The sequence below is a fragment of the Micrasema longulum genome, unplaced genomic scaffold (genome assembly GCF_059751315.1).
Source record: "Micrasema longulum isolate JH-2025_06_02 unplaced genomic scaffold, ASM5975131v1 h1tg000708l, whole genome shotgun sequence".
Lineage (NCBI taxonomy): Eukaryota > Metazoa > Arthropoda > Insecta > Trichoptera > Brachycentridae > Micrasema > Micrasema longulum.
The window spans coordinates 236,406-380,584 of NW_028277904.1; the positions used below are offsets into that span (position 1 = coordinate 236,406).

Sequence of the window (144,179 nt, forward strand, 5' to 3'; positions counted from 1 at the left end):
GTTTCTCTTTGAATAAATCTACCGGCCTTTGATTTACATGGTTTCTTAAGTACTTATAAGTAGTTACAAATCAAATTTTACGTAATTTATTTATTTATGCTTCGTTAAGTTAGTTTTTTAAGATCTTAACTACTAATATAATCATTTAATTTACATAAAATGAAACATCAAAATTTATCAAGAACATGATTTTTATACCTGATTTGAAATATTTGAATGATTTCAATATATTTTATTTCTCCGGGTTAATCCATTGCCCACTTTTAAACTCACGCAGTATGTTTTAATAGGTAATCTGTTCTCCTCCTTTTTTATTTCTGGTTTTGTATGTATCGCATTGGTAAAATTTTATGATGATTTTTATTTGATTTAATCCCTTATTTATTTTATGAATTAAAATCGCAACATTACATTTGATTTACAAATAAATCTTAGGTTTTTTTATCCCCGTTTCTTAGTTAACTCAGCAGCGCAGAGCCCCGCACGCAACTCCCATTTTGTCGTTTTTGAGTTATTTATTGATTCGTAATCAGCATTTCATTAGCATTAAATGTATCCAACTCTTTTTTCTCTACGACAACTGGACGTTTTTAAAGTTAATACCGACCCGTGCAATACCAATAAGTTTTTAGCCCATAAATGATTCAAATACTGACTAAAATGCGGTATTCAAAACACATTTTTAGATTGATATTGTAGAGTATTATTTATTTTCAAAATAAACGCCATTTTTATAATACAATTTGATGTAAAAAAAAAATTATTTTTTTTTCAACAAACTTTTTCGTTTCTTTTTTTCAAGCTGCTTATTCTCAAAAGAAATATTTGCAGTTTTCTCAAAAGTTTTTTGTAACTAAAAAGCTGTAAACCTTATAAAATACTATACAATAGGAAGTAATAATGACTAAACGTCGCTAATAATAGCTTTTTTGCAGCATCGAGCTTTAAATTTAAGTTTTGAGTAAATATAAACTTGATAATGGGTAATTCAGAATACCTAAAACTGGTTGTGTTATTACATATTAAACTCTTGTGTGGTAAAAATTACAGAGTATTTTATTTTAAATAAATTCAAAATGACTTTACACAAAGTAAATGCTGAAACAATAAATAATATCAAGTTTTAATCTTGCATTTTAACTAGTTTTGGGCAACTTTTTGTGTGCAGTAACTGATGCGAATTTGAAAAACTTTGTATTAATTACATATATGACACGCTTTTTTCTCAAAATTAATCGTCAACGTCGCCTTATGATGAAATAAAAAAAAATGTTTTTATTAATATTAGTGAGATTTACTTGTTTGTAAAGTTTTTTGCGTGTTTCGACGGTTTGAAATTTGCGCGGCAGAACTGTGGACTACCTACGTTTAAGGTGATTTTTTATTTCAAATGCGCTCCGCTTTTAACAGTCTTCACAGAAGAACTGTCGATGATTTATTAAAGTATTATGAATGAATCTTAATTAGTACATTTTTCCAAACGCTTTTTGATGATTGAGAATCTTTTAATCTCGTTCCCTTATCAAGAGAAGTATTTACTCAAGTGTGGAATGCAGTAAAGTAGGCGCCCGCAGACCTTCGTCCCTCACTCGGCTTATCTAATCTCGGTCATAGCCCTTTACCGGGAAGAACTCCATAATATTTGTATTTTACGAAACTCTCTGCTGGCGGTGCACATAACGAATTGACAGTAACAACCGAATAAAAACAAAAATGAAGAACATCGTTAAGAAAATTTGGAGGTTTAAACCTTTACACGGGTTGTGTTATGCATTTATGAACATACATCGATAGCTGTATGAAAAAACTGAAAGATTTAAGAATAGGAGCAAAAATGCTTGATACAACAGTTAACAGTCTCTTTTATGCTGAGGATGCTGTACTTCTTGCTAGCTGCAAAGAAGTCATGCAATTCTTGGAAACAAAAGTCTATGTTGTACGCAAGAAAAGCAATTTGCTAATGAACATTGAAAAATCAAAAGTAATTGTTTTTCAAAAGGATGAAATTATAATTAAATGTGAGATCGATGTGAATAGAAATATTCTGAATCAGGTACAAAAATTTGTATATCTGGGAAGTATGTTTACTAGGGATGGAAAGACTGAGAAAGATATTGAATGAAGGGTGAGTACCGGGAACATGGTGAAGCGCTGAAATCTACCTTGGCAAACAAATGTTTGTCGCAGGAGGCAAAACTTGCAGTTCACAATAGTACCAACCCTAATGTATGAGAGCGAAGTATAGCATTGAAAAAATAACGATAAAAGTAGGTTAAATGCTGTCAAAATCCGATCTCTCACGCAAATGTGTGATAAAACGTTGTCTGAAAGGTACACAAATGTTGAGATCTGTGAACTTTGTAAGGCTGATACATGTAGGTATCGACAGAATCAAGAAAGGGGTACTGCGTTGATTTGGACATGTAGAGCGCTAAAAGAGCTTTCACTGTACAAGCCATCTGCAGGGAAAACTATATGTTGTGTAAAAAAAAGTAATTATTTAGGTACTAGTAGTTTGTACCGTGTCGCAGTCGGCAGTAGTTGTTTATCGTGTGTAGCCCCGGGAACCATCTTGAGTTCTAGATGAGCCCACCATTTCCGTTTATGTTATTTGGGCGTCGTTATTTCAATTGTCTCTTTTATTATTCGTGCACTTTAGTCTTTGGGTTTATGCGGAATCTCTGGTTCAAAGGCGAAAAAATTATTTGTTTCGATTAAGTGTTCCACTATGGCTGATTTTTTAGGATGCTGCCATTTACACGCTTTTTGCGTTCGTCAATTATTTTCGTTGCTGTAATAGTACTAGTAAAAGAATGGTTCAAACCTAACATGGACAAACTAAATGGCACTGGATTTTTCTACTGCTGACTGCTACACGGTTCAAACTACTATTATATAAACACATGTTTCTACACAACACATAGTTTACCTTGAAGATGGCTCCTTGAATGATAGCTTAAACGTCGGAACAAATCCAACTTACACGGGATCCCTAAAAAAAGACGCAAGATATTGATAAAAGTGATCATGAAAATCTACACACATCCATTTTGAAGACGCCTACTAAGGCGAATACGGTCATTGATAAACAAAAAACGAATGCAAGAAATTTTATTCATAATTTGTATAAAAATCACTATCCCTATTTCTTCAATATTTTCATGTGTTTGTGAAAAAAAAACTGAAATAGTCTGAAACACCTGAAAATTCTTAACGTTGATTTGAATGCGATACCTTATACCCAATTTTAGGCAGGTACTTAATTTAACTTAATTTAGGGGTGAATACCTCCTCTTTCAATTCAGGTACCTTGCGCAGTCTTCACATACAAACTAGACAATGATGTAATGTATTTCCATTCAATCACTCATCTTTAAACAATATATAATTTTCCATGTATGTAGACTACCGAAATATGTTATCCTTAAAGGTATTGTAGGTACCTAAATAATGAATCTTTATCATAGTAGATTGAGTAGAAATTTTAAAAATATAGATTCACTAGTTTGATATGTAAAGACACCCACATTTAGGTATACCTATTTTCATACTTAAATTTCTTATGGTTTGAAATTTGTAGCATTTAAAAAAAAATAGATACACATATATACATACCTAAAATCTTATTTTTGTGTAATTAAGAGGTTAGCACCTAGTACTTGCTTTCCAACATGTCTATTAATATTTATTCATCATACAGATAGGAACATATTTTCAATGACACAGGTACTTTATAACAATAAAACTTATGTACCTAAGTATTATTAAACTGAAAAATAATGTCTAAAAATCAATCGCTCTAGTTTAATAAAGAATCTACCTACCTACTTATTATACTTAGGTAAAAAATTAAACATAAAAAAATAAACAAATGCAATACGCACCTAAATAAGAAGAAATGTTGAGTACCTACCTAAGTAAACTTATTAAAAATGTCACAAAATTCAATATTTAAATTTCAATTAAATTGAGATAGTTAATAATTGTAGATACTATTATACTTACGAAATTAAATCATTTTAACGCAGAAATAAAATAACAATCTTGATTTTTTATATTTTAATGTGTAGGTACGTAATTAAATTGAATACTAAGTGCTTAGAATTAAAAGAAAAAAAAATATTTTAAAAATAAAATGTTGAGTTTTTAAAACTCACAAAATTAAAATAATTAATTATGTAAGGAAACTTAGCCGATTCTTAAACAATACCTATTACCTAGAGTATGGTCAGTAGGTATTTAAAATGCAGGAATAGGTAGTTACAAGTACTTACTAAACTGCCCAACAAATATTTTTTATTAACTATTTATTTCAATAGCGCATGAAATATTAATTTTATTTATGAAATAAAATTCATGGACATTCCTAATAATTATAGAAAAATATTTTGAAATAGGTAATTTTTCGTGACGTTTCTCGGGGTAAAAATATTTTTAAAACTCGTCTGTAACAATTGATCAATTTTTCTTGAATCACATGTTTTTTTTCTACTATTTTTCTGTCAAATTTGATTAAAAAATAATAATTTAATTTCACAGAAATAATTCAAATCCTATCAGTTCGGCTTTAGAGACGGAAATTTTACGAAAACATAGGAAAAATCTCGAACTTTAAATGCTTATAACTCCAGATGTATGAACATGAATTGATTATTTTTTGTTTCAAATCATAGCCGTAATATTCAAAAATATTTTCAAAGTTTTAAAGTAATCAAAATTTTATTTTAAATGGCATGAAAAATAATAAAATCTGGGCAAGGGGTATTTTTTACTTTGGATGGCCTGTGCGTATTATTTTTTTTTACCATGTAAATAAAGTATAATTGTTTTTCTTTATACGACAATTGGTTCGTTAAACTGTTAGGCATGTGATAAAATTTTAAAAATTCATAAAATTGATACTGGTTTTGAAGAAATTGTATTTTTTGCGACAAATCGTCGCGAAATATCACAATCGAAGATTTGCGCAGTCTCTGCGCGGCGGGCTGTCTGTATGTGTGCGCCCGCGCGGGGGAGTATTGGTGTGTTAGATTACTCGTGGGAGTCTTGGTGCGTGGCGCGTGTAGCTGTGTTGGTGCGGTATAGAAAACAGCGGCAACTCAACCGTGGGCCGCACAAATTTATTCTAAAAAAGTATTAAAAAAATCTTTAGTGACTGAAGTAACATTCGCAATTCGAAAAGAAAATGTGGTACGATTCAACATCTGTAAGAGTATAAGTATTATAATATGTTAAATGGATAGATTTTTTTATTGTAACCTTACCTCTATTATTTCTTAGTAATTAAGAAGCGCAGAGAAAAGTTTATCTCAACAGAGACAATGAACTTCATAATCAAAGGGTTTTAGAGGGCGTCAAGTCATTGGTATCATTTGTTGAAAAATTCAGTATTTCGAAGAGTAAAGTCAACGAATTTTTTTGTTTTATTTAACGTTTATTACAGTTTTTATCAAAGTATTCTGAGTTTTATTTTATAAATGTAAATAACATTCAAAACGATCTGTATTTTCAGATATTCATTTCTGACATTAAATTATTTAAAGTTCAACGTGATGTTTTTACACCGATCTTCATTGCTATTTTTTTTTTTCAATTATCAAACAAAATAAATATAAATAATCACTTTGTTTACAAAAACAAACACATATAATTAATTTATTTATCCATTCAAAATTACACTCGTTTACAGATTCATGAACTTATAAAGGCTTGTAATAATTTGTAATTAAGTGATACGAAGTGAATGCCAATTAAATTAATAGGGCTATTATTATTAAGGCTTTTTAGGATATTTAAAGTCACAATAATTAATAAGATTTAAAGAGTTAGTAGTAAAATAAAATAAATTATAATAACAGGTGATCCAATATAATAACAATCCAAAAAAATAAAGTAAAACTAATAAAGAATAAAACAATAAGCAAGAACATTCCAAATAAGATAGTAAAAATAATCAGAAAAATAATCAGAAATAAATACTTATAAAATAATAGAATCACTGAAATCAATAGAAAATAATACGAAAACGTTATTGAAATGATTTTGAATGTATGGTTTATAAAGTAATCAATAATAAATAACATGCCAAATAACTGTGAGTACTAAATACAGATTTTTTTATTTGCAACTGTAACCACTCCACTGGCCCATAGGCACATCCCAGATTGTCTGAGTATTATTTATTTTATACTGAAGAGTACTTCCAGATCAATTTAATTACACATTTCAGAAGAAAAAAATTGGGTACAAATGTATACATACATATATTTAAAGTTGTTTTTACATAATATTATATTGCTAAAATATTATTCAATTCATCTGGATAAAATGAACCAACATATCAGTAGTAATTTTTTTAGCCTTCGAAATATTACATTTTGAATATATTCCGTACTCAGTAATTAATGATGCTTTTTACCATTTACTATTATTATTGTGGATAGCTATATATAGCGATATTTTCGTAATATAATACCTCAAGGGCGCTTTCCAAGGTGATTACATTAAGATATCAAATGTTAGCTTTTTAATTTAGAAAAATAATGTACTTTGTCACCACATTCTAAGGATTTATTCAAATGATTTAGAGAACAAGTGGATTTTAAGTTTCTTCCGAAACGTCACTTCACTCTCACAGTTTCGCACCTCTGCTAGGAGAGCATTCTATGCAATGCGCCATCGTAAATGCGCGTGCGCTGAATTTAGTACGCTGTTTGCGTAAAGGTATAATATTTTTTCCTTTCGACGTAGATGTAGCTGATCTAAGCTTAATACGCCTGTCAGCTAGTTCATCTGGAATGCAGAGCTCCTTTAGATATTCTGGAGCCGAGTTGTGCAGTGACTTATACATAAGCCAACAGAGTTTATATTCCACCCTCTGTGGAAAACGTATCCAGTGTAATTCCAAGTAGTGGAGTGATATGACTGAACTTAGAGATTCTGAAAATAAGTCTCGCTGCGGCATTCAATACAGACTGTAGGTGAGTCATTTTATTCATTGGTAGACAGACCTGCGTAGATACCATTACAATAATCGACTCTAGACACTACAAACGCATTTATTAATTGACGGGCGGCATCAACTGGCAAATTTTCGCGTATGCATTTAATCTATCTCAGCTGGTAAAAGCATGAACTTATCATTCTACTAATTTGAGTATCAAGAGAAGGGTCAGAATTAAGTAAGACTCCCAGTAGTTTAACGGTGGGTAAAGCGGTACTCTTTACATCAGGTAGTGCCGTATCCTGAATCAAATTCTGTCGTCTGGCTGAAGCCATCCATAGTTGTTCCGTTTTAGATGGGTTAAGTGTTAGTCTATTTTCAGCCATCCAGTTTCCTATTTTCTCAATTCATCCATTAATCAAATTAACAAGCACATTTCTCTCGCTTGGTTTACAATAAAAATAAATCTGTGTATCATCTGCATAGCAGTGAGACCAACAATCCACATTCCTTGATAAATATTCTCTATATCTTTAGTGTACAGGAGATAGAGGAGTGGTCCGAGTACTGATCCTTGGGGTACTCCAGTAGACACCTGAAAGTTGGATGAGCTATTACCCTGGAACACAACTGCATATTCTCTTTCATGAAGGTATGAACTGAACCACATGTGCCTGATCACGGATACCATACGTTTTTTCCAGAGGTTTGAGCAAAATTTTATGGTCTACAGTATCAAATGCAGCACCCATGTCCAAAAGAGCCAACAACACCAGATTACCAGAATCTACCGCCGTTATGACGTGTGTTGCCTTTATTTAATATATTAAATGAATAACAATACTAAACTATTTTTATATTATTTTTGGCATCCTGAATCGTCTCGCTTTATGTTAATTAAATAAAACATTTTTTTTTGCGTACTAGTAGTGGTTTCAGCACTCAAAACTTTCTATTAATCTGAAAAGATTTTTTTTGTACACTTATAAAACGAAAGTCTGTACTACATACACTTAGTAGGATCACATAGGTAGTAATTGTTTAATTTGTTATAAACTACGTTTAACATGTTTATACATGGAGAATAATTGCAGACGGCTTACAATATGATGCAGAAAATTGTAATGTTAACAGTCGACGAATACTTTCTACAGTCACAAGTCGCAACGCCATTGGACTAGGTACAATATTCATTCTGCGGAGAAATGACTGAATTCCCGTTAAATCGATGTCAAGGGCAGCCATTTTTAACGATAAATTAGGATTCACCTAATTAAACACTTTCATATAACAGTTTTAGCTTCATTTTCGCGCATAAGGTTAAAATGCAAACTTGACATTGAGACATCGTCGATTGATAATTAACCGATTTCAGTGGTAATACACGAAAAGAGGTCATATTCACAACACTTTTATAAGTATTGTGAATATGACATGTGGTCTTTTGTAGGTTCGTACCTTTTGCATTACGATTTGCATACGATGTGCTATCGTTTTTTATCCTACCGCAAATATCGCTTAAGAAACTTTTGAAGAACATTGTAAGTAAAACGTGTAAATTATATCACCGGGATAATAGAACTTTGGTTAGAAAAAAAAATTTTTTTTTACTCGTTGTCAAACAATAAAAATTATCTATTATATATTATTATTTGTCAAAATCGCAGGTGAATTCTCAATTATTTAAATGATTTGTTTGATTTTTGCCACGGAATTCTTTCATGTTTGTTTGTAATGATATTTTTTAAAAGGACCAAGAAAAAATGCTGTCCCGAAACTGTTCATTTCGCAATAGAGTGATCAATATTAGACATATTTTTTTCCTAGAAAATATACAAAATGTTTTTCGCTTGATTTTATAATTCTTATATGAAGAAATGACACGGCATGTGGCAGTGATAAAATATTTACTTTTCATTATGTGGAAATTTATTTCGAATCTCGTTACAAGAAAAATTCAATCCGCGCGCTCGCATACCACGCGTAGTGTATTCGGGCGCGTTGCTCGCATTACGCTAAACTCAAACGTTGAAAAAAATTGAAGGCGAACGAACCAGACAGTAGAGGCCCCTTGTCTAGGTGGCTCTGTCGAGAAGTAAGTAACGCGCACCGAGTCGAAATTAGCGTTCCGTAAATGAGCGGCGGAACCCGCGAAACTAATAGGAAAACGAACATTGTTGAGAAGTGCCGAAAAACAAAGTGCTGCGCGGATAGATGTTTTGCTTTCCCTCTTGTTTGTAGCGCTGCCAAGGCCGAGCTCAGAGCCAATGTGTACCGAGCATCTGGTTCGCGTTCGCGACGATTCCGTCTTCTGCCGCGTTATTTCGATTAGGTCTCTCTCAGCAAATACGTCAGCGAGGGCATGGGTGTATGGGCTCCGGGCATGCGCGCAGACTTTGCACGCTCCTCCACCCCTGGGGGCCCCTCGCCCCCCCGCCCGCCGCGGTCCCCACCCGCGACGAGCTAAATAATAATGAACGCGATCAGAATGAGGAAAATTCCTAATATTAGAGATAGACTTTTTAAAAGGAGTTCTCCATCGACAAGTCGACTCGAGACCGAGCAGCTGATGTTTTATTCCTTTCGACGCGCTCGAATTGAATCTAACAAAAAACAGAAATGACCATATTAACGGTAGCCCTTCGTACAAATCTGTTAATTCAGAGGTTCCTTACCCACGATCGCGTAAGGGTTATTAAATAGTACACACACGGAGAAATTAAGGTCGGTATTAATAGGTAATTTAAATATTTCAGACAAATTTTATAAAAAATACACAAACGAATCTACGGAAAAATCGTCACTTCATGATGTAGTTGTCGTTCGTACTTGTCATTTATTGTAGCACACGCGCACATTGATATAATGTTACACGTATTCATTGCGATAAATGTGATTATGTTGGTAGCGTAACTATTGTCTCATTGATTTTTTTTCCATCGCCGGGTTTTTTTTTAAAAGAATTACCTCGTTTATTACAACTTATTAATTTTATATAAATGTTAGGTTATAGCAGGATTTTATTATACGGGCATGGTAAAGTGTCTGTTCTAGAGAGCCCGCTTTACAATATTATAGTACCTACACGTTAAATTAGTGAATATTTTGAAACGTAAAGTAGGTTCTTTTTACTCATTTAATAATTCGAGTTGGCAAGTTTGTATATGTGTATAGTAAATTCAGACCTGATGCCGAAATATGCCGAAATGTGCCGTCGCGATTTTATATTATAATGTAATTTTATATATCTATATATTATTATTATTTAAAGAAAGCGTTGAAATTTTTAATTGTAACAGCTTACATAGGTATGTTTAAAATTGATCACCAAATAAAAATTATTAAAGAAAATAAATTAATGTCTTTTAAATTAAAATATAAATAATATTTCGATCCGTTTAACTACTTAAATATATCAAAGGCATTTTGTATTTTATTTTATTTATTTATTTTTTATTTTATTTTATTTGGGAAATCAAAAGTTCTACATACATATTTATGTAAACAAACAGATATAGTGTATAAACTCAGAACTAATAACAGATTTCCACATAGTATACAAATTTAGTAAAGAAAATATATTACATATCAAATAAATACATATAAAAATGTTATTTTCATGTACTCAATAATCATAGGTTTTTTAAATATTTATTTTAAGAACATTAAGTTACTGTAAATTGGGCGGGATTAGGACAAGAATGCTTGAAGAGAGGATAAGGAGGGGAAGGGAGATGTACATATTTATTATTATAATGTCTACTAAGTTACATAATGCATTTTTAGTTAAAATTTTAAATCTGACAGAGCGATGTTTGTGTAATCTATATTTCTAAATTTTGTACTGTACACTGAAAAAGTCCTACGAAAAAAAGCTATATTACGACAATATTCCAATTTTAACTATTGCAACAAAATAAAGTTGAAACCAATATATTTATTACGTCCTTTTAACAAGTCTCGTGTAAAACGAATAAATAATCAAACTGTCAAAGAAAAGAATACGAGAGTCAGTATAAAACTGCAATAAGAAAATACGTATTGAGAATATGTTATGCTTGCATGAAAAAGGATTTTCTTGCATTTGTATCAATAATTATGTTTTTGTTTAGCACACCCTTTCATTATTCTCACGAAGGGAGAAAAATTAATCGGTTCCGGATGTATATTTTAAAATAATCGATCAATAGAAATTCTCTTTGGAACACTACAACGTAAGTTAGTGTATTTTTAAAACAAATATAAAACAACTTTGATTTTAACCACTTATTCTTTATTTTTTCTACCTTCTGATCTCAAAGCTACACAAGCTTCTTTATCAAGGTATACTTAATTATATTTATGTAAAAATAAAACAGGATATAATTCATTAGTTAAGTATACCTTGATAGGTTGTGTTGCTTAGAAGCTGGTAGAAAAAAAAATAGTGGTTAAAATATAAATTATTTTACATTGATTTTAAAAATACACTAACTTACGTGGTGATTTTCCAAAGAGAATTGCCATTGATCGATTATTGCAATAGAGTGCCCAGTTTTAAAATGCCCTAACAAGGCGAAACAATTGTCATGAAATTTTTGTTTTTGTATTTGTAAAAATAAAATAAAGTGTTCAGTAGACTCAAATCAGTGTTTGATTTCTTGTGTTATAAGTTTAAATATGGAGTTCTACAAAATAAACACCAAATCAATCAATAAAAACAAAATTATTAATACACCATGCAAGAAAATGCATTTTAATGCAAGCATAATATATTCGCAATGCGCATTTTATTGTTGCAGTTTTATGCCCAATATAAAATACGAGTCATGGGAGTAAAGAGTAGTAAAATATGTAAATTCCAAGTATTGCGAAATTTTAGGACATTTGAAATTCTACGAAGTAATAAGTTCATCAAACGACCAAAATGAAATTGCATAGTTTAAATTCCTCGCTGGTTGAGTCACCGTATGACGTAGAAGAAAATCAATGCTTTATTTAATTTTATTAAAGTGTTTGAAGACGTCGTTTTGCATACGGTGAAGATTCAAAGAAATTGACACGAGTATGTGTATGTGGGTACATATATACATGTAATACATATGTACTTACCTACATAGTATCTTCTTGATGCTGGTGACATCATCTTTGTCATCATAATCCCTAGAAAATGCCTAAAATTAATGGCCAAATTTATGACAATGCTTCAGTGTACTGTGTACACGGGCTCATAATTAAATAGAATAAACGACTGCCCAGGATCGACAAGAAAAACTGAGTGTTCAATATTATTGAATGTATTTGGGATAAAATCGATTTATCCCAAACGACCAAAAAAAACCAAATTCACGTTATGTTTTCTAATCGATTAAATATTTCGATTACTGAAGTAAATATTTTTGTATTTGCCTATCGTAAGAGCTATGCGCAATATGTACATACACTCTTTAAATAAATTCATTTTGTTTATTGGTTATTTATGTGAGTCTTGTCTCGAATTTCTAACCATTGTATTATGTGGTTTTAGATATGGTGTATACATAAACAAAGGCACAACATATATTAGCCTCGGTATGTTATTGTGTAGATCCTTTGAAAAAACTGATAAAGTAGGCAATACCTTCTTCTCCTTCTTTTCCATATTCGCTCCTAAATGGAGCATGTGGACATTACCAGTTGCCTCCAGAAGATGTCGAAAGATCGTCATCGACGGCCTTCCAGGACGGCGCGAGCCCGCAAGTTTAAAGAGGCAACCTGGGTTTTGGCTCTTCTGAGGCATGCGAAGCACGTGTTAAGGCTAGGTCTACCGCCGCATCCTTAAGACGCTATATATCGTTATAGGAGGCTGCTGCGTCCGTTCTCGGACTTCAATGTTAGTTATAAAATCGAACAACTTTGTGCTTAATATTTTCCTCGAGCATTTACTCTGAAACCTCAGAAGTTTGGTGTTCTGAGCTTTTGTAAGGCGCTAAGATTAGCACCCATAAAAGAGTACTGGCAATATACAGGACTTAAATAACTATCATTCCGTTTTGACCGAGTATAGACTAGACTTCCAGACAACACGGATTGTGTTAAAAGTTGCTGCAGAAATTCCTAGGCGGGTTGCGAGCTCTTTGTGTATGCTTCTATCCTCAGTAATGTGAACTCTCAAGTATTTGAAGCTGTCAACTTTCTCGATCCTCTATTCATTATTACAGATTACAGAGAGGCTGATCAGAGTCAGGAAGGGATTCGTTGCACATAATCTGAGTCTTTTTAGTATCAATATTAAGACCCAGCCGAGTAGAGTTTTCCCGCAGTTTGTCAACAATTTCATTTTCAATAGGCAATACCTATTTGAGTTAATAACAAAACATGTATCATGTACATAAAAATATTTTACCCAATTGCCCATATACCTACTTTAAGATTTTTTCATTGTATTTTATTGGTGTACACGGCAAAATGCCTTTTATAGACATAAACATATATACATTAAACATGACAATGTTATTTTACAAAATTATAAAATAATTCAAAAACAATATAGTTATACATATTACACAGTATTTAAAATTATATTAATATTATTGTACTATTTTATAATACTATTTGATACATTATACTTGACATACTAAGGTGAATTAAAATATCCTTCAGGAGAGCAAATTATTAGTAATTTAATGCACGCTGTTCTCTCTCAAGTAAAACCTAAATTTAAGGGCTTTCCTCTTATAAATAATGCTTAGAAAGTGAAGCCTTTTCTGTGTGGTTGTTGTACAATTTTAAAATTTGACTTTATCTGTATTCGTTCCCTATGCCTGCCTCTTGAACATAAATTTTGAAACGCTTTTGAAATCGTAAAGTTATTTTTTTTATCATGACTTTCGGTTTTGAGTGTTGGAATACAATTGTTTTATTGGCTCGGATGTTCCCGAACAAACTGACTATGGATTTAAACTTACGACAGTGTGAATGCGTATATCTTTATAATTATGTTGCTTTTATAGTGTGCTCGGATATGTATTTGTCAGAATAAAAACAATATTGCTTTCCGTCTTTGACCCGACAAGTTATCAATGAATATTTTCGTTCGCACCAATATTTCCTACTATGTCCCAAGAAATTGACTTATCTATGGACTCTGATTCGTGTGTATAGTTTGTTTGTTTTACCAGTTTACTAAGTGAAATACTAAGATCACGCATACTTAAAGCGAGCCTATTAACAGGCAGTGTTTTCGAAAGCAAACTTACTTTCCTTGTAACAATGTGCTAAATACATTCTTAAGTGATCTTCTCTATCCGGATCCTGGTTCAAATAGTTCACGGCTACATCGAGGTAAAAATAACCAATTACAGTAGTTATATTTATTTACCGATACCTTTCAGCTTTCTTTTTACTAATTTTCAGTACCTCAGCCTGCTAATTTCTTATCGATAATAGATCTAAAACTCCAATAAGGTGGTCATAATTGATTCAGACTTCGCAGAATACCTTATTCCTTCACAAGGGTTTATGCAGTAAGCACGACTTCTGAGACCTTTCATATGTCTACAGCACTAGCTGTTTTTTTCGTAGTGTTACGTATATGTTATATTTTTTGTATGCTCACCGTACATATCTTCGTGAACGTAGAACAAAGACGGATGTGCGAAAAATGCGACATTGACTTTCTTTTATATTTGATCTTGAAAGGTTTTAAGAAGGCTTTGTATTCCAGGTGTCCAGGGACATAAAGTGTCTAAAAAAATTAAACCGCTTTTATGTAAAGTTGAATAAAATCACATGCGTCGTTGTTCTACAATCATGGGGATATATTTAATAATTATCTAACACGGCTATTTACGACTAAAAAAAACAGTCCCGAAATTGAAATTTACAAATCTGATAAGATCGCAAATATTTATTTTAAATAAAATAAAAATACAGAATCTACTAACATCCTCAGAAGTTGACACAAAAATATCAACGAATTAAAACTGCAGTAAAACCTGTACTTAACTTATAACCAAAGCATTTTAAACATGTCTACACATATATCCATTCGTATATATACATTTTTATTGAACTTAAAAAATGATTTGCGTTGATTAGTTATACTTTCTGAATTACTAAAACAATCCCTCAAATTGCAAAAAAAAACATTGTTTTAAAAGCCTGAATTTTTCAGTTTAACTAAAAAAAAAAAATATATTTTATAAAGCGGTCTCGATTATATTTTTACATTTCTCATAAAAGTTGAGATTCCCAAATATTTACCAAAAAATAACATAAAACTTTGAATCATATTAGTTGATTATTGCAGTTAACTTTACTACAAAACTAATATAAAGTCTTAATGAATTTAATTTTTGTTTTTTTTTTGTTTCAGAAATCTTTCTCCAAACACAGTTTTCTAAATGAGGTAATTTTATTTTAATTTTAATTTATTCTTTATTTAGTTAGTGTAACGTTACATTATTTTTGGAACTTTCAGTAAAAATATCAATTTTCTGAAACTGAACGGTTTGGGTAGGTAGAAAGAAATTGCCCTAAGGCAATATGCCCGCCCTTAAACGTAAATGTATGTAAAGTGTAAATATGTATAGAGTATTTGAATAAATAAATTTCCTTACGTTTACGATATTACATAGATATGCCATACATATAAGCATTTCTATTCATTAATGTAAAATATTTTAGGTATTACAAAAAATCATGTTTATTAAAAATATATTGACATGGAATTTTAGCTGATTTTAAAGCTTTTTGTGCAATATCCATATTATGTACACATGCAGGCTCATCACTGCAATAAAAATCTTCCAGCAAATCAAAATTATAAATCACAGGCTCGGATAAGCGATTTCAATTATAAGTGAGCATTGTTTCATTTATTTATTTATTTCCACCTTGTACATTAAACGGAGTAATAACAGTGTTTAATTACAGCACAGAACATCTAGTTTTGAGAGGTATTAACCTCAAATAATTAACTGTTTACCGCATACAAGTTCATATGTATATAATTTGTCTACCGAGTTTTAACATTGACTCAAATGCATTTCTCATATGTGGGAACATTGTACAAAATAACGTTATCCTTTATTGATTTGTCGCATTCATCCATTTTCTCTTCGCGAAGACTTTAATGATTATTTACATCTGTGCGTCAATTAAAATTAAAAGCGTGTAATAAATGATCATTGATCTAAGTTGTAGGAACTTGATTTAGGAATGCGAAGTCACCTTTATATAGGCTACTCCGTTATATTATGCTAGGAATGAAGTCAACTAGGTATGTGGTTAAGGTTTCATTCAACTGTTGATAACTTCTCGACTGAGAACATCGCGACCTTTATGATTAGACTTTAAAATTGATTATTTGAATAACCAGAACAGCTCTTCATTCCCCTTAAAGGGTGCCAAATATATGTATTCATTTAAACAACATAATTTTTCATTTAAAATGGTAAACCTTATTTTTTAGACATTAGTTTTATATAACAAAATATTGGATTCATAATTGTTTTTTAAAACTAAATTTGAAAAAAAAATTTTAATATAAAAATGGAATACTATTTGACACTATTCTATGATGATCAAACGATGTTACCCAAAATAATTAACTTCTTTATTTGTGTACAAATTTTTTGTTACATTTGCTAAATTTTGTATGACATAATATATCACTTTTTTTTTTAAAACAAAAAATCCCACATAAGCATAGCCTGTACGGGGGGTATACTAAATCTAGAATACATTATGAAATCTATGATGTAGATGCATTTATAAGCACATAAAAAAATATATAAAATAAAAAATTAAACTTAAATTTTCAATTTTCAATCATTCCAAAGGTTTATTAAATAAACTGAAAACGAAGTATTGTAATTAATTCTTTTTTTTATTACAAGCAATAGAATCTTTAACATAATAAACTCTACAAAGTGATATCGAACTGAAAATCAAAACACAATATAAAAAAACGGTCTGCTTTTAATAAATATGTAAATATAAATAGTTTTATTTTTTTAATTTTCAACGAAAAATGCACTATTCTTATTTTGGGTACTTTGAAAATTTCTGCATTTTTGGAAAAACTTATTTTTATAAATTGCATATTTTTGTGCATATTTGAAATAAATAAGAGAACTTAATGCTTTAAATTAATTCATGCAAATACTTTTTGTCAATTACAATTAATTAGTCTTTTTGTATCGTTTACGTTTTGTACAAAAAAGATCTTCAAACATTACAATCAGCTTAATTTTCGGTGAAATTATTCGCCAGTCATAGCAACGTTACTGCTCTCTAGATTCCGCCAACAGTACGGTCGGTTTACTCGCGTATGAAACGGTTGGCATTTTCTTGGAGAGTGCTAGAGTTGTTTGTATGGAAAACTCAATTTCTAAGAGGTCAGGACGGAGGAGCGAAATGAATGAAGATTGTCTGCTCACTGTATACGAGGTAGAGTGTATTATAACATGTTGCCTTTGAAAATTCCTCCGAACAGTTGTTGCTACGGACGAACCAGACATAGACAGTTAGGTAACACATTCATGACCACTTAAATAAATAAAAATAATTATTTTCTCAAAACTGTTAACTCTCCGTAAAATTTCAAAATGAGAGATGTTCAAATCTCCCCTCTACCACAACACTCGTCCAACGGGACGTTAATGTACTAATATGGTTGAAAATGCTGCCAATATGGAGAAATCAAAAGAACGCAAATGCTTGTGGTTCACAATTAGCGATTAGTCAAAGTGTGATACGGGTAATAATAGAGCATTGATATATGCACTTTAGGCAAATAACCGAATATACGAAAACGAACAATTTGGACCATAACGTGTCTTTTCAAAGCATGCGTAAAACCCCGCAATCGATTATTGTCGGGAACCCCAAGTCGTCAAGTTAAAACTTAAAACACACAAGAATCAGCAAGAATTGGTCTTATTCATATTTTCATAATTATTACTATCATCTGCATTTGTTCAAAATCGACGAGTAATTAAATTATTCATTGAATTAATAATACCCACTAGTCTTACGCTTTAGGTGCCAACAGTGAATCATGAAAAACGTTGTAGTTTAATAAATATTCAATGCTTATTTATTTATTTATTCATTCAAAATTACACTCGTTTAAATATTAACGAACTTCTTAAGGCTTTTTAGGCTGTGATCGTTGCAAGCCATAATAATCAACAGTAAAAAATACATTGTAAAATTAGTTATATTAAATTATAATGACATGTGATACAATAGAATACCAATCCAGAAAAAACAAGGTATATATGTACGTAATAAATAGTAAATTTCCAAAGAATACAATGTAAAATAGGTAATCAGATATAAATATTAAAATATAAATTAAACAAATTTAGATTCGTACATGATCAAATAAACAAAATAACAGCATTGAAATCAACAAAAAAATAATAGTATCGAAAAAAAACAAAATAATAGTATCACTAAAATCAATAGAAAAATTATGCATATATATATAAATATATATATATAAACACAATTGAAATGATAATTGACATATGGTTTCCAGAAATTCACTCTATAATATAGTGATAAATAGGAGTAATAAATTATATGCCAAATAAGAGTGAGTACTAAATTAAATAATACAAAAATACGTAATGAAAAAACATAAAACTGTTGCACGAAAGCAATGCGCCATTTCCACTACATTTTTTTTTAGAAAATTTTAAAACCCCTTATATATTAATTTTTTTACGCCCAGAGAGCTTTTACGTATACAGAGATTATAAACCATTTACAAATATAAAAATGTAACTAAAAATTAAATATATACTTATACATATAAAAAACAAATGAAAATGCTAGAAACTGAATTTTTAATTAAAAAATATCAGAATAATTTTTGTTATTAGAGTTATTTGTGTTATTCATGGGATATCAAGTTTTTTTTTTATACACGTTTATCAGCTTTAGTAGAAACAGGGGTAGCAGAGATCTCTAAAAAGAACTTCCAAAATATGATAATAATTAAAATACTCAAATTATGTAGTGTAATTTTCTTTCATCGTAATTTTTTTGAAATATTTTTTTTATATTACGATCTTTTATTCGGATACTGATTGTGTGATGCTGTGTGATGCTACCGAGGTTTCAAATGGATTGCAGCGTCCGTCATCTGGTTTACAGTCTTTAAAGAATTCATTACAACACATGACATAAAATACTATAAAAAGCAATCTGAAGGTGAAAAACCTTCACATCAGATTCAAAATATGAATCTGTAACATGCATCTGACAAAACCAATTGAATACATGATTTATAACAAATTTAATATTTTTATTACAATAGATTCTATCTATTACTGGGCTTATTTTAATATGCTAGTACAATGTAAATTTTACATAAAATGGTGTATATTAAAAATACCACGGACGTGAAGAATAACCAACTCGGCAGTTTTAGAAATAGTCGGAAAAAGACGCCAGAACATTGTTGAATGGCCCAAACTATAGTAAACTACTATTGACGGGATCTACGTTCATGACGCACGGAAGAATGCGGTAATGTTGTTTTTGACGAACACTATATCTGGGGTGGTATTCTGGATCTTCTTTACCCCCTAGAGAGTGATTAATAGGAAGATTTTTATTTTTTTAGAGTGACGACGCTTTGCTTCATATAATGGCCACACCGATTATTAAACGTCAAATGGTGTATAAAACTGCTGTCAAAACGGAAATAAAACTAATACGGTTTGGTCAATTCAACTTAATTAACTGTTTGTAATGCTTATGGTCGCAATAATGTTCTTAATGAAAATCATCATGTTTCATTTCACCTGCTCATATTTTTTGACGTTTATCACCAGTGTGGCCATAATGTGAAACAAAGTCTCGTCACAAAAAAAAAAAATGATCAAATTAATCACTATCAAGGAGGTAGAGATGATCCAGAATTTCACCCCTGGGGTTAATAATATTAACTTTGGTAAATGATGTGCAATAGAATTGTAAACGTTTTTTCTCGACATTCATTCAAAGACATCTTAATAATTATCATTTTATCTTTTTTACCGGTTCGATTTAATTACTTTATAGATTATTACTCAAATCCGGCGCTGCCCAAACACTAGGTTCGGAGATCGTGCTTTTGCCGTTGCCGGCCCCTCTGCCTGGAACCAATTGCCTTCACATTTGCGAATTATCGACAGTCCCAGTCATTTCAGGTCTCAACTGAAATTTCACATTCGTTTATCTTACCTCAATTTTAAAATGTAATATGGAATGTTAGCTATGTTAGAAGGTAAATTTACGTCACAATATTGTAAAGCACCCTTGAGGTGATTTTTCACAAAAATGGCGCTATGTAAATTAGTCTGTTATTATTATTATAATAGCACTACTTTTAAAACTAAATGGTTTCTTTTTAATCACTTCTGACTGTGTTTAACGATTGAAATGGTTTGGATCCAATAAAATACAAACGCTCATGATAAAAGACAAAATCATATTTATGATATTTTTATACCTACCTCGGAAACGTTTTTTATTTATACATCATCGGTTCCAAGAACCTTTTACAAAAAATAATAATTTACAGAAATAATCACAGCAGTGCACCATAAACATGTAGTACATAGTATGAAATAATAAAACAATTAAAACTAAAAAAAATATTAACACATAATACAAAAACAAAAAGTAAAAAAGAAACATAACATCTCTAAATAAAAGATAACAATAACCATGAGAAAATCGTATGTTCTAAATATAAATATAACACAGTAAACTTGAGAATAACTAGATAATAATAATTTTTAAAAATAATGCAACTAGTATTTTTTAAAATATAAGTTTTTCGAACAAAAAAAAAAAAAACTTTGATTAACTAATTTAAAGTGAATTTATATTCCTTAGCTTAATACTGATAGAAATTGAAGGATAATGAGTATACGTGGGAAAACGCTGACTTGATTGGGAAATATGCCCCTGGACAGCGGAAAGTTGAAGATCTGGTGCTCAGCGCCCGGAGCCTGCTGCGAAATTGAGTGATTTTAGTTCTGAATTTTTATTTGATATTTCATATTTATGTTCAGCAGGACGGCAAGTGTTAAGGCAAATACAGTGCTCGTCATAAGCGAGGGGCTTACACAGGTAGTATCAAGCCTGCGCAACAGATTACTCTTTATAACTTTATTTTATACTATATATAGTATGGAAATAATACTAATAATATTTTTTGTGACAGCGCAGAGCGCCACCATATTTTCAGACAAATTCGCATTGACTTAACACATTGTATTTATATAAATGTGACGCGTTCTTGTATTATTTATTTATGAAATGTCTGCATATCGCATTAAAATTCATTTCAATATTTATTTTTTAACATCCCTTACATTCAAAATATTGTAAACATGAATTTGAAATACTTTTAGTAAACGTATTTTATATAAATTAATATTGATGTAGATATAATTTGCTCACAGTTAATCTTAATTTCAGTTTCAGCACCTAAATACGGCTTATATTTGTAAAATATCACATAGATATTTCTTGGAATACAAAAACATAAATAAAGTGGTAATAATAAATATATTTACTAACTAACCAAATTGAACTCGGTAAAATTGCAAGGAAATATTTCAAGCAACTTCATTTCATACATATACCCGTTCTGAAGATATTAATGCATGATATGAATAATAGTTATAAAATTTTAAAAATTGAAATACAAAAATTAAAAAAATTAAATAAAATCAAGCAGCTTAACAATTTAGGCAGCTGGTCATCAATACAATGATGGATTTACCATTTGGACAAATGCATTATTATTAATTGTACCATATTTAACTATGATATCTTAAATGATATTTAACACTGTTTGTTATAATATGGAAAATCCTAAAATAATATAAATACGTATTAAAACATCTAAAGAATGTTGCATACCTATACATTACAAAAACAAGGAAGGACTCTATTTGGTTGCGAACTGTTTTATTTATTTATTATTATTGGTTAATTAACTACATCTCTACATTTTTTTTTTTTAAATATTAATATTTTTAATTAAAAAAAACTTTATTTTATGTTTTGAATATGTTTGAAAAAAATATTTATTACTGTTCATGTACATGTTAAAACATTTATAAGATCTAGATTTAAATAACTCCCTAGGGAGAAAATCCAGCCCGTCTGCAAACATTTGGAAATACTCAAAACATTGTTGAACAAATTACTTAACGACAATGCTTTTTTCTAATAAAAGTTATATAAATTAGGTACCTTCTAACAAAGCTTTAGTCGATTCATGTTTTAAACTGCAACCATAATTTTAAACTTCATATTTTCTATAAAGTGTATCAAATAAATGTTCTTATATTTCATAACCATATCGTAAACAGAAATTCTCTTTATGAAATATCCTGAAAACGTACCCCCTTTAGGCGTTGTTTTTTCATACATAAATAATAAGTAAGGTTTTTTTATAACTTTATACTTCACTATGTTTTTTCAACTAATTCAGAATTATAATACAGAAAATCTATTGTTTAATTAAATCCACGATATTTTCACTAAAACTAGTGTCACCATGATTCTTGACTATGATCAGATTCCCTAATTACTATTGGTTAAGGTTCTCCAAATTAATTGATTAGTGTTTATGCGATTTACGAGGGTGGCTGATATTATCAAACAAAATAATGTTAGAAAGTGATTCTGTGCATAATATACTCAAAATTTATGTAATAATTATAAGATTTTCGACATTTAATTCGTAAATAATATGACAAAGTAAGATAATTGAAAAAAAAATCAGTACCTAACATTATTTAAACTATTAGATATGTATTCGTATATTTTGCAATAGGAATAAATGACACCATCATCATCATCATTCACTTTTAGTGCCTAATGGTGCATGGGGCACTGCATTGGCACACCAATCGCAGCGTATCTTGATCATTTTTGTCACATGAAGGTAAGATGATCAGTCTTACTCTTGAGGACAAATTCGCCTAAAAATGAGTTATGATATTACAAAATATCTTAAACGAATGAGAGACATTTTATGTATGAAGCTTCAACACCAAGTTTACCTGTACTTTATTTAAATACTGTTTTTTTTTATTTATTTAAAAGTAAGTCAGAAACCAGTAAACAATTTATGATATTATTATTTTTTATTAATGAACAAAAATTTTAAACCGATTAATAAAACATCGCCTTAAATATAATATTTACTTGGATATTTCTCAGTTCTCCTGTTCAAATCCTTATTCATTTGATCACCAAGATATTTAAAATATAATCTATTGTTATATCATTTAATTCCTATCTTTTACGGGTAAACAAAATAGTATAAAAGATGAGACAAGCGTGGGTAATATGGTGAAATCAGAAAAAAAACATTATTGTATAAAGCAATGATTAACACATTTAAAAAATATGTATTGAATACCAATGTGTAACATTGAACATTGTATATTATTCGAATTTATATTATTTAAAAGAATGTACAATAATATGTATGTTTGCTTGCAGTTTATAAAAAAATATAAATAAGATCAAAAAGACTTTTGCCCTTTTGGATACAAATTATAATACGTACAAATGGCCAAAAACTATTCGAAGATCAAAACCAATCAGTAAGCATGAATTGTTATTTTTGTTTTCATTTGTTTATCATTAAAATATTCAATTGCCTATGAGATTTCTGCGTCACTTTTAAAAACCTTGATATGGAAAACGCCGTTAGTACAGGAATTGAATTTGCGTTATACTTTGAATTAGAGAAATAAATACTGATAAGATAATAGTAAGCTTAACACAAACAGCAACGAAAAGTTTTATCAAAATTTTACAGCTGCAAAACCTCTGGCATCCCGGTAATATGCAAATATTAAGATCAATTTTGTTTTCAAACTACAAGATTTTTTACCTTATTTTTTGCTGTATCAAATTATTCTAAAACGAAACAAAAAAACGTCATTCCATTCTGAAGGGGTAATTTTTTTTTCCACATCCGCTCCTAAATGGAGCATGTGGACGTCACCAGTTGCTTCCAGGAAACTATCGCCAGCCAGCACTCTCGCCACCTCTCACATCGATCCAGCGCCCCTTTGATCCGCCGAATATAGTCGAAAGATCGTCATCGAGGGCCTTCAAGGACTGCGTGAGCCCGCAGGCTTAAAGAACAAGCAACTTGGGTTAAGGTTATCCCGAGGCATGCGTCGTACGTGTCCCAGCCTGGTCCACCGCCAAATCTTCGAGACGCTCTTTATAGGAGGCTACTGCATCCGTTCTCGGACTTCAATGTTAGTTATAAAAAGGGGTAACTAGAAACAATATAACATAACACCACTCATTCTGCACCTCCTTGTGCAGACTTTTTATGAAACATAATAAATGCGAATCATTTATGTATCTTCTCATGCTCACCGATTATTCCCTCTTTTGAAATATTTGTTTTCAACTATTTGTCGAATTTAGTCATGATTTTCCTTCCTTTAAATTTATCCTTCTTCAAAACTACCAAAATGTGCCTTTAAATAACTTAAAATAAATTTATTTTGAAATTCATTTAGTGAGGTAGTTCTTTGTGCCTTTGAAACAACACAATGAGTTTCTGTAGTTAGGTTAGTGAGTTAGTTTTCATTTTATTTTTTTATTAATAACAAATAAAAATATAATCTTACAACTAAATACAATTTTTTACATTAATCAAATACATATATTTACATTACGTTTCCCAATACGTACAAGAAATAAACAATTCTTATGTAAATAATAGGGAGTGACGTCTTACAATAGATTATTTTTAAGTTAAGTTTAGTCAAGTATGTACTTTACATAGGATTCATTGAATCACTTATAAGCGTCTATAAATTACAACTTATATTATAGAATTCAGCCATTATTAAATTAAATTCAACAAAAGAAATAAATTCAAATCAACAACATAATTAAAATCAACAACTGAAATCAATAAACACGAATCCAATGCCAAGCTGTCTTGTCCTGCAAATATTTTTCTACTTTATGGTAGCTCCTTCCAAGCGGCCTGTGCTTGACAAAATCTTTAAAATTCTTTGTTGGCAAAGCCTGAATTTCAAAAGGTACCTTGTTGTAGAATCGTATGCAGTTTGAGGCAAAATAATGATTATTTTTTGTAGTCTAGTAGTGGGCATAGCAAAAGTAAAATTTTAAAAGGTAAGGGAGAAATCACCTGTGATACGAATATTTTTTATTTTGGTGGAGAGGGTGTAGCAAAATTCTACCCTCACACTTTCGTAATACTTTATTGTTCGTCTTTTTTGTTGAATTATATGAATTGATTAACCTTCTGAAGATCTTTTCAAATCAATAAACATATGTCGACTTTTTTTCCATTTCCTGCGTTACAAATGAATTAGATTTATAATATAGAGCATAATATAATTATATGAATTTAAGTATTTTTAAATTAAACATTATATCCCAAGTAAATCCCGCCTTGAAATTATTTTAACAGGAATTACTTATTGCGTAAAAATATACGAAACACTTTTTCTTTCTTAAAACGTGTTTTAAAGCATCAATTATTTGGTCGTGCAGGGGTTTTCGTAAGCATTTTTTTATTTGGAAATTTGGGGCATCTGATAAAATATTTTGAGATAAGTTATAACTTGTCAAAGGTATTTATCAAATCCACGTTATCTAGTTACCTTACCTTGGATACATCAATTAAATACAATTCATGAGATGTGGATGACCTCAAGAGTCACTATTGATCAACAACGAATAGGTACGCCCTGATTATGTAAATATAAATGATAAGAATTTCATAGTAATTATGTAAATATGAAAAAAATGTTTATGTTATTTTAGAAATGATTCATTTTTAATGGGGTGTGGAAATTCAGTCAATAAATAAATTATTAATATGTTGCAAATAATGTCAAGTCACAACCCATAGAAATTAATAATTGATCGGTGTGTATATTATGCAAAATAAATGTTCATAAACACAACAATGTTTGAGTATGTCCAAATGCTTGCAAACTGGCTGTAGGTAATTCATAAATTCAATTCATGCTATTTAAAAACCATTATTGAAAGAATCGCATTGTAATTAAGTTATAACCTATATTTATATATGATGCCCGAGTGCCCCGAATGAATGGTCAAATAAACCGTTGACAGTATACCAAGTATTTTATTATTCATTTATTTATTTTATAGAAACAAGCAGTCAGTCATGATTACATTACATAATAATAAGGTTGAAAGACTGGCCGGCGAAGTTTCTAAATAATAATCATACATTTTAATTATGGTACATTCTTAAATGTGTGCATGCGTAGATATGTATACATATATAAATATATATATATATTAGAGGGGGTGTTTGTGTATATTAGTATACGAGAGTAAGTATTCAGGTGTGTGTAAGCGTGTGTGTTTTTTTTAATTTAGTAAATAAATTAAACAACTCACATAAAAAATTACGGCATTATGTAATTCATTTATAAACTTTTCTATCAAAATATACAACACTTATGTAAGGCATGCATATCAAATATTAAGTCCCTACTTAACTAAAGACGTCGAGCTATAGGAAAAACTCGAAGGATGTGCTAATAAAATCCCCAAATCACTCAAGCGGATGCCCTACCTCGGTAAATAAAAAGTACCGATACATAATTGAAAGAACGACTATCGTCTCCAATCCCATCTTAATCCACCTCAATTCCACCTTAATTCCACCTATATTCCACCTTTATTCCATCTATATTCCACCTCAATTCCACGTCGATTCCACCTCAATCCCAAGAAAAACTTCCCTTCTAGTAGGGTGGTTTTAGAATGGAATAAATTGCCGAGCCTCGTCATCTAATCCATGTCGGTCAACCAGTTCAAAAACCGTTTGGACGCTTTTTTTAAAGAAGAACGCAGACAAAAAGCAGTGTACGAGATATATGCACTCAAGCAAAACCGCCTGCCTATAACACAAACACACCCTTTTGTTGAACCACAATTTAATGTGTATAATTTTTTTATTTTGAAACTTTGCTGGTCTGTTTTTAAACCGTATATTTTTATGTTATTATATCATTGTTGCGTGTTTGTTTCTGTAAAATAAATAAATAATATTAATAATAAAAATAAAAACATCGTTTTAATGGGATACCATCACAGATTATTATCTTATACTAGCTGAATTCGACCACGGGTTGTCTTCTCTTGTATTTTTAAAATTATGGGTGAAAATTCTTTTATTTTTTAATATCAGACGTAAAAACACGTTTCTATCATATTTTATACGGTCAGTTTATTGAAGTTTTTTACAATAAATGCTTGACTTATTGTATTGTTTTTGGGGTGAGATATTTTTAAAATAAGATTCACAGATAATTAAGTCGTGTATACCTTTAATGAAAAAAAATACTGTATGATGTATCTAACTCAACAACTAACAATATTTTTTGTAATACATTAAAAATAATGTCAGTTTCATTAAATTCTTACAAAAAAGCTGATGTATTTTTTTTAATGTCTTGGAGCACAATCGATACATTTCATTTTCCTTGCATGTTTATTATTTTATTTTATTTCTTAACCACATATATATGTATATATAATGTTTATAGCTTTATCAAATTAAAACTTTTTGGCTGTATTATGATATTTTCTTAGTTAAACGTATTATTACATACAAAATATATACAAAATACCTGTCACACAATTTAACAACAGAAAACATTTTACCGTTTACAGGAAGCCTTAAAATTTTCAGATGATCGACCTATTAAAATAAAATTTAATCGATTTTAAAAAAACCGGTAAAATTAAGGTTTTAAATATTTTGTATTTTTTTTGGTTTTAGATAAATAATATGAAAATGTACAATTTCTTAATACGTTTTTTGTAAGGTGGTAATATTTTTAGCTTTTTTTAAATTTATCGTTTATGCTACACGTTTTAAAATGTGTGATTCAAATCAATAACACATACATCAAATGTGTAGTCATTTTAGTGATGCAAATGGTCTGGTATGTAATAGCTATTTTACCTACTGCAATTATCGAATATTATGACGTGTCTTATGATCAAATGGTAGCTACGTTACTCTGCGTCACCACTGGTAATCTGCATACATTAGGAAGGCCTATTTTCTTGTAAGTGATCTGTTTACCGAGAAAAGCCCATGAGAACAACCTCGTTCTAATGAATCTTATATTCCTCGAAAAGTATTTAAAAACGTATTTTTATGTATTAGTGATTCATTTTTAAGTGTAATTAATTGTTTCTGGATTTATTTGAGTTAAACTAGTATAGTACAATTAAGCATTCTTAGAAACATCATTAGCATAATTTTAATATTATAATAATATTTAGCAATAATTACGCTTAGTAACCCATGATTCATTTATATACAATTCTGGATTAAATTTTTTTCTTTAAAAAATGTTTTTGTGATTCCAATATTCCATTGTTTTTGTTACAAAAACTAATTTGCATTATACTGTTAATTGAATCGGCATTCACTTCGTAACACTTCATTATAAATTATTGTGAAAATAAAACTTTGTTATGAGTGTTACAAACTGTAATAGTGTTCTTGTAAAAGAATAAAAATTGTGTAACTCTAATAACAAAGTTTTATTTTCATAATAATTTACTAACACGCATTGTTTAATTTGTTATCGTATTCCATTCATTTATGCTATGTACATAGAAGTAGCTTATAATTTGTCATAGGTGACAGACTACATACTAAAGATATTGTAGTGATTACAACTTTTTTATATGAGATATTCATTTTAACCTATTGGGAATCTAGGCCAGGATATTTTGCATGGTTCCCAAAACGCTCACCACTATACCTCGAGGCGAACAATATATATTTTTTTCTTGTCATTTCTAATTTGGAAATGCGTTTTAAAACAACGGCCAATTTGGTATTATTTTACCACTTATATATTATTATATTCTTTGATGTTCACTAATAATTGTTTTTATTTTTTTAAGTGATTATTCCATATTTTTGTACTCGTAACTTTATGTTATCTGGAGTTTAATGATCTATTCCGCATTTCTATATTGTATTTGATAGGTCTACTGCGATGATTTTAAGTACTTAAATATGGAGTACGTATTTTTTTATTGATTGTGAAATCAGTAATATTATGTGCTCTGTTTACGTCAATTACAAATTAAATTATAATATCAACATCCGGTTTTAGCTGACGTAAAGACATTAATTTCAATATCAATTTTGTAAATAACTAATCTAATGTTGTTAACAAACAATTTTAACCAATAAATTCTAAATTATTATTCAATCGGGGAGAAAAATATCTAGCACACTCTGAAATTAGGAAAAAGGAAATGGAAAAAAAATAGGAAATATATATTATTATGTTGTCTTGCTAATTCAACTCATTTTATTGAGATTTATTTTTTGTTTTTTTCTTCTTCGTGTTATCATCTTTAAATCCTTTTTGGTTTTCTCTTGAACGTTTGATTTGACGTATACAATTTTTTTCAGATTTATTATACTTGTAATATACATTTATACATGGTGTATGCTGCTCCAAAATATCTAAGGGAACTCTGCATTCCAGATGAACTAGCTGACAGACGTCTTACGCTTAGATCAGTTACATCAACGTCGATAGGAAAAGTTATTATACCTCTACGCAAACAGCGCACTAAATTTGGCGAACGCGCATTTGCAGTCGCAGGCCCTACGGCATGGAATGCTCTCCCAGCAGAGGTCCGAAACTGTGAGAGTGAAGTGATGTTTCGGAAGAAACTTATAACCCACTTGTTCTCTAAATCAATTGAATAAATTCTTAGCATGCGGTGACAAAGTACATTATTTTTCTTAAATCAAAAAGTTAATATTAATTTTATATAACCACTTTGTAGAGCGCCCCTGAGGTATTATATTACAAAAATGGCGCTTCATAAGTTATCCATAATAATAATAATTATTATTATATATATAGCCGGTTGGGTATTGGACTACCCGCCCAACGAGCTGGAATAAACATTATTATTTTAATTATTATTATTAAATACATTTAAATACGTTAAACCTAGTTAGGTGCATATGCAGTACAAAATCCATAAAAGTCTACAAACGTGTATTTAAAAAATATATATTTGAAGAATAATAGTAAAAGATTGTAGAAACAGTTTTCTTGGGTCAATATTATTTACTCATTCTTGAGTTAGTAGAAAAAATACCTTCATTTTTATATCTCGTTGTTCTTGGTCATACTCGTACAGTATTAGCTATGCACTGTACCATCTCAATAGCTGACTTGTTCTTGTCGACCATGTATATTTAATTTATCTTCAACCTTCTGATTTCCATAACCATTTTCTTAAAAACCTCTATTAAATGTGATTATCACGGATCACATCTAAATGCTTCATAAAGCCGATTGGGCCTTTTTTTTTAGCTTCACATCTGTAAATACGCTGTGGCAAATTATTTATGTTATAAGAATTGACGTAATACATAAATATTAAACAGTAAAGCTAGGGTTTCCTAGGACAGCGGTGCCCATATTTTAACGGCCGTAGAGAACGGTGATGCAGTGGACAGCCGTCGTAAAGGTGATTAGAGAGTGGTTTCCTAGGAAAACGGTGTTAAATGGTGTTGATAACACCGTTTTCCTAGAAAACCACACTCTAGTCACCTTTACGACGGCTGTCCACTGCATCGCCGTTCACTACGGCCGTTAAAATACGGGCACCGCTGTCCTAGGAAACCCTAGCTTAACACCAAGAGCTTAATAACGGTCCTAATTGTTGGAGTCAACTAGCTCCCAATCAGCTTCTTTACTAACCGACTCATAATTTTAGAACTGGTCATTCATCTCCTTGGTGATTTTGAGCCTTCCGGATTAGATACTTTTAATGTGATCTGATTTTCAGGGTCCTTTTGCCATTTTGATGGCTATGGAAGTTTTGTTAATTTTAAATTCTTTTTGATTAGGTCGGAAACCATGGATGTCCTGATGAAACAAAAAAAAATAGATTCACTTTGATGAAGATTTACAAGTTAGTTTATTTCTGTATTTTTTGCACAACCATAGATAAGAATCAATGTATTATGTTTTTACATAATCTTGAATTGTATGCTTTTTTAAAATGTGTTTTTATTTTGGTCATCTCATTTGTTTGTTGCTTTTTGTCATTATGCTTTGATTTTCTTTTGGATCTCTTATTTTTGTCATGACTACGTTTTATTTAAGGCCTTCTTTATAAGCGGATGCTTTCACTGCAGCAGTTTAGAAAGAAAATCATATTTTTGTTAGGTCTTGCAGTAAATTGACAGTTTATCATCTTCTTGGATTCATTTTGCCTTAGTTAAGCTCCCACAACGCATCCGGCGGGTGCCTTTGCGGGGGCTTTCTTTGAACGTGTCCTGCCATTATCAAAGTCTATTTGTTAAAATGATACTATATCTGATTTCCATAGAGAATCTGATACTTACTGTTAAATTCTTATCCGCTTGTTAAAAAAAATTCGGGAGAACCTACCTCCCACTCCCAGATATACCTAGAACATATAGAGTGCTAGAGTTAAGGTTTACGATTCGACAGCATATTATAACAAATACCATGTATTTTAACCATATATTAATTCATATATATCTGTACCTCAAAGGCAGACGGATGCAAATCCAAACATCAAATGTTTAAAACAAGCCTAAAGAATCTATGTACTTTCTTTAAGAAATTTCTAGTCATTTATTGCATTAATTTGTATTTTCAGTATCTTATTACATTGATTTTTTCATTAAAGGCGTACATTTCTTCAAAATCAATGGACATGATCATAAACTGGATACGAAAGTCGAAATGTTATTTCACCAAATTCTGGATTTGCATCCGTATGCCTCTGAGGTATAGATATTTAATGAAAGTTAAAATTGTCTCCGAATTTCATGACACCTTCTGCAACCTGTAGAAGGTTTTATGTTATTTCTATTAATTTTTCATACAGAAAACATTATTGATACGGTACCTAGTTATTGGTGGTAAATATGGCCATATGTATTATTTGTTAATTTCTTGGTTAAAAATAATTCTTGACTTATAACAGGGCATCTAACCGGCAGTTAAAACTATCGACGTTAATCTTCAGTTTTTTTAGATTTTATTTTGAAATTAAAACCTTAACTTAATTCTTAAAAGTATTTAAATCAATATACGTACAACCCGTAGGTATATGCACAAATCAGGGCAAGCATGGATTTGAATTATATAAATCACGTTTACTTTAAAGCATACAAAGAGTTAAGAATATATTCACAAAACGTAGGTATTTACCAAGTATTTAAAAAAAAAAATTAAGTAAATTATTGCAAGAATTTGTCGAGAACACTCATTTCATTCAAAGCCTTCTGATAATTTAGTATTTTGTCAAACGATTTAGATTTTTATAAATATTCGTAAACACGTAGAAAAAAATTATGGAAAGAAAATGTAGAAATTTTCCGAACACGTTGCAAGGATAAGAAAATCGCGTCGGTACCTACTACCTACGGATCTCCGGTTGGGGAGGGAAAGGAGGGACAGTCGCCATTTTGTAACTACTACATGCGCGCGCACCGTACACGGCCCACCCACACACGTGCGATAGGACCCGAAACTGTGGTGCGGGCACCAGCTCCTCGCTTTTCTTCCACTCTTCCGAGGCCACCCCTTCGGCGCCTTCCGCCGCCCTTCGGCGTCCCGGCATGGCGAATCCTCGGAGGAAGACGAAATTCCCGAAAAATGCCGCATAAACGTGTGTGTATACCCGTATCGACGCATCCGCGCGGTCGTCGGTATCAACAGCGCGCATGTGGAAATCGAAGTTTTTAGTTTTTACCCCTCTTCGTGCCTCATTGGTGTTCACGACTCGATGATGTGGTTTCGCTAGCGCAGAAAGGCTTCGCGCTACCGGCAAACCGCTCACTCCGGAGGGCCCCGGCGGGCGGCAGAGAGAGACGGCACGGGTGGCCGCGGTCGCGCGGCCGCCATCCGCGTTGTTGCTAAGCGCCACCAGAGGTCTGCAGCCATCGCTGCACAGTCGTGCGCCGTACCGCAGCCGCGCGCCGTGCGCTGTGTTCTGCGCTCCGCTCTGTGCTCGTCGCCTGTTCTCGCGTTTAGAATCTCTATGTTAACAGCGCTCGATATTCACTTTCGCGTGTTGATAAACGGAATCCGGCCGCTAATCGTCGGAGATATTTGCACCCTTACCGGAAAATTCATTTTTCTTTTTTGCTAGTTTTCTCGGCCGTTCAATATTCAAATAGGGCGCCATGGCCGGCGGATGTGCGCAGTTTTCGTTCGGTTACTCGTCGGTAAATTTCGCGCAATATTACTATTTTTCGCGAAAAGTTTTTGCTCTCATAATGCGAATGGACGACATGAAATATTTTGAAATGTCGGGAGTTAATTGAAATAAATACATTTCATTCGTTAAAATATAACATAAAACTACGTTGCGGAGTTGGGCCTCTGGAAATAATTTTGCCGTCGCAAAGAAAATGAAACAATTTAAAACTGTTTGCGAATGCTAAATTTTAAAAAAAGTTTTGGGTTCGTCGAAAATCATGTGTTAAGTGAATATGACAATCTTTTTACTTTTCTGGATTCCTGGAATTTGTTCAATGGATCTCAATCCGTAAGTAAAGTACCTTTTTTTCGCAAAATCATTGTTTTATATCAAACCGTTTCAATTCTTCATTACCCACAAAGGCACTTATTTAATTTTTCACAAAATCACGTTTTTTAAAATAAATTCCATTTACTAACACTATTACTGAATTTAATTTAATTTTCATTAACGCGCAATTATTTTTGTTGTTTCTTTGACTTTAATTGCGAATCTTATAAAATTGTTTCTGCGTCTTTAAAGGAATTATTAATAAACATGTTAATCCTAATATTTCAGTAACGACTACCTATTCAACTTGACTTTTCCTAAATAACTTTTAACCAACTCAAATTTGTATTTATTTTACCAACCATTACCTTAAAATTTACTTCTGTCCTTTTGATTTTTTGAAAGACTGCATTTTGACCAATAACATCTTTTATTTCTCAGTATCACGATCATATTAACTCTATCAACGGGGTTAGGTTAATCAATTTCAGTAGGTTATATATGATTTATTTTTCATTAATATTTTACTCGCACTTTCTGTGATTTTTGAATTTACGTCAAGTGCGCGAAAACAATGAAAAAATCGTGTTTCTTGAAACAATTGTAAGAACGACGTCAGTAAGGACTTTTGACTTTTAATTATAAACGCAGGTTGTTGAAGTGTTTCTATTGTCTTTTGATGGAGGTCATCGACATTAGCGTATCACCTATGCATAGAAATTATAAGGTTTAGCTATTGTTGTTTTTTTTATTTTCTCGTAATAAATCAATCCAATTATAATACGAGCAGTGTAAGACAGATAGGTTTATCAATAGACACGGAAAAATCTAGGCATTTGCGAAGCTTGTGGCCTGTCATTAGCTAGTTGTAATGACATAGTGCGTAACAATATTCATTAGGCAAATTGTGTTCGTTCATTTGTATCTCCGTCTGAAATAAAATAATATGTCCCTGTATTGTTAAAATTCTGAAAAGGAAAATGGACTGGAGATTTTTTCGCCTAGCGTGCTTGAGGTCCTAGGTTCAATTCTCACAGGGTAGACTCGAAACGTTCATTTCAAAGGTGGTTCTACACTGCAATGTTTTTTATAGTTCCTGGACTTGCAACCGAGGCGTAATACTGTTTACTTTACCTTCATTGTTACAATAGTGATTAAGATACTCTCCAATCGGAGTACCAATTGAGTGTCCTATGCACCACTGGGTGTGAATAGTAAAATAAAGATAAAGATTGTTAAAATCTCTCTTTAGGTCAATCCCATTTACAAAGATTTGGGAATACATATTATTACAACAGATTTAATTGATTTGTATTTTGCTATACGTCAGAAGTTGGATTCCAAATAGATCAAACTAAGTTATTTTTTTGTTTTTTCTGTATAATATGGCTCTCTAAGCGTAGGACTGTTCGTCTCTTAACGATTAAGAAACTCTGTGACTAGGATACGAATGAAAGGGTGCATTAGGCACCGTTAGATACACATTTGAGAAAATATAATATATGGTAAATAAAATGCACCCTAGTGTGCAAAAATAGTAGGTTTAAAAAATAAGTTCTCGATTTTTTTTTTAAATCCGTTGTTTTTATTTATTTCTTTAGTTTTTGAACTGGTGCCCACGTCAATGTTGTTTTAAGAGCATTATAGATATAAATGTGAATAAAAGAGTTTGATATACCCAAAACATAGATATTTCGTCATTGGTGACATATGCACGTAGATACAGTGATTTGCGAATGTTTAAACATGTAGAAATATTATTTTTTTAGTTGGGTATTTGATTAAATCATTTTTTTGTTAATTTCATCTACATAACACTTAAAACTTAATACTTCTTTGAAACAATTAATAACTAAGTAAATATATATTTTCAAAATAAACTAATGACATATTTAAGAAAGGAATAATATAATTCTAGATACTAGAAACATAAGGCTAACGACCTGTCCACACCTTTCATAAGGAAAAAAAGATTTATGCTTTCTAAGAAGGAAAATATATAAATAAAATAAATGCTTAAATATAAATATCCCCAGCCGATTTAATCCCATAAATGTATATAAAGATACATCTACTAAAAATACTATTTTTTAAAAGTAATATTCGCGTTCTTATGATATACGCAAGTAATTTAATTTTTTACTATTCGAAAATGAGATTCAAGTTGTAGTATAATGGTGTTCGAACCTCAGACCTCTGATCCTTGGCTCCGCGACACAAGCCACGGGACCACAACCCGGTTTACTCATTTCACAATTGGTACGTAAATGCAAGTAGTTTTTACTAAGGATAGATATTTCTTTTCAAATTGTATTATATTTTTTTGTTTAGTAATTTTTCCCAGTTAATAAATTGAAACGAAAAAAATTGTTTGAATTTTCAGGTGTTTTAAACATAAATCGAGGTATACAAAAGAATTATTCACCCTTAACAGAAATACATATTAACATTAATTGTGGTGTATCTACGAGAAAATCTAAGAATTGTAAGATATATTTCATCGTTTAACTTACATGATTTGACACTTTAACTTCAAAACTTTAGAAACTAGAAGAAAGGTAAATGACTTGTTATATTTATATAAGATTGTAAATGGTAGACTGGAAAGTTCAAGCTGTTTAAGTACGATTAACATTTGTGTTCCTAATGGTCATACCTTAAGGAACCCAAAAACATTACACGTAGATTCATTTAAGAATAATGTATCCTTCAATCCAGTGTCAAGAATGTGCAGATTATCCAACACCATTGAAAACGTAGAGATCGACATTTTTGACGCTGGATTGTTTAGGTTTAAGAAGTGTATACAAAATGCGTTTTTATATTGATGTATTAATTATGTACATTTAATTTTGATGGATTACATTGCTGGTTTTGATTCGATGCAAATTTTGTTTATTGTTTTTATTATTATATTATGAATTGTTTTTATTAGTTTTATATTAATCAATGATTTTTTTTTAAATAATTTAATTTGGATAATTCTTATTGTTTATTTTATTATTGATTTGTACAATTTTTGCATTTTTTTTTCAATTTTTACAATAATTTAAATTCAATTTAATAATTTATTTTGCTTATTTTATATAAATATGTATTTAGTTAGTGTTTACGTGTAATTGATGAAAAATAAGTAGTCTATTTTTTTTATTGTTTCGATATTTATGTGTATTATGTATTATTTTTTTATTGTTTGTAAACCAAATAAATAAATAAATTATGTATTGAGCTATATGATCATGGTAGTTCCGCTGTATTTGTTGCAATTATGCAGCGACCTATGTAAACCGGCGTGGATATTTATTTATTTATTATTTATACGGCCTAAGCCAATTGTAACAATTATATGAAGAAACTGAATAAAAGAACATGAGCAAAGACAAACAAGAGTAATACAATAATTGTGTACGATATATTCAAGAATATGATCAACATATAAGATTTCGCAATGCCAATCCACCTTTATCCCACACTGTGCTAATGGCAAAGAGATCAACCAAAAGAGGGAAGTTCTTTCCTCAAGAATTCCAAGTTGTGCGACGAATTGACCAATCTACACATTCTGGACATGGGGGCATCAAAACAAAATTTGCCCTTTGACCATTTGATAAATAGCTAATTTTGACACGGTTGGGAAAATAATAAGAAATTTATTGCAACGGAGATGGGACATCACGTATAGCATTCAGTATTTTGAAACTGCATATAAGGTCTATCTCCGTTCTACGTTTCTCCAATAAAGACAAATTGGGTGTTTGTTCTATTTCAACATAGGCATAATTTATGATTCCTTGGCAATCCCAACAACTGTGCCACTTTTCTATGAAAACGGTATTGAACCGACTCGATATGGTCAATATGAGTCCTATAGAATGGAGACCAAATTGGAGAAGCATATTCTAGATGGGGTCGAACTTAAGGGCAGTAAAGTGTTTTGATGGATATAATAGAGGTATGATAAAGGTTATTTTATCAAAACGTCAAGTTGAACAATTTAATTTTGAAGATTTGAAACATTTACATTCAAATCATGTAGCAGATTGTGCGATTTAACTTTTCTAAGTATTCACTAGTTTCTTTTTTAAAATATAAAATAGTAAAATGAATGGAGTATTTCACTATTTAAAAATTAAAAAAAAATACAAGTTCTAAATAGAGTCCTTATGGTAAAACAAGTATGGGAATATCATCTTTATTCTACCACTATAATAAGACTAGTATTTACATACTTATTTTACCTCTATGCCTAGGCGTAACTTTATACCAGGTTTATAAGTCAAGGCAATCAAAGGCGGCCTCCGTGGTGTAGTGGTCAAGGCGCTTGACTCACGTACGGAAGGTTCCGGGTTCGATTCCCGGTGAGAATACAAAAATTAAAATGTGATTTTTCTCAAGCCTGGGTGTTCTGTGATGTAATTTGCCACTGTAATTGGGCCTCCTGGCCTGTTGAGGTGCAAAAAAAAAAGTAAGCCCCGTAGTGTACCCGTGTCATGGTTAGTAGTTAGTACAGTATACTGTGGACTAGAAGAGTATGTCTGTAGTGCTGTTCGGTGTACCACACACGATCTGGCGGTCGACTGACAAAGAATTTTCCCGTTATGCGCTGGAATGCGGAGGAGCCTGGATACCATTTGACATAACACTAAAACGATTAAACTATTTTTTACATTAAAAAAACTATTTTTTTGTATTCAACTTCATGTATTTAACTATTCGTGAGAGCTTCCAACGTGTTATAATCCCTGTGGAAAGCAAAATGGCTATCACAAAAAGTAAAAAATATGAAAGCTGTTTTTTATTTACTAAAATAATACAATATTAGTTTTTACAAGTATACAAAATACGTTTTAGGTCAATTTTATGGTTTTTTTATTATTGTCCCAATAAAAAGAGAATATAAAAACCTAATTTGGCAGTTTTTCTGTAATAATTTTCATACACTATGTATATTTTCCTGGAACAAAATACATATAATGTATTAAAAGTTTTGGTATAAAAAATGTAAATCACTTTAACATATGAACCGTGTAGTATTGTATTTCCAGAGTTGTTTGTTATATTATTGTGTATAATATTTGTATTTAGTTTGTTTTTGTTCTATATTTTTTTTTCTCAATTATAAGTGTTCCTTTTTTTATTTATTTGGGTTTTTTTATCTGTAAATTATTTGCGTAATGATTTAAAGATATTTCTGTAAAAACTTACTATTCTTTTTGACGCTGAATATAATACTTGTAGAATTTGAGTTTGATTCTCGAAGATTCAAAAACAAAAACATTTATTTTAATCAATTGCGATCTGCAATTATGTAGATTTTATGTATTACAGTGATGCCACCCTGATTTTTTATTAACTTTAATTATTGATTATTTGAAGTTCGCATTTTTATTTTAATTTAGGTAGGCGATGCGGTAATGTTTATTGTTGCTGGTTTGTTGAAAACACTGTTTCTACTAAAATAAAACTACACTCCTGTGTTTAAATATAATCAAAATCTTTCTATTTTTCATTAATAAAAGAAAAAATAAATGCAAAATCATTTGCAGTTGGTCCATGTTTTTTATTGAAACTCATGAAATTTAGTCAGAAAGTTGAGGTTTCAAATAATTTCATACTTAATATGATTTATTATTTACATTTTTTAAAATTAATTTTATTCACAAATGTGCTTTTATTTTATGCCAATTTAATTTACTCGTTGTAAACTAACGTTTATTTGAATTTTTTTCACCAACTACTTGCTCATAAAAGTTATCTATAATAATTGACAATGACTGATAAATTTCCTTCGCTCGTGGATATTTATTTTAATTATTCTATGTAACTAAGACCATGTTTTATTTTTCATTATTATTTATTTTCAAAAACTTCTTTGTGTACTAATGAACATTTACTAACCGACGCGATCATTTTCAATTATTTTGATCATACATCTTTTTCGATATGGGTAAAATACTTGTAGGTACGTATTATTAGTCTTGTGCCATACTATTTCGTTTTAATTTTGTACAGTTCGTGCGTTCAAACCTAACGTTGAATTTTTGTACCTCTGTATACACCTCTCCCCGCAGACGAGTCAGCAGCCACTTGACGAGAGATATTTCATATTACACTCGTGCATTACATGTCTGTATGGGTCTTTAGTATCCCACATTCCTCTTCTTACATAACCAGTATTATTTATTACATAAAAAATGTAAGATATGGCATAAACCCATCTTATACAAATCGATGATTTTTGTTTTTGATTTTATTATTATTATTATTATGGATAACTTATATAGCGCCATTTTCGTAATAAAATACCTCAAGGGCGCTTTACATAGTGATTCTATTGTTAAATTAATATAATTGAACCTTTTAAATTTGTAATTTAATTTTTAAAAAATATTTTGCTGTCACATGCTACGGATTTATTCAAATGATTTAGAGAACAAGTGGGTTTTAAGTTTTTTCCGAAACATCACTTCACTTTCACAGCCTCGCATCTCTGCTGGGAGTGCATTCCACGCCATAGGGCCTGCGACCGCAAATGCGCGTTCACTAAATTTAGTGCGCTGTTTGCGTAGAGGTATAATAACTTTTCATCTCGCCGTAGACGTAGCTGATCTAAGCGTGAGACGCCTGTCAGCTAGTTCATCTGGAATGCATAGTTCCCTTAGATATTCCGGAGCAGAGTTGTGCAGTGACTTATACATAAGCCAACAGAGTTTGTATTCGACCCTCTGTGGAAAACGTAGCCAGTGTAGTTCCCGAAGTAGTGGAGTGATATGACTGAACTTAGAGATTCCGAAAATAAGTCTCGCTGCGGCATTCAATACAGATTGTAGGCGAGTCATTTTGTTCATTGGTAGACCTGCATAGATACCATTACAATAACCGACTCTAGACACTACAAACGCATTTATTAATTGACGGGCGGCATCAACCGGCAAATTTTTGCGTATGCATTTAATTTATATTAATCATTAATTTCGTATTTTTGGACACAGATAGACAAATTATTATTTTTTAACTTCGACTCAATGTACAATGACCTACCACACAGACTGAAATTAACAAACGTGCAGATATTCAAGGCTGAAGTGAAAGACACCTCTTTTGAGACCTCCTGACATCTAATAAATGTTTTTTTTCCAAAATATAAACTTTATCAGGTTTCTTTTTAAATAATAAATAAATATTTAAATATTAAAAAAACAAAAATACTGAAGCTAAGTATAGAATTTGAAAAATAAATAAGAATGTATGAGTATGTCGAAATGCAATTCTCCGGTTAACGTGTGTTAAAACTATCTACAATAGGTGCAAAAATGTCGAGATTGGTGCAGTATGCAAGGCTTAGATAAGCATTGTCGACTAAATTAAATGAGGGGTTCCGCGTTGGTTTGGACATGTAGTGTAAATAGATAGCGAAAGTAAAAAAACGACAAAAAATATTAAGGTTGCAAATGTTGGTCAAGGAATCGAGGGCGATAGAAAAAGATATGGGTGGCATGATCAAATACTTGAAAATGGACATATTGAAAGTCGGAATAATCGGCATGCGTGAATGAGTTGCATGAATATTTTGCATTTTGCGTTTGAAATACCCTTGTAACTGAAAATAACCACACAAATAAAATATTTTAAATACCAAATTATTCGAGAAATCCCAAACTGATTCTTTTGTAGAATGCGAGATTTGATTCTCAATGGCGATGAATAAAACAAATCTAAAGAGTGTGGTATATACAAAGCGGTTTTATGAATGGAAGAGGATGTATGGACGAAAGTTTCGCTTAACGAAACATGAAGGAAAAAAATCTAGCTAAAAACCAAAACCTTTGTTGCGCATTTGTCGATCTGCAAAAAGCGTTTGATAGAGTTGACAGAGATAAATTATGGAATGTGTTATTGGAATATGGAGTGAACGATAATTTAACACGGGCTATTGCTTCTCTGTATAAAAACAGCGTGCGTAAGGGTAAATGGATCATACACATCGTGGTTTGACATTCCTAAAGGAGTAAAACAGGGATATGTGATGTCACCATGACTGTTTAACGTATATATCGATAACTGTATGAAAAAACTGAAAGGTTTGTGAATGAGAGCGAAAATATGTGAGTTTACTGTCAATTGTCTTTTGTACTCTGATGATGCCGTACTTCTTGCTAACAACAAAGAGGACCTGCAATTCTTGGTAACAAAAGTTTACGATGTATGCAAGGGAAGCCATTTGTTGGTTAATGTCGATAAATCAAATGTAATTGTTTTCGAAAGAAATGAAAGTATGAATAAATGTAAGATGAGAAAAGGGTTATACTAAAACGGGTAGAGGAGTTTGGGTATCTGGTAAGTAAGTTAAATAGAAAGCGAATGACAGAATTATACTGAAAGTTGGGTTAGTGTCGGAAACAGAGTGAACGATGCACTTAGGTAAATCAACCTTGACAAATAAATATTTGTCACAGGAGGCAAAATTAACAGTTCACAATGAAATCCTGGTGCCGACCCCGATGTATGAGAGCAATGTTTGGAGTCGGAGAAACAAGGATGAAAGTAGGCTGAATGCTGTCGAAATGCGATACTCAAGCGAATGTGCGGTAAACAATGTACGATAGATAGATGCGCAAATGTTGAAACCCGTAAATTTTGTTAGGCTGAGATAAGCACTATCGACAAAATCAAGAAAGGAATTTCGCGTCGGTTTGGACATGTTGAACGAATGGACAGCAAAAGAACGACTAAAAAGATTTACGATGGGAATTTTGATGGATGCAGAAAACGAGGATGACCGAAAAAGATATAACATGTCCAAACCCAACAAATACTTGAATAATCGGCGAGCGTGCTTGCTTGAGAAGATATATGAATGCAGAGGAAACGAGATCTGTATGCAATGGCAGGATTATGTAGAGGTTATTCCTCTCTGCCTACCACTGCAAAATCCTAAAGTAGCATGGATGATTGGCCTCGAGAGGGGAGACTACACTTACGGAGAAATGGAGTCAATGTTCAAAATCACAAGTCTACAAAAACATAGAAATAACATTGACTCCATATTTATGTTTAATTTTCTGAATTGCTTAATTGATGTACCATCGTTACTGGAACAGGTGGCCTTCAATGTTCCGATCCGCCGGTTGCGAAATAATAATGTACTGTTTATCGATCAACACAGCACAAACTATGGCTTGCATGCACCAATGTCCCGATTGTGTCGTATTGTAAACTCGAGACTGAACTTTTTTGGTGTAAGTCTTTAAGTTTTAAAAATTCACTAAGATAGACCGGATCTTGTATTGAGGTAGTATTTTTTTTTTGTCCGAGCTTTAATTTTATTTAGTTGTCTTTTATTTATTATTGCCTGTATTTATTATCAAAAAATGTATTTACCATCGTTAGAATGGACTGCGTAAGTCCGTCAAATAAATAAATAAATTACGGGAAACGTCGTAATAGTTTATTTGTAAATCATTATTGAGTTGCAAGCCGCTGCATGCGGGTAACTGGTGAATTTAATGAATAATCCGTATTATGATCATGACTGAAAAAAAAAATTGAGTCTAGTCTGTCTATGTGGGACACAAAATTTGTACTACTAAACAGTTAAAATCAATCTATCGTATGGGAAAAGGGATCTACGATGCGAATGTTGATGGATGCAGAAATATAGGCAGACCGAGAAATACTTGGATGTGGACATGTCAAGAGTAGGAATAATCGGCGCGCGTGCATGAGAAGATATATGAATGTGGAGAAAGCTGCATGCAGAGTGATATGACGTTCTATCCTGCGTAAACGGCGTGATGGTTTGTCGTTGTCGCTGTTAAAAGGAATAAGCCGTTATTTATCATTCTTCTACTTGATAGTTATGGACGATTATTCAAAATCATCGTTGTATTTTTTTTTATTTATTTATTTATTTGACGGACTTATGCAGTCCATTCTAACGATGGTAAATACGATTTCTTATAATAAATACAGGCACTAATAAAATAAAATACAACTAAATAAAATTAAAGCTAGGACAAAAAAAAAATTACTACCTTAAGACAAGATCCGGTCTTTCTTAGTGAATTTTTAAAACTATAAAGACTAACACAAAAAAAATCCAGATCTTGTCTCGAGTTTACAATACGACACAATCGGGACATTGGTGCATGCAAGCCATAGTTTGTGCTGTGTTGATCGAGGAACAGCACATTATTATTTCGCAACCGGCGGATTGGAACATTGAATGCCACGTGTTCCAGTAACGATGGTACATCAATTAAGCCATTCAGCAAATTAAACATAAATATGGAGTCAATGTTATTTCTACGTGTTTGTAGACTTGAGATTTTTAACATTGACTCCATTTCTCCGTAAGTGTAGTCTCCCTTCTCGAGGCCAATCATCCATGCTACTTTTATTAGCAAACGATTTTGCACCGATTCGATATGATTTATCCGGCCTACATAAAAGGTAGACTAGATCACGGATACATATTATAAAATAGGACGAACAAGTGAGCAATATAATGTTTTAAACGTGAACATATTAGTAAAGTCACTAGATGTCCTGCTAACAAAACCCAAGAGTTTTAGTGACTTGTTTATCATAGTATCAATATGTTCATTAAAGGTAAGTTTACAGTCCATGATAACTCCGAGGTCCTTAATAGACTTGACTACATCTAAATTAATATTTTCTATTTTGTAATCAAAGGAGAAAGGTTTTTTCATTCTATAAAAATACATTATTTTACATTTTTTAATATTTAATTCTAGGTAGCTGGCTTTGCACCACATATTAAAAGAATCACTATCTGACTGAACCAGCAAACAATCATTTGTATTTTGAATAATTTTAAGAATTTTATTGTCGTCCGCAAAGAGCCAAAAACGAGTAAAGGAGAATACATTTGTTACATCGTTGATAAACAAATGGCTGCAATCCGAATTTGGCATTTTCTCACGAACATTTCGAGGTCCGACTGACAGAAGCCTCCAGCCCCTACTAAGTCTCTTTAGGGTCAATGACAATTTCTAGGAATTAAGTCTGCGGCCAAAGCTTTTTCGGGGAGTTTCGACCATTATACGGCTGTTTTGCGGTGGAGATAGCTTTGTTCTGAATACATTCATACATAATAATGCATTGTATAGATCATCAGAGGTAAACAACTATTTTTAAAAAGCACCGAATCGTGGAAAAAAAAAATCCAGGGCCAGGAAGCAAAGAATATTTCACGTAGGAAATTCTTTAAAAAAAACGGACAGATACATTTCAAGAAATCTTGAAATATGTACTTCTGTTTACCAGAAAATACAGAAATCTAGTTTAAACTTCAAACTATGTATAACATTTGACATTCGGCCTTTGTTTGACCATCTGTTTTTCCAATGAATCTGGAAAAACGCACCGAATGATAAATGTTACATAAGCGTAAATTGGTCACTTTACTAAGCCTAATTATAAGTCTTAATAAGCCTTTGAGAGGTTGTAAACCTTATAAATGGCAGGTTTCCGTATTTTTCACTCAAAAGTTATTTTATTTGTCTTTTTCGAAACCGAAATACTGTTATCGAATTTTCAGAAAGTTGAATCCAGTAGTTCTCTAAAAAATTTTTTGCGTACTCTAAATCTGGTTAAAAGGGTAGGTTTAATTTTTAAAAATATTTAGTCAATTTAAATAAACTTATTGTTGCATTGTTTATTGTAACGCTTTAATTAAAAGGTTTGTGTTAAATTTTAGTTTTACTTTTATAAAATTCTTACGTTTTAAAATATTACGTTTTTAAAACTAATTCTGTTCAAGCGTTTGGTGCGGTTTTATGTACTCTAATTTATTTGTTGATTTTAAATAAAACATGTAATGTTAGCTCGCGGATCGCAGTTTGCCGAACCCTTCCGCTATAGCAACATTTATCGACTTTGAGCGTAGCGCCTTCTTTTCTTTACGTTCTACCTACAAATTTATGTATTGTGCATTTTGTTACTCTATTTTTGTTCCGACTTCTCAGTATTGTTATTGAATATCTTAAAATAGGTGCATTAAAAATATAAAGATATATATGAAACGCCTTTCACGAATCGAATAAAATAAAAAAAACTTCTACTACTACCATCACGCCATTTCCCCGTAGGGGTAGACAGAGAGAATGGACTGGCAAACATTCCTAGCTTCTTCCACATTCATACATCTTGTCATACATGCCCTTTGGTTCTGTCTGCTTTTGACATGACCAGACTTAAGATTTTGGTTTATCTGATCATGCCACGTCTTCCTTGGTCGTCCTCGTCTCACCATACCATTTTCGCCATATATACTTGTTTTACCATTATTTCGTCGTCCATTCGTTCTGCGTGACCAAACCATCTCACAGACCTTTTCTTAATCTTATCATTTATACTTGACTCAGATTTACACTCTCGCCTGATTTCATCATTCGTAACCCTGTTATAAATTAATTTCCCACACATTCGTCCAAGAGATCACAATTTAACCGCGTTCACTCGGCTTTCATCCTTTCTCTGCCAGTTCCATGTTTCACTTCCATACATAAGTGTTGGGACTAAAACTCCGTTGTGCACTGCCAGTTTAGCTTCGATTGACATATTTTTATTAGCAATTACTGTGCTTATTGCTCCGTTCATTTTGTTACCCGCATTCACTCTCCTTTCAACATCTTTTTCTACTCTTCCATTTCTTGAAAACATGCTTCCCAGATACACAAATTCTTCTACTTGTTCAAGACATTCCTTGTTTACATTTATTAAAAATATATTTTTAAAAAATACATATTTAATTCAATTAAATTCAATAACGCAACGCGACAAAATGTATCGCCATCTCCACGTTCTACGAAATAAAACTGTAGTCTAATATAAATACATACTGTAAGTAAATCATACGATTCAGCCATTTAAACGCTGTTTTTTTTCCAAATCGCGCAGTTAGAATAATTAAGTAAACATGCATTAGATAAAATTTATATTTTTGTTTTGAAGAAAAGGGGATATGTTGAATTGAAAAGCCCGTTTGAGGTAAATAAACAAAGCCAATAACGAAATAAAAATACATAAAAACTTAATAATAGTTTGGCTAAGTTATTTTTACTCATAACTTGATACAGAAGCTTGTCTAAAAATTTATAAGAAACGTTTTAGGTTTCGCGTTCGCGTGATACTTATAAAGTACGTTTCTGCTACTTTTTACTTTTGTTATTGCAATGGTAACTTATTATTATTGTTATACAAGACACGCTGGTTTACAGCACTCTTGTGCACTGGTGCATACAATTCTAAGAAACAGTGCAGTGGTGGCGCCCTCGCCCTAGAGTCAATGCACTAAGTAATACCTACGCACATAATGCACACAAACTCTGTCCGAGATCCGAGCAACCTTACTCTATATATCTATCGTACTTAGTACGACTACCTGTGAATGGGAATTGTCAATGATCTTCTTAATTAGTCTTCAAACGCATTTAGTTATTTTTCATAGATGCGGTACTCGATTTAAAAACATCCAATCCACATGATCCACGATCATTAGAGTGATGTAGGTAACGATCAGTTCGTATTTGGTAACAAGAAGATTAACAAGCTTTTAGTGTTATATCATGTCAACTTTTAAAATGTGTAAATGGGGGCTAAATTTCTAACTGTCTATGCGCTCTGTAGCTGCAAGACGTCCTGTAATCTAGCTCCTATCTGTTATAATTTTGTATTGATCTTAATTGAAAACGAGGAACTAGAATCCCAACCGTCCATGCGCTCTGTAGCTGCAAAACGCACTAGGATATTTATTAATTGTACAGCGCCCTTGAGGTGATTTTCACAAAAATGGAGCTATATAAATAATCCAACTATATATATAGCTAAGTTACAATGCATTACGATGTTAGTTCATCACAGTCCAATTATTGAATTTGTTTTCAAAGAGCGAAATATTTAGAAAGTAAAATTTTCAGGAGAAGGTTTGTTATGATAAAAAAATAACCACTGAGATTTTAACAAAAACAAAAATAACTCTTTGTAGAAATTCTACATCCTTAATTATATACTAGACATCAATAATATGAAATAATGTGAAATTAAGCTTTTTATTCAAAAAATTCAAACTTTCCGAATATTCACAAAAACGAGATATCTACATATTTTGTACTTTGTTATAGGAATGAATAAAAAGTTGATTTGTGTTAGGAATATAACATGTGATCGCGCCACTTGCCAGTAGGCAGATGAACGCTGGAATTGGTCTGGTTCGCGGATATGAGTTATCTTTATTTACTTTGCCACCGAACCCTAATACAATGACTGCAATTACCTACCTTGTACTGGGGTTCTGTCACCTTATTGTTCGGAACTTCTCTCGCGGCAGGCAGGATCACTTGACGTGGTACTTGACGTGGTATCTTGATTATTATTTGCGATTACACGACACAAAAATAACTTATTCGCGATCGTAGTAAGAATATCAAACGCACGTGCACACACGATGACAGTTCAGTTGTTATTATTAGGCCGGAGACAATATTGGTCTCCACGCTCATGGTAGGAACTGCAACATCTTAATCAGGGTCCAGTAGGTAGCAAAAAAAATTAAACGCCTCAACCTAGTAAATGTGCTATACACATATATAGTAAATGTGGCGTAACCAACATGTAAGTTTATTTTGTCGTGAAATTATTATTAACTGTTTTTTAGGATGTTATTTCTGAAATATTTTCATATTATTTCACAAATGAATGATAATCCAATCTAATATAACTTGCTGCAACTTCGCACATACATATATCGTTGCTAAAATTTTATTTTACCAATCGAAATAAATAGATCATATCATATATATATAAAAGAATCAATTTCCGTGAAAGAACATATTTTGATTTATTTTTGTATATATTTCGCTTTCTGAAAGCGGTCCTCAATTGCTTATTGTAGCAGACAAATAAAGAAGTAAATACTTAATATAATATTGTCGATGTTTAATTACCTTTACTTATTTCTAAATTATCAGTTGGAATACCTTATTAATCATTGATGTGAATAAAGTAAATGCAATAAATATTTACGGTACCCATTTAGAGATATTAAGTCATGAATAAAAAAATAATAGCACCCAACACTTCAGAATAAATTGTTGGATGGCTTATTTTATAAATTAATATCATTTCAAACGTTCATAGATATTGAAACGAAACGTCGTTTGTGTAAAATAGGTTAAGCCCAATTATACAAAAAACATCAGTTAATTATTTGAATATGCGTCCCAAATCGTCGAAGCTTCTGATATGTTAATGTCATATACCAAATGACCTAAAAATTATATAAACTACTTGAGATTTCTAATATGGCCCAGTCACATGTGCCGACTGCCGGTATTTCACAGGCCTTCGCTTTCCACGGCGAATATTTCAAGTGAATTAGAAATTCGAACCCGCTTCGTTTCATTCGAAAACCGTAATATCGATGTACATAAATATATTATTCATATTTCCCCGGGTATTGTTCTCGGGACATGTGCTGGTGTTGGTGCAGGTGTCAATAAGGCCATCACATGGCGGTGAATACCTACCGTGCAGTGAATAATTATACCGTTTGTTTGAATAGTCCAGGAACACGTGTGGACCGTGTAAGGCGCTTCAACACCTTGGCTGATGCAAATGGGGACGTTTACCAAGACAAAGTGGAAATTAAGACGAACGATGATGGAATCAAAATTGTGCAAATGACAAATGTCGAGTTTTATTTCCAAAACAGATTTTGGAACTCTGAATATATCATTTTAAGACAAGTTATAGTTCAAAATTAGTTGCAACACATCGACAGATTAGTTGCAAGTTGCAAGGATGCAAAAAAAATCTAGATAGTTTTTAATACCTATACAATTTAACCTAAAATGAATCCCTGGTATTCAAATATGCATTTGGTGTAAGTGAAAATAGACCAATCAAAGATTGACCATAGAAAATTCATATTATAAAAGGTAATATTAATTACATAAGGTCGGTTTCCAACATAGTGCAAGAATTATTCATTATGTTATTTTTACATAAAAATATAATTACGAAAATACACTTTAGAAAAATTCATCTTAAAAATTAAGCAATAACATAAATTGGAAAAAATGCCCACAAAGACTTCAGCGTCTGAGCATGGGCCATTCCTTTTTTAAATTTATAGCATATAAATGTGGTATGGAATGACCATGAAAAGAAAAAAAAAGAAAAAGAAAAGAAAAACCAAATTAACATATGCTGATATTATGAAAACATGATTATTTGCAGTATGCATTTATTTTAAATTTAAATTTATTTCTTTAAAATAAGGTGTCTATCTGTTCCTTCCATGCTAATCCAAGACCTAAAACCTATTTTATACTGTACTAGTGATTTAGTATTTTGTAGTTCCTTATTTAGAAGATTGAAGGATCTTGGACCAACATATAAGGAGTGCCTCTGTGCGAACTTAGTGCTACATCCTGGAACTGGCATTACACTATCGGATCTATTGCTAATACGATTTAAAATATTACTAAACAATTCCCTATTCAAGTAAACATATTTCAGGCACTGAAATAAATATAATTTTCTAAAACTAAGGAGTCCACTCTTTACGTATAATTCATTACTAGGAAATAGTCTATGTTTTTTGTAAATTATCTTATAATTATTAAATAATACGCTTTTTATAATTTATTACCTTACCATGCAACTAAAGCTCCAATTATTAAAATTACACACAAGGAAGGATGAAACTTCTTTGTTTAGTTTTACTTTTAAACCAAGAAGTTTTATTGATAATTTTATTTATGATTTTATCAAAATCATTAACTACGGAGTTTTATCAAGAAATATCAACAAAAAACATCAATATTACACAAGAAAGATGCAAACAATCACAAATATTGATACTGATATTTTATAATGGTTATAAATGGAAAAAAAATCTTAAGCTTTTTTAGCGCTTAAACTGGTAAAGCATTATTAAGTGCTAGTTAACAAACAAGAATTATTTATTAAAACTTGTTAATTATTTCAATAGTTCTTACACAACAACCTTAGCAGAGAAAGGGTATATTGATGGAAATCAATTATTTACCAAACTACTTTCATTTTTAATTAACGTATAATTGCTTTGATAATAAATTCAACTTTGCCGGACCAATGGGTCTTATAAGCATTCGTTCCATGCAAATGATGCGTCTTTTTGATTAAAATAAATGGATTTTGTTAAAAGTGCTCGACCGATATAATGGGCCAACTTATTATAGGTAAGTGGATTAGAAAGAAGTACCTCTATTAAAAAAAATATTGTTGGTTCGTTACGGTTTTAATTATCATTTCTGCCTCGTAGCCATTGAAAGCTTAAAAGCTCTTTGGCCAGTTTTGTAAACAATCCATCAAACTTCCGTAAACGCAAAGGCGTTAACCTTTCGCAACAATAACTGACTGTTGGATGTTGGACGAACACCCATAGAACTATAAACAAATTTGTCTTTCGTCTGATAACTTTCTACGACTGACATCGTAAATGCAAGTTGATTAATCATGCTAAACATACATATTATGTTCGTCGATTTGCAAACTTTGCATAGAATAGCAATTTTCGCTTTAAAAATGGTATCACTGAAAATACCCACATGTTTGTTTTTATAATTGTTTAGAATACAAATTAACTCTTCCTAAAGTGAAAAAAACTACCGATAAATAAAGCCGAAAAATATTTTTCAGTCTACACTCACTTACAAAAATTCTTACCCATAATTACTAAATGCACTCTGGTACAAGCATAACTACTACCCATTCTAAATTACGCTAATGTTTCCATGACTGATTTAAGCTGTGAGCAACTCGATAAACAACGACTTCAGAATACATGCATAAGGTATATTTTTGGTATAAGGAAATATGACCACATTTCTGATTATCGTAGGTAACTAAAATGGTTGTTGTTGTTGAACTAAAATGGCTCAAAATTAGACAGCGGAGAGACTACCACTCCCTCTCACTTCTGTTCAATATACTTCATAGTCCTAACGCTCCTATATACTTGCGTGAAAAATTTCAACCCTTATCAGTTCATGGTTTTCCTCTTCGTTCTAATTCTTAAAGCACTCTCTTAATCCCCATCCACAATTCCTTTTTCTTCTCTAACTCATAAAGTGTTCATGCCGCTCGACTGTAGAATCGTCTTCCATCTACTATTAAAGATGTTACTACAGTATCTCTGTTTAAATCACGTCAAAAGGAAACTCTCCTTTCTCTTCTTTAATCTCTCCTCCTTTCCTCTTTTTCCTTTTTCCCATTGAGTAAAAGTATTAATTTAAAGTAATTTATATACAAATACATTTATTTCTATTTTTATATACTCATATCTCAAGATTTTTTTTTCTTTATTTTCTATTACATATGTTTTAACTTGAACTAAAAGAATAAAACTTTTATTTTATTGGTTGGTTGAAAGAAATCGCCATCTGGCAATAAGCCCGCCAATGTGCAATTAAAATTATGTACAAAAAGTTAAATAAATAAAAAAATATTCGGAAAACCTATTCCCTTTCATGGCAATTGGCGTTATCAGAAATAATGACAACTAGTTAGATAAATTATTTAACTTATTGACATGATGGTACACATTTGATCAAAGATATACTTACAAAATGCCTCCTACTTCAAACGAGCCAAGCCATGTAAGATGGAGACTAAACAGAGGATAACTAATAACTACAGCAAAAAATATTTAATATTACAAAGAGGCAATGGACATTCTAATCCAATGTAGCTATCCAATTATTATTAAATTAATAACAAAGTCAACTTTAGAAACTTAAATTTGAAATTGTATTCGGTTTGAATTTATTTACGAATGTAGAAATCTGGAAAACGTCATAAAATGGGCAGTTTAAATTTATTGTACCAGGTATTATCCGTATACTTGCGCATTATATTATTCACTTTAAAATATACACACAAGTTCTATGAAATCGTTAGTTTTCTCGATTAAATCTTCAAAGTACGTACTAGATCTTCGGAATCGCTGTGTAAATTTTAGGAAAAAGTCTGGAGCACCCTTGAGCCAGTTTTTCACCAAACAACGCCATAAAAATTTACTATTAGTATACCAAAACGAGATTATCTGTATCCGGCCCGGTCTCGGTTAGGTGTAAGGTCGCAGTTTCGGGCGTGAGAGATCTCCTCGTATGGAGATAAGTTGAAATTCCGAACCCGCTTTCTAGGAACCAGCGCGGCCGGCGCGTTTGAAGACCCCTCGGCCCTTATAATACGTCCATTTTGGGACCTTAACTGTCTTGGCCAACAGCAAATAAAGAATAACAATTCGGAATGGCCCGAGGCCCTAATGGACAAGGTTCTGGTTACTTTTAGATCTTGCAGTAAACAATATTTCATTTTGGCATTCCTGCCAAACTTGTCTTTTACAAACAAGCCCGGGCTTATTTTATTGATAATGTTTTATTTTCAATGCCCACCCCAAACAAAAACTCATGGGAGAGTTAAAAGAAGGATAAATGGGTTGTGATGCTACATTGTTCTTTGTGTTGGCATATTTATGAGTATAATCAATGAATGATCGATAAAAACAAATTTAAAACCGTGATAAAAGTCTTCTACGTTATTTTCTTTGAAGGACCAGATGTACCGAAAAACGTTAAATTTAAGTTTAGTAGTTGTGACTTTTTTCAAAAATTGGGTTAAGAGGGTGTTTTTGACAACCATTTTTCATTTAAAAGCAAAACCGCCACTCTCCATGATCACTGTTTTGAGAAGAACGACAAAACTAGTTTCGAAAAGAATATTTCTTTTTTTAAAATTTTTTATTTATTTACAATTTTAAAAAAACCCATTGGGGTTACATTAGAAATTTAATATTGTATAGTCATTTTATGTCTCGTCTAGTCTAGTTAGTTCAGTCATCATGTGCTTTTTCAGATTGATTTTAAATTTGTCTCCAGTAAAAGTTTTCAAGTAGTAAGGTAGGTCGTTGTAGTGTTTAAGTCCATTATGTAGTATTTTTGACTGTCCTGTGTTTGTCTTTGCTTTTTCAATATGATAGTGTTGTTGTTGTCTGGTGTTATATTTGGGTATGTCAGCATTTTTGACTAATATTATGTCGTCGTCTTGTATGTTTTCCAGTGTTATTTTGTGCACAGTTTTTAAGGTCTCAATTTTAGTCAAGTAGTTTATGTCAAACTGGTGTGTTTTTTATGTACAGCTCAGTCGTAGAGGTCAGGTAGGGGTGCAATGCGCTCATTGAACTTAAAATAAATAGTCTTTTCGCTACTCGTTCCACGCACACGTTGCCCACTGAACTTAATGATATTAGTTTATAAGCATTAACTTTTTGGTCAAACATTTCACTAAATGTTATTAAATATTTGTATATTACCAACTTACCGGCTTGTTTGTGTCTACCGGTTTCGAGACGTACCCGTCTCTTCGTCAGGACTCCAATTAAACCAACCTGCAAAACCCATTATACACCTTCACCATAGTTGTTGTATAAAAATATAAAACCAACACGACATGCATTTCAATAAGTACATGTACTGATTAGGACAAACATGCACTGATTAGATAATATTTTATGTTGTTTAAGAAAAGGTTGAAAAAAGGGGGAGGGGATGGAGTAGATGGTGTAAACCCTTAAGGATGTATATACCAGTAGACATATTTATAACAATTAGGATTATTATTTTTGCTACTGGTTTTTTAGGTCTTCCCAAAACTGATAATGAACAGTGGCAGTTTTTCTTTTACCCTCTTCATATAGGTTCAGTTGTATAAAAAATTAAGGCTTAAAAAACTTTCAAAGTTTTATAAAATTTATATTTGAAGTACTAACGTAGTTATTGATTATAATCTAAAATAACTTTTTTGTGGTTTTAAAGCTTCAAAGCTACCGGTACAAAAACCGGTCTGTAAAATGTGTTTAAAAAAAAACATAGTTGTTTTATTTTTTTTATTGAAAAAAATATATCAGTTGCATCATTGTCAGAAAGGACGAAATGGAATAAGAGAGGAAAAACATTTTTGAGAAGGAAATATCTAGGCCACTATTCTTTTTAATGGCAAGATTTGCATATTTCCTTCTCAAAGATGTTTTCCTCTTCGTTGCAATAAATTGTAATGTTTATAACTCTTTGGAGAGTGAGTCCAAACGTTTGTAGATAAGGTTGGAAAATATTGAAAAATATAGCTAATAAACAAACTGGTATAAAAACTGAAAACTATTTTCAGGCGTTGCCTAGATAATTTAGCCAAATGAGTCTCACCCATTTCAAAAACAGTTTTATAGAAGCCAACAGATGGAAGAGTTGAGAAAATGTTGATGTTCAAACATATGCAATGCGTAAACCTCCATATTTCCTTCTCATAAATATTTTTTTCCTGTTTGTAGCAAAAAATTTAAACAAAATATTTTACTTAAAATCCTTGAAAACAAACATTAATTTTTAAATAAGGTGATTGTCTTATTTTTATTATTATTCTATTACAACCATTTTTTTTTAAAAATAGAACCAAAATAAAGGGATGTTCCTCTTAACTCAATGTTCCGAATGATCGATTTATTCAATTATAATCTTCGATCAACTGGCGAATTCTTCGAGTAGGTTCATAATGATTGTCAGAGTGGAATTCAAAGAGATGAATCATGTCAGATGGTTCAAGATTTTATTCCTTCATTCATTCTGACAATCACTCGCATTTCCCACTGCAAATCATCACTTAAGAATTGCAATTGCCACTTAGTTCTCTATATTTAGAGCGAATTCTTCTATCAATTATTACAGCGAGGTTCTTAACCCTTCACCAACGTATTTTTAAACAAAAGCAAATTGATAAATTAATGTCAATTGATTTATCAGTTCAATTTTACATATTCCCACGTAATACAAATGTAGCATCATTGGCATTAAGAGAAAATGTCTTCTTTTTTATTGTTTTTAGAACCAGCGTCCCTAATCTCTTTTTTCAACTCACTAACCATTTTTTGCCTTACTAACTTAACTTGTCCGGCTACATCATATCCTGCTACCCCAAAATGCGGCGGCGGGGATCGTCTTGTTATTTGCCACCATTAGATCCCTGGGATTGCAGCCTTCGCCCATAAGTGGGCATGTCTGTAGGTGACTGTCGTTCTAGGTTGAGCGTCACACAAGATATCATTACAAGGGAGGTACCCTCACTTTTGCTTATTATTTTCACATCGTGTAACACCCGTCCTTAGTCTGTTGAGGTAGATCCATTGAAAGTAGGGTAGATGTTCACCTCTTTGGATAGGTTTATGTGGATCCATCCACGGTCTCGCTCCAAGATCCTGTTGTCACAATTCCTCTCTCCGTTGTGATGATTCAAAAGGGAAGGTGGCTTTGATAAAACTGTTTCCAGATCTCGGACCGGATCAGACGCGAGGCCGTCGGTTGGTGGTGGTGTAGGGGATGTCAAAGACCGTGGGTTTGTTTGTAACTCTTTGCTTCTGCGGCTGTCTTTCTTCGAATGTGTGGTGGAGCGATTCCGATGATTGAGTATGTTTTATCAGTCGGTGTTTGCGTGAGGCATCCTACTACTATTCGTGCCATTTCATTGACTTTTATGTCCACCTGTTTGGAGTCGGCATAATTTTTGCCACACTGGACACGCATGCTCCGCAGCTGATATGCATAAGCCTTGCGCTAAAGTTTTAAGCACTGATGGCGTTGCACCTCATATGGTCTCTGTGAGTTTACGTATTATATTGCTTCTTGCACATTTCTTTTGCTTAGTTAGCATGCAGTGCTCCTTATACGTAAGCGTTCTATCAAGGGTAACTCCAAGGTATTTCGAGGTTTTGCACTGTTCTATCTTCTCTCCCATCCATCCTATGTTCAGCTCTCTGGCAGCTTTTCTATTCCTCAGGTGAAATGCATATATAGTCTTAGTTACATTAATTCTTGTTTTTGGAAGTCATTTACCAAACTCAAATATTCACCTTCCCTCGTAGCAGGGCAATGAATTTCGTAATTACGCCGAATATTACTGAACACGTATTTGTTGTTTTTAAATTATATACATAGCTAATTAAATATTATATGCACGTATAATCCAGCCGGTCATAAGCAAAATGCCTAGACTTGCTTACTATCTTCTCAAAAATATTTTCCCTCTGCCGCAATAAATTCCAATCTTAATAACTCCCTTGAAAGCCAGCCTTGTCTACGTTTGGACATACCTATGTATAAAAAAAAAAATGGCAATATTTTACTGCTTACAAGTACCTACCTAGCATATCCTTCTAATAGCCTTTCAATTTTTTTATTTAATTTTTTCAATTTTCATAATCGGTAGATATTTTAGTAACAAGTTATTTAAATTAGAAAATACAAAATGTCATTTTAGTTTGGTTAGAATGTAAGTTTCAGTTTAAAATTGGAGGTGATTTTTCTCAAAAATTGCGCTATATAAATCAACCAAATATTAAATATTATAGAAAAAAATAAACGAAATAGTCTTTCCAAACATTTCGTTATACTAGAAATATTGTTGATCTTTTTTTTGTGTTCAAAATAGTTTCAACCCCAACTTTCATAATATTTAATTGAAAAGTTTTATTACAAGTACTACTACTACTACCATCACGCCATTTCCCCGTAGGGGTAGGCAGAGAGAATGGACCGCCACACACGTCTATCCTGGCAAACATTCCTAGCTTCTTCCACATTCATACATCTTGTCATACATGCCCTTCGGTTCTGTCTGCTTTTGACATGACCAGACTTAAGATTTTGTTTTAATACATACTTTTACATTTTTTCGTCGTCTATTCGTTTTACGTGACCAAACAATCTCAGAGACCCTTTCTTTATACTATCAATTATACTTGACTCAGATTTACACTCTCGCTTGATTTCATCATTCGTAACCCTGTCATACATTAATTTCCCACACATTCGTCTAAGAGATCGCATTTCAACCGCGTTCACTCGGCTTTCATCCTTCCTCTACCAGTTCCATGTTTTACTTCTATACATAAGTGATGGGACTAAAACTCCGTTGTGCACTGCCAGTTTAGCTTCGATTGACATATTTTTACTAGCAATTACTGTGCTCAGTGCTCCGTTTATTTTGTTGCCCGCATTCACTCTCTTTTCAACATCTTTTTCTACTCTTCCATCTCTTGAAAACACGCTTCCCAGATACACAAATTCTTCTACTAGTACATAAATTCATCTAACGCTAAACAACTCAGCACCTTTTTTCCACTACGTTGTATTAATTGATGATTCATATGTACTATAAATGCGATCATTAATTTTATTGTTTTGTTATTATTTCTGCATCAAAGGAGGGAAAGCGCCATTAGAAACAACAGTAAATAGTAAATGCGACTGAATTAATCTCAGACATAAATAAACATTCGACATTATAAGATGCAAAGTTTATAATGAAATGTAAATAAATAAAAACATGTAAACAGTAAACTGGGGAACCTATTGTTGATTGTCAATAGTGATACTACAATTGAATTTATATCATTCTCTTAGAAAATTTAATAAAGCAAATAATACAATATCTATAAATGTAAGTAAATTTTTGTATATTTGGGTAATTCATAAGAACTCAAATGTTTTATTTTTTAAATACGTAATTATGTACATACATTTACATTATCAAAGAATGTGGATTGTGGTCGCACTGCTATGCAGATGATACGCAGATTTATTTTTATTGCAAACCAGGCGAGAGAAGTGTGCTTGTCAATTTAATTGATGGATGCATCAAGAAAATAGGAAACTGGATGGCTGAAAACAGACTAACATTAAACCCATCAAAAACTGAACAACTGTGGGTGGCTTCAGCCAGACGACAGAATTTGATCCAGGATACGGCTCTACCCAATGTAGGGAGTGCCGTTTTACCCACCGTTAAACTACTGGGAGTTTTACTCAATTCTGACCTATCTCTTGACGCTCAAATTAGTAGAACGATAAGTTCATGCTTCTACCAGCTGAGACAAATTAAATGCATACGCAAAAATTTGCCGGTTGATGCCGCCCGTCAATTAATAAATGCGTTTGTAGTGTCTAGAGTCGATTATTGTAATGGTATCTATGCAGGTCTACCAATGAACAAAATGACTCGCCTACAATCTGTATTGAATGCCGCAGCGAGACTTATTTTCGGAATCTCTAAGTTCAGTCATATCACTCCACTACTTCGGGAACTACACTGGCTACGTTTTCCACAGAGGGTCGAATACAAACTCTGTTGGCTTATGTATAAGTCACTGCACAACTCGGCTCCGGAATATCTAAGGGAACTATGCATTCCAGATGAACTAGCTGACAGGCGTCTCACGCTTAGATCAGCTACGTCTACGGCGAGAGGAAAAGTTATTATACCTCTACGCAAACAGCGCACTAAATTTGGTGAGCGCGCATTTGCGGTCGCAGGCCCTATGGCATGGAATGCTCTCCCAGCAGAGGTGCGAGGCTGTGAAAGTGAAGTGATGTTTCGGAAAAAACTTAAAACCCACTTGTTCTCTAAATCATTTGAATAAATCCGTAGCACGTGACAACAAAATAAATTATTTTAATCAAATTACAAATTTAAAGCTTCAATTAAATTAACTTAACAGTAGAATCACCATGTAAAGCGCCCTTGAGGTATTTTATTACGAAAATGGCGCTATATAAGTTATCCACAATACTATTTATATTTTGATTGTATTTTTAAAACTAGTGGGTATATTGCCAAGTGTTCATTTAATTTTATAACTATTTCTAATCAAATTGATATAATTCGGGTATTGTTATTAGTTGTTTTTAATTTTTAGAACTTATAAAATTAAATTATTAATTTGTTACACTTATATGTTTATAATTTGTTATCCTCTTTAATTCTGAGTTACACTTCGACCAGTTTCGAGGTTACTACCTCATCGTCAGGAATTAAATTAACTTATAATTACACGCGTTGCTATTTATATAATAAAATATTGTATGAAACGAGGTAGTAACCTCGAAACCGGTTGAAGTGTAACTCAAAATTAAAGTGGTTTATACAAATGTATGTATTTATTTATTTACGGTTCGCTGAACCTTTTACATAATTACAATAAAACCAGTGAAAAAAAACAACAAAAAATTGCATCTTATTTAAAAAAAGGAACAAAAACATCGAGAAAAGTAAATGATGGTAAACAGTATTTATATGTAAAAAATAAATATTACATTTGTAACAAATATAAATATTTACATGTGTAAAAGAAAAGTAAATTACAGAAAATAGCAGTTTTAAAAAAGAGAAAGAGCTTTAAAAGTATATAAAAATATACACACTTTTAAAGCACTTTCTTTCATATATCAACATATAAGTGTAAAATGTCATACCACAAAGTGAAACATGTTTTTGATAACAATAATATATTAATTTGTTTAATTTTTCATAAAAATTGTAATTAATTACCTGTAAAAATAAACATACTTCTGTAATTAAGAAGAAAATTTAATTTTAATGGGCTTTAGATTAAAGCGGCTTGTTATCATTCGTATTTTTTAATTTTCCTTTATGACGCTATTTTTTAACATTCCCTGTAGTTATACGTTTTGTAATAATATACACATAAAAAGAGATAATCACCTTGTTGATAGGGAGATAATTGAGAGGCAAAAAACCGAACCTCACCGATTATAAATTATTTAGTTTTTATAGTACCAGAAATTAAGTAGGAACTTTTTCTACCAAATACTTTAACAAACAAATAAACTCATAAATACCTTTAGTGCCTATCGCTTTATTCCGTGTGTTTTTGTATTGAAGTGCCGCTTGTTTCGTAATATTTTAAGCTTTAACTGTTAATATAAGTTATGATTGAGAAAGTATCATAGTGCAACAAACAGTAAACTAATGTGGATGTATTTATTGTATGTATGTGCACGACGAGCTTTGTACGGGTCATACTTACAAGTCCAGTTTTTAAATACAGGCTTTAGAAATCAATGTTTGACAAAAGAGTCAAGTTGAAAAAAATATATAATTTAAGTCTTGAGATTAAAGTGTGAGTCCGGGGACAATGAAGCATTGAAGTGTAAAACCAACTTAAAAACCGTTGAGATAAAATATATGAAAATGACACTCCATACGAATCCGTGCTAAAAAGTCGTCCTCAAAGGAAAGGGAATGATCAGTGGAGGGAGCAAGTCTAGTGTCGTCACGTCATAAAGCACAGACAGCTTACATCGGTCTACCGCGAGTTCTATTCAGTATGTCGCTTCCTTAAGAATACGCGTCACTGAAAAAGATCAAAATCAGCCGAGGAATGTTCGCAACAAACTTAAGCCCGTTCTATCAAACACATGCCAATTGACCGTAGGTAGAGGGACCATATTTCGAACACTTACGCTTACTCTAGGTAATACACCTCAATGTTAAAAGCAAATATTTTCCATCGACCCTGCTAGGGATTGAAACCGGGAGTTTTTCATAGGCAAAACATAAGTAAAATGGTGAACGTTGCGCAGCGTGTCAAGTGACCACTTAAACCAGCTAATGACAGGTTATAAGCCCTGTAAATGCTTAGACATCCGTATCAAGTATCTTCCTACCTCAAAAATGTTATTCATCTCTGTTACGGTAATTTATCTTAATTAGAGCACACATACTGCGCTGATTTTGATAGAAGTCTATATTTTATGCTTTTCCAGCTTGTTTCAAAAACATTGTGCATCAACTCATTAACATACTCGTTAGCAGAATAATGTAAAATGTCTCAATCAACTTACTTATTATATTATTATTAATATTATTTGACACTTTATATACATATACAAAAAAATATACATATAGGGGCGGGCATATTGCCTTAAGGCAATTTCTTCCTACCTACCCAAACCGTTCAGTTTGAGAAAATTATAAATACATGGACATATTGAATCTTACAATTTTATACAAAAATTAAAAGCAAAGATTAACAAAAATAAATATATAAATATTTTAAAAAAATAACACTATACTTTGAAGAGAGGAGAGGGGATGGGAAGGAAAGAAGAAGGATAAAGGAACAATTTAAATATTTAGATAGTGACATTATACATATTATAAACCGATGATGAGCGAATTCCTTTTTACTACAGCCACTTTTTCTTATGATATCTTTTGCTTCGAGTACCCATCGAAAACATGGTTTTCTTAGGATTTCCCAATGATTCAAACAAAATTTTTTAAACTGTATAGGTTATTTATAATCGGAAGATAATTATCTAAATTTTTGGTAATGCAACTTGCAACCCTTTGTGAATCTTGAACGTTTCCAGGGAACTTATGTTTGACTTCCGCTGCACCAATATGGAGTTTATTTTGATTTAATCCATCCACCTTCACCAAGGTCTGCCAATAGTCCGTCATTTAATGGTGTTTCTTTTACCTAAAACCTAACCAATATTTACGTGTTTCATATTTCGCTTCATGTTATTCATAATATAAAATAATTGTATAACATAAAAAATATTACTTTCTTTTTTAGTCAGTCTTTTTTAAATTTGATCAATTTATATTTTGAGTTGAAACTAATCATAATGTTTTCACAAGACAAAAAATTAAACAGTTAAAGTAAAGCTAATTCGCGTACAACATAAGGATAGAAAAAAACCTTCATTCGTTTCATACCAAAGTATGAGTACTGAAACACGGCGTTATATACATAATTTACAATGAAATATTATAATTAGATATGATTTATTGAATAAAACTTCAATTAAAATTCCGTTCTGTACAAGAAATAGGTAGGTACTGTCACATGGTCTATCAGTAGAGTTGTGCAAGGGCCCTCATATAGGCCAAAGGGAAGCAATAAATCACTTCGACCCCAGCAGGGTTGCCCCACAAGAAGAGCTTGTGTTAACCATTCTTGTTCCTGGAATTCCGACAGGAAATATCATTTTTACACATTAGTTTCTTTGAAACTTTATGCACTTGTACTTTGGAAAACTTGGCGGTAACTTTGAGATTTTTTCTGCTTTTAAATTAGATTGGTTTTGTTTGGTTTTTTCTGGCCTTTAACGTACGTATCTAAAAAAAATAATTCATTCTCATCCAGTAGACACATAAAAGTACATAAAATATTTGAAATATACGAATAACAATATAAATAACAAAACATTTTAGTACGTTTGCAATAAACGTATTCCAAAAATGTAATAAATCGTGCATCAGAGTTTTACTATACTCTCCATTCTTAGTACCTACGGGAAATATCAAATAGACAACATTAAGTTATTATTGAATGTTTCATTAATTTTGTAGGGTACTTAAGGACTGAACTTTACTTTTTAGTGTTCATATATTAAATAATAAAGTAATAAAAATTGCGCATGACAAATACGATGAGAATATCGTTTACTTATGTAAACAAACATATTATATTACTAATTAGTGGAAACTGGTTTTGTAAATATTGTTGTATTCATTAAAAAATTTATTCAATATTTTGTACTTAACTAATCAGTACTTTTACCATTATATCGTGATGTTATTACTACAACTAGAAAACATTAAACTCAGCATTTTTGAGTTGACCTTAACTTAGTAATATTTTTGTTAATTAAGTTAATACAAAACTGCTGATTTTGAAGTTACCAAGTTGTAGTAATTAAATTGCCCCACGATGTTGTACATACACATTGTTTTAGTACGTTTTTGTACTAAAAAAATATTTTATTTTGCTCATCCTTAAATGAGTTTTTTGCTAAAAACCCCGTAGAAATTCAAATAATTATCTTTGTCTAATACGTTATTTAAATAAATATCTAATAATGCATTTGTTTTAGTCATTTTTAAGGTCCACTTTTTTGGGCAATTAATTTTCAAACGAAGAAACCGTCACGCCGTTTTTCTTTTGGGGTAGGCAGATAATGTACAACGCCATATTATTATGTCATTGCAGACAGACCTCGTTTTTTCTACATTCATTCGTCTTCTCATTCAAGCACGCCTATTATTTCAACTTTTCACTAACCCATCTACAAGTATTTGTTGAATTTGGTCATTCTATGTTTTTCTCATTTTCTGCATTTATCAACATTCGCATCGTTAATATTTTGAGCAGTTCTTTTGCAGTTCATTTGCTCTACACGTACAAACCAACGCCGCACATATTTATTGGTTTTGTGAATAATGCATGCCTCAGCCTTATATAATACAGGAACCTTAACATTTTTCTCATAGAACAGCCATATATTAAAGATATTTCTGATTATTTTATCTTGTATATAAACATATTGTGATGAAGGTGATTTTTTACGGAATGGCGCCTTAAAAACGAGCAACTAATAAGCGTTACAAAAAGCTTTTTGCCAGCCCTACACTGCAGTTGACAGTCCTAGCTAGATAATGAATATGGGAACACTTCGACCGTGAATGTTCCTTACATGAAAACTATACTATATGCACAAACCGCAGTTTCACAAACGGAGAAATATTACACGAGCGTAGTTTAGGGCCGTTGCACCGAAAAAGCGTTAAATAATATTTGAGTCCTTAGGTGCTTTTATAAATGAAAAACTCGGCAAAGTTTTAATGATGGTTTTAAAAACGATAGATGTTTCGACGTTTATGAAAAACCTCTTTGAGAGGGGAGTAGTAGACTTACTTGTTATTGGCTAGTTTGAGTTATCACTTTACCTACTAAGAAGCATTTACCATTATGTGGTCTTAGTCTGTAACTAATTCGTTTCGTAAATTCATTCGTATCGTATCAGAGGGAACGGGAGCGAAATACGAATTTGATTGCATTTAAGTGAGATGGATACAACATGACACGACGAACGAACGAACTTACAAAATGAAATTGTGACAGAATATGCCTCCTGTTGATTTTGGATGAAATTCTATGAGGGTTAAATACAGTATTTGCCTACTCAAATATGTGCGTTGAAATCATTAAACGTGATCCACAAGCATCTAAATTACAAAAACAGAGACTATAGACATATTGTAAATTCAATTCAACTCGGTTTTCGACATTACTCATGGAAAACCCCAAAACGCATAATACACACCTCTACCGATTGCGATACGGTACGAATTCTAAACAGATAGTATATAGGTACATTTCATGCAGATAATGTGACTATTCTACAATAAAACCTAAATAACCTTCTTTCCAAAATCTGACTTCTCGAAAACACTCGAAAAACCTGTGTTATTTCAAACACGCATTGCGATCTTTTATGTCATTTTTAATCATTACTGTGTGCGATTAAATGTTATAGTTTATTTAATGGCGAATCGTAGAAATTAATTAAGGAATAAGGTGTTTATTTATTTGTTTGTCTTCAACAAACCACAATAAAATAACGAACCTACTACTCGAGTCGGATACGCGCCTTGAACTTTAGTCGCGAGCTGTCGAACTTTCAACCGTAGACGTTCAAGATCGGGAGAACCTGATGGCATGTAAAGTATTCAAGCTCGGTTGAAGAAAGGCATTCATAGTATCGACCCATCTAATCGTATTGCATTTTCATGATGACAATAGTTGTTACTAAAGTTTGGTGCCTTGAAACATCAAACCCAGAATTATTGCGAAGCAAATTATTCGAAACTCAATTTCATGCTGGTTTTGGTCCAAATGGTTTTTGGGCACTTTCTGTGTCCAGGTGGCTAAAAATTACAGTTCTGTAAGTGCAATGGAACCAAAACCCTGGATGAGTGTTTTTGACTCAAAGGCTGCTCTCAGGTAAAAATCCTGAGTAAAGAAATCACGTCGAGATAAGTCAGCCTCTTTGTTAAGGGGTTGGCGCATTCGCCTACCATTCATTCTTGAGGTCCTGGATTCGATTCCTGGTAAGGTGAACGTGAAATATTGATTGTAAAGGTTATTTAAACTGCAATATTTTATTTTTAGGGCTGATTACTCTACCTTCATGTATCAGATTATTAAAATACGCTACATTTGGTTTACAAATTCAGTACTGGGTAAGTATGATGATTGAGCCCAAAGACTGCAACTGAAAATATTGTTCTGGAGAATTGAGAACCTCTTACACAAGCATACAATGTGTCGTGATATCTCTCGGTTTATTTTTTTTAAGTGTCAACATCAGCACCGACAAACGCGAGCGGCCTAAACTCTCTCGGTCGGATCTTCATATGTCCTCCCGTCCTCTGCTACCCTGTTCCCCTGTTCCCCTGTTCCCATTCCCGTCTCCCATTATGAATGGCACCGCATAAAGTTCAAGCCGTTAGTGTTACTAAAGCGATGACCCGTGAGAAGTGGAAATGTAATCAATGATATTATTCCAACACTACACTCGACTTTTATACTATTCATCCGCACGATAGGATGGACACCATCTACACTACTTTCAGTTTGTCAAATGATCAATAAAACAAATTTTAATTTATTAATCAATTTATAAATATTATAGCTTTTACCCGCGGCTTCGGTTACATGGTATTAGGGAGGAATTATTTAGGATATTTATTAGTAGTGTCGTTTATCAATAAGAATTTTTCCGTGGAACGATATATGTATTATTGGGATATTGAGATTTGAAGTAGCGTGATCTTCCAACAATCGCTATGAAAAAATACAAAGTTTCAAATTGATTATTTTTTACATCCCCCTTACCGCCCACTCACTTTGAAATATGTTTTCTCTTTGTTACTATATTTCATTATTGTTTAGTGAACTTTTTTCATTTTCGAGATAAAAAGTAAGTAGTTTATTTTCTTTTTCATCTTGTCGGCTATCCTTGTGCGAAAAATCAAGTCGGTCGGTCGCTGCGTCGAGACTTAAAGGACACGCAAACAAACATACTTTCGCATTTGTAATATTAGTACCGAAGTATTGAGGCGTTTGAACTCTAAACTTTTTTATTAAATATATACTTATACTCATCTTCTGATTTGCTATATTAACTTATTTTCTTCCATCCTTTTTATATAATATAAAACGAAATATACCATGAGAATTTACAAGAGCAAAACGAAGCTAATAGCCGTGGGCAGGAATGAGCAGCAAATGAGAGTAGTGATTTCAGGAGTGCAACTAAAGAATTCCGGGTTTATCTACCTTGAGAGTAAGATCACCTGAGGCAGTATTCTGAACACAAAAGCGCGCGTAGTTTTAACGTGTATTTACGTACTAAATACACGCTAATAGATCGATCTCTTCGCGCGCGATTCCGTTCAGAATACCAGCCCTGAGATGGTCGGTTAAAGAGAGAGTTTCACAGCCGTTTACATCAGAATCAAGACTTGCGTTTAACAGAAAATCTTTTAATCAAATGATCGTTTGAATTATAATCAATTGCTTTGTTTATTTAATTTATTAAAGCTGAGTGATAGGAGAAAACTGATTGATCTAATCAATTTAAACAAAATCTTGTATAATATTTTAGATTGTCCCTTGTTGCAAATGATAAATCTTTATGTTCCAACTGTTAACGAAAAGCAGACTGTATCAAAAAAACTAATTTATTCAGTTTCGTGAAAGGTTGGAAATATTTGAAGCTAGGAAAGGAACACGGAAATGGACCTACCTTTGATACGATGAGGATGTTCTTCAATTTTGCGCTCTTGATAATGAAATTCACTATGAATTATGTAACGATTTATGACAACTTTTACAACGACGCGCGACAAATCCAATATTTTTTATGCCATATTTGGTAATGTTATTTGTTTTGTTCCAAATCCAAATCTTCTAATTTTGTAGTTCTTCTATCTTGATGTAAGGTAGGTAGCATAAGGGTAAGTCAAGGGAAGGATGGGAAAGGTAATCGGCCAGGAATAATATCGATAAATGCAGTTATTTACTAAGCACCAACTGGAAACACGAGAAACTGTACCATCAACTATTTCATTGTAATATCAGCCGGACAATCTCTGGGTTCAATACTCACTTTAAGGCTTGAAGAATTTCCGTGTACCCCGCTCAGGGTGTGTTGTGCTTTCGAGACGCTTGGACGTGCCAGGATGATCTCTTGATGTTTGTGTGACCTACATCGAATGCAAAACGTCGGCAAAGAATTGGCAGGCCGTATCGACAACTGGAATATGTCACTTCCTAAGTATAAAGAGATAATAATCGCAATATTTCTGGCTAATGCATAATATATTGTTTTATATGTACACTCTGATTTAGATAAATACATTTTTTAATTTATTTTATTTTAAAAAGAGAGAACAAATATAGTTAGTTTGAGTCACTGAAACATTATTTACAAACAATCATACATACTGTATATATTAGTTCAACATACTAATTTAATTACACATAGGAAATAGACACTACTGACATTACAACAATAACCAATGAACCAAACATTCATTTGTTTATAAATACATATGTAAAATTTAATTTACTAACTCTATGTGTTCATAAAAAAAGGACGTAAGATTTACAAACTTAATATAATAATAATAATATTATCTGGCTGATTTATATGGCGCCATTTTTGTGAAAAATCACCTCAAGGGCCCTTTACAATTGTACACGTAAACTTGCATTCTAACTAAGCTAAAGTTACATAATATATTTCCTGATTTAAAATTGAAGGTAGGATAAACTAAAAAAGTGAGATTAAAGTTGAGATCTGAACTGACTGGACTGTCGATGATTCATAAGTTTTAAGGGAATTGGTTCCAGGCAGATGGGCCGGCAACCGTAAAAGTACGATCTCCGAATGCCAATCCGAAAGAGACACAAAGAAACTAAAGGCTTTCGAGTTGTGGTCCTAGAGGAGAATTCTGGGAAGTTCCTGGAGAGACTGCATCACGAATGGTGAGGCTTTTAGTAGTATCGAAGGAGTAAGGCATCTGTTGAAGACCATCTCCGAAAAACGTGCTAGATGGATAGGATAGTTACGGGGGTCTGAGAAGGCAACTAAAGGAGGTGCTCTCACCAAGAAAACCTGAAGGATTTGTGTGAGCTGCAGGTCATATAAAGACCTAAAGTGCACTAAAGATGCAGAGCTTTGCTGCAAGCTGATCCACCTTAGAGGGTTGAAACCAGAGAGAGATACAATTTTCATGACTGTCGTTTTAACAGCATTTTTGAAGACAATATTCTCTTAATTACTTCATTTGTAATAACTTTTTGATAAGTTTTGTATTGTAATATTTAATGTTTTCTTCTTTTCTTCTCAGATCTGCTCAAAGACGCAAAAGCATATTACTACGTAAATACTGCTGACATCCTGGAGACATGTATTTAAAAGTGAGTACAAAGCAAATTTAATTGGAATATTTTATAATTCTCATTAGTTTTAAGTGTAAATATGGACTATATTTATCAATTAAAACAAAGTGCATGTTATAAATTACACAAACCAATATACGTTTATGCAAAAGCGTTTTTAAAACTGTTAGATAAATTATGATATTTAAATATTTATCATTTTAAGTTATATTTTGCCTGTGGGAATAATAATACAAGCTAGTGAATCTTCTTAGTCTAGTAATAAATTGTAAAAACCACTTAATCGGAGCTTTATTTAACAAATTAATAATAGGTGCTTTTGTAAACAGAATTGTGGCGTTAATAAATAAATGCTTAGATAAAGTTCCCTAGAAATCGTGGATTACAAAGCCTTAGTTATTCATAATACTTCAATCATTGTTATTCATAATATTCAAGTATTATTTTCCAATTAATTAATTTTCCTATTAAAGCTGAACACCCCTTATAATGGCGTAACGGATAATCTATTTACTGAACATGTTATGCTTGTGCATAATAAGATAATCAAATAATGATAAGCAACTTTCATTTAAACTATTATGGTCAGTCATGGCTGGTTTTGAAGAGAACCTGCCTGTAGAAGAAAGTCATATTTCCAGGATCTCATAAATATGTAGGAGATGATTTTGATTTTGTAACCAACGCGTACCCACTGCCCACAACAGCGCAGTCCTCATTTGAAAAATGTTCATTGTATTTCGGTATGTGGTTCATACTTTAATATTACGTGTAGTATCTGATTACCACTTCTTTACGGTTCTCATATTTCAACATTAAACTTGTATTGATAATTATTTGCAAAATATATTTTTCATTTAATTTGTTTACACATTTGATTAAATAAATCATCTCTATGGAGAGTTTTTAAATACGATGCAATTGACGATACACAATAATTATCACTCGTCATAGACCTTTGAACCGTTAAAAAAAACTTACACTTCAAACAGATTTACTGTAGTTTATATACAAATTGATATTTAAGAGGTTTAAATACTTTAAAAAACACATGGATGTTGCCAGGTTCGAGTCCTTGAACAGTAGCTGTCTTCCTGATGAAAATATTATGAATTTACGCTGTAATAGTAGTTTTCCTTTTTTAATTTATGGGACCGACTGTTATTTAAGATAACGAAGGTTTTTTTTATTTCGTAGGAAAAATAAATCATTAAAAATATATAAATCAATAACATAAATACTATAAGTTTTTCTAGTGTTCTGTATAGTAAATATTCGTTTATTGCAGCTTCTGTAACCTGTGCGCGTACAAGTGATAATTTATTGTAATTTAAAATGATGGCATAATCGAATTATTTCCAGTGTCTAACCTCTCTCTTATGAATAGTCATAAATGCAATCATATCTCCAAATTCTATAGAATCATTTACATAGTACAGTTCCTAAAGAGTTTCCTTAAATTCTGTTTTGCATACCAAATACATTGCGCTAATAGAAACCGCGGTGTATGACCTACATTTCTTTCCACGAAAAATGCATATTTGCTTTGAATGCAGTTAACGAATTCGGAATAAGTTAAAACCAAAAATGTGTAAAAAAGGATTACGAAAGTTGTCATGAATAAAAAGAACTCGTAAAAAAGGGGAGAAATGTGTTTAATTATTATATTCTTACATAATATCATCCAAATAATTTAATTTACTAGAAGTGTAATTCTTAATTTTTTTATGAATCAACTAGTATATTAAAGAATACTCTCTCGAGACAAAATTTTACGAAATAATATTGTACATAAGCTAGAATAAAGGCGGCCTCGGGGTGTAATGGTCAGCGCGTTTGCCTACCATGCGAGAGGTCTCAGGTTCGATTCTCGACATGGTTGACGTATTATATATTTCATAGTCCCTGGACTGGTACCTGAAGCGTAAGACTGATCACCTTACCTTCATGTAACAAAATTGATTGAGATATGTTTTTATGTTTTATTTATTGAAAGAAAACAACAGCCTAAAATAGCCAGACTAAAATAAATATATTTACAAATAAACCAAAATTATAGGCCAATTATAGTTTTCTATACATTACTAAATACAATGTCAAAAAAAGAAGAAGAAAAGAGTACCTTTAAAAAGCCACTCCGCATCATTCCACGCGTAAAAAATAAATAAAATATTACAATAATAATGAAATAATAAAAAAATAAAAGAAAAAGTTTTTTGTTTACTCGGACTTAAAAATCCTTTCGCCGGTGCGGCGGATCCATACGGAGTAACCCCAGATCAGCCCTCCCTCCTTCCTTCTTTCAAACTAATTAATTAATTACAATATTAAAGAGTAGATAATAATTAAATATTAGGTAGGTACAGTTAGATTAAATTATAATTATTATTTTCAATCAGGGTTCTAGCATTTTCTTTAAATTTGTTTAAAGTGAGGAAATATATATCGATTTCAGTAAAAAACGTGTTATAATTATTTAGAATTCTGGGGAAAGATGCATTCTTATTATTATTCGTGCTTGAAATACCAACATGAAACAATTGTTGCAGCCTTGGTATGCTGCGATTGGTGTACTTATCCAGTGCCCTATGCACCATTAGGTGCGGAAAGAGATTGATGATGAGAATAAGATATAGGAAATAAATACACATTAAATATTACAGAAACGGGGACAAACAACAATAAATAAAGATGTTTGATATTTTTTTGTTATGATACCTATAATCATAACGAAAACCTATAATCCTTTAATCCAGGGGCGTGCGTTGAGGTTTTTGATTTGGGAAGCAATCACTTGGTACTAGGTACATAGGTAACATAATATGTATCTGAACTACCGAAACAGTAATTCGAATTAAGTGCTTTGAAATAAACTAAAAAGACATTTTGTGCCATAATTTCAGTATAAAAGATTTACATTTCATAGTTCAATATTATAATACTATCGTTTTTACCGATTTAAGTGCTAAATTTGCTAAAAAACACTCACGGTATTTGGAAAATACACATAGATTGGTTTGTTAGAACTGCTTCCACACAGCTAGTATGATCTCAATTTGCGCTTGCGCGGACTTGGGAATTCAGCACTGGGAGACCGCCCTATCGGAACCAGCAAACTTACGCAAGTGAGAGGTTGCGTGTGGGTTTATCGCAATTTTTTAGAAGTTATTAATGAATGAACATCGGACCCATCTCAGATCGCTACGATTAACAACAAACTAATTAAAAAATATTTGTTGTAGTTACTAAAAAGATTAGTAAACTTATAGCTGATTTTATTATATTTAAAAAAAGTACTGACTGTTTAGAAGTAGGGAAGCATTGATTCCATCCAACCTATGAACGAACCGCTCATGCTATAATCGAAACATAGCATAAAAGTCGTACCATAATCACATATCATTTGATTGCGTCATTAATGAAAACATTGATCTAATAATGTATTGAATTGTCTTGAGCACCTTGTCCCATGTCATCCCCTTTCGCATAAAATGTAGCTCCTCTTAGTTTGCTATACCCATTTATACAACATATTTTATACTAAAATTTGTATTTAGATTCAGAATCTGAAACTTGTACAAAGTCATTAGGATGTTTTCATTTTTGTTTAATTATTATTTATTTTTATATTAACTCACATACTAAAAACGTACATATTAAAATTTACGCTGAATTTCACAAATAAATAAGTTACTTGAAACAGAATCCAAATGGTAACTTTGCAGATTGTAGCGAAGTGTGTACATTAAAATGGCTGTTTTATTACTTCTTAATCGAATATCACGGTTCTATTTTGGTATAACATCCGACATTTATTTTTTAATTTACTTTGTTGGTGGCGACTCTTTTGTGGAAAAAAGGAGAACAAATGCGTTGTTTTGATAGTAATTGATTGAAATGATTAAACGTGACCAAATTAGGAAATTAATTTACAGCAGCTTATCGAAGCCGCTTCAGGTGAAAAAACCTCTCAGTTTTACGCTTAAAAGCACTCGTAATAAAAATAATCTTATGTCGGTAAGGAACTTTACTTAACTAGGAAACCAAAATCTTTACTTCACCGAAACTATTTGTGGGACCTTAACACAGTTTTATTTTCCCCATTAATTATTATTATATGAACAAAACAGTTTATTTAAATGTCTTTAATGCACTACAATACTTTCATTATTTTTATAAAATACGGAAGAATTTTGAAATTCAAAATAACAATGTTGTACACCTATGTAAAGTCTGGAGCAAAGAGGCAGACGATTAAAGGATATTCTCAAAAATCAAGACATCAAATAGGGAAATTAATTGTATTTTCAAACTCAATATGGATATTGTGGAGAAATGTTTTCATGTATAACTATGAAAAATGTAATATAAAAAAAATATCTCACTAGAACAACGCGACATGTTTGGCATTAATAGTTGTAACGTCAAGATTCCTGACGATGTTCTAAAAATTTTAATGGTTTGGAACAAAGCTAAAAATTAACATAAATCGTGACGTATTAGGGGCGTGGCCAATCCAATTACCGTTTGTGCGAGAATTCAAAATTTAAAAATATTTTTTATGCCACTACTAAGTAGCAATTTTTTTATTGGACAGTATTTCATTCTTAGTATTTTATTTAATATAAAAATGTTGAAAAAAACATGATATTTCCCTATAGTAAAGAATGCTATTTTTTATTATTATTTTAATTTATAAAATTTCGTAGCACAGTTTTGTTTATTGTTAATTTAGTTTTGTTTGATTTTGTTATAATTTCCTCTTATTTGTATTAGAAGCGCATCAAAACTGATTATTTATAATTACTTTGGTGCAATTTAGTTTATGTTTACGTCTCAGGTATCATTTTATGTACTATACATGTTATTTAAAAAAATACATGTTAAATTTAAAAAAAAACAAACTTGGAAAAAAAACTTTAATAATCTTCCAGAAATCCTGAAATCAATGCCAAATAATATCAAAACATTCCAGTTAAAATTTAAAAAATACACGAGACTCGATAATATCTAATTTTAAGCACTCTGTTTTAAACAGTAAAAATAAAATGTAAATAAAATTTATGTGTATAGATACTAAATATATATACATGTATGAAAATTAATGTAAAACGAACTCCCTCTCTAAACACAATTTTTCACTCTATTAGAGAGGTAGAAACTTTATAATTTATTATGTTTGTACCAACCATTTTGTAATTTTATACTTAAAATATATTTTGTTTTTTCAATAAATATAAAAATAAAAACACTATTTTTCAAATGGAATGTTCTAAATGTCCAAATCTATAAATCTTTAGAAAATCAACCACAATCACTCGGGATACGTGTGTAAAAATGTACTGTTTATTTTTTTTACTAGTAATTAACGTTTTGAAAATTGAATAGTATTTAGAATAAAATTAGTCTAATTTATTTTCGCCATTTTGTAACCAAACCAGTTCATTCCCCCTTTTATCCATTCGACTCAATATTCATCTTGACCTCCATTCCTTGTACAAGTGGGCACCAGACATCAACCCTGAACTAATTTAGCATTTAATCGGCCAAGCAGGTGTAGACCAAAGGATGACAGGTGATGGCTTTTAGAGCAATAAATGTTATGGCTAAAGATAAAACCGTTTTATTCTACAGAGCAACCCTCCTGTTATTATCTGATCATAAATGACGTGGCATTATTAATTCGTTTGTTGTTTTAACATTTAGGCGAAAAACCAACAATTAAATGTGATTAATTCAAATTAATTTATTTTACTACAATAACGCTACAAAAAACAAAATATTTTAGACGTTATATTGGAACAAAATCTCAAACTAAGAATCCTCGACCTATGGCTCGACATTATTAAGAAATAACGCACTAGCAAGAGCATTTGCTCTCGAACATAGTTTCACTGATGCGAAAGATGTCGATCTCCAAAGTGATGATGTTCAGCTGCCAGACTGCTCTTCCAATCGGCATATCCAGAGGCTAGTGGGTTCTGGAAGCCGGGAGGTAAAACAGTCTGTGCTGATGATAATTTGCTTAACATTTTTTTTTCTGATGATTAACTGGATAGTTGAGTAGGCCACTATAAAATGCTGTTAATAAACAAGCATCACCCACTGCTTAACAAGTTTTAATTTTCTTAATAAAATTCGTCATTTGAGGATTGTTCTCCAAAAAAAGAAATCTTTTTTGTAACATATTATTTTAAAAGCCACGAGGTTCCAAAAGTTCAATTTAATTATGTTTTTTTTATTAAGTTTTACCAAAGTTTTAATTAATTTGTCGTATGTAAGTCAATTGAGAGTATTATAAGCAAACTTAGAAATCTCCACCAAAAACGGAAAATTAGTTATTGATGCCAAAATAAACTATACATAAAAACTTATCTACTTAAATAATAGCGTAATTCAAAACCGTTTTTAAATCTTGCAAAAACAGATTTCAATAATGCTACTTGACACCGCAAACTTAGCATTCTCCATTGAGTTAGTGAAGCATAATTACAAATATCATAATTCTTTCTTCAAAGTTTTTCGCAAATATCTCAGTATCCTTCAATGGAGATTTCTAAGTTTGCTTTTAATACCCTCAATTCTATCATTTCCAAACGAGGTTTTGCATATATGTGAGTCTTAATTATTTTAGCCAGAAAGCTCATTTTCAATAGATTAAGTTTTTTTTATTCATATCTAGGATATTGGATGTATCGGAAGTAATTTAAAGTTTGCAAATTAATGAATATAATGAAAGCTTGTGAGATGAATGGAAGAAAATACGGGTATTTGCCATAAACTTATCCCGATAATTTCAATTATAATAATATTATTTCAGTACAATAGGTGAATGAATCTATAGAACAAATAAACATAAATGGTAAACTAACTCCTGTAAATAAACAAGCACTCTGGCTCGCCAAAGCCACAAAAGCGTATGGTTATACGTTCATATTATGGACAAGAAATGGAAATATACTTGCGAGGAAAGATAATGATTCCTTGTTTTTAAAATCCAATCCTCGATTTCAAGTTGGATAACAAAAAACCGTTTTTTTTTGTTGTGAATTTTGTATTTTACAGAATTCAGTTAAAACTCGAGGCAATAGTTCTCATTTATATATATGCCCAGTGGGTATTTTTAAGTACATATGTACAGCTCCTATCTATTATAATTTTTGATTGACCTTAATTGAAAATGAGGAACTAGAATCCCAACCGTCCATGCGCTCTGTAGCTGCAAGACGTACTGGGATATTTATTAATTGTACAGCGCCCTTGAGGTGATTTTCACAAAAATGGCGCTTTATAAATTATCCAACTATATATATATGTATACACAGAAAACTATTATTAAATATTGTATAACTGTATACTAAATTAACTAGTTGGTAGTAATGTTAATGTTTATTTTTGCATAAAAATGTCTGCCTTAAAACAGGTTGTACTTAGTTAGGCAGACTAGACATGATCCAGATACATTTATTACCTAAGTGTGTATGCAGTAGATAAAGTAATTGTTATTTTTGTTAATAAATTATGATTATTATTATTTAATTGAATCAAATAATATAGGCCTAAAACTAAGAATACTCCTAATCAAGACCTATGTATGGAGTTTCTTGATGTATGGCTGCGAGACATGGTGCCTATCCGAAAGAGATAAACGGAGACTAGAGGCTTTTGAGATGTGGTCCTATAGAAGACTACTAGGAATTTCCTGGAGAGACCACATTACAAATGAGGAGGTTCTCCAAAGAATCGAAGGTGGAAGGCACCTGCTCAGGACCTTGTCCGAAAGGCGAGCGAGATGGATCGGCCATGTAATACGTCAAGAAGGCCTCCTGCATGTTATAATGGAGGGGATGACCGAGGGGACAAATTCTAGGGGACGCTCACGCCGAGAGTACCTGGAGGTCCTATTAGAGGACGTGCGCTGTTCATCATATCTTGACTTTAAAAGAGCCGCACAAGACAGAGAGGAATGGAGGAGAATAATGAATGTAATTGCTGCCAGCCAATCCCAGGATTGAGACCAGAGAAGAAGATTATTATTATTATAATTAAAAGGAAGTCGAAAGACACAATGGTATAGTGGAAGCGGGAGAGAGGTGTTTAAAATTGAATTTGATTCAGTGATCGTATGAAAGAAGACAACTTGTTACCAAAGAAATCAAGACTAGTATGTTTGTTAGCAGACCTAAGAATTCTGGGCATAGGGGAATAAAAACCATAGTTAGTTCTATGGTTATCGGTTTGAAAGAGCAATCCATCCTAAGAATGATGCATCCAACCAATTATTTTTTTTAAAAAAACAACGGTATAATTATTCTTTAATCAAATGCAGTATTTAAAATTATCATTTTTCAATGACATATTTCAGTATTACCTAAGTACTAAGCGCAAAAGATTATCTGAAATTCGTGGAACTTTTCTACCATAAAACAGTCCTAAAAATAATTAATAAGACAAATATTGTCAAAATGAACAACGTAACAAAAAAACTAATCGAAAGAAAAAAATAATCATAATCATATGTTTAGAAATAAAAGCAAGAAACCTCGAATGAACAACATGTTGGTCGATGCTCAATTCATGGTGGTCTCAACATTTGTAATAAATACGTGAACAGCAGTGGCGAGCCGTGATTTATTTTATAGGTAATCTACAAAAAATGTTCATTCATTTGTACCTACATAAAAGTACATAATATTTAAGTAATATAATCTTAAATTATATTTTTTTCTGTGGTTCTGTGAAAATCAACTCAAACAACAATTATTCTTAACCACGCGATATACGTAGCTTTATCCTACACTATTTTAATACAATACTTGTTCAAAAGTGTATTTACAAATGCAAATACCTCAATAACATTCAGCAGTGAGCACTGGTCGATTCCTTTTAAAATGAAAAATGCCAAAAACAGCTACTGCAAACGCCACATGTCCTATGTGATACAAAATAAATATGTCAACGGTATTCTATCAAAGAAAAATAGTTCTTCGAAAATAATGTTCGAAATACTAGTTTCCAAATAGAGAATCTTCAAATAATATTTGTTACCTTGTTTTAGTAGTAAAAAAGCTTCGTAGGAAGGAATAAACTGAGATAATCGGCTAGTTTCATTGTTCACTGAGAACGGGCTGGGCGTTGGGCGCGCTTCATGGATACTTTTTTGTAGGAAGATATAAACGGTGGTGGGGATTTTTAATAAGTAACAATTATTTTATCAAAAGTCAAATATCACGGTAAGCTGAGGATAATCGTTTATTTTGGCGATTCGCCCCTGGTGAACAGGGGAGAGTAAATCCACAATTCAGTGACTCGGAGATGTAGATGTGTAAAAGTATAACTCCCCAGGCGTCACAAATAATAATGGAGTGAAACAAAAATAAACAAAATAAGAAAGGGGGATTGTGTGTTCAAGTAAAGTATCGTGCAATAAAATACTGACTGAATAAATTTGCCACTCATCCAGACTTCGAAACTTTAGAATTGCATTCTTCGGCTTCATTATTTTCAAAGCAATCGGCTTCAAGCGAGGCAGTAATTTCTCAACTTACCCTACCTTATCAACCAACATCTTCTTTGTCGGCATCGTAATGCCACTTGTTCTTCTGTTGAGGCATGATATGATTATACTCCCATGCAGTATCATAATATAACGATTATGAAGGCGTTCATTAAAATTTGCATTTGTTTCTCGTGTGAGCGTCAGGTGTTCTTGTTGCCAAAGTAATACATTTCTCCTTTGCGAATTTAAGTGAATATTAACTGGTTTGTGAATATTACATTTCCGTCGAAGATTTTATCCACTTATTGTATTTTTTCGACTTAACTAGGGATTTAAAAAACATTCGAATCTGAAAATTTCATCATTACATCGATGTAAATATGTCCTGCATTGAGGATAAACATTTTTCCTGCATTCAGAATAGTCTGTGTCGCCTAGTTCTTAAACGGTACATATAATATTATGTGTCTAAAATGTTGGGATTGTAAATTAACCCGTTCAGAAGTTTGAAAGCTATCATAAGCGAGGCAAAGCTCCTTCTGGCCCGCAAACTTGTGGTACCAAGCGTACCTATTTTCTATAAACGTGTTCGCCTACGAAGCTCGCAGTCCTGGGTTGGATTTCTGTCAGGGTCTACGTGAAATATTGGCTGTAAAGGTGGTTTAGTACAGCAACATTTCATAGTTCCTGGACTGACATCTGCAGCGTACGAGGACCATATGTAACAAATATGATCCAAAAACGCCGCATCTGTAGTAGCGATTTAATGTCCTATGCACCACTGATGCGAATAAAGAAATTATGTTACTATTTATTGATTTAAAACTTCAAGTACAAAGAATAAATATATAATAAATATAATAATATTACTATAATAAATAACTTATTGCTTATTGATAAAAGCAATATTTTCCAGCCAAACAAAAACAGATTGGTCGAAAGAAGAATTGGTCTAAAATTTATACTTAAAAACAAAATATAAATCAAAAAAATACATGAAAAAACATAATTAATTAAATATAACAGCAGTTTTTTTAATGGGGAGATAAGGCTTGCACATATTAACTTAAATTAAAGTACATTATGTTATACATATTAAAGAATGAGGAGTGTGGAATTAGGTAATGAGTTTAGAAGGAGAGAGAAAGCAAAAAAAAAAAAAAAAATGTTAATAAAACAATAAAGAGAAGGAAGGAGATTACTATTTATCTTGAGAAGAGCGAAGCGAAAGACTATGATCAGAAAGGTAAATGAAATTTTCAGCAAGATATTTTGGAGCTCAAAGGTTGTGAAGAATCGGGCACTATAGTGAAAAAATACCCCATGAATAAATATTTCATGCTACGGTTTTGTCATCAATTGAATCAGCGCTAGTTATTATTAAACGGTATAAGTTTTTCAAGAGTTTATGTTAGTGAATAGAGTGAATAGCACTTTGAATTTGAAACCAAGTGAATGAGATGCTAACTAAAGCTCCCAGTATAGTTTTTATGATATAACATCAGGATGTTTTAGAAAAATACCTTTATAAATATTTATTTAAGCCAAGTATTTGTCTAATTTACATAAAGACATTTTGGTTAATGATCACTAAGAGCAGTATCATCTAGATCTAAAAGCATAATCATTAAATTTACAATAAATTACCAGGGTAGCAGAAATGTATAGAAGATAATATTTATCTCGCTTTAGTTTATTCAGGGCCTCGATTATAAACGCTATTATACGCGCTTACCTTCATCGGTACATATCGAGACGGTATAAAGTAAAATCGACATTTATGTACAAAAACGTGTATATGTGTGTGAAAATTTTTGGTGTCTTCGTCGGTAACATATAACTGGACATATGTAGAAAAAAAATTGTATGCATATTATATTTTTCATAGCGAAAACTTAATTTTGCTTTGTGGATAAAAATGAAGATAAATGTTAACTTCCCATTGGAATACGGGCCAGGTAGGCGGTAGGTAAGTACGTGTTTACAGGAAATACAACAAATCAAAAAGAACAATCATCTGTTGTGAACGTGTCCATGTATCACTACTCACTACTCACTACTCACTACTCACTACTCACTACTCACTACTCACTTATACAAGATAAACACGTGATACACACAGTTCCCATACACTCACAAGCGTGCTGGGATCTGAGACGCGTACTACCTCACTAACACAATCAGAGCGCAGCATCATCAATGGGCGCCTCTTTTACCTCACTAATACATACAAAGTATAATATGTAAATTTTTATGAATGACGACAGTGGATATTCAAAAGCCGTCTGGGATATTTAAAGGATTCTGTTTATTATTTTGTTAATTAAAATTACATGAAATAAAATGTCTAGACGTTTTATGTTTCATTTAAAACGACTTTTTGGGTTTTTTTTACAAAATTTATTGGGATATTCTCTTCAAAATCATCGATAAATATATTTTTGAGTAAAAATTTTATCATTGTCCAGCCCCTTTTGGTGGTATTATTTGATTTTGTTTTTAATTAAATATTAACAATATTATCTATTGACTAATTTATTTTTACTCATATATGTGTCGCCACGAAATATTTAAAACAGCCACTCAATTGGGTAGCTAGGCTATTTATTACATGTAAGCATTCATTTGAATGGCTAACGGACACTTAGCCAAAATGTTGAAAGAGCTGAATGTGGGCGTCTCTTAGCCTCTTTAATTTGAATAAAACAATAATATTTTTTTTTTGTTATGTGAAATAAGGTTAGGTTGGGTTAGGTTTAATAATTTTAAAAATGTTTTTTTAGTTATTTTATTAAATGAAATTGATGTTTTTTTACATTAAAACAATGTGGACTTTTTAATTTTAATTTCAACTTTAAAAATCTTTTTTTTATTTTTTTAATAAATATTAGCGTTCTTATAATTTACCCACATTAAATTTTGGTGACCATTCTCAACGAGTTGTAAATAACTCACTATTAGAAAATGGAAATCAAGTTGTGGTAGAGTGGGGTTCGAGTCCGCAACACTAGTCACGGGACCACTACCCGATTTAACAACGAAAGTGGACTTAGGTGTATTATTCACATATAAAAACGCTTATTGCGATAGATTCTACATTTTAAACATCAAAACAGAAAAAAAAGTTGACTCTTGTGTTTTATTCCCTAAAGTATTTTTTATGGGAATAAAATTTTCATATCTCAGTATTTTCAATATATTTTATTTTATTTCACAGTTTCAAAATGTACATATGTAAGTTCATCGTTTCAGGTCCCGACTATCTAGAAAATTCCAGTATTTAGGCGGAACCTTCTTTTTAACGTGGGGTTTTTTTTTATTAAAGGATGCTTAAGAAATCCAAATGTTAATAATAATTTCAAAAAATTTAAAAAATAAAAAAATTAGAAAACATACTGACAATAATAAAACAAACATTAACATATTACAACAGAGATAAGAACATTTTAGAGAAGGTAATATAGAATTCTGGGCATCTACAGGGCTTATGACCTGTCATTGGCTGGTTTAAGTAACCACTTTACACACTGTGTAACATTCACAATTCTGCCCATATTTGAAAATATTCTTCAATATTCTTTCAATTCTTTCGTTTGTTGATTTTTGTGAAGTTAAAGAGCTGAAACCTTTATTTATGCGGGTGAGATTCATGTAATTGAATTATTTCACCTACATACTAAGCAACGCATTTTCAAATATGGGCAGAATGGTGAATGCTAGACTGTGTGTAAAGTGGCTACTTAAACCAGCAAATGATAGGTCATAAGCCCTGAAGACTTCTATATTACCTTCTCTAAAATGTTCTTCATCTTTGTCGTAATATGTTAATGTTAACAGTTACCCGGGGAGTTGAATCAAGTTCTTGTCTACAAAAATTTGGACAAACTCTAAATATTGTTGATAAAACAAACAATTTAACTGTTTCATTTGCCAAATATGGCTATAAATTGTATACACAACTCACCTTCCTTTTTAACGATCTAAGCATATAATCGTTCAAACGATCACATACTTTCGATGCACACATTTAATAGCGACGAAAATGAAAAAAATGCGAGTTTTGAAGATAATTTATGTGCTTGGGGCCGCCAAGGAACTATCTTGGGTGGCGATTTAATGGAATAATAAAGTCAGAGGAAGCGGACGCTCGCGTGCTGTAACTTGTTTCGGGACATCCGGTTTCTCGGGACTGACACTTCCACTTACCAACTTATAATGACCTAACGTCTTCTTTCTCTCGGCTTCCTCCTTTCCTCGCTCGGTATACGCCAACTTCAAGACCAAAGGCAATTAACAACTTTGAGGGTCTATGCAGAAATTCAAAGTATATATTTTTTCTTTTATATAAATTTTTCTAAATTAGCAGTTCATAATGGAGGCTAAATTAGCAGTTCATAATGGAGTTCTGGTACCAACCCTAATGTATGGAAGCGAAGCATGGAGTTGGAAAAAAAGGGACGAAAGTAGACTGAATGCTGTTGAAATGCGATCCCTCAGGCGAATGTGCGGAAAAACAATGTATGATAGGTGCCCTAATGTCGAAATTAGAGCAGAATGCAAGGCTGAGTTAAGCATTATCGACAAAATTAAGAAAGGTCTTTTGCGATGGTTCGGTCATGTGGAGCGAATGAATGATGAAAGAACGGCTAAAAAGATTTATGATGGGAATGTGTCTGGTTGTAGAAGTCGAGGAAGGCCGAGAAAGACATGGCATGATCAAGTACAACAAATTCTTGAAAGTGGTCATGTGAAAAGTCGGAATAATCGACGTGCATGCATGAGAAGATGTATGAATGTGAAGGAAGCAAAGGAAGTGTGCCAGGACAGAGTGGTGTGGCGTTCTATCCTCTCTGCCTACCCCTCCGGGGAAATGGCGTGATGGTTAGTTAGTTAGTTAGTTAAATTTTTCATTGATGAACCCTTACGGGTTACATACATTTAACAAAATATTTTTCTTTTAAAATTCACATTCTACTGTTAATAATAATACTTTTAACATCGTTTGTAAAGGTTGTCTTTTGTTTAGTTTTATCTGGTAGTTTATTGTATAATTTCAGTCCATGGTTTATTAGTCTCGATTGTCCTTTTCTCGTTTTAAAAGGTTGTATATGATACTTTTCTGATATTCTCGTATTGTGTTCATGTTTACTACAGTTTTTTTCAAATTTTAATTCTTCGCCTACAATTACATCAGTGGCTAATTTATGAATAAATTTTAAGGATTCTAGTTTAAAGAGTTCAGTTACATTTATTTGTTTAGTTTGTTTCAAAGGTTCTTTAGTTGCTGTTGTATCTAATTGTATTAATTACGGAAAGCATTAATTTGCTGTCATAAAATGCAGGGGGGTTGAAAACCGAACATTACAGATTAAAGCTTTTCATCTTGAAGACACTAACTAGCTAATGCAATAATTGTAAATTTTGCTTGTTTTTTGTTTATCGCAGAAGGCAAAATAAGTTCACAGTAGGGTTCAAGTGCTAACTCTAATGCATGGGAGCGAAGTATGGAATAGCAATAATAATTATGAAAGTAGGTTAAATGCTGTCGAAATGCAATCCTTCAGGCGAATGTGTGAATGATAGGTGCACAAATGTAGAGATCCGTGAACTATGTAAGGCTGAGACATGCATTATCGACAGAATCAAGAAAGGGGTGCTGCGTTGGTTTGAACATGTAGAGCCAATGGACGACTAAAAGGATCTACGATGTGAATGTTGATGGATGCAGAGATGCTAAGACATGGCACAATCGAGTCCATCAAGTACTTGAAGATGGACATGCCAAGAGTAGGAATAATCGACGTGCGTGCATGATAAGATGTATAAACGTAGAGGAAGCTTGGTCTGTATGCAAATACAAAGTAATAAGGCGTTTTATCCTTTCTGCCTATTCTTACGGGGAAACGGCATGATTATTTGTTTGTAAATTTTGCTGTCTTCAAACTTCTTAACGCTTTTCGAGTCGCATCTAGGGTAATCATATGAGAGCCAGTATTTTTCAGATATTTTGTCACAATAGCAACTATCCCCCCCCCCCCCCACCGCTCATGGCGTTGACGTTCGCCAAATTTAGTGCGCTGTTTGCGTAGAAGTATAATAACTTTTTCTCTCGACGTAAATGAAGCTGATCTAAGTGTAAGACGTCTGTCAGCTAGCTTATCTGCACAGTTGTGCAGTGACTTATACATAAGCCAACAGAGTTTGTATTCCACCCTCTGCGGAAAACGTAGCTAGTGTAATTCCCAAAGTAGTGGAGTGATATGACTGAACTTAGAGATTTCAAAAATAAGTTCCGCTGCGGCATTCAATATAGACTGTAGGCTAGTCATTTTATTCATTGGTAGACCTGCGTAGATACCATTACAATAATCGACTCGAATTGACGGGCGGCATCAACGGGCAAAATTTTTCGTAGATGATAAAAACATAAACTTATCTTTCTACTAATTTGAGCGTCAAAAGAAAACTCAGATTAAGGGAGACTCCCAGTAGTTTCACGGTGGGTAAAGCGGTACTCCTCACATCGGGTAGTGCCGTATCCTGAATCAAATCTGTCGTCTGACTAAATCCATCATCCTTCTTCGTTCACTGTGTAGGGGGCAAAGAGAACTACAAAAAGCGTGAAGAACTATCCCAAAGTTCTCTAAGTTGTGCGATGAATTGACTAGTTTACACATTCTAGACATGTTGCTCTCAGGATATTTGATAAATAGTCAATTTCAACTTTATACAACGGTGATGGGACATCGCTTATAGCATTAAGTATTTTACAACATATATTTAGGTAAGGTCCATCTAATAAAACATTAATAGTAATTTTCATTGATCGATTCGCTCTTGAGTATGTGTCTATGAATTTTTCTGAATGTTGACTTTAGCGATCTACTCAACGAGTCATGTAATCTGTCAAATATGAAATAGTCTTCTAGGTAATGTTCCTAATTACTTCCTGCCCTGTTGGTTTATGAGGCGTACTGCTTATACTTACAACATATTGTAGTTACTAGTTTACTGTAGTTCGAGGCTCTTCGAGAATCCAAAAGATTGGTATATTTGCTGCTTCGTTAATTTTCACTATGTGTTCCCTCGTAAGGTATTATGTAAATGCTTTACGAGATTAAAAACGTACGAGAGATTTTGATACGACCGTTTTTATTGCTGTTATGAGGTATTAAATTCAGTATAATAGAAAATTATTATCCAGTACATTTAGGAGATACCCTAAATCACACGCGTGAGTTGGAACAAGTTAACTGCCTTTATTCGTCTCACTAGAGAGATTCACTTGTTTTTATATCTAAGGTACATAAATGAGTATTTGATGACGAATACACAGCGTAGTCATTTTTAAATGGTGATTCTCAGACAAATATAATAGGACTTATAGGAGATAACTGTAAATAGGTTCTAGATTTTAACTGCCATAACTGCTGGACATGTTATCTAGATTCTATTTGTAAACGATTATTTCATATTCATAGAGAAAAATCAGTGGTAATGCATTGAAGATGTTAGGATTTGTTCTGCGAACTGTCAGGGTTTTCGCAAATACTCGCGTACTGAGAACTCTTTACAACTCCTCGGTGCGAAGTAGACTTGATGATTTAGGGGCCACATGAACTGAAATACTCTCTTATGATAGAGAAAATCCAAAAGAAGTTTCTGAAATATCTCCACATGAGAGAGTGCGAGTAATATCCTTGGCTCTACCCGACCGAGTTTCTCCAGGGTATGCTTGGCTACAACAGTTTAGAGACTAGAAGGAATGTGTATTTGACTACACATTTTTATCGATTGTTGCGCGGTATGATTGATAATCCTTAGATTATGATGAGCATTGGTTTTTATGTTCCTGATAATTACCTAAGACAGCGTCAGCATAGATTGTTTCATATTCCGATATATAGGACCAATCTGCCTATGGTTATGCCTGTTGGAAGGGCTACCGCTATGCTAAACAACATTACTCTGGATATTGATCTGTTCCATGTATCCGAAGGGGTTTTTCGGAGCAGGGTTCTCCTACTACTTTGACATGAGTATCTTTCATGTATTTTTTCTTTTTTATAATATGTACGTATTGAATATATGTTTGTAATGTTTATGTTAAATTTAAAATAAATAAATGGAATTGAATTGAATTTATTCATTAAAGTTTTTTTTTTTTGCAAAGTGTAAATGGGGGCTAGGTTTCTAAACATCCGCGTCCGTGCGATCTATAGACGAAAGACGCGCTGTAATCTAGCTACTGTACAATTATTCTAATTAAGCATTATTGGAAATGAAAACCCAGAATCCCAACCACCTATACTGTCTGCAAGGCTTATTTTAATGTTTATTGTACAGCGTCTATAAAGTATCCTGAATACATCAAATAAATAATCAGACTAGATTTATTATTCATATTTAAAGCTTAATTTACTTTGTGGTCAAACATTTTACAAAATGTTAATAAATTTTCGTACGTAACCACTTACTTACTGGCATTTCTGTGTCTACCGGTTTCAATATAGTCCTTTATACGATGTTCCACTGAAATGGTCACCCTAAACCTATTAAGCTCACGCCCTTCCTCCATCCCCTCAACTCTTTTTCAACTATTTCTCAAACAACAAAGAATATTTTCATAATTTAATCAGTGGATGTTTGTCCTAATCAGTGCATGCGCTTATTAAAATCCATGTCGTGTTGGTTTAATATTATTGTGCAACAACTATGGTGAAGGTGTATAGTGGGTTTTGCATGTTGGTTTAATTGGTGTCCTGGCGAAGAGACGGGTACGTCTCGAAACCGGAAGACATAGAAAAGTCGGTAAGTGGTTATATACAAATATTCAATAACATTTAGACTAGATTTAATTCAAAATTGTAAACGTATATTAAAAACGTCTAAAACGTACCGAGAATCAGCCCTATAAATAAAGCGCTAGTCCAGAATCTACGCAATATTGCAGTGTAAAAACACGTATGTACACCAATTAATTAAAAGTTTTACGGTGACCTTGCTAGGTGTGCGAACGCACTAACCAGTCTACCACGAAGTGGAATAATAATACCTAAATTGTCTTTATCGGAATTTCTTCTTAGAGCAGCCAACTCGAAGACAGTCGTCTAGGATTTTAGTTCTACGAGTGTTTCAAAACATAATTTTTATCTTTATTCCCCCGGATGTATCTGAAGCTTAGTACTTTTAATTTCGTGGTGGTAAATCTTTGTTTGATTTCGTCTTATAAATTCCTGATCACTAACATTACAAGTATGGTTTAACGCTTAGTCCTCCACGACTCAGGTCTTAATTCGAAGCTCGTAGCTTATTTCTATTTCTGATGCAACCGGAAAGAGTCTTCCGCTTTCCGTGTGCATGGGATTGTAGGCCCACGTGTCTTTTTTTATAAATATCATACACATCAGACGCGTGTTTGCGTGGGGTACACTATGACAACTTGGGCGCTGCATAATCCAGTTTGAACCACGGTTATAGACAACGCTTTTCGAACGGACAAGAAAAAAATATATATTCTCCATGATTTGCATAAAAAAAATTAAAAACATTTAAAGAAAACAACAGGGATCATTTGCAAAACACAATATAAAACTTGCGTGATTATTACTATTATCGATAACTTATATCGCGCTATTTTCGTAACATAATACCTTAAGGGCGCTTTACAAAGTGATTCTATAGATAAATACATTTAATGGAAACTTTTAAATTTGTAATAAAAAAAAAACTATTTATTTCGTTATCACATAAATTCATTCAAATGATTTAGATAACAAGTTGGTTTAAAGTTTTTTCCGAAACATCACTCCACTCTCACAGCCTCGCAACTCTGCCAGGAGAGCATTCCATGCCATAGGGCCTGCGATCGCAAATGCGCGTTCACCGAACTTAGTGCGCTGTTTGCGTAGAGGTATAATAACTTTTCTTTTCGCCGCAGACATACTCGTAGCTGACCTAAGCGTAAGACGCCTGTTAGCTAGTTTATCTGGAATGTATAGTTCCCATAGATACTCTGGAGCAGAGTTGTGGAGTGTCTTATACATAAGCCAACAGAATTTGTATTCCACCCTCTGTGGGAAGCGTAGCCAGTGTAATTCCAGAAGTAGTGGAGTGATATGACTAAACTTAGATATTCCGAAAATTAATCTCGCTGCGGCATTCAATACAGACTGTAGGCGAGTCCTTTTGTTCTTTAGTAGACCTGCGTAGATACCTTTACAATAATCGGCTCGAATTGACGGGCAGCATCAACCAGCAATTGTTTTGCGTATGCATTTAATTTGTTTTAGGTGATAGAAGCATGAACTTATCGTTCTAATAATTTGAGCGTCAAGAGAAAGGTCAGAATTAAGGAAGACTCCCAGTAGTTTCACGGTGAGTAAAGCGGTACTCCTTACATCGGGTAGTGCCGTATCCTGAATCAAATTCTGTCGTCTGGCTGAAGCCATCCATACTTGTTCCATGTTAGACGGGTTTAATGTTAGTCTATTTTCAGCCATCCAGTTCCATCCAGCCATCCAATACGTTTTTATTTTTTAATCTGCATGTAGGTACCTAACATTAAGTTTCAAATACTAAAGTTTCAAAATTATTTACTAATGCCAAATGAATATTAATTAATAATTTATTCAATTTCGTTTCTACAGTTTATTAACTCAGTGATATACAGGTAGAAAATATGTCGTACATTATATTAATATTAATAATCATAAAAATACGGATAAGTGTATTTTTACTATTGAAAAGTCAGTATCTTTATAAAAAAATTACCCTCATATTTATTTATTTTATTTTACAATACGCCCATGTGGCATTTTCAAAAATAATACAGGAAAGTTCAAATATAGAAATAATTTTACAAATAAACAACAACACAGTTTTTTTAAAGACATGTAGAAACCAAAAAAGCGTACTGTAATGCAAAATCAAAAGTAAAACTTCGCGTGATACAAAAAAGAGAAAAATTGGGATTATTAATTAATGCATTACTATGCATATAATGCAAAATTAATGCAACATTAATAGTAAGGTATAAAAATATGCATTAAAAAAAATAACGAAAAACAGTAGGTATATAAAGTAAATTAGAAAAATTAAAAAACCAAATAATGCTATTAACAAATTAATATCAATAAATAATTATTTAAAATGGTTTATTGGTTATTAATTAATTACTAATCTTACTTATACGGTTTTCACAATTTTCAAATCAAAGTCGTTTTCTTTTTTTTACAGATTCTCGGGAAAACAAAAAATAGAAAGTACAACAAGACGACTATGGTGAGTTAATGACAATATTTTTTTTCTGCGCAAATTCATAACTTATATTGTGTTAAATGTATCAATGTACCAGGATATCAAAACCACGAAGTAGATTCGTTTGGGTGTACGGAGCACATTTTGCGCGCGAACGCTGAGAGCTTCCTTATTCAAAACGATCCACTTCCTGTCTGCCCCCACCACCCACGCTCATGCACAATTCCATCATATACTAATATTCATTCATAATACTAACCGACCGTGGCACACACACACACACATATTAATGAGGTCAGTGCACGCATATTTTTCTCTCAAAGCATTCTGCTAGCCTCATGACCATTTCCATGACACCCTTTCGGCAAATCGTTTAATTTTTTAATTAATTTAATTTAATGACGGCGATTTAATTTACTTTCGTAGAATCGGTTTCATCGCTCTATCGACATCGTCAAACGTCAACGTCAAACAAAGCTTACTGCCAAATGGCAATTTCTCTAAACCAGCCAATAAAATAAATATAAAAGACATATAGAGAAAACAATATACATGCTAAATTGAAATAGCAATATTAGAATATAAATGAATTTAAATCAATACTAGTCTTCAATGCGAAAAGGGAAAAAAACGAGAGGGAAGCGGGAGATATTAAGAAAGAGAAAAGAGATGTGTCTTTAGGCGTAATATAAACAGAGGTACTGTAGAAACAAACATATTTGATAGAGGATGGGAGATGATTCCACAATCGAGCCGCATGGACAATATATGAGTAAGGGAAGAAAAACATACTATGGATGAGAAGATCAATTAATTATTATTTTTCAAGGTAGTTAAGTGATAGACAGTAAATGTGAAATGAGAATGATTTTAAAGAATTTTCAAATATTTTTTACCTCAATAAATTTATTAAATAACTGCGGGTAAATATTTTCACGTTGTATGAGAAAATTTAATTAATTTTCTTTCTATTTTTCTACCATCTGAACATGTGATTTAAAATATTTCGCCGAAACGTGTAAAACACATTTTAATTTGTTAACATCATACAATACATGTTTGGACATATCTACACACATACACGTATATGTGATTGTAGTCACCAGTCAGTAGTCAACCATTAGACAGGAAATGGCTCATAAGCAAGAGACGAAAAATATCTCTTGTATTCCATTCATATCTCACACATGGGTGTTATGACTACATACTCCTTCATAATATATACGTATACACACCTATTCACACATACCTACATCCGTACCGTATTTCAATATGGTAGTTTTTGTCTGAAGTGTGCCTATTATCTTTTATTATTTTATTACATTTTATATTTGAATGAAATATTTGTATCTAACCACTTATCGACTTTTCTATGTCTACTGGTTTCGAGACATTCCCGTGTCTTCGTCAGGACACCGATTAAACCAACATGCAAAACCCACTATGTACCTTCGCCATAGTTGTCGCACAGAAATATAAAACCAACATGCCATTCCACTGGAAACAGGAACAAATTCATATAAAGCTTCAAAAAAAGATGAGAAAAAAAATCTCTATCAAAACTTACTACATACATTTTCATTATAATCATTCCCTTTCCGCACCCAATGGTGCATAGGGCATTGCAAAATTTTACTTACCGTACTTACTTTTTGAGAGATTATTTTCTTTCTGGAAGATTATTTCAGTTTTTTTTCCCTACATATTAGGTTAACATCTTTTGGCACAAAAAACAAAGCCTAATAGATTCACATAGCTCATTCGGGCAGCTGTTCTCATTCGGTAACAAGCAATTTTTTCTCGGTATGTGTATGTGTGTAAAGTGTCCATTTAAGCCAGCCAACGACAGGTCATAAGCTCTGTAAATGCCTAGACTTCCATATTCCCTTCTCAAAAATGTTTTCTCTCTGTTCAATCAAATTTAGACCGCCAAGAAGACTTAAGTCCTTAAATACGGTGTGCAGTATGCGGTGGACAAGTTGTCATTGACTCTGTTATAATTTTAAAACTATGATATAAAAACTGTAAAGTAAACTTAAAAACCAGCACCGCCATATTAATCAAATTAAGAGATGCGGAAAAAAATAATTATCGAGATAAAAAATAATCGCAAAGCTAAACGTAAGGGGTGTAATGATCAATGTACCCTGTAATTATGGTACCGTATGCACCATCGTGATTAGATAGTTACGAAATTCCGTTTGGCTAACAGTTTTTTTATGGGTTATAGGTATCTTTGATAATTTGTATATGGGCGTAAAAGGCTTCACTCGTCGCAAGTCATGTTTGTACAAAAATAGCCTCTCTGTGTACGTTCATAAGATGTATTTTTGTCAACGGGGAGAGATGAAAGCATACGTCTTTATAACCGGAAGACACATAACTGACAATGATAGAGTCGTTGGAGTTTATGCATAGCATTATGGGGTCTCTGACTCAAAATCAAGCCATATTTGTAGAAAAAATACTAAAAATAGATCTACCCACCTAAGGCACGCACGTGGTTAACTATCAACGCCAACACCTGGGTGCAATTGAACGTTTTTAAATACGTTTCTAGAGTGAGACGAAAATGTTTAAAAATAAAATACTGTTATAAAAGTTCGTTAATCCCATTTTTTAAATGTTTCTTTGTAATTTTATAATCCACCCTAAGTGGTGAATTTCTCTGAATCGTGTACATGTACATAGGGTGGATGCTATAGTAATTGGACATTCTAAATCTAATGGTAATAAATAAAAAAATAAAAATCAATGCAATGCGTTGATACAAGAGTTACTAGATACTCCACCCTGATGCTGCGAAAACAATTACAAATTCATACAACCTTCGGTCAAAGAGGATTTGGCCTACTACTCGGTTAAAGTGTATAATCTACTTCCATTATCCATAAGAACAATTTATTAGTAAGTACTTACAATATTAAATTGCTATTAAGAAATGGGTAGTGGAAGTGGGTTGCCCACGGATAGAATTGGTTACGTTTTTTATGATTATTTTATTTTATATTATGTAAATATTTTTTTTTTTTACCACAACAGGCCAGGAGGCCCAATTACGGTGGTGAATTACATCACAGAACACCCAGGCTTGAGAAAAATCACATTAAATTTTTGTGTTATCACCGGGAATCGAACCCGGAACCTTCCATGTGTGTGTCAAGCGTCTTGACCACTACACCACGGAGGCCGCTTTATATTGCTTATTATGTTAATGATAATTAGGTTAATCAGATTAATTACGTTTTTATTTTATTATTATGATAACTTTGTTAAATAACTAATTTAAGGCATGTTTCACTTATTGTAAAATGTTTCCCTTGGCACGGGACACCCCAGTGAGGGAAAACTATTCTGTATAAAAAAAGAATACAAACATTGTGAAAGTATAAATAAATAAATTGAGGATATTTGAAACAAACTTGGAAATCTCCATTGAAGGAGTTACTGAGATATTTGCGAAAAACTTAGATAAAACGATTGTGAGATTTTTAATTATGGGTCACTAACTCAATGGAGAATGCTAAGTTTATGGTGTCGAGTAATATAATAAAAATCAGACTTTGCAAGATTTAGAGACGGTTTTAAATTACGCTATTATTTAGGTTGGTGGGTTTTTATGTACAGTTCATTTTGGCATCAATAACTGATTTTCCGTTTTTGGTGGAGATTTCTAAATTTGCTTCTAATAGCCTCAATGTTTTATGGTGGAGATAAATTCTTACAGTTGCTTTTTTTTTACCATTAGATTAAGAGTGTCCAATTACTATAGCATGTCCAATTACTATACCACCTACCCTACATATTTTCATAGGTAAAGCTACATTTTGATCTTGAATACTATAAACATCATACAAAAAGATAATAATTATTGGCATATTTTTTTATTTATTCATATTTTTTGCTTACAAACTATAATTAATAATAAAAATAATGTGACCTCACTGGGGTTTCCCGTGCCGGGGACACTTAACAATTTAATTTTTTGAAATTACATTTGAGAATAAACAAAAAAGACTAACTTAAAAAACAAACATAATTAACAAATATTCAGACAGTTTTAAAAACAAGGTATTTATGTACATCTATGTTATTTATATTACAAAACACACAATGAAAATAACAAAAACCTAACATAAGCTACACAGTTTTGGAGCAGTTGATTCAGCATTGGTATGGGCGAATGAGACAATCCATTTTACTTCTACATAGCTCCACTATCCATTTTTTTATAGCCTTTTTGAACAATTTCTCATTACTAATTGCTTTAATAGATAGTGGAAGTAGGTTATAGATTTTAATTGAATAATACTCAAAATCCCTTAGTCCGAAAGTGGTATTAGTTTGTATTAGTTTAAGTTGTCTATGTGTTGAGGATCTAGTGATTATGTTATTTGTATGTGATGTATTGTGGGGGTTATGTCTTTCATTTGAGTAAGAGCAGTTTTTGAATCTATAAGTGAGTATTGTTTTAGCGTATAATTGTTTTGGTGTCATGAGTAGTGATTTATGGAATATTTCTTCAGTAGATGCCTGTATCGGGACTCTGAGTATTATTTTAATGATGGATTTTTGTGCAACACATACACTATTTAAAACTGTGTCACTTGCACCACCCCAACCGATTATACCGTACTCCAAAATTGATTGGCACAATGCAAAATAAATCTTTAAAAGTTCCTGTACATTAATTATATTTCGAATTGTTTTGAATACATACGTTAATCTCTTAAGTGAATTACGCGCATCTAGATCACACGCTATATGAAGGCAAAATGATCAGTTTTTGCTTTAAATGCAAGTCACAGGAATAATTATATGTTTGATCCAGTTTAAAATCACTTTTCAAACATATCGGTATTTTACGTGGATATTGTCAGGAATTCGAGTGGAAGCACTCTCTTCACATACCCGGAAACTGTTATTAAGACCGAGAATCTTCCTATCGGTTTCACTGGTATCTTTATTTTTGAATTTCAATTTCATAAGCGGGAATTTTCATTTAATTTACCTCTACTCCTTTCATTGCCCCTTTTACTGTAAGCTTGGCAAATTACATACAGGGCTTATGTCGGATATTGTCATTCTTCTGTATAGCAATTATACGAAGGGTAGCAAAAACTATGTATCCAATACCTTTTACTCTTTTACAAACATAAATGCATTTTTCCTTCGGTCGAACACGGAAATCGGACGCAATAATAAAATCATTAATATTAATGCTTATAAGATGGATGAATAAGGGATCATGGATGCTTTAACTTTACGCACCGAGTAATTTACGTTCACTTTTCTACCTACTTTGATTTTTTCCATTATTGATCCTGTTATCCTGATAAAAATAATTTGTGTCTATGATATAAATTTTATTTTTGTGTTCTTAATAATAATATGTATCCTTCAACTTTCTATTATGTTGCATCCCAACTCAACACAGGGCTTTTGGTCTTATGGAGTTAGGGAACCGTTATTATTTTTTATAAAATTAAAAATAAATAAAACATGGTCATAATCAAAGCAGTAGATTTTATCAATAGTTTTTTTAATATGTCGAAGCGTTTTAGAAAAAAAACCGTTTTTATATCACTTCCAAGGATATAGTTATGAAGAAACATAAAGAATCTATTTTTTTTAATATATTTAAGATATTTTATGTTTACTCAATTAAGTTTCTGTTTTTTTTTTGTTAATTTTTCATATTACTCATTAACTAAATGTTTTTTTAAAAAATTTATTTATAATCATAAGTGGATAGAAGGTGTGTCTTAGATATTTTTCCAACTTTTTTTTTATGGTTAAGTGTGTAAGAACTTTGTTTAGACTTGCATTTTGCGTCTACATTGTGTGATATGAAAATCACAATTTTAATTACTATTTAATTTCAGATATTTGTACTCGTAAGTTTGATAAATTCTTTTGCAAATATAAAACTTTATAATTTTGTAACTCATTTTTTTGTACCCTTTGCATCCCAATGTTGTTTTTATCGATATTAATAACAAACATATTTACTATCTGCCAAAGTTCTTTCTTGATAAACTGATAAGTCGAACTTGGCTGTACATAATAAATCCTTGATTTATTATGTGTTCAGACACGATAAATTTAGTCTGACGTAAAAAAATATTTAAAATTTCGCCTGTTTTGTGTTTTTGTTTGATAAACCGTTCTGCGCATCGAACTGCGCTTTATATACACATGTTGATTCAGTTTTGTTTGATGGTCACATGTACGGGGGTAATTCAAATAACCATGTATATTTAACTTCATTTCGTTTATTGCTTATTTTCCTTCGTATCAGCTGCACAGGTGTATTATATTCTGCTAATGTTTTAGCGCAGGCTTTCTGCTGCGCACAATTAGAAACCATACTGGTCAACTGGGCGCAGCTTGCCGGAAACAAAGGGAAACATTCGTTATTACTCTGCTCCAGAATATCTTTAAAAAAACTATGCATTCCAGACGGACTAGCTGAAAGACGTCTAACACTAAGCTCAGCTACGTCTACAGCAATTGGGAGTGTCATTCTACATTAAGTCCTTTAGTCAATCTGCGCATTCAGTAAACGCGCTTTTGCGGCCTCAGGCCCTTTACCATACATAGAATGCTCTCCCAGCAAAAGCGCAGAACTATGGGTGTTCTCTTAATCATTGCAATGTAGTCTTAGCAGTTATACTTAAATAAAGCTGCCTTGAAATATTATGATATATTAATATAATAAAATAGAAAATAGAGTCATTAAGCTATCTTTATTTACAATTTGTAGTAGTTTATTTAAACATATATCTACTATTGATTTATACTCTGTTGTAGACAATTATTTAAACGAGTATTTGATAAATAGACTTGGGCTTAAATACGGTAACGTAAATGAAAATATCGCGATGACGGCCAACAGTAAAATTGGCGTCACGGGTTTGATTCCCGCCAGTTGCAAGAAAAAATCCAAGAAAGATTTTTTCTCAATTTTTCTCAACTTCGTTTCATATCCTCTCTTTCTCACCCCATGATAAACTTCTAGAATAGAGGCTCAGCGAGTTATTCCTTTTTAAAAAATCACAGCATCGTAATAATTTAAAGGGCATCGAAAATAATGTTTTTGGTGAATAATAATGAACTTTAAGATTTAATTGAACAAAGCTGCGCGATAATCATGTGTAAATAATATCACTATTTGATTCCATTAAAAAAATTGAATTACGTTTCACAACTCATTGATAATATGTAATATATTTCCTTTTATCCCGGAAACACGATAGATTACATTTACTTATCTGTAGTATGATTTTTAGCCACATATTGTTATTTTTCGTCGCCATTTAAATACTTTATTCAAAAATACAGTAAAAAATCAGCTAACATAATTATCACATAACTTTAAAAAATATGTAACGCAAATACTGCAAATATATTTTTAAAATATTTATTGCATCGGCTAAAGCAACTTGTTGAAATAACTTGAAAAGATAACGAAATGTTATATCGGCAGAATTTTTAAAGATTCCGAATTTAAATCCTGAAAGGGTACAAATAATATCGATTGAAATCATATCTTCTTATTAATCCAAGGCGTGATTTTGACTAACGAAACAATGTTATTGCAAATTCTACAATAGGAAATAGTATAATTCGCGTATCGTATTTCTGGAAATGTCTTAATATTTTTAGATTGTTTATTTATCCAGACTGTGGCAACTTTCAACTTAAAATTTTTAAGTGCTTATTGATTTGTGGAGCTTATTTTGAAATGGAAAATGTTTGATTTTGTTTGGTTGATTTCTTATTAAATGTAAAGGCGATTTTCTACTACGTAACGAAGATGACAATGACCAAATATGCTATAAATAGTAAATAATGTGATATATAAGTTTATCCGCCTCGTGGTCTCGGGTTCGATTCCCGACATGTCATTAATTATTTATTTAAACATGTGTTTTACAGTCTTTATAGACCAATCGGCACTGGAAAAAAAGACTTAATGCTAATGATGCGGAATGGGAATGATGATGATTTAAATTAGTTATGTTGATGTCTACTGGCTAATTTCAGGTAACAATCCTGAATAAGGAAATATATTAAAGATTAGCCAGTCTCGTGTTATACTGGTTAGAATACGCCTGCTACGGCTGATATCTTAGGTTTGATTCCCGGATGGTCGACGTGGAATGTTTATTTTGAAATGTGATTTTCACTGCAATTTTTAATAGGCCTTTGACTGGTGATTTGAAGTGTGAGATTGATAATTTTGACTTGGTGTATCAAACGATCAAGATACTTTTACCAAACGAAAGAGCCCCTTTCTGAAAACCTTTTTTAAAGGTACAATTGTTCAAGGCTTTACGTATTGTTTTTTTTTTCTATTTTGAAGAAAAGGGGTCAGTGCTATATTAACCTCTGACGTCACTACGCCGATGTTGATCGATTGTGACGGGTCCCAATAAGGTAAATTAGTTCTCGCCCTACAAGCGCAGGTCTTTAAAGAGCTGGCTGCTGAGTGGAGGGCGAGTGTTCGCATATTGCTAAATCTCTCACTCCGAGATTAGATCCTTAAAGCATCGAGCTATTCGGTAGGAGGCAAGCGCTCACATCAGGTTTAACCAGTGACTTAATGCATCGCATTCACATATAATGTGTATGGGTGTATTACCATCGAAATATATGCTAACCAAAGAAGTATTAAGTATTTAGTCAGTGTTAATCTGATCCACCCTTTCGATGGTTAGAGATTGTCAAACTTTTCCGCATAGTAGCTAATTATATAAACACATATTTTTGGTTTGTCGAATTTCTCTTTTTCATTTAATTTGTCAAATTTCTCAAAAAATCTGCGTTCGTATGGCGTGAGCGTACCGAACCCCCGAACCTAGGTTTACCAGGAGTAAAATATGAAAGCCGGTCGCAGTTAATTAAACGTCCGATTTTTAGTTTGAAATAACTTTAATAGATTTAATTAAGTTAAATTAACACTTGTATTTATAAGCACTCGTGACAACCTTGGTAAAGTTTGGTATTCCGGAAATTTCAGTTTAAAAAATACTTATACATACTCATATTATATGCTTGAAATTATTTTGTGTTGTTAATGTTGCTCTTATGGACTCTACTGACAATTTGTGTTACTCCTCTGTCTACTGAGACGTCATAAATGAAAAAATCCTTTCCACATTTGCGTTTTGTGGCGTTGTGCGAAAAATCTTCAGTAATTCGGAAAATCCAATTCTGTCATTGTACGCTATAAAAATAACGACCCATTCCACTTAAGGTAGGTAGTTCTTGGAAAAGTCAGTTTGTTTTGTTTTGAGAAAAGTTTTCAGTAGGGATGACAAAAATCGGTCTTGAATGAAATAAGGGCGGAGTCCGTTCTAAGCCAGACCATAGACTATCGGAATATTTTTATAATACCGTTATTTTTTGGATATTACAATTTCAAATATCGGCAACCCGGTATTTTAATATTTTTGCTAAATGTTTCATGAATACCTAAAAATCATCACCTTTTCTGCGTCGTCCCCAAATGAAAGGGAATGGCGGGGAACAAGTATCGTCACGTCATATCACGTCGACTTCGACAAACAAAACAAGTAGTACAGTAAAAAGCACGGACTGTTTACATCAGTCTACTGTAAATTCTATTCAATATGTCACTCCCTTCCGCATATGCACATTACCTTTGTTCATCATTTCACCGTACGCCCGACAAACTGAGCAGGACAGAGACAAGATCTGGTAACATATTAATAAAAGGTTTTTTAACATTAAAATAAAAATTTTAAACAATTATTGATTAAAATAAAAACATTGCTTACGGGTAAAAGGTTATATTCTCTCTTTTCCAGATCGATTTGTGCAGTATTTTAACGTACATTTAGGCATTTTAGTAATTGCGAGGAGAAAATGCTCGCAACAGATTGAAGTCCGTTCTATCAAATATATGCCAGCTGGCCGAAGGTTGAGGGAACATATTTTGAACGCTCATGTTTACTCTTGTAATATACCTCAATGTAAATCAACAATAATTATTAAAATTCACTGTTTATTTTTTGGATCTTCAACTTCAAACGCGACAGTAATATCTTTAACATAACAAACACGTATATTCCTTAAAACAAACTATGACATGTTTTTTTAATAAATTCAACAAAACATGAAAATAGTAAACAAACAATACAAAAATCACGAACATTTAAGCAAGTCTTTAAGCATTAAATAAAATATAAATAAATAAAAAATATTCAGCGTGCTGTGTGCGGGCATGGCTTGTAGTAGTAACTAACTTAAACGACTAGAAAGCTACTGTCGCTACTGACGATAGAGACGGAGTTTGGTTGAACGAAATCAGCATTCTAATTTTCGATTGGTTGAATGAGCGGGATGGCAATCAGAATCACATTTAAAGTTTTAAATTTTAAAACCAGATACCATAAAAGAAACCTTATCTAATATTAAAATCCTGGTAAAAGTAAAGTCAAGATCGAGGTTTTTAATAAAAAATATCGTGTTTTTGGTCAGGTATATATGCTATAGGCTCATTATCATCATCATTTCCTTTTCGCACCTAATGGTGCATAGGGCACTACATTGATACACCAATTGCAGCGTATCTTGATCATTTTTGTTACATGAAGGTAAGATGATCAGTCTTTCGCTTTAGGTACTAGGACTATAAAATATTTTACTATGAAAACACCCTTTTAAATATATTATTTATCAACATGTCGGGAATTGATCTCGAGACCTCTTGCATGGTAGGCAAATGCGTTGACGGTGACACCACGATGCCTTCATTACTTATAGCGAACTTTAAAAAAATTCTCAAAAAATGTTTCCAAAAACTAATTTTTTGTTTAAGAATTTTCTTTTGAATTCTTATTTTTTTGGACTGGCACTCTTTTCCCAAATCCTGACCTCTCCCTTACAAAAATATAAGATAAAAAACAAGCTCTTAAAATCCGGTCAAGATCGAATTTATGCGGTCTTTGGGAGCCCTACGCGCACCACCGTTGGTACTTCGTACGCATGCCCCACAGATTGAGAACTTGTCCCACGCTTTGTTTTAAGCCAGGTCTAAAGACCTTCTTCATTTTGCGAACTCGTAATATTTTTCTAGTCTCGTCGTGGCCTTGGTTTTCCAACTGTACGCAGATAGTATTGTATCTCCGATTACGCGAACTACGCAGGCGCGGGCGGAGCGCCTACGTAGACAGTACTACGTAACCACGTATACGTACTGCAGAGGTACTAGTCATTTAATTATTGCTATGCTTGCTTGTTTCAATAGCATGCTAACCGAAATGGCGAAGCAAATTAAATGCGATTGCCGAATTCTTCATAAATAGGTGTTCATACACTAAAGTACATTCACGGAGACTGGACCGCTGTGCACGTGCAAACCTTGGTGCACCAATGCAGTGCCCTATGCACCATTAGGTGCGAAAAGGGACTTATGAAAATGATGGAAATTCTGAAGCCTAATTGGCCAATATGGGGTATTATATTTATTTTAGATATGTTAATATATTTGTAAGCCTCGTGGTGTAATGCCTACTACAAGAGGTCTTGGGTTTGATTCCCGACATAGTTGACACCATTTGGTGCGGAAAGGGAATGATGAATGATGAAATCAAATTCGCACACTGTCTCAAGAACAAACACACTGATGACAAAAAAATAGATGTATTTGCCATAACCTTATCAAACTTTATGAACCAATTATTCTTAAATTATAAAAATAACTATTAAATTTCTAGTTTTTTTATTTGTCTTTTAAATATTTTTTTTCGTTTTAAATTGTATTTTTATGTTTGTAAATTGTTTATAACCTCTGTATATATAAAAGTCCTTTCGGCGTTAATAAATAAATAAATATTATGCTCCGTAGCTTTCGGATGTGTTTAAAAAAAAAGCTTTAAAGAGTTCACGAATCTGTAAAGGAGTGTAATTTCAAATTATCAAGTAAATAAAGTTTGCTCCGATTTGTAAACAATTTGTAAATGACGCCACTCTATAGACAGAAATATTTTGATTCTGTCGAATTGTTTTGTTGTCAAAGACAGGATGATGGAGTTATTAAATTTGCACAAACTCAAAATCTATTACTGAAATAATTACACAAATGTTTATACCATAAAATATTTTAAATGTTTTTTATGAACATATTAAACATTTAAATTAGTTTAATTTGTTTGCTGGAAGATCATTATAATTTATAAAATGAATGACTAGGCGACACTTAATTGGATTAAAATGTCATTTATTTTTTTTTTTATATGGCGACTAGGTTTCATGTTTTCTTAAACTGGACTTTACATGGTTTTTTATTTTAAAATGCGTATTTTTTCAGCTGATGAATTTATCTACAATTAAATAAACGAACAACAAAAAATATTATTTAAACTGATTAACCATCAAAAGTGTTACTTTACAATCCTAAAATTAATGGATTTTGCATTTGATTTTTCAATAAATTAATTAAACCAGGTCATCAATTTAAGTCACTTATAATATTTATCTTGCGACCATTTGTTGATAATGTTTAATTATTTATTTTAGTCTTCAATAATAAAACACATCTGTCAAATATTTATTTACTTCTCGATTTTCAATACTTCGCAAATATACACGAATGATGACGCGCTGTAACGTCATAAATGGATAGATTTTTAAGAAAGCGGGCATAGGGTATTTAAATATAAAACTAGCAAGTGACCTGCACATAATTAAATAAATTATTTTATTGATAAACACAAAAGTTTTTTTTTATGTTCACGATCAGAATAATTGTATTTTTTTACGCATTAACCATTTATACTAGTTTTAACGATAGATTTTGTTTAGAAAGTTCTATATATTAAAAGTTCAACAATTAAAAAATATTGTATGGGCTCAGAACCGTTTCCACTAATTGTAAAATTTAAATAAATAACTTTGTTTTTAACCACTATATTTTTTATTTTTCTACCGACTATTCAAATATTACATATGAAGCTAGTAAATAAAGTCTTCTAAGGATAGAAAGTGTGATGTGCTGTGGATATGATCTTTAAAACTAGATAGGAGTAGACTAAAGGAAATATTGTTTATTTGGTTATTTATTTATTTTTTTCTTATTGTGAATCGCTTTTTTAATTTCTGAGATTTCCAAGTTGTCTAATTTTGATATTTTATTTTCAACGTGAAGAACTTCAAATCCAGCGTCTTTGTTGAAATTATGATTATTTTCTATTAAATGGTTTGCGGATTCAGAAAAAATAAAGTTTTCCTTTACTGTAATATTTATTTATTTAACAAATTGACGGACTGTGTCCAATTCAAACAAATCATAAAACGAAAAACAATAATAATACAGTAAAAAATAAAAGAAGCAATACAACAAAGAAAGGCAAATACAAGTTAATACATTAGACAGGCATTATGGAATCCAGGTTAATTCTACAAATATACAGTAAATTTATTAGGAATTTTTTTTTAGTCTATTTGTAAAAAAACTCAATGTACAATAAAAATAATTAAGATCTTTATCTTAAGTTTTTTTAGTTTTTCCAATGTAGATTGAATCGCAATCATTACCATTTAATTGGTAAATGCCTTTATATCAATTAAATATAGCTTTTAAACCGGTTTGTAGAAAAAAATGGTTAAAAACAAAGTCGTTTTTATATATTTTATTATAATGAGTGCTTCAAACACACACATATATATATATATATATATATATATATATATATATATATATATATTTTAAACATACAGTAGTAAATAGGTTGGAATTAGGTCGGGGATGCATGTTAAGAGAATAAGGAAAGGAAGGTAGAGTTAAAAAATATTCACAATGTTACCTCTCAAGCTGCATATTAAATTTTGAGTGCTGATACTCTGTTATGCGAACAGTAGCTGTAAATGAAATTTTATTGTCTTTTGCAAGACTTTCTGGCAACACAGGTATGTTTTGCCTGCTAGGTGGTATTGAACACACATTGTTTATTTATTTGGGAAAAAAACAACAGCTTTTACAAATAATTCATATAGAAGATACATTGGAAGTTAAACAGCCAATAATCATTTTCCACGGCTATGAAAGTTATTAATCAAGTGTACTCATTAAAATAACCCAGTAATACAATACAATTAATTTAATAGTTAAAAAATGATAGTTATTTAGAAACTGCAAATAAAATATGTAAATATAATGAATAATAATAAAAAAGTTTAAAAAAATTAAAAATAATAAAAACAAATAAAAATAAAATATATTTATGATAAATTAGTCAATCTATAAATAAATACAATTAAACAAGAAAATAAAATGAAAAAAACACAACTTATGTGATTATATTAAAGAAGGTACAAAATATAAATATGAATATACAATTTTAATGGCATACTCATATAATTATATATTATCCCTGGAACATGGATGGTTATCAAAACTAGTAATTCTCTACGGTCAACTATTCCTGCAATCAATTTGTACAGTAATTGTTGGTCCACGCGCATTTACCCTCGCAAAATTGTTTATCTTTAGTATTGATTTTTTTTTTGTTTTGAAACGATAATCATTTTCTTAGAAAAAATACGCTGACCTGATTTTTGTCTCTTTTTATTTTATTTTATCATCATATATTAATTAATAAAATACTCTTATTCGTAAATATACTTAGACCTTGGCTCTTCTCGCAATTTTTCTACATATTAAAAAATACAAAATAGTGGCTAAATTTAGATAAATATTACAATAAAACTCTAATAACATGTTTGTTTGCAAGGGGTAAACTACGGTTTCTCCAAAAACCTTTCCAGGAGGGACAAATTATTAATTTTTTATACATTAAACATCATAAATCACATCGAATCAGTCCATCATCGCTTGCTTCAAAAAGTAGTTGACGGCCTTCCAATACGGCGTGATCCCGCAGGTTTAAAGAAGAGGCAACTTGGGTTTAGGTTCTCCTGAGGCATGCGCTGCACGTGTCCAAGCCAGGTCCACCGCCGCGTCCTCAAGACGCTCGTTATAGGAGGCTGCTGCGTCCGTTCTCGGACTTCAATGTTAGTTATAAAATCGAACCACCTTATATTAATATTCTTCTCAAGCACTTACTCTCAAAACGCAGTTGTTTGGTGTTTTGAGCTTTGGTAAGGTGCCAAGATTCGCACCCATATAGAAGAACTGGCACTATACAAGAGTTGAATAATCGGCATTTCGTTTTGACCGAGTATAGACTAGAGTTATAGACAACACGCATCATGTTAAAAGTTGCTCCAGCAATTCCTAGGTGGGTTGCGAGCTCTTTAAGCATGCTTCCATCCTCAGTTATGTGTACTCCCAAGTATATAAAGCTGTCAACTTTCTCAATCCTCTGTCCATTATTATAGAGAGGCTGATCAGGGTCAGGACAGGATTTTTTGCACATAATGTGATTCTTTTTTGTATTAATATTAAGACCCAGACGAGTTGAGTTTTTCTGCAGTGTGTCAATAATTTCATGAAAATCACCAACAGACTTTTCAAAAAGGACTGCTTCATCTGCATACTCCAAGTCGCACAACTTTGGGGGGGTGTTCACTTTTATGCCTTGATCAGGTGGTATTGATTTGCATAAGATAAAATCCATCAGTTTGATGAATATGAACGGTGCAAGGACGCAGCCTTGCCTCACTCCAGTGGAGACCCCTAACCAATCAGTCAAAGAGCTACCGATTCTCACACGACAATTGCTATATATATGGAGCGCTTTTATAACAGCAATAATCTTGGGACTAATACCATACGCATCGAGAATTTTCCAAAGAGATGGTCGATGTGGACTATCAAATACTTTCTCGTGGTCAATGAAGCAACACGCAAGGGGTGTGTTTATTTTATTGCTCTGTTGGAGAATGCATCTTATGTTATGTATATGGTCCGCACACAACTTAGTGGGAATAAAACCAGTTTGGTTGACTCTCAGAATCTGCAGTACAGGAGCTCGTATTCTGCCCAAGATTGTGTGTACAAGAATCTTTCCTGGAACGCTCAGCAGAGTTTTTAGAGTAAAAAGTTGTGACCACCATTTGTGTTTTCTATATTTACTCGAACATTACTGTTGAAACGTTGTACGGTGGCGGAAATTTTCAGCTTTTCGATATCGATGGGCTTTGGCATATTTGGTTTAGCCATGCGGTGGAGCTTAAGGCGAGTTTTCCCAACGAGCAGCTCGTGGTCGCTGTATAAATCGGCTCCGCAGTAAACCCTAACGTCAAGCAATTCTCGCCTGTGTGTTGAGCTGTAGAGTAGGTGGTTAATTTGCGATTTTGTGCGTCCATCTGGCGAGGTCCATGTATACTTGTGAATGTTCTTATGAGGAAATATAGTACCGCCAGTAGTGAGCTCATTTAAAGTAGCAAATTCTATGAGTTGTGGAGTTAAAAAAAAAAATTGTCATTAAATAAATTAAGAGTTAATGTCAATTAGTATGTAAAAGGGAACGAAAAATTTGAGTTTGATATAGTAATAACTTAATTTCAACATATTTGGGACTACCATATTTTATATCTGGCATTCATATATAGATAACATTTTAGAGAAGGGAATGTGAAAGTCCAGGCATTTACAGGATGCATGACCTGTCATTGAGTGGTTTAAGTGAAGACAACCTCAGATCATTGTATAACGTTTTGACGCAGGTAATCATAAAATTATGATGCCTTTTAGAAATGTTAAATCATTGTAATGATTTCAATTTATTTTATTGCACAAAGGAATAAATTTTCTTTGTTTGATTCTTTTTATTTTATAATTTATAAAACTACTCCAAAAAAAGATATTTCTGATATTTTACATTGGAACATTATTAAGTAAATTCATAATTAATAATAGATCAATAACTTTTATTTACTGAATAATTCATTCAGTAATTGTACATGTTATATGTGAAAAACACGTAAAATGTATGATTTATTAAATGAATATTGTAGTATTTTTAAAATTAAAGAAAAAACTATTCTTTATCAAAGAACATGTAAAATCTATGTAGTATTTTTTTAACTAAAGTTTATAGTCTTAAATAGTTCTGTTTTAAAAAAACTTTAAATTAAAAATTTAATTTTATGTACTGAATTCTAAATTACCTTTTTAAGATATTAAATAAAAAATTCTTATTCAAAAAAGTTTTTTTATAATTAAAAAATTAAATATTTTTAGTATGAAGCACTTTTTAATTTTTAATTTTGACTTAATTCGTTCCTCTATTTGATGATTGATTTCAATAATATTTTCTTGAATTTACAATACATTTGAAGAGTATGTGTGCTTTATATTAGTTTATGACGTTGTTTAACGTATTTTGACGCTGTTTGAATTCAGATTGATTAAATAGCAACTAATGACGTCACATGTCAATACAGAACACGCAAACATGTCGCGACTTTTGTTATTTCTCTCCATATTATCATGACAACCACACGTTTCATGTCACCTTTTGGTCATTTTATGGGGGAAAACCGTAGGAAAAAAATTATTTATGTAATTGCGTATTTTTTCTTACCTCTCCATGTAATGTTTTTTAATTTTCTAAATCATGTTTTGTCCTTAACGTCGTTTTTCATTATCAATGTTTTTATAAATGTTTTCATCAAATCAAGTTTTCAACAATACTTTAAAAAAAAAAACAACAGTTGATTTTCTTTTTTTATATCCGTAAATTAATATACTGTAAAAAATAATACAGACAGTCATGATTTGTTCTAAAAATAATTACTGGCAAGTTCTCCGATCGATTTGACTCATTCATTGCTCGACCTTTTGTCAAACGAAAAACAATTTCTTACGGATTGATTTAGACTCTTTATGAGTGCGAAATCGGCGAACCTTATATTCGGTAATTTTTTTATTTATGATTTGACTACTTAGTACTACTACTACTACTAACTACTAACGATTGCCTTTGGTTCACATTTTCGTGCAAATTAAATTTGACGGTTTCATTGAATTATAATTATATAGATCACCATGGCAAGTTTACGGATGGCAAAAGTATATTGCTATATTACAGAACACACAAACATTTTTTTTTGCACCACAACAGGACAGTAATTACAGCGGTGAATTATATCACAGAACACCCAGGCTTGAAAAAGGTAACATTAGATATTTGTGTTCTCAACGGGAATCGATCCCGGAACCTACTAACAACTTCACTACGGAGGCCGCTTTACTAAATAATCCACTATAAGCTTCCATACAACTTTTATCTTTCACGTTTATGAACAGAGTTTTATCAATAAAGAAAGGTACACGACAAACGTGGGAACTTCCCGTTCAAATAATTAATTTGATCGGATATCTGTTGTATGTTTAAATATACATATCTAATATCTAACCATTAGATTCTATTAACGCTAGATTCTCAGACCTTTATTCATATTATGACCCTTGGGTTCCATAGAAAACAATGAGAAGGGAACTGCTCATTACTAGAATTCCAGGAAATGATCAAGCCAAATGATAGAGATAATAATAATAAATGTTTAATGGCTTTACTTTTCATATCTTTCAATTACAAAGTTTTAAGATCTAAGATGACCCTTAAAAAATCGTCGGGAAAATAAAGCACAATATAACTTTACTTTATAATTTACTTTACTTTATGCCAGACAAAGAATTTGTTTTTTTTTTTTTGTGTTAAAAAATGTCAATCAAAACAAAAAAAACGGTAAAGGAAAGGAATGCCTCCTCCGCACGCGCATCCAAGGCAATGTACCAGGAGCATAGGAGGGCGAGGGAGATGGGCGCGGGCGTGCGACTGCCGCCTGGCGCCAAATCCCACGCTCTCTGTTCGGGGATCTCCGCCTGGACTCGGCTGCATTCGCTGTTCTACTCGCGCAAGCGCCGAACGTGTAGCAAAATATTGTACCCACCCGTTCCTGCTACCCTGGTGGTATTAACCGTGCTTGAAAGCTGTAAAATGTCGTCGCTTAGGGTGGATGAAGAGGGTATTTTTAAATATATGACTAGGCCTTCTTAACTGGCCTTTGTCCACCTCCTACCTACTCACTAATAATATATTTTAGCCACGTGTGTGTGAAAACCTCTCCTTTTCCGTGACGTTCGTGCAAGATTCTTTACGTTTGCTTTCTAAATAAATATTCGGCCTCTTTTAAATCGGAACGAGATTTTCTATATTTCAAAACATATGGTGTCGGCTATGCCAGTTACTACCTAGTAGTTATTCTACAGTGCCACATTCCTTCGCTTTAGTTTCTCGACACGACAAGCTTCAAAAGACTAAACACTAGACGGAGAGTAACAGAGAGCCATAATAAAGTGATCTTTAGCATAAATTCAACGTTGATGTTTTTTCCTTAAATTGCTCTTTTATGGAGCCACGCTTCGGGTATCGCCGACGGCGACGGCCTAACGATAATTATTATTATCGCGAGAATGAGGCTTTTTCTCTCCGACGACGTGTCTAGACGCTTCACGTTCAGAATACGAGAACACAATATATGTTCCATGGTGTATTTCCTTTTATATCCACTTCGGCGCCGCGCCGGTACATCGTGACAATGGAATTGATTTGTGTAACTCGAAGACATGCCAATCCATGAGACTAATATGGGCAACCGTGCTCATAACGCGGAACAGTTTTGGCGCCATCTCCATTGTTACAGTTGCAGTTGGCTAAAATTTTCCTCTCCGGGGAACAACGACCTACCGAGCCATCATGTTCTCCTATTACTAAACTTTTTTGCATACCGCTTTGATCACTAACCAATTTGACAGCTATCCCTTATTTACATAAAATTTACTTTAGAAGGTGTCTTTCATCCATTACAATTACGTACATTAAAAAAATACAATGTCTACATAATTTATTATGTGAGTAAAACTATTATCTATTTTCATAAATGATTATGTAAATAAACGGTTTAATAAAAAAGTTAAATAAATGTTTACCAGATCTGAATGTTTTAGTAGACCTGGCCTATACTATGAATGAAATCTCCTTTGTTAGGTCAATGTACGCTTCTCTATTAACGCTTTCACTACCGGTCAACGGTCCCATAAAAACATATCTTACTAATAATTGATTTGTTTGATGTAAAAAGGTGTTCTTAAATGCTCGTAAATCGCTCGCTACTTTATTTATTTTATTTTTCAGCTGGGACCACAAATTTAGGCAAAATTTAAGTAAATCACTTTGGTTTTGAATTACTACTGATATTTTTTTTAATTTTTACTATTAATTAATATAATTACATAATTAATTCATGTTTTTATTCTTCCATACAATCTACTTTTTTATCTTTTTAGTGTTATAGCTGTGACTTTCCAAAAAAGATATGTTGACGTTTTTATTTATTTTTTTAATGTAAGTCATCAATAACAATGATTAGTAATTAAACGATTTTTTTAAAAGGTGATTCCAAAAAAATATACAAAAAATTATATTGATTTATTAGTTATTTTGTTTTTTTTTTTATTAGTTAGCATTATTTGGATTATGATATTTTGTAGGCGGCGAATTTTAACTTTAAAATTAATATATTTCATCTCTTCCATTCTAGGAACAAAACAAATGGAATATAGGTACTTACAATTTATTATAACGTACTTCATATTTGCATACAATGCTTTAACAAACTATTCAAACCCATTGTGACGTCATAATATTATTATGGACGAACTTTTATTGATGTACAGTATAATATTGTTCTAATTCTGAACCAAACAACGCGAATTAAATTATGGTGATATTCAACAGTTAATATAAATTATTGGTAAATATTGAATAATATTAATAAATAAATTACAATAAAATCTGTAAGACAAAATACCTATATAAAAAACTACATCGCTTTTATTTATTTTTTGAGAAGTGTGATTTTCCTGCTCTAAATTTTCCCAATCTCTCTCTCTCTCTCGACATAGAAGTTCGGCATGGACACAGCGCGAACGCCTCCGTTGGTCGGAGTGTCGCGGGCCGCAGGAATGTGGAGAGGTCAAGGCTCCCGTTCGGACCAACATGAAGAGGGCGGTGGCGGTGTGCTGAGGCAGTCTGGAAGGGCGGGATCGGGGAGGGGGAGACCGCATTCCGGCGCGAGTTATGCAGTGCGCTGCGACCTCTTCGCAGATCTGCGAGCCGTTTACTGGTTCTCGGTGCATCGATGCGGCCTCAAAGGGAAAATAAAATTTAGCAGAAAACCATCGCAAGCTTTTGTTTCCCTGGTAAACTCAAAGCGAAGAAGATAATATTTTCCGGCTTTTCAATGTATTTTTAGAAAATAATGCAAGACAAAGCTGATTTACAGTTCTGCGTTCCCGATAACTCTACGCTAGATTTTAGGAAAATGGGAAAATTCACGTAAAATGTTTTTTTTTTTCACATCTGTTTTGATGGTTGATTTCGAAACGCGGAATTTCAATCTATAAAATATGTTATTGTGTGGCCACGAATAGACTTCCAATTTACAAACAACATTCCTCGATGTCTTGCATAAGCAAGGGCCGGGCAGAGCGCGGCGCACAAGTTGCGCAATGTGGCAAGAGCGTCCCACGCTAGCCCACCAGGACCGGATGTCGTATAACGCCGCGCCGTTACTTGGTAATCTCCATTCCTAACCTCCGTCAATGTTGGCTTATTGTTAATAACAAACGAGACTGCACATATAGCGAAACTGGTTTTAGGAATTTTTCTCTGTGGCTCTCTATCAGCGGCAGCGGTCCAACAATCGATCATGAATTTAGCTTTATGACGAATATTGAAATCCGCATGATAATATTACAGAGAGGACGGATCGCTAACGCACATACGTTTCGAGCGGTGTATTAAGGTTTAATGAATTATCATAAGGGATAGTTGTTATTTCTTCGCTGATAAATAAGCTGGTGAAATTTTGTTTGAATAGAATGAGAAAACTCGTGTTTCAAAAGCTCTCTTAGGAAATCGACAACAATTTGCTTTCTGTCTATCCGGGCAAGTTCGGTAAGAAAATATTTGTTTTTTCATTTGTTAACACAATTCATTCTTTTGTACCTCATTTCATTCGTTTTATTAGTAGTTAGTATCTACGATAACGACATTTTCATTAGTAGTAACGATGGTTATTCCTAGAACTTATAACATATTTATGGCAAAGGGCATTTGGTAAAACGACTTAAATGCACAGAGATTTTGTTTATATTATTTTACACTTTGTTTTAATTGAAGAGTCCCGAAGCGCGTACATTCCAATGCACATGTGCAGATAGACAACCGGCCTCGTGTACAGAAACGTTGCACATTCCTAAAGTCTAGTTTCCTCGTTTCCTGTGATATCCGAACCCGTTCACCTTATACAGGACAACCAGCCCAAGGGCATTTGAAAAAGGTATTTTATAACTTGAGAGCTGTACAATAAACACATGGAAGAATTTAATCATGCATGTTCTTTGGGCACCCGAAATTAAGGTTTTCTTTGAATGTAATAAAAACCATTATGTATTACATAAAATAGGCATGATCGTTTGCTGGATTCTTACTTTTCATATAGTAAAAATAAAATGTAAGATCTTAAAATATTTTAGTAAATATTACACTAAAATTATATTAAAAGTACAACATAATAACTATCATCAACCCCATTTCCGCACCCGATGGTGAATAGGGCACTGCATTGGTAAATCATATGCAGCATTGTTCGATCGTCTGTTACATGAAGGTAACGTGATCAGTTTTACGCTTCAATTGCCAGTCCTGGCACAACGAAATATTGCCGTTTAAATAATCTTTCGGATCGAACCCAAGATCTCAAGAATGCTAAGCGAACACATCAACCATTATACGACGAGGCGGACTAATCTCCACTCGATATTCTTATTCAGGACTTTTACCTGAAAGCTGCCATTAAGTCTGAAATACTCGTTTAGGGTTCTGGTTTTATTTCACACACACAACTGTATTCTTCATCCGCCTGGACACAAATTAACGATATATTTTATTATAAATGGATAAATGTAACAATAATTAATACTTCTTTAAAAGGTTACCTAGTTTTGTTTTTTTGGGTTATATTTTAATTTGGACCTACATATAATGAAAATATTGATATTCATGAATATTCTATTGCAAAAGGACAAAAACCATTGCATGTTTTTTTTATCTTGTACTTTATCAGGGGAAAATTTACTTATAAGATTGATCATTTTACTTGATGCATTTATTTTGTTTGTAACTATTCTTAATTTGTTGACTTGTTAGTTTTGCTGTATTAATTCTGAACAACTCGCGTTTATTTATTTAATATTTATGTGAAAACATGCAATAACCATTTAAAATAACCATTTATTCTTTTTAATTTACAACGTAATATAAAAGTTCATTTTGTGAGTACATATTTATAAACAACTATTGTTAATAATTACTTCACAATCGACAGAAAATCCAAAACGAAATTAGTGCTAGATTATATTCAAGTTTAATATAATAAACCATTTAAATTATACAATACCTTTCTTTTATTTTTGTAAGTATACATTTAAAGAATCTACAACCATTGTGTTTTTAATGTAACTTAAAATGTTTAAATTTATTTCAACAGAAAGGGAAAAATTTTTGAGAAGGGAATATGGAAGTCTAGGCATTTACAGGGCTTATGACCTGTCATTGGCTGGTTTAAGTGGCCACTTTACACACTGTGTAACATTCACCATTCTGCCTATGTTTGAACATCCACATTTCCTCAACTCTTCCATCTGTTGACTTTTGTGAAGTAAAAGAGCTGAAACCTTTATCACGTGGGTGAGATTCATCCGGCTGAACCAAATCACCTACTAGGCAACGCCTGAAAACAATTTTTCAATTTTTATACTTCTTCTTTTACCAGGTAGTAATTCAACAATGTTTGATTATGTCCAAATGCTTGCAGACTGGCTGGATTTCCTCCCTAGGGAGTTGTTCATATTTAAATTTTTTTCAACAGAGAGGGAAAATAAATTTATATATGAACAACTCCCTAGGGAGGAAATCCAGCCAGTCTGCAAGCATTTGGACATAATCAAACATTGTTAACTTAAAATCATTCACCTGATGTTTCGATCTACATTTATATTTGAAATAACCTTTAAACTATGAAATAAAGTCTTCAAACCACAGAACCTTAACAAAAAAATATTATTTTCAAGCTCGATCTTGGCTTCCAATGCCCTCATTTATTTTTCTCATAACTGCAACGAAACAATTTGTTTTGAAAATACGGTTCCCTTTTATATCTGATAAGTAGATGTACTCTTCAGGTATTTGCAATTAAAATTCCTTGGTATGTGTAGCACCAGCTATTACTTAAAATCTAGTACTATTAATTTGAATAATATGTAGTGTGGTAACAGTACATCTGGTCTTGAGGAATTCGAACTTGGTAGAGTGGCATTGGTCTTAGGAATTCTGTTTAGTAACCTGTCATAGTGTCCAACGAGGCGATGGAATGTTGAGAGATACTCGGGGAACTAACATTATTGTAAAATGTTGCAATCAAACGAGATTCTTATTGCGCGGACATAGACATGCTGGAGTCAGGTGGAGATTCCATTAAACATTTGACCACTGCAAAGTTCGCTATGTCTTTAAACGTATCTTTTACCTGCTGGTTTAAACTTTTGCTATTGTAGAACAATTATTTTACAGTAATGTTGTATCGAATGTTTTAATTTCACGTGTATTCTGTTAATCATTTTCTTTTTTAAAAAATAAAATGGCGTTGCATCATAAATTTGATGCTTTTTCCAATGTCATGTTGAATTATTTTATAAACCAACTCGTTCGCAGTACGCAATCAGTAACCGGGCCCAACCGTTGGGTCTGCAAGCATCAGAAACATAGGTAAGTCTCACAGTTCTGAGAAAAATCTCTTCTTTCTCGTTTCAAAACTAAAAAGGAGAATCCCTCCACCAAACGATCAGTCCTCCACCCGTACTCGTGCTACTGTCACCGTGTCGCCGAACAGGCCCCAGTCGAGCATTGGGTTGTACACAGATGGATTCCTGCTCGCTAAGATGAGTTGGATATTTGTAGGAAGATAAATTAGCGGAGCCAAAGTCTTGAAAAGGGTTGGCAATTGGTTATTTATTGGGCAAACAAAGAATAAGTGGTTGAGATCTTCTTCTTCAAAACGACAATCGCAAATGGGAAATCAATAACACCAATTCTCGCAAGGTGAGTCCTCGTACAGCAATGCCCTATCCTCATTCGATAAATGGTAGATGTATCTTTTTTGTTCAGAAAATTTTTCTCAACCCAGAAACGTGATGAGATATTAGGTTGAATGAGAGCGTAATGTTTTCCTTTTGAAATTTTGGAGGAGTTCCATTTCATTTTCTTGTGTTCTAACAAATTCCCGAAGTGCGTCTGTGCGTTTTGTTATTGTGTTGTAAGCTGTATTTTTTCAGTAAAACGTAGATAATAGAACTAGCTAGAATCTACTACCGGTGGTTTCCAATTTGAAAAACGCATATTTTAAATATATTTGAAACACTGCAATTTAATGAAATTAAAAAAATGATAAAAGATTGATAATTTTCTTTAAGTATGTAACAGAAGTTACAGTATCCGACATATCTACAGAGAATTCAGCATCCAACGAGAAAAATACTTCACCTTGCGTTGAACTTCCATTTCTATCTATTTGTATAGATTTAAATTACTTCTCAAATCGAGTGGAACTGATTTCTGGATGTTGGAAGGTATTTATCACCTTTCAGCGTTACAAGTTGCTTAATGTTTATAAATATTCATGCACAATTTATGCAAATACTATACGGGGAGTAGTGATGCATAAAAGAAATGCACTTTGCTAGTTAAGCGTCTGCCATTTTGTTTAACATATTTACGTATTATTATATAAGCAGATTAAATCTCCCACGCACGCGCGTACCAAACTATTTTAAAAAGGGGGATTCTTGATTGAGTTATTAATAAATGTTCTAAGGTACAGTACCACATACCGCACCCTACATTGTTTTTTATTTCAGACAAATTAAAATTTCTAATTTTAAGGTTGTGTATAATACGAAAATATCCATTTATGCTTGGCTTAATAAAAAAAAACGTATGGTACCAAATAAGCTTATGACATTTTTTTCTATTCAAGTCTTCATATCACCCTCAGGTCGGAATTAGGGTTAAAAAATTAGACAGAAAAAGAAATAAGAAATGCGTATTCTAAATTAATTGTATAAACATATGGAATAAGTAAATTTACCATCTGAAGACTCCGCACAGTCTTCGTGGTATCAAGACCTGAGTGCATCTTATCCACTCTTCAACTCCGTTATCCTGAGAAAACCAGTGCTCATAATATAAAGATATCGCATCATTTTTGTCAATGTTTTCATCATCAGTGGAAACAAGGCTTATTGTAGACCTCTTTTGATGTCTCGTCCTTTAGAAGAAAATTGCCTGGTGAAAGTTTTCTTCTGAATAACGTGAGATGGTTGTTTTATTGTTTGAATTTTTCTTTATGGAAACATTTAAGTTTGTTTATGGGTTTTGTTTCTGTTTGATAGCTATTTTAACCTTTTCCCATAGAATTAAGAATAGTCCAGAAACCGCATACGCACATCAAACAGAAGGCGATTCAACTACTCATAAATGAGTAGGTTTACGTTTTGACCCATTAGTTTCTTTGTAGACGTCGCCCAGTGCGCAACTCCTGATTCGAATTTAACCATGCCGTGTTATGTCCTTTTAAAGTGTAGAAATACTGCTAGAATCTTAAAGAAACAGGATGCAATCATATTTCATGTGTAATTATCAAATGAATGTGTATGTCACAAATGCATTACTTTAAAATTCTGTCGGATTTTCGAAGAAACAAAATGGAAATTTCGTAAGTGTTGCCAGGGTAGTAAAAATTTTAACCCTACTTTGCTCATATAATAAGAGAAATAATGAAAATTGAACCTCGGATTAAACAACGCCAGCTAAGTAATACGATATATCAATAAAACATTACTTTAAACATCGACACAAATATTAATAAAAAAAGCTCACTTTTGATGGATTATTTCAGATTTGTGTTTCTTGTATATTTTATGTTTCTTGTATTGTGTTTTATTACTATTTCGGATGTATGATATTATGTATGGTCACAAAAATGTTTTCTTCATTTGTTCGGTTCCAAGTGAATGCGTGCATGAGAAGATGTATGAATGTAGAGGAAGCGAGGTCTGTGTGCCAAGATAGAGTGTTCTATCCTCTCTTCCTACCCCTACGGAGAAACGGCGTGATGGTTTGTTGTTGTTGTTGTTGTTGTTATTTGCCATGGCACTGATGATAGTGCCAGTGGTCACATTGGTCAGGGCTCGCGGGACCCAAGAGACCACTCATGGATGCTAGGGAGTTAGCACATCGGTAATGTTGCTGATTGATATTTTTTTCGTGTACCTAATCATAATGTTTTTTTTTTTTTCTTTCATTTCGTTTTTTCGTCTAGTCAAATAAAAAAAAAAACATTTTATTGGTTGATTTTTTATAAAATATTGCAACATAGACCTAAGCTGGCAAATGTACAAGAAAATTGCATCTCGAATTTGACTTTTGGCTCTTTCTTCGATCCTTGGTGTGCATATATTTAAGTATTTTATTTTATTTTATAAAAACAACAGTTGTTATATAAAAATATATAATATAAATAATAGTACATACATCCAGATTAGTTTTTCACAAATATAATGAGAGAACATATTACACAGTAAAGAGAAAAAAGAGCAAAAGCGGGTATTTTTATAAAAGATTTTTGAGTCGCCTGAAAGAAGTAATTAATAAATTAAATTTTACAATGTGATAGTATTTAAAATACACGAATATAAAAACTTTTTCCGGGGAAATGAAGTAATCTTATGTAGAATTATGTACATACCATAAAAGCACGGCAAGAATAAAAAGCAAATAGTTAAAAAGTGTGTGAATAACAAATCATAATATACCGTAAATAATTCTGATTGAAACACCTAAGAGGCGGATTTATGAATGAAAGAGGATGTATGGATCAAATATTTGCTCTGCGAAATATGAAAGAAAATATTCTGGCTAAACACCAAAAACTTTTCTGCGCATTTATCGATCTGCAAAAAGCATAGAGTTGACAAGAAATAAATGTTGAAGGTTTTACCGGAGTATAGAGTGAATGGTAACCTGACAAGGGTTATTGCGTCACTGTACAAGGACAGCACAGCATGTGTGAGAGTAAATGGTTCATTCACTTCGTGGTTTAACACTCATAAAGGAGTCAAACAGGAATGTATAATGTCACCATGGTTATTCAACGTATACATCGATAACTGTATGAAAGAACTGAAAGATTTAAAAATGGGAGCAAAATGAGTGGTAAAACTGTTAACTGTCTTCTGTATGCTGATGATGCTGTGCTTCTTGCTAGCAGCAAAGAAGACTTACAATTCTTAGTAATAAAAGCCTACGATGTGTGCAAGAAAAGCCATTTGCTAATGAATGTTGATAAGTCGAATGTTATGGTTTTTGAAAGGGATGAAAATACAACTAAATATGAGAACAGTGTGAACGGAGATATTCTGAATCAGGTAGAAAAAAAATTATATCTGGAAAGTATGTTTACTAGGGATGGAAAGACTGAGAAATATATTAAAAGGAGGTTGAGTGGCGGGAACACGGTAAACGGCGCACTGTAATCTACTTTGGCAAACAAATGTTTATCGCGAAGGCAAAACTAGCAGTTCACAATAGAGTTCTAGTGCCAACTCTTATGTATGGGAGCAATGTTTGGAATTGGAAAAATTATAATGAAAGTAGGTTAAATGCTGTTGAAATGTGATCCCCCAGGCGAATGTGTAGTAAAACGATGTATAATACGTGCACAAATGTCGAGATCCGTGAACTATGTAAGGCTGAGATATGCTTTATCGACAGTATCAAGAAAGGGGTACTGCGTTGGTTTGGACTTGTAGAGCGAATGGACAACGGCTAAAATCATTGAAGATGGATATGTCAAGAGTAGGAATAATCGGCGTGCGTGCATGAGAAGATGTATGATTGTAGAGGAAGCAAGGTCTGTATGCAAAGATAGAGTGATATGGCGTTCATCCTCTCTGCCTACCCGTACGGGGAAGCGGTGTGATGGTTTGTTGTAGTTTGTTGTTATTTTTGAAAGAGCTATTATATTTTTTTTGATATCCGAATATTCCAATAGGTCAACTCTATAAGAAGGAAAAGGAGAAATGAGGTAATAAGGGTTACAGGGTAAACTATGGGATAAGGGGTGATTAAAAATGAGTATAATTTTTCTCAAATCTGTACAAATACTTCCTTAAGATACGAGCTTTACAATATTTAAAAAGTAATACAAATTACATTATTTGTTTAAATTAATATAATTTTCTCTCTTTTCAGATACTCCTTAAATAGCTGCAACAAAAAAAATGCAGTTCACCTAATGCAGACTTCATTTTTCCACAGGTAATTTTAATCAATTATAAAGAACACATTTTTTTATATATCCTCATTATGCGCATAATATGCGCACAGTATTGTCCTTTTTTTACGACCAACTTATTTTTTTTGATGTATTTGCAACGGTCATTACATACCAATATCAAAAAGATTCAAGTTTGCGAGTGAAAACTCTTTGTGGAAGTTTGTTGTTATTTATACAAATTAATTTACCAGAGACCGGTTTCATCGCCTTCGCGACATCTTCAAAGTCCTTCAGACAAAAATAAATATATTAAAATTCCATTATATATTTTTCAGTTTTGCATCCTTACTGTTTTTGTATAAATACATTTAATTTAGAAATAAAGATACCAATCTCGAAGATGTGAACGTAATGAAACCGACCACTGGCTATTCGAAATTTGTGCATTTAAGAATCGCTCGCCTTTCATTTCTATAATAAACTTATAAAATTTATTAAGTTAGTATTTTTACTTAAATAATAGCATTTTTGTGATTTTTTCAATTCTTTCGCAGTCCCTTTTTTAGTCACGGGGGTTCCGGGTTAGATTCCTGGTGAATTTCAAATATGAAAAATTAAATTTTTCCCACGCCCGGGTTTTCTGTGGTATACCACAGTAATTGAACCTCTAGCCTATTGTAGTAAAAAACAAAAAACAAAAAAAAACGGACTCACTGAGAAACAGATGTGTTTAATGTTAAAATTTAAAAAAGCTAATTACCCAGCGAAATAACTGTAATAATACAGTTTCTAACGTTGAATTAAGCAGCGCACATAATATGATAAATTTATTTAATATAATTAAAGCGATTGATTTAGTTCGGTTAAATGTTAAGGTGCGTAAATTGCGTTTGTATACTTATTTATTAAATTAATGTTAATTTACGAAACACATAATATTGTACGAGTATCGGAATAGACACAACATTATAACGGCTAACGGTAATTTGTTGTCGTTGAATAAAATCCGCGAAAATTACGCAACTTTTTCTTTGTCTAGCACATTCGGCTCACGTGTGCATGTGTGAGTGTAAATGTCTATGATGCTGAGTACTAGTAGTGGAAATTATTGCTATTTTTATTGCACTTCATTAGCATGTGAAACATTTTAGCATGTGAAATTTATTGCCATTTTTAATCGCACGTGTTTATAAATCTGCATGTGAACAATCCTTGGTACTGCTAAACTTAAGGCTGTAGTCGGGTAAAACACACGAAAAATGAGGAAACTATACGATTTTGCCATTTTAAAACAAATAATTTTGAAAAATCACGCAATAATAAAAAAAAATTAAAACCGGTAAGGGCCGGTACCGGAATCGGTATGAAGGTAACAAAAACCTAAATAAGATATTGTTAGAAATTGAATATTACAACCAGAATTACCTTCTTTTTAAAAAAAAGAATACAATTCCATAAAAAAAATTTCAACGAAAATATTTTAAAAACATTTTTTTTTAAATATTACCGAAGGCATGGTTTTACGTAGAAATAAAGGAAAATGTCACAAAATGTATTTGAATTAAAATGGTTTTATTTCTTTATGTGATTTAAAATAGTTGTATTTCTTTATTAAGATTTTGCTTCCTTTATTTTAATGTTCAATTTATTATCTTTAAATCTTTGCAATAAATTTTAGTTCAATACTTTGTCTTTATATGAGAATCAAGATACCAAAGTTTAGTCTAAATTTAAAATGGCGTAATCGCATGGTTTTCTTATTTTTCGTGAGTTTTACCCAACTTAACGTATACGGAGACAAGAAACTCATCTTTCATACATTTTCAGCATTTCCTTGAATTACTCAGTACTGCGAATTTAGAGTACCTAGCTTTCGGGTAAATAAGGTAAAGAAGACCTCAATTATTAGGTACAGTATATATGTGTTTTAATGTATTTTTATTGAATAAATAAAATTATATAAAATCTTTTCTAATTGTTTAAAAAGAAAAATTTAACAATGTTATAAAATTACGGTTTTATGAAAAGCCGTGGATTTAAGTCTCATAGTAATAATTTTCTAGAGAAGCCATTAATTAAGCGCTCTGGTATATAACAAAAGAGTTCCAAATTTTTAGTTTGGGTTTATTTTAATTTTTAGTTTAACAACAAACGTGTAATGGATGATTTTGGTTAGTGCTTGCAATTCTTAACGCAAGTACCTACTGCTCGTTGTATTGCTGTAATCTGTAGCTAACTTTGTGGTCAATAAACATAGAATGGTTTTTCTTCATATGGGCGACTCTATTAGGTTATTTCTCGCAGATTTTAGTAGATTAAATTTTTCTTCCCATTTAAAATTTCATTTTGCAGTTGCTAATGCTGTAAAAGTTTGATATAATTGCACGACGCTAATGCTAATTATTTTATCACTTCTACCTTGATATGTGTATGTATTTGTATGTGTGTGTGTGTGTGTGTGTTGCAGACACTCACTCTGTCTAGACAAACACGAAAGTGTCTTTCTAGTTCTAGCACACTGCGACCCAATTGCTCCTGCATGGATACTAATAATATTATATTATTCTAATAATATATACAAGTTATATTTTTGCGAGAAAACTGTTCAATGTACAACGTAGGTATAAAGTTAACCCACTCAGACCGGATGCGTTTGTGTTCTTTCATTTTTGCAGAGTGCGACTCGTTGCCAAATTCTGACTCATTTCTATCGTTCTATTTTCTAGTAAATAGCATAGGTGAGAACGATAATTTTATTTTTTATCGCTGTGTTTAGTAATGAATCGTGTTTTTTTAAATAGTTTCTCACTTACAGACTAAGACCTCGTTTCTCGAACATTCTTTTTGTAAATATTAAAGCTTGTTTCTATTCTTCTGTTCAATTTTTTTACCTGTTTAATTCCAAATACGTACCAAGAAAATATGTCTCCTCATAAAAGGTAAATAAAAATGAATTCATGTTGATTTAAAAAAAATTGTAATTTCAAATTAAAAGAAAGATTATTTTATGTTATTAAGTTTTTATTGCATGGAGACTTACTATTTTCAGATACATTATTACAATAGATTCCGATAAAAAATAGTACTGTTACTGTTACGCTTTTTCTGGAGATTTATTAAAATAAAGAATATTATTTAAATAAGTAGAAAAACACATGTTAGGTAATTTTTTTATGGTGAGAGAGAAAACACATCATTAATATTAATAATATGAATAAACAACTAACTAGCATGAGTATTTTAGAAAAAAATAATTTTAGAATATATATTTCAACGCAAATGATTTTTCTAATTGTTGTTTCTGTGAAATAATACTGCTATAACGTTTGTTTCTTTTCGATTCAAACACTTATATTTTCATAGTTTTGTCGATGATTACTGTATTTTTTACTCAGCATTTTCACATTAATGGAAAAAACAATGTTAATGTTCCTTTTTTCAGTTTCAGTGCTACAGAACGGCGTTTATTTTGTATTTTTTGCAACATATTATAATTTACTTAACTTTTCAGCGGGTCGCCATTTTTTAAGACAGGTTTATTTTTAACACTTACATATTATATACATGGACTTATTATCTTTTAACAATCACTATTAAGTATTACGTGGCTATTTTGTCATTTCTTTTTTTTTAATTGAAGATCTTCCATGTTAAAAATAGTTTGCGGGAGATCATTGAACAACCCTGGAATAACTCAATTTAATGTTCGTTCTTCGAAGTAATTTGAAATTCGGGGAACGACCTTAAGTTTTTTACCTATTGTCATAAGTGTGGGACACTTTTTTTTATAATCAGGATAAAAAAAAAGTGATCTACGATCGATTTGTAGTCACAAAGTTGTTTTACCAGCAGGACATCGCAGAATTCAAAATATACACCTTCTCCCATTTGCTTGTCTTTAAAGAGCCCGGCTGCGGAGTGTTAATTGTTAATAATATGCATTGAGTTTTGCGTTGACTATTTTTGTAATATTATGCTAATTCCAGTTTCAAAATCAAAATACGTAAAAAACCTTAGAGTATTTGTTCACCTTAATTAAACATAATGTATTATCACTGTAAGTAATATTGATTGACTGCTACCTGAACAAAATAATATATGTACATACAATTGTGATACAGTTAACGCTACTATTGAACCAATCCCAAATTGCCTGTTATGTAGTTTTTTTAAGTTTTTTTGGAGAAATTACATATGCTAGATTTCATATTTCTAAAAAAAATCCCTTCAATGTTGATTTTGGAATCGAAGGTGTAGAGCATAGGTTCTCAAAGTTATTTCCCTGACCGCCCACTTTAAGAATGAAAAAAATTCTAGAGCTCCCTAAAAAGCTTAACACAAAGAAAATTTTAAAAAATATTTGTCGTCGGGGGGGGGGGAGAGAAGTCGATACACGAGAAAATGCCATACCGGTCGGAACCAATTTATAATTTTTGAAAGACTTTTTTTAATCAGTCTTCCCTCTTCTGACCGCCTCAACGCAACAAAATTTTCTCTAGGCCTTCGATTATAAAACTGTGCTTATGTGACGGTGACGGTATCTGTGCAAATATATTTCCAGGTTGCATTTACATTTATTATTAAAACTGACTGAAAGTTATTTCTAAAGTTTCATAAACATGGAAGAATTTAATTACCTACCTAATTTTTTGCTTCAGATTGACCCATTTAATTTCACGCTGTGAAGTGCATTGATAATAAAAGCCCCCATCACTAACCCGGATCCGTTTTAGATTGTATTATGGCCACTTTTCACATCCGCACATCGCACAAAAATTAATGAACGGTTAATTACTTTTAAAAATAGGTATATATATTATTTATTTACAAAAGATTCGCATTTTTTAGGATTTACTTTTACTGCTTCCAATACCCCTAACATCACCGTCGGTGCATTTACTGTGGAAGGTTTTAGTAAAATTAGGATTCATTAGGTATCTTAGTCAAAATTTTTAACTATATCAGTTTTTTGTTATTATTTTATACTTTTAAAATGTGATTGTAATATTGCCTTCAATACCGAGTTTCACCGAGGCTATACAATTTCCAGATTTGTATTTTTGTGCGTAAGGAAATAAGATGTCACTTGTTTTATATCAACCGGTGACAGGGCGCATGATATAGACATGCACACCAATCAAGAGAGTTTTAGCAACAGTAACAATAAATTTCATGAATCTTTTAGTTAACTTTTGTTTTTGGGGTCGAAAGGACTTGTGTGACAATATTGAAAACAATGGCTCTAAATATGAACAAAAGTGCTGATTGGTCGCTGAATAAAGGAACAAGGTGACAAAACTTCATACGGAAGATTATTTTTTTAGAAAATATCGTCAACGGTACGAAGCGACTAAATCCACGAAAACTGCCAAAATAACCTGAAGAAACCCGAAATCAACGGATCAAGATATTCGCACAGGCTGCCACCTATCTCTACAGAACCGTAATTGAATATTTAAAGACATTATTAACGCCATATTGAAGGGGTCAAGATGAAACTTTGCGAAAATGATTTGGGTGCGAGAATTCCTAGAAAGAAGCCATATTTGAATCAAAAGCAGAGTCAAAAGCGTCTGGTTTGGCTTCAGAACGCAAGAATTTGGCGAAATAAATTTAGAGTGACCAAACAAGAATCTGCACTCTTGGTAGTGATGGCGTCAGGGTTGTTTGTCGTCGACCGGGTGAAAATTTGTTGCCTAAGTTCAACACGACCACCATAAGACATCCCGGGAGTTTCATGGTGTGGGCCAGGATGACAGAGCATGGTATTGAACGTTTGGCAAACATTGAGGGCAATATGAACCCACAAAAATATTCAGATGAGATCATGGAGCCAAAACTGATCCTGAGCAGTGCATCTTTTAGCAGAATGGTGCGCCATGTCACACTGCATGAAGCAACCGTAAGTGGTTCAATAATCGTCGTATCACCGTCCTGCCGTAGTTTGGCAATAGTTCTGACCTCAATCCTATTGAAAATGTGTGGTCGAAATTAAAAGTGCTCGTGTCGCGTCGGAATCCATGCAACAAAAGGAAGTTGATCGAGGCCACCATCCACTCGTGGTTCAGGGTTACCACACCCGAAGATCTCCGGCGTTTGGTGGACTCAATACCCCGAAGGATCGAGGCAGTAATTAAATCTAAGGAATACCCTACAGAATATGAGGAATGAACAGTTTTACCCAATGTCAGACATTGTACTGAATATCTGGAATATGTTAACCATACTGGGAATATGTTTGTTTTACTGATTCATTTTGCTTGACATTTTCATCAATTTCGATGTCACATGCAATCATAAGCAATGCAATAATGATATTTAATAATTTGGAAATGCAAATGTATGGATTTACTATACCAGAACTGGTATTTTCGTCGAAGATTAAAATTAAATCATAATTTGACTAAAAGTTTTCACAATTAATGCCCCTACTATATACAGTCAATTTGTATGTTATCCGCAGTCTAGTTTTCCTAATTCTGACAGTAAAAAGGTATTTGTTCATTGGGGCATTGATATTATTAAATTATGCATTTTTTATGAAAAAAAATGTTGGTATTGTTATCATAAATGCACCTGATGGTAAATCTAAAGACCAATTCCAGCCGTCATCAACTGGAGTGAAATAATGCGCTTTTTTTAATGATTTTTTCATGAATCAATCCCCCATATGAATGGCAGTAAAACACGTTAACTACTTGTTGATACATGAAATAAAATACATATTTAAAAAAAAATATGGATATAAATGTTTCGCGCAGACAAGTTTTCTAAAATAAGTCGTAAAAATCGCCGTGAGAAAAAAAAATCGCTCCGGTTAGATTCCCCTTGGAAAATGAATTCGTGGCTTGAAAGTTCAGGAAGCAGTTTCAGTCCAGTGAACCACAGCCTGTCACCAAAAACACACACATAAAAAATTGCGTCTAGTTTTGAAAGGAATAAATTATGTGTCTCGAGGCAAATGGCCGAGCTAAGGCGACGGGAATCGGGTCATCGCGGAGTCTAGAGGAGAGGAGGAAAGGAGAGAGAGGGGGACGACGAAATAAAACATTTTATTATTTTTCGCAAATGTCCTCTCCCTTTACTCCACTTCTCCTCACCCACCGCCGCGCAGTGACGACACACACGACCGAAATTGAAAGCTCGAAAGCTCTCCCCCGCTCGCATTTTTTCCTAATCCCAATGAAGATTCAGGTCTTTGCGTGGGACGAGATTAGGTCACATATGTTTTTGCTATTCTAGAACATTGTTTTTTTCTCCTAAGGTATGCGAGAATTAACTAATCGATATAAATATTCATTTGTTACAAATCCTTTGATTTTTATTTTAAACGTTCTTTATTTGTGGTATGTGTTGTCTAGGTCTGCGAAAATTTGCGATGTAAATGGATTATCTCTGTGGTCTTTCTTCCTTTGTCTTCTATGATGATTTATTTTACCCGTGAACATCTTATTAAATGCCAACTATACGTAAACCATAATAATACGTCTTTATTTGAATTATTACAATAACTTATATGTATGTACATATTATCTGGATCTTTATTACAATAACTTATATGTATGTACATATTATCTGGATCTTTTTGTCAAATATTTATTCTTATTTATCTTTAAAGTGGAACAGAAACCCAGAATCCTGGACGAGTGTTTTTGACTCGATAGTAATTCTCAGGTCAAAATCCTCTAAAAGAAAATCGAGTGGAGATAAGCCGGCTTCGTTTTGTAGTGGTTGGCGTGTTTGCTTACGGTGTTTCAGCCCCCAGGTTTAACACCTGGCAGGGTCAACGTTAAATATTTGTTTAAATGGTTAAAAAAAATAAAAAACAACAACAAACCATCACGCCGTTTCTCCGTTAGGGTAGGCAACAAAGATAGAACGCCACATAACTCTATACTTGCATACAGATCTCACGTCCTCTACATTCATACTTCTTCTCACGCACGCCCGTCTTAACATGTCTATCTTCAACTATTTGTTGGATTTGGTAATGCCATGTCTTTCTCGGTCTTCTTCTATTTCTGCATCCATCAAAAATCGCGTTGTAAATATTTTTAGCCGTTCTTTTGCTGTCCATTCGCTGTACATGTCCAAACAAACGCAGAGCTCATTTCTTGGTTTTGTCTATATTGCTTATGCCTTACATAATGTACGGATAACAATATATTGCATCTATTGTACATAGTTTTACCACACATTCGCCTAAGATATCGCATTTCGACAGCATTCAGTCTACATTTATCCCTGTTTTTCCAAGTCCATACCCCACTCCCAAATATCAGGGTCGGGATCAGGACTTCATTGTGAACTGCTAATTTTGCTTCTTGCGATAAACATTTAATTGCCAAGGTTGATTTAAGTGCACCGTTAACTCTGTTCCCGGCACTCACTCTCCTTTCAATATCTTTCTCGGTCATACCATCCTTAGTAAACATACTTCCCAGATACAAAAGTTCTTCTACCTGTTTTAGCATAATTTCCCATTCACAGTGATTTCACATTTAGTCACACTTTCATTTCTTTCAAAAATCATCACATTCGATTTATCGACATTCATCAGCAAATCGTTTCCCTTGCATAGATCGTAGACTTTTGTTACCAAGAATTGCAGTTCCCCTTTGTTAGCAAAAAGCGCCGGGCATCATCATCATACTAAAGACAATTGACAGTTTAATCACCCATTTTTGCTTCCATTCTTAAGGCTTTCAGTTCTTTCATACAGTTATCGTTATATACGTTGAACAGCCATGGTGACATCACACAACCCTGTTTGACTCCTTTATGACTGGTCAAACCACGATGTGTATGATGCATTTAAGATACATGCTGTGCTGTCTTTATCCAGAGATGCAATAGCCCGTGTCAGATTTCCACTCACTCCATACTCTGATTACACCTTCCATAATTTTTCTCTGTCAACTTTGGTACGTGTAAAACCATTGAATAATAATGTTGCATAATAAATGTAAATAACGAATGTCTTAAACTAGTAGTAGAATTTGTGTATCTGAGAAGCATGTTTTCGAGAGATGGAAGAGTAGAAAAAGATGTTGAAAGGTGAGAGAATGCGGGCAACAAAATGAACGGCGCACTAAGCACAGTAATTTGATGATAAAAATATGTTAATCGAAGCTAAACTGGGAGTGCACAATAAAGGTTTAGTCCCAACACTTATGTATGGAAGTGAAACGTGTAACTGGCAAAGGGAGGAAGTTAGCAGAGTAAACGCTGTCGAAATACGGTCTCTTAGACGAATGCGTGGAAAATCAATGCGTGACAGGGTTATGAATGATGAAACCAGGCAAGAGTGTAAATCTGAGTCAGGTATTGATAAGATTAAGAAAGGGTCTCTGAGATGGTTCGTTCATGTAGGACAAATGGATGACGAAAAAATGGTAAAACAAGTATATATGGCAAAAATGAACGGTAACGTGAGACGAGGACGACCAAGGGAGACATGGCACGATCAGATAAACCAAAATCTTAAATCTGGGCATATCAAAAGCAGGCAGAACCGAAAGGCATGAATGTGGAAGAAGCCAGAAATGTATGCCAGAATAGACTTGTGTGGCGGTCCATTCTCTCTGCCTACCCCTACGGAGAAATGGCGTGATGGTTGTAGTTGTAGTAGTAATGTTCCTCAAAGTTAGTGCTTCGAACACCAAAAATATGTACCATTTTGTTTTACTTTTGTGCTTATTTTTAAATTTGAAAAAAAAACGGACACAACTTATGTTGACACTTATATTTTGTAATCTATTCAGATCCGCTCTAACATTCGGAGAATAACTTTCACATTATTTATCACTCGAGTTTAACGAACGTCACACTAGACAGAAACTAAGTCGCGGTTTGCACTTCATACATTTTGAGTGCAACCAAATGCCAGTGCCTCCCGCGACCGTGCTACATATTTGGAGAAGTTCGGCTACCCGTCACTGAACTCGCTAATTTGTGGGCGGGCAAATTTTTTCGCGCATTATTCTCTATGATTCAAACGTGTGATCAGTTTCTTACTTTTTTATTAAACCTTTCTGAGCCTAAGCACAAAAAAATCCGCGACTTCCGGGTGGGGGGGTAGCAGGAATACCCCAGCCAAATTGCTATAAATACGACTTAAAAAATAGTTTATAAAATCCGTGATTGTCATTCTAGTGTTTTATAATATTTATAGTTTTCTGCAAAATTCATACATTTTTGCGTAAAATACTCTTGCAAAAAGATGATTTATCTTATCATAATAAAAAATCTATAACCAAAATATTCAACAACAATTAAATTTATTTTTGTGTATAATCACTTTGTAAAGCGCCCTTGAGGTATTATATTGGAATTACGAAAATGGCGCTATATTAGTTATTCACAACAAAAATAACGACAACAAAGCATCCCACCGTTTTTCCGTAGGGGTAGACTGAGAGGATAGAACGCCATATCACTCTGTTTTTGCAAACAGACTTTGCTTTCTTTACATTCATACATTTTCTCATGCACGCACGCCGATAATTAATGCTCGTGACATGTCCATCTTCAAGTATTTGTTGAATTTTATCGTTTCATGTCTTTCTCGGTTAGATTTGGTTCGTTCAGTTCGTATATAAATACAAAATATTAAAAACAAAGTTTTTTTTTTTTAAATGAGTAAAAAGTTCAGTAAAAATAAACTATAAAAATACAATATTAGTTATGGTGCTTATTGCTTCCATTATTTACATTAATATGAAATCGCATTCCTCTCGCTGCTATAGATTGAATAACACTGATCTAATGTCACGCAACCCGTTAGCGGGTTGGTACAGTAAGGAGTTAGAAATTTGTATTTCTGTGGTTATTGCTGGAAATAAGCTGAAATAAACTGACTAACAGATTCAAGATTATCCAACTCTAGAGCGAATGAATTGTAATGTTTGCTGTTTGCAGGGGGCAAAGAAAAATGTGAACAATTCAGAGAATTCGGCAGAAAAATATTTTAATAATTTCGCTACATTTTTTATATTATATGGTAGGATTGTGCAAAAAATGAAATCAATATGATGTTGAATAAAATAGTTATTGAAAAAAAAATGCAATCTGGGGACCCTAAATACCCCCCCCCCCCTTCGACCAAGGATGGTTGAAATCAACTTATCATGACAAGAATAGTGAATCTACACGTAATTATTGGGGTCGTTTTATTTATACTTAATAAATATTACAGAGATAGGTAAATTAATGTGTAGGTGTGTACCATGTATAATATCTGCAAAATGCGTACTTTTCAATATAACCCTATTTTGATGTGTATTTTATTACCTTATATCATTAAGTACCTACGATTTTCTGATATGTAAATTTATTTTTGAAATTTATAAGGGTTTTTAAGACATTTCACATCTTCTCAAAAATTTACAATTCGTCCAGCCCTATAAAGACGCGAATTATAATTATCATACTAGTCAGTGTCCGGGTGGATAAAGATATCAATTATGTGCGTGAAATAGAACAAGAACCCTGTACGAGTGTTTTCGGCTTGAAGACTATGAATTTTACGTACTCAGATTTGCACTCTCGTCATATTTCATGCATTGATTTCCCACTCATTCGTATATTTCGACCGCGTTCACTATGCCTACTTCCTCCCTTTGCCAGTTCCACGTTTCACTTCCATACGAAAGTGTCGGGACTAAAACCTCATTATGCACTGCCACTCTATTGATATATTTTTATTAGAAACTACTGTGCTTAGTGCGTCGTTCATTTTGATGCTTGCATTCACTCTCATTTCAACATCTTTTTCTACTCACCCATCTTTTGAAAACATGCTTCCCTGATGTACAAACTCCTCTACTTGTTCAAGACATTCGTTTACATTTATTATGCAATCAGTAACCTGACTTCCCTTTCAAATACCATAACTTTTGACACACTTTTGTTTCCCACCAATTCGCTCTCCAGGCATACATTTTAGAGGCCATTTGATGCAATTCTTCTTGCTGCTTGTTAAAAGAACTGCATCATCAGCGTACAGCAAACAGCTAGCTGCAAAATTATCCATTATCTCTCCAATACCCCTACATTTCCCTAATCTCTTTCATGCAGTTGTTCGTGTATAGATTGAATAACCATGGTGACTTTACACACCTCCGTTTTATGACTTAAAATATTTATCGAAATACTCTAAATTAGTTATTGATTTAGTAGGTGCGATTATTAACAACATAGCGAGTATATAAATTATTGTACTTCCGCACTAATATTTTTTTAAGATGAATAAAATCTTCAATATTTTAAACAATCGCATGGTTTTCATTAATGGATGTTGTTTTTCTTGCTAAGCTTCAATGGGGTCCACATATAGCTGGTTTATCGAACAGATTAGTTATGCAGCCAACGCCGTTAAAAAGATTCGACGTCTTACTGATGTAGAAACAGCTAGATTGGTCTATTTCAGTTACTTCAACAGCGTCATGTCTTACGGTATACTGCTGTGGGGAAATGCCGCAGATATTGATTCTGTTTTTGAGCTGCAGAAGAGAGCTGTTTGAGAAATTTACACCATGAATCCCAGAGAATCACTTAGAGATGAGTTTAAAGAAATCAATTTATTGACAGTCACATGTCAATATATTTATGAAAACTTAATCTGTGTACATAAAAACATTGATGATTTTAAGAGAAACAGAGTTTTACATAGGTTTAACACGATAAATAAAGATACGCTAGTTGTGCTCGCTACTAAACTGCAAAAAATTCATAATTCTTTTGCCTCAAACTGCATAAAATTCTACAATAATGTAAGTCTTGGAATTCTGGCTTTTCCAAGAATGTTTTTTAAAGATTTTTTTTCAGGCTGTTTGGTAAGATATACTATAAAGTCGAAGAATATTTGCAGGACAAGACAGCTTGGCATTAGATTCAAGTTTATTTATTTTAGTTTGTTGATTAAAATTGTGTTGTTGATTTGAATTTATAAGTTTGTTAGGTTTAATTTACTAATTGTTGAATTGAATTATTTATTTGTAATTTATTAAACTTTATTAGTGATTCAATGAATCCTATGTAAAGAATATACTCAAATAAAGTAAACTTGTAAATCAGCGATAAAAGCGCATGTAATTTCGTGATATCTAATATTATTGATTGAACCTGCGTTCACTTCGTAACACTTCACGATGAATTATTATTAAATAATAACTTTGTTATTTGCGTTTATTTATTTTTTAGATTTAAGATATATTAATTTTGTTGAAAATTTTATTTTTTTGTGTAAAAAAACATTTCATTAGTATAATAATCTAGCGAGAAAATACGGGAATACGTTACTAACGTAGAGATACCGTATTTCTTCTTAACGAACTGAATTTTGTTTATTCTTTTGCCTCCACTGATCATGTTTCGTTATCTCTTCTCTAGCTAGACTGACCCATATACATTGTATGTTAACACCTTAGATAAGTGGAATACCCACCCGCCAATCCAGCATAAGTTTCTACCACTGGTTTTTTTTTTTTTTTTTGTATACATTATAAATGTGTAGAAACGAAAATAATATAGTGAATTTAGTAGTTAGTGAATTAAATAATCGAATGGCTTTTTGATTTATGTTAATCCATAGAAAATAGATATGTGCATTTCGGCCATTGTGGTCTTTGGGTACAAAATAGAATCGTCCTCCGAAATCAATTAAGATTATGACATGTAATGCAATTGATAATTCATTCGAATGAATTACTACATTCGAACTTCCATCCGAATGAATTTAGTAATTGAATGCATTCGATTATTTTCATTATAATGAATCATCTCGAATTATGATTACACTGTCAACAATATTCTGCCTTTATAATATTATTATTAATATGGATAACTTATATGGCGCCATTTTCGTAATAAAATACCTCAAGGGCGCTTTACATAGTGATGCTATTGTTAAATTAATTTAATTGAAGCTTTTAAATTTGTAATTTAATTAAAACAATTTATTTTGGTTTTGTGTGATCTTCCGTCGATAGGATAAGTGCACTCCTGAAACTGTAGCTATGTTATTTTAATAGAATAAACATGTGACATTAATAAAAAAGTTTTTATTTTATAGCAATACATAATATCTAAACTCGGAGTAATAATTCACTAGAAAAACCCTTTAGCTATCGCATAGAACAAAATGCGTTCCAAATTTCGACTCGGTTTTTAGATGTGAATCGGGTTGTGGTCCTGTGGCTAGTGTCTCGGACTTGCGGATCAAAGATCTGTGGTTCGAATTCCACTCTACTCTAACTTGATTCCCATTTTCTAATAGTGAGTTATTTACACCTCGTTGAAAATGCCCCGCAAAATGAAATATTCGGGTAAATCATAAGAACGCAAATATTCCTTTAAAAAAAAGACAAAGATTAACAACTAACGTTTAACGGATGGTTTCGGTTTGCGCCTGCAATTCTCGACACGAGTACCAACGGCCCGTTGTGTTGCAGTAATCTGTAGCGAACTTTGTAGTTAATAATCGTTGAATGGTTTTTCTCCGTATAAGCGACTCCAGCCAGTGGCGTGTTATTACTCTAAGTATCTAAATCACTTTTCTATTATTTTTCAAACTTTAAAAATTTCCGTTTAATTTTCTACTTTATTCAATTAAGCCCCTAATAGAGCGCGCTAGAGTAAATAAAAAATGGTCATTTAACTATTATGGGTGAGTTTTGACCTCAGGCACTCGAGTAAGTGGAAGAATGGCGATTGTGGCATTCCGTAATTAGCCGTGAGAACGCCCCCCAGTGCGGCCCACGCGGCCGCGGTGCAACTCTGCCTACACAGCAATGCTACCTAAAATGGCGCCCAAATACGATCTACTACTATTATAGGTAATATTTCTGTCAGAAGGAATTCTATTACTCCACACTCCACACCGCAAGGTGTCGACCACGAGCTTGTATAATAATGATAACAAATACCTTCCCATCCAAAAGTTATTATCAATCGTGGTTTATACATGGTTTTGGATTTTTTATTCATCTTATTATTATAATTTATTATCATATTCCATACATAAAATTATACGCGTATACAGAGTTTCTTTGAACTAGGGTTATGTAACATAGTAAGTTACGAAGTAATAAGAAAAAGCATAGTAAAAGATGTAAAAAAAAATATGTATATGTATCGTAAAAAATCACATTAAAAAAACAGTTAAAACAGATTAAAAAGTAATGAGGAACCTCAAAAATTCAATAAATAAATAAATAATGTTGTTGTTGCGTAAATCTTGCCATTTTTAATTCCACAATTCAAACTATCCGACCGTTTCCCCCTGAGAGCCGGCAGATAGTATAGGACACCACATCACTCGGTCTTTGCATACATACTTCGCTTTTTATACGTTTATACATTAATTTGTACATCTTCTCGCACGACTATTCCTACTTTTGACATATCACTCTCCCATGCCATGTCTTTCTCGTTCTGCCTCGTTTTCTGCATCTATCGACATTCGCATCGTAATTCCTTTTAGCCGTTCTTTCGCCGTCCATTCGTTCTACGTGTCCAATTCAACGTAGCACTCCTCACTTGATGTTGACGATAAAGCTCGTCTTAGCCTTGCATAATCCACGGATCTCGACGTTTGTGCACCGTATTATTTAGTTTTACCACACATTCGCCGGAGAACAGCATTCAATCTACTTTAATCCTCGTTTTTCCAATTCCATACTTCTCTCCCATACATAAGGTTTGGCGCCAAAACTGCATTCTGAACTGCTAATTTTGTCTTGTTTTGGTTAGCTTATTTTTGTTATTTTTCAATGTAAGTTAATAGTCGTACTAGAATGCACATGAAACTATTATTCGTTTTGTTATAGCAAGGTACTTTTATTTCAATTTACTTATCAACATACATTGTACACTTTTTACATTTCAATTATTTTTTTTACAAATAACTAAAATCCCACCAATCCACTTTTCCGTGCAAGCCACTTTGTTATGTTTTAGTCAGAATAGTTTTATTGATCGTTTATTTACTATACGAAGTTTAACCAATTGCCCGACCGCCAATTTACACTTGCCAAATAGAAGTTCAAATAAAAAAATTCTACTTATACGACATGAAAATTACAGCGAGAGCAAGAGAAATTTGTAAATGTAAAAATGTATTTAAACTATTTAAAACTACCTGTCAATTGTTTGTTATTTCTAGATTTTGTATTGAAAAGTTTCGGTTAGTCTACTTTTAGCACGTCTATTGATGTATTTCCAAACATTAAGACGGCGTCCACGTGATGCAAGCGGTGATCTGGTGCCGAGTTAGCGAAAGCGCTGTGGGCCGAGTAGATCGGACACAGGAAGTCGTGGCGCCTAGCCGGAAACAGTAGGTGGCTTCTATGGAGGTGGAGATGAAACCAGAAAATAACAACCCACCTGAACACCTCCAGACGCGGAGAACCCGGGACCGTTAACAGAGTCGCCACCACTCACCTACATCGCGACGGTGACAGCACAACTTGTATGTGAAGGAAATCCTACATTTCCACGTCATTTTTTCTCTATCATCCTTTGCGTGGACAAGTCTAATGTGGAGGCGGAAGCGCTAATTAGACGTTTCACAAGTCAGTCGCGTAGTTTTGAATTCAGATCAAATTTAATTTATAAAAGGCGTTAAACCAACGCCAATGGATACTATAGGAAGTGCGTAGGACCGAAACTCCGACGACATCGTTTCCTGTGTTGACACACGAAACCTTCCTACACAAATAAAACAGAAAGTTGCTTGTTTGTAATTATGTTTTTTTTATCCATTCGGCTATTGTTTGACATTTCACTAGCTTTGTATTATTTCTCAGTTAACGCGGAAAGCGAAAAAATGATTATTGGTTAACCATATTGAAACTACTTGCTAAAGCCGATTACGCTCTTTTCAAAATACTACTGGATCAATAAATAATAAATTATGGAAATGATATTAGTTATAACTGCTACAAAATTTATGATATCAATCAGTAAAATGATCAATATTATGGAAACAGAGATTAGTTATATTTCTCTCTTCTTCGGAAATCTAAATAGACATAAATTACGAAAGAGCTTTTAGTTGCATCACTACGTTTTCAGACACTACGACGGTGCTCTTCTGAAACGCTCTCGCGGCCGTAGAAAACACTTTAGCTCGTGTATTTTGTATGTAAATACGCGAGGCAAATGGTTTTTCTACGGCCGCAAAAGCATTTTGAATATCAGCCCTGAGCTACCTACCGCTTTCTATAATTGTCATTTTACTTATTTAATTATTAATAGCTAAATGTAGATAGCCTAGTGAATAAGTCTCGTACTCATTTTAGCAAAATGTTTTTGCATGTCGTGTACGTATGTTTTGATTATTGCATTTTCTGGCTGCTTCAACACAAATAAAATTCTAAAAAATATTTCTTTAATAATAATCCGAACAACTCTCCACTCTTCTTCTTCTCTAGAGTACAACTTTATTGGCATATTAGGGTGTGTTCAATATGACCGTTAGTTTTTTTCTAGATTTTCTTTCTTGTAAAACCGATGTTGGTATTTTTATCACGCGCATTCATTGTGAAGATGAAGGCGAAGGCGAAGGCGACTCGTCACCGGTCACAAGTCACAAGTCTAGTCACCAAGCGTGGTGTCGTCCTAGTGCTATGGTCGAGTCGTGTTAATGAGCCGATGTATGAAGAAGCGCTGTTAGATTCTAGATAATCGTTTTATTTTTGATTTCCCTGTTTTATTTCTGTCCTCTCCGTCGCGTGTTTAAGAAGTGTCTAGTCGCGAAAGATCATTGACTGCCAAATCTAACGAACTATTTTAGCACGATCTAAAGGGTACACATGAGAGTCTTTGTTTGCATTTCGTCCGTAGACATTTAAACGATCGGCCATCTACCGTCACCGTGTCGTGTGTCGCGCGTCGTGTCGTGTTTAACCCAGACACTGCTGAATTTTATTTCAGATTACGCAGTAGCCACTTTCTTTCAATGAAAATTTATAAATAGAACTTTCAAATTCGAAATATTAATAATTTAATAACCGACATTTATTTCGTTATTTACACTTTAATATAATATATATTTATCAAAATACCCGTAAGTTTTTTGAGATTTTTCAAAGCTGCCTTTTAAATAATTTTAATATTTATCATAATAATAAATTCAAATTGGATGCATGCGGATTTGGATCTAAATTGCGTTAAATGATTCATCATCTCGATTAGGATTTTTGCGTCTTTAAAACATATTTTAAAAGAACTTTTTGAGAGAGTGTAATGGCTGCATATTAATAAGTAGATATGGAGAAATAACGTGACATGTGTTGTATTGTGTGTGCATTGTCAATGAATGAAAAGTACTATGTTGTTTTAATGTCAAAATTTGAGAAAACTGTTAAAAAATGCAGTTATGTCATTATTCTTGCTTTATTTAATGATAAAACTCAAAGTTAGCATGTAAAAAAGCACCAAAATGACTTTTTAAAACGTAATCAGGCGAAAACTATTAATTCACAATGTTTCGAGTATTTCCAAATGTTTGCAGATGGGCTGGATTTCCTCCCTTGGGAGTTATTTAGATCTTAATTTGTTGCAACAGAAAGGGAAAACATTCTTGAGAAGGGAATATGGCAGGACAGAGTGATGAATATATTACACAATGTGTAAAGTGGCCACTTAAACCAGCCAATGACAGGCCATAAGCCCTGTACATGCCTAGACTTCCATATTCCCTTCTCAAAAATGTTTTCCCTCTGTGTTTCAACAAATTTTGACTATTTATTTTATTTCTTCATTTTTTTCACATTATAAATAATAAAAATAATGTGACTTTACTCGGGTTACCCGTGCCGAGGACACTTAACAATCTACTTTTTTTATTTTTTTTACATGTGAGAATATACAAAGAAGACTTATACAGAGAGAAAATACTATACAAAATGTTAAGACAGTTTTAAACACTACGTATTTATTTTCATATTTTATTTCTGTATACCTAAATTATTTCAATTATGAAACGCACAACAAAATAACAAAAACATATCATAAACTATACGTTTGTGGAGCAGGTGATTCAATATTGATTGGGGCGAATGAGACAATCCATTTTACTTCTACCTAGCTCCACTATCTATTTTTTATAGCCTTTTTGAACATTTTCTCGTTACTAATTCTGTTTAACCGATTTCGAAATCTCAACGTATGTATTACGTCCAAAATATGAATAAATAAGACCGGAATAAACTTTTTCTGAGCCAAACATTCGAATCGATTTATCTTAAAATAGGCAATAATACACTAAGGGGGCTTTATCAATATATTGCCGATAAGATGTGTACTTTCCGGAAAGTCTGTCCTGACGAAGAAACATGCTGTCCCGCAGCAGACTGCGCCCATCCGTCTCTTGTTGGGAAGAATTTCCGGATTGCTTTTACCCTTAAGGAAACGTCGTGCAGTTGTGTTTATAAATAGTATTCTGGACGGCATATTAATATCATCTGTTGTTGCGTAAACGATCGCTTTACATTCGGAACAGGACGCGAGCAGTTTCATTCATAAAATAACGGATGCGGCATTGGATGGCCTCATGTTTTATCACGAAATTCTGTTATTTATAATACAATCATCGCGCACAAACTAGACCGTCATACTTTTGTGAATTAATTTAGTATCATAATTTATCAGAAAGATGTTTTCAAATCTGTGAATCAAGGTGATTCTAAACGAAAATATGAAACTAATTATTTATAGATGGCGTTTTAACATTTTTTATTGAAAAATGCCATTTTTACCTTCATTATATTATAAAGGACCTTCATTATATTGTTATGGTATTTGTTAAAAGTTTCCGCAAACCAAGTTTTGTTAATAAACGTAAAAATAGCATTTTTCGACAAAAATTATAAAAGTGTCATCTATAAATAATTTATTTTATATTTTCGTTTAACAAATTTTCAATGAAATATTATTGTTTGATTTATTTAGTTTTATCCGTTAAGGGCATACGTACTTTTACAGCAAACTATTTAAAAGTAACAAAAGCCTTCAGAAAAAAGGAAATGTTTAAATAGCGTTGAAAAAGTCTTAAAATGATTTATTTAATCAAAAAGTTTTTACTATTTATTGTAAATAACGTGAGTTTTTTTACTGTCTAAAATCCGATAGAGATTAGTGCGTAAATTTGTTGATTTATTGATTATTAAATTTCAAGTGATGAAATCAATGTCAACTCAACAGATCACTTTTATTTCATTCTCTAGAATGTTGTTGTTGTTACATTAATAAAAAAATCTAATGTTTTATTTTTACCAAGGCCTATCTTCGACCATTAACTTTGTGGCTGATGTGAGTGTGTTAGTCCATGTCAAGTGTGTTGACTCTGCCAACGGTCACATTCGATAACTCACATGTGTTTATTTGCCTTTTATCTACTTTGAAATACCCCAATTATGTCAGATAAGCGTTATCACAACTCGGGTGTAAATCTGAATCACAAGCGAGGATAGTAGCGCCATCTCTGAACAATTTTAAATAGTCGATTAAAAAAGTATGTATAAACTTTTTTTACTTATTTGTGCATGGTTGTGTTCACATATAATTATTGATGAATAATATGTAAACATAACAAATTGTGGTTGCTATACCAATGTCGTATTTATTGTTTATTGTTTGTGAACCGTAATAAATAGAATAAGATAATAAGAAATAACATTAATTCAATAATACGTTAGAGCGCGATCTGTTGACGAGTAGCTGCACTAACGTTAGCGAGGTAGATCTATTGGCGAGTAGCGGTACTAACATGCGTTGGGTACATCTGTTGGCGAGTAGCTGTACCAACAAAAGATGGTGCGAGTCTTCGCTAAGTTTTGTCGTGCGTCTTTGCTATGTTAATGTCTAGTTTATAGCCCATAGATGGCGTAAAGTAGCTTTTATCTTTAGTAAAATTAATACATAAATGAAAAACCGATTCTTACCATAATATTATGTATTTGGATGTTGATTTTAAATAATTTATGTTTTCTTATTATTAATATTATTTTTTTCCTTTACAGATTCTGCTGGCTGACGCTTTCTATTTCTCCACACTTATTAACAATTGATGGACGACGATATTGAAAATTTTGTCATCATGTATCAAATGATCAAGATACAACGCAAGTGGAGTACCAATGCATTGCCCTTTGCACCACTGGGTCCAGATATGAAATTATCGCTAGTGACTTATACATTATACATGATACATATTACCGTCTCGTAATGTGCGAACAGGTTACAGATAAATGAGCCGTATATTTTCAAAATCTCTCCTTGTCCGCGATTGGGAGGCAACGTCTTAATTATTAAATCATTCGGAGAGATATTTCTCTAAGAGGGTATGCTCACTAACGGCTATTTTATTTGAGATTGGATAGACATTTTTTTAATAAATAGTAATTAAAATGTCCCCTCTCGACTTTTTCTAACCGTCGAGAAATACCCACGGATCAAAAATATATTTTTACGTTTTTTAAATTACGGACATTAAATCGATTTTCTTTACCCATGAAGGTATGAGGATGACCCCACTCAATGTTTTTGATAAGTTTAATGTAATAATTAATTTACTGAGCAAGTTTGTACGGTGCTCAGCCTTAAATTTTAGATCCAAGTAAATAAAAAATGAATAAATATTATTATATGTTGTCAATAAATATTAAATAAGACTCGAAGTTCGGTAGCCTAAAACGTCAAACATTGCACTAAAGTTAGGGGTGTTTAATGAGGCATATTATTGAATATTCGCTTTTCGCTGTTGAATTTGAACCTTTTTCCAGGCACCTGTAATCTTCGCCAGAACTGAAGACGAAGACAGCATCAAGGGACCTGGTCCAAACTCGTCGATGGCTGAACCGTATCGAAACTGGTTTTCATAATGGTTTGACAGATATATTTGATACCTGAGATCATTGTGAAAGCTGATTTTGTCGGTCATCTTGCCTTTCAACTTAAAACACGATTCACTCCACGGACCCCCGACAAAGAATATGAAAAGATGAAGAAATATGTTATTAACACGAGAAGAAGATGGAAGAAAATTAATATTTATTATGATAATTCATTGATTTTTGTTTACATTTAAGGAGAATATGTTATTGATACAAATTATTTCTTAATTTACCTAAATAGATTATTTGACGTTTTCGGCTCTTTTTAAATAATCAACTTGAACTTATATTTGTCCCAAAGATGGGATGAATAACTAGTAATACATTTTAGTATTACATTTTTTGAGACATAAGTCCCTACTCCATGGGACACAAAGTCCTGTGTTGAGTTGGGACGAGTAATTAGTTGACACAGACATTTGTATGTCTGTAATATCTATATCATCATCATGATTCCCTTTCCACACCGAATGGTGCATAGAGCACTGTATTGGTACATCAATCGCAGCGTATCTTGATCATTTTTGTTACGAGAAGGTAAGATGTTCAGTCTTACGCTTCATGTACCAGTCCAGAGACTATGAAGTTTTCTGATGTGAAAACACCGTTTTAAATAAATATTTTATATCACCCATGTCGGGAATCGAACCCGAGACCTCCTGCATGGTAGGAAAACGCCCTGACCATTACACCACGAGGCCTATATATATACTCTATATACTCGTGTATTTTTTTTTATTTATTCACATTTTTCGCTTACAAACTATATAATTATAATTAATATATAATGTGACCTCACTGGGGTTTCCCGTGCCGAGAATATTATATAGGATCAGAAACAACAATAATTTTAAAATATAAATATATGGCACATCAATGTGGTAAACTGCACACTCAAACATTCAAAAAATCATCAAGGAGTTTCCCACTCAAATCCCTTCCACTAAGGAAAATCCAGCCCTTAACTCCTCTCTTGAAAATGGTTTTTGTCCTTGAGAGCTTAATAAGCTCATCCAAAATATTGAACACTCTCGGTGCGATAAAGGAGAGATGTCTCTGAGCAAACGTCGTACGGGTTTTGGGTATGAAATAATTCGTTCTCTGGGAAATACCCGTACGAACATTTTGCTGAGATCTCTCCTTATTGTTCGACCAGAAGTGCTTCTTTTAGGTACAGTTGTCTCATATCCAGCACCTTCATGTATCGGAACAACTGTTTTGACGGGCTGGACGAAAACAACAAATCCAGTGGTGGTTACATGTACTTAGAAATAAAAAAATAGATAAACATAGAGGGATGGACCATAAATTTGTAAAAATAAAAAATTCCTGGAAAATAGACTTAAATTGCTGACTTGACTTTTTCATCACTTGTAAATTTCTTTCCTCAAAGTTTTTTTTCAAAATTTGGGACTTACATCAATCGGAAGGGGCCAAATCTGAACTGTAGGCTGGTTAGTTTAATATTTGGAAGCCAAATTTGTAAAGAGCAACATTGTACTTGTTCACGGGTGCGTTTTCCTGCAGAAGCAAGACACTTTTGGTCATTTTTTATCTTGTTTTCTCCATCAAGACTTCTTTAAACTGCTTCAGTGGAGTTTAAAAGTATATTACGTTTATTGCACTGTTTTGTGTGTATTTAATCAACAGGATGCCCTCTATATCCTAAAAAACAGTAGCCATATCATTTTCAGCCGATTACGATAGCATGAACTTCTTGGGGCCTGGTGAGCACTTTTAATGCCACTTCGTGGAATGTTATTTCTATTCAGGCTCGTGGGAATAAGCCCACGTATTATCTCCCGTAATAATCTTATCGAAAACATTATTCTTATTGTTTCCGCAGAAGTCTAAAAAGTCGCGGAAACTCTCGACGCGCTGTCGCTTTTGAGGGCTAAAGCATCCCAAGCACCCATCTTGCACTGACCTTCGGCATACCATCATCATTAGGATTCTCAAAATCAATGAAAATTATACTTCCACTTATTTTTCTTCAAACGGGCATTCTCGAATATATTCTAATATATTAGAATTAAATTAGGTATACCTAAGTTTTTCAACTTTATCAATAAAGATTTAAAAAATGGGCCTGTCAGGTCTTTCGTGGCGGAGGTCATCTTCAATTAACTCTTTGCTGTCTCTGAAGAGACTTTACTATTTATAAGTCACGATTTTCCCAGGATAGGAGTCCTCGTATACTGCTGACATCTCTTTCGAATTGTATGCTGTGATTCATCCACCATCAAAGATGTTACTACATTATCTCTGTTTAAATCACGTCTGAAGAAACATCTCCTTTCTCTTCCTTAATCTCTCCTCCTTTCCTATTTCCTCTTTTTTGAGAAAAATCTTTTTGAATAATAGTTTTGATTTAAGGTAATTTATAAACAAATACGTTTATTTTTATTTTTATATATCTTTTGCCTTTTAATCTTTATTTTTTATTAAATATGTTCTGTAACTTGAATTATAAAAATAAAACTTTTATTTTATTGGTTGGTTGGAAAAAAATGCCATTTGACAATAAGCCCGCCAATGTACATATAACATTATGCACAAAAAGTCAAATGATTTTTTTTTAAATTATTCAGTTTACTGAGAAATTTACTGACGGCTCGAATCTTAATTTTATCCATTCTAGATATTTTTTCCTCACTTATTGAGGTGTATCTTGGAAACTATCTACTCATTTATATTAATACAAGGTACATACACTAGTAATGAGTCATACTATTATCTCGTGTTAGTAGTCCTGGCAACTTGTCCATTCCGTGAATTTTTAGACCTACCTCGTAGATATTAAAAAGGTTTAATATTTTGATAAAAACAATTATTGCAACTCTATCAAAAACCATATTTTTTTTATTATTTGTACTTATTTCCGATGACCCGCGAAAATATCTGTTTTTACACAAATGTGCACCTAATAAATAGGCCAATGAATCGATTTGGAATCGGCTAGGAATTTTTGACCACCAGAATATTGCGCCAATACTAATATCTGTATATTAAAGGATAAACCACGGGTGTCACATTGAACGAAATGTTCAAAACACGAGATTTTGTGATAGTGCCATTTCCAAAACATCATAACTTTTGAATCAAATGAGATAATTTATTTATTCATACAAAGATAATACAAAAAAATAATAACATATCCCTAACTCTATGAGGTCAAGAGGTTACAACATTATGAAGTGGAAGCAAACATATTACGAATATTAAAAAATACAAAAAATTATTACATAAACATAAACATCAACCTTACAACATCTAAATACCTTGTCATGTAAAAAAACGATTTTTTTATAATAATAATTCGTATTAAATAGCGCACCTGGGACTACTGATGTTTTTTGCATTAAAACCATGTTGATTTCAGATTTTTATTTCAACTTA

General features: G+C 32.5%; 1 long non-coding RNA gene across 1 annotated transcript; it reads left to right on the plus strand.

Moving 5' to 3' along the window:
• The first annotated feature begins 32,962 nt into the window (after nt 1-32,962).
• On the plus strand, nt 32,963-119,586 carry LOC148279526 (uncharacterized). Its single transcript, XR_015822843.1, has 4 exons — nt 32,963-33,565; nt 68,675-68,744; nt 89,464-89,508; nt 118,857-119,586. It is a non-coding gene; the product is annotated as an uncharacterized LOC148279526 (long non-coding RNA).
• The last annotated feature ends 24,593 nt before the right edge of the window (nt 119,587-144,179 follow it).